General features: G+C 38.2%; 2 protein-coding genes across 2 annotated transcripts; one reads left to right on the top strand and one right to left on the bottom strand.

Annotated features, from left to right (window-relative positions):
* Nucleotides 1-1,983: 1,983 nt before the first annotated feature.
* PLPPR5 (phospholipid phosphatase related 5) lies at nucleotides 1,984-114,629 on the bottom strand. Its single transcript, XM_033094074.1, has 6 exons — nucleotides 114,251-114,629; nucleotides 77,809-77,941; nucleotides 74,401-74,651; nucleotides 45,383-45,559; nucleotides 30,369-30,488; nucleotides 1,984-2,723 (listed from the first exon to the last, which is right to left on the bottom strand). Exons 1-6 carry the CDS (start codon nucleotides 114,485-114,487, stop codon nucleotides 2,691-2,693), a joined length of 951 nt encoding a protein of 316 aa, XP_032949965.1. The 5' UTR covers nucleotides 114,488-114,629; the 3' UTR covers nucleotides 1,984-2,690.
* LOC117015058 (cuticle collagen 1-like) lies at nucleotides 114,553-115,834 on the top strand. The gene is made up of 2 exons (XM_033093442.1): nucleotides 114,553-114,847; nucleotides 115,344-115,834. The coding sequence occupies exons 1-2, from the start codon at nucleotides 114,553-114,555 to the stop codon at nucleotides 115,475-115,477; spliced, it is 429 nt and encodes a 142-aa protein (XP_032949333.1). The 3' UTR covers nucleotides 115,478-115,834.
* Nucleotides 115,835-144,179: the final 28,345 nt, after the last annotated feature.

Below are 144,179 nucleotides of genomic sequence, written 5' to 3' on the forward strand. Positions count from 1 at the left end.
TCGAAGAAGGTTCACCTCTCTTTTAACATAAAAGAGCCTTTTAAATAATCTTAGGAATCAGATTAAACATGTACAGAATTTCTGCCATGCAAACAGAGACGACTGAAATTCTCAGGCTGCCTAATTTATACTGACCTGGGCCCCAAGTAAGGAGAATAAAAAGATGTCTTCATCAGAAATATGCGTTTACCTGCTTTTACTAGACTATCAATGTACATATTTATAAATTAGTATTTTCTTCAATGTGTTTTTCCATTATTCTCAGGAACAACATCATTATTAAGGGTTCTCTGCTGGCTTTTTACCTTCTGTGCATGTATCTTTTTATTCTTCGGAATGTCCTTTCTTGCAGGATAATTCATTGCATAATCTTGGGCCCATGGCATTTAAATATTAAAAACACCTTACTCTGATCTATCTGGGGTTAAATCTGGGTTTCTGAGGAATTTATAACTTCCACATTCAGACCAGGTTTGCAAGGTGCAAAGATACAACATTTACATACGAATATATAGCTAAGACTTCCAACAGGGAAAACGTTACTGATTGGTTCCTTGGAAAACTGATGCTAGAATTGACAGAACTGAGCTAATTCTAGAAGTCTTACCGGTAATCCTGCCTCCTAAAACATTTTGATCATCCTTTCATGTCCATTCCCAGTAACGGAATTCTCCATTACTGTTATTGCCTAAATCATCTTTAAAGAGGGTCAAGTCATTCCAAGCTTTTCATGTTATAAATTTCTACCAGAATTGAATTTGTTATAGAAGTCTGATATTGGTAGAAACATGAGTTTTCTAGTTTTGGCCCTACTAAAAGTGCTTTAACCCCTACAGTGATGGAAAAGAGTAAGTAACATCTATTTGGGGAGTAATGGAAAAGTGTTTGGTTATATTTATTTACTGATATTTGTTGAAATTACAGAGAAAATTAGAAGTTTATTTTCCTTAGTTCTGTCAAGGTTAGGAAGTATCATTTCCACCATTAACTATTGCTCACATGAGACAAACTCAAATAAACTTGCTCAGAGTAAGTTTAAAGATTGCCAAGTTATTGTTGAGAAATACACTGAATGGTTTTCTCATAGTCCAGTTCATTTACCTTATATTCTCATGATTTTCATCCTTAATTCCACATGCTTAGTGTAAGGTACTCATATGGCTCTGAGGGCCACTCTCCTGAGTGATGGGGGCTAGATTACGGCAGTGAGGGTGGCAGGAGAGACATCTGATTTCGGTTTTGACTTGACAAAAGACCTCACATCTAGATTCTTGACATTATTTTTAAATAGAATTTTAAATAGGTTACTATATATGTGGTTGGATATTTGAAAAGTATTCATTCTTAAAACAAATATTTAAAGTACAGCAAAGTTTTTCTAACTTTATTTAGGCATTCCTTCATTTTTTAAAAATATAGGTATTTACCCAGGATTCCACTGACCTCTGAAAGGCCTCTATGTGTCCAAAACAATATGGCAGCTGTGGCTTATTTAAAAGGAGCGTTAGTTTGGGATCAGAAAACCTGAATTTAAGTTTGAACTGCCTTTTACTAGTTGTGTAATATTGGGCACATTGTTTACTCTGGCTTGGTTTTATTTTTCTCATCTATAAAACAAAAGCCATACTCTTAGTGTTTACCTGGGGCTACTATGAGGATTAAATAATAAATGAAAATGTACTTTGTAAACTATAAAGTACTACACATATGCAAAGTAAAATATGTTAACTACATTTCTTGCATTTATGTAATTTAAATTATGTTGTCAAGGTGTGGTTCTTTCCTATTTAAATTATGTGGAAACTTGGCCATTAAAAAGCCTAAGAATGGAAACTGTGACCACTCTTCAGACACTGTTATCAATGGAAAATTATTCAATAAACAGGTAACATTGCTGAATTTAGTCATTTAAACTACCCTAAACACTACCGGCATTCGGAAACTACAAGTCAACAATTAAACCACAATTGTCAGAAACAGATGTCCAAATAAATAATTTTTAATTATGATACATTACTTATTACAGTAAAAATTGGCATTGTCCCCTTCAAAAGCAGAAGCACCAGTCTTAGAAGGTATAGAATGGATGATATTTTAAGGGAAATATAGCATAATATTATGTGCAAACATTATTTTAGTATAGAACACACTTTCTAAACATAATTTCACACACTGAAATCTGTTAAGATGGAAATAATGTCATGCTGAATAATAAAATAAAAACCCCCATGACTTTCAAAGTCCACTTCAAATGAAATATGGTGTAGTGCTGAATAGATATATGAAAAATTAAAAAGTTTAACTAGCCCAAAATGGAGGGATTTCTTATACAAATATGACTCGTGTAGAGGTTTCTTTTCACATAGTTTCAGTGATTCTGTGAGAATCTAAACTGGTTGTTTCATGTAAGAATTAATTTGTTCATTTGGTCATCACATTTTAATTGAATACCTACTTTGTGCAAGGCTTTGTTGTAGGTAATGGGGAAACAGAGAAGAAACACACAGTCCTGCCTTTGAGGAGCTCACAGTCTAGTGGGGGCAACAGAGAAGTTGACATGGATTTTAAAATTATAAAAATTATTAGACAACTTTATAAACTTCTTTTGTAATCAAACAAACTTTGGGTGTTAAGAATGGATGGTGAAAAGGGATGATGTCCAATGCAGTGAAAAACCATCTGCTTCAATATCATGTGACTTCTGCAAAGGCGGTGATGTGGTTCTGCAAAAAGAAAAAGGAATTACAAAGTCAGGGTCTGGGAAAATTGGCTTTGTAAAATATTTAGTGCTTTTACAAACAATCGTTAGCCTAATATAAAACTGTAGCCCATATATGTTAAAGTTGCAAAAACATACGACATTATTAAACTAAGTTCTATGTATTATTACATAAATCCAGTTGCTAATTATATATTTTATTCAATATTTTTATTTAACAAATAGGTTAAAATGTTGTACCTGCTTTATTCAAACTTAACACTGAAATTTGGAGAGATAAAAATGGTAATGCCAGACACGTTAATATTCTGCTCAGTTTTAATGGAATTTTAATGCTAGCATGTTGGAGCTTCAGATTAATTGCTCCCTGTGAGACAGATGGCACAGAATGAGGTGGTGAAATGCTCAGACTGAAATGGCATTTGCTGGTTGACAAAGATCTACTTAAACATTTCATTTTTGATGCAGGAATCCAGACTACAGACTGAAATCTCTGTTGTTTACCTCAACCACAGAATTCTTCACAGAGCCTTTTTACCATTTTTTTTTTTTTAAGCAATAGAATTGGGTACAAGGAAACCTTGTGGAATGACTAATATTTAAACGGATTCAGACATGCAACAGGCTATATTATGGTTGCTGAAATATTGCAATGGAAAATTGACATGACATAATTAATCATGCCACATACAGGGTTATGTCAAGCTCTAACACGTGACAGCCCCAACCAAGAACAGCAGCATTACAAAAGGGTTCTACCGTATTACTGTTTTGAATGTTTGTCATAGTAGTTTTTGTATTGACTCTTTGTAAGTCAAAAACATCATAAATAGAATTCCTTTTAATGAATGCATGCCATGAGATTTCTCCCATGTACATGAGCTCTTTTCAAGTTAAAGTATAAAATGTTTAACTGGTTGGTTAAAACATTCTAAAAATATGTGTAAAGAAATTAAAATTGATTTTCATTGAATTTAAGCATATTAAGCTACAACTAAGAGGATATCATTAACTATTGCTTAAGGCATTATGTTTTATGTTTGACCCACTTAAACCTAGAGAAAAATAGTATCATTAAAAGTCAATAGTGAGCAAACATGCTGACTTTTTCACTAACTCCTGGTAGGACTTTAGAAACTTTAATTCCTCATTTTAAAAATGCATAACGAAAATGTTGGGAAATTCAGCACCTCATCTCTGTTAATTGAGTTCTCCTTACAAAGTGCAAGCATGACTTTAGGATAAAAAAGACTTGTCAGAGTTACATAATGTACTATGGTTGAATAAAAGCCATAAGAACTATGGAAGCAGTACATCATAGTTTTATTTCCAGTGTCCCCATGAGGACTTGAAATCTGTGAAGTGAGAAAATAAATTTGATACATGGTAACAGTACAAAACTGACAGGAGTGTCACACCTCTGGACAGGACCTAGCAGACAGTAATTGCTGGAAAGTAATTGTTAAGATATAAATTGAAGATTAATCAGTCAGTGGCAACTGGTGGGTAGATAAAGGCTGAAGAAGTGACAGTAGAAAGAAAGAAAAGGGGATTAAAAGAAAAGAAGAAGATAAAAATGAAAATGGATAGTGTTCCAAAGGCCATTGGCCTAGGTATCAGTGTTCCCTTGACCTAGATAATTAAATTTGCTGAAGATGATCCTAAGTAAAGAGGACAGCCATCACCTTAGAAGATAGAACAGAAGTATTAAAAGATCATAATAAACCATAGAAAGTATCAGAAACAAACCACTGATAATCAATTCAAGGCAGGACAGAAGCAGAGGAAAAAAGCAAGTGACAGTGAATGTTCAATAACTCTAGGGTGACCATATAAATTACCATCTAAACCTGGACATACGGGGTTGGGTGGGGAGGATGGTAATAATACACAGAGACAACAGGCTTAAAATGAGACTGTCCCAAATAGGAATGTGAGGCCACCTCAGAAATAAGGTCTTGAACGTGTAACTTTAAGTATGCCATTAAGATTTAAGGATCACTGGATTCAGTCTTGGCATTTAAAATCATGTTTTGGTGACCACTAGGTCTTCCTTACCCTGCTCATAAATTCGAAACGATATTACCCTTTTCCTTATGCTAAGTCATTACCAAGTTAAACCACAGGGTAACAGTTTATTCCCAGACTGAGGACATTTTTAGGTCCCAGGGCTCTCGGGAAATGCCTTCTTTTTTCCGATTAGCACCCTTTCTATTTCACATCACATTAAATTTTAACCTCAGAGATGACTTTTCCTATTTGAATAGAATAAGAAGGATCCTGCTCGGGGCTTATCATTTAAAGGTGGTCATTAGCAGAGAAATAAACAGATGAAAAGAAAATATTGAAGTGACTGTGCATAGGGAAGAGAAAATTAAGGGGGAAATTTAATAATAGGGTCTAAGTACATGGAAGGAATATACAGATAGCACAGAGGCCATCTGTTCATTAATTTCACTGGCAAGAGCAATTCAACCCACACCACAGAACGAAAGAGATAGATTATTTATCACAGAAGGCTTTAAAAAATAAGATTCTCTTCTAGCATAGGGGCAGCTTTCCCTGAAGGAATCTGGAGGAAGGACAAGCTAATTACTGAGGTCCTTGCCATCTATAAGACTCTATGATTCTATGTTATATCAATTACATTAACAAGTAATTACAATTACATTACATTAATATGTAAATGCATAATTTGAAATACCCAGATGGTATAATTCCTATACAGGAAGTTATGATGTTGTTCACTTTCCCATCAGCATTTTTCTCAGTAATATAATAAAACAGAACTGCATTTAATATTTTCAGATCATCTATCTTAAGGAATGGACTCCCTATGAAGCAAACTGGGTAACTCCTTTTAATCCAGCTGAATTCTTAGCATGCAATACTAAATCTTATTAGTAGATGATGGTGTAAACACACAGTAGGCAAACCAAAAACTCGTGCATAAATGCTTAATTCAGAGTCACAAGAAAAATTGTCAAATATTTTATCAGTATAATTACTGGTGCCTTCCTCAATTACACATACAGAGGCTTAGAGTGGAGATGGCAGAGCTTGAGCCCAAAGATTTGAAGATTAGAAAATGCTACACCCATTAGAAAGTGACCATTCAAGTCCACAGCAAATCAGTGAGCAAAATACTGAATCCAGTCCTTGAGTGCAGAGTTCCCATGCAAAATAAGCACTTTTTTCTGAAAAGTAATTTTAGATTCTTAAATTGGATAAATTCTAAAGTCTATAGTATGCCAATTTTTGAAGCTCTAAGTTCTACGTGAAAATCTCTATTCCTTACTTTATACCTCCATTGTAGAAAATATACTCTGTAATTTAAAAAAAAAAAAAGTCATTTAAAACAAAATTGTCATTTACTTATGACATGAGAATTTGGCGATGACTTGCCACCCGACAGGATGTGCCACTCACCATTTCCCTCTGAAAAATAAGAGAAAATGCAAAAAGAGCACTTCACATAGGAAAACAGGAAAAGCCATTACCATTAAGGGCTACATATTTGGTTGAGGAATGCTATATTCCTATTGAGTGAAAAGTCAGTGAAAAAATGAAATGTATTTGAATAAATAAATAATAATAGCAACAACAATAATTGAGTACCTAGATCCCTTTTGGGTGTAATGGAAACCTGCACAGAAGGATACATTGTTCTGTATTTGCCTTAGCTTTGCAGCCCGACCCAACACCAGTGCGCTCTCGCGCACATACGTTTATTGCCTTAATCGAAGGGGTTCGCAGTGGCTTATTCCCATTATCCAGCTGAAGAGTCTTGCCAGACAGTCTTTAAAGGACCTTTCCTGTGAATTTTCTTCTTGACCATTCTCAATAAGTTGGATTCGGGACACCTATGAAATGTATTTTATATGTTATTTCAGTGTTTATTTAAATATTGACTTATTTACTTGGAAAAAGTACTAGCCTACTTAAAGATCTATGTTGTTACATTGTTAGACCAAATGCTAAAGTTAAATATTGCTCCAGTTTCTTTCTTCCAAGATGATTATAAACAGCTTCTGTGTTTTAATAGGAGGTTGTGAGCAACCAGCTTGGGTTTTTAACCTAAAAATAATAAAATGAGATATGTTCATACAATGTCTTTAATTCAATTATTTAGCCTTCGGTTTGTTGGTAAGGAAGCTGTGTGGTACAGTGGACTTTGAAGTCAAGTATTTAAATGTGGGCCCATTTTCACAAGCAATACAACCTTTCAAAGACCCAACTTTCTCATCTGTGAAATGGAAATAATTCGACCTATTTAAATAGATTTTTATTAAGATTAAATGAGATTATATGCACAAGGTGTACTCAAACATGTCATTATAACTGTCTATAAAAGCCACAGAAACAAAGTAAAAAGTAAAAGAAACAAAGAGAGAAAAAGTAAAAGAAATTAAAAAAAAATAATTGGTTGAAATTTCACAGTTCTACACACCTAAATTTCTAATATACAAACAAACATTAAAACCCAAATACTTCTTATACTATTGCTACAGACTCATTTGGTGGCAAAAACCAAATCTGAATTGATAATAAGGCAACTCATACTCTACTTGTGCTGCAGAAAGACCCATCTTTGATTACTAAGTGCTGCTCAAGATCCTGCTTGTGTAACAGAATATACAGTTATCTTTTCCCCTAAATATAAAATATTTCGAATCCTGAACAACATCTAGCACTAGGATTTAGGTTAAGGAATCATAGTCCTATAATTAAATCATTCAACAATTCTGATGCTGTAAGACACCATCTATTAGGTTGGTGCAAAAGTAATTGCGGTTTTTGCAATTATTTTTAACCCTTTAAGCCACAATTACTTTTGCACCAACCTAATACATTTTGTCAGGGGAAGTAGATGGATATCACATCTACTAATATTCCCAAATATTAGTCCTCTTTATTTTGCTAGTTGCTTCCTTCCTTCCTTCACTGTGTCCTCTGAGGAGGGCAAAGTGGCAGACGAGAGAAGGAGGAAAAGCAGCAGCACATGGAATATGTGCTCTAAAACCGTCACATTAAGTTACAGCCTCTTGGTAGGTTGTAAAGTTGGTGAGTATTTTAATAAAGATAAACAATATTAGGTCCCTTTAAGAAGAAAGTATTAGAGAACTTTAAACTGGTTGTAAAATTCATGTTAAGCAATTTCTTGTTTTAGAAAGTTGGGGATATGAAGGCATAAAAGCTAAAATGTGAAAGACCAGCATTCTCTTGGGAAAGATTTTTGAACCATTTCTTTCTCTACAGTGGTTCTGTTTCAGTTCGAAGTTTTGTATTAGCTCAGAGTTTTGCTTCTATTAAGGATTTTTTTTTATTTTTTGGTACTATTTGGGGAAAGGGGCTAAAGGTACTTTCTGAGAGAATTGTTTCTCCCTAGAGAAAAGAGAAATCTCTAGGCAGCTTTCCCTGATAAGCTAATTAAACCAGAGGCAGGCCCAGGTTTTACTGGGGTATTAGCTATAGATCTTATGAAGTATTTCCAAGTCCTGTGGAGCCAAAGAGGCTTACGGCTTTCTACAATGAATCTTTACAAGCACTGGTTCTCTATCTTGGCTGCACTCTGGAATCACCTGGGAGCTTTAAGAAAATACTGATACAACCCCACAGACTTGGATTTAATTGGTCTGAAACGAGGCCTGGTCAATAAGATTTTTAAAGTCTCTCCAAACAATTCTAATGTGCAACCAATATAAAAATCCACTGTTTCAGAAGCTCTGCAGGCCCAGTTGGATCCAGGCCAACAGCTGGCTCTGTATCCAAATCACCTGAGATGACTGATAACAATACACATCCCCAGGCCCAAGCCCAGTCCTACTGGATCAGAACCTTTGGGCTTGCGTCCCAGAAAACTGCCCTTTTTGCAAGTGCTGCAAGTGATGGAGTCCCTTTTACAGCAGTAAGAGAACCACTGCTTAAAGATGTAGAATAGTGATTGGTTAGCAATGTAAACATTGTCAGGTATATACAATCAATTTTTTTCTTTAAAATTCCATCATTTTTCTGACAAAAAGAGCCTTGCCTAAAAAAATCAGTGAGCCTGAATGACTCTCAAAAATATAAAATTTTTATGCTAAAAGAATTCTGGGAACAACTAACTGCATATTAAACTCCTGCTTTAGAGCCTCACAGAGCATAAAGGTTTTGAGAAGACCTGTAACAAAGATTTGTGTTTCACTTCTACTCAATGTCTTCCAATGCACCGACATGAAAACTCCATGTCAGTCTATTAATGCTAATGTGTTTATGGTACTTGGAGGATGGTGGATATCTGCTGGAGGAGGTCATTGAGAGGATATGACTGGTGCTTGAGCCTTGAACTGGACCAGTGCAACTGGAGGCTCCTCACCCCTTCCCCGGTCCTTGGAATGTATGTTCTGCCCACTGTTCCCACGCTAGGAGTTGTTTCAAGGATACAACTTTGAGAGAGTGAGGTGTTTTTGAGACCACCTTGATGGTGCATGTGGCTGAACCCAGTTAAGGTCTCTATATAAACTTTTAAGATTCTGGTGGGTGAGTGTGGAGATTTACTCACATTGCAGCAGCCCAAGACCAGCCTCACATATAAGATCTCTTGCTTATCAACCCTGCCACCTACCAATCTGGAGTTGTCTGTCTCTTTGGTTATTCTTGCCCTCTGTGTAAAGGGTGAGTTTTTGAACCAACAGTATCCAGGTGCTCTATCAAAGTTCTTTAACCTCCCTAACTTTAATGACTTTCCTGTCCATGACACTTATAGTTGATATTCACGGCTATAGTCTCAACGGTCTGAAATGTAAAATCCCAATTTACCTCCTCTCCTACCTCCCGCACCCTAAAAAAGTTTATTTGGCCATTTTGAAAATTTCCTGACTGCTAATTTATCCACCTTGCTCCTTCTGAATTCCATTTCTTTTATACTCATTTCTAGACCCCACCTGAACACTCTTAAATGGCATCCTCAAATCTTGCACCCATGCTCTTATCTCACCTGCCAAACAAAATCTTTGTATAAACTGGTTCCTCTATCTGGTGCTTTCTTCTCCCGCCTCTTCACTTGGCTAACAGTTCTTCAGATCTCCCTATAGAGGATGTTACAAGCACTGCTAAGTTTGGATTGGTCTGTTCCTCTAGCATACCCATTATCACCCTGTTCTGTATTTGTTTATAAAACTATCTCCCCACTAGATTGTAAGCTTGTGAGTCCTGGGAAATCCTTCATAGTGCTTCTTATTTTATATTTGTTGCATGTTTCATTTATTACAAATCTCATTACAAATAAAATTTTACTGTACATGACAAATGATAAGAAAGATAGTTTATCAATTAATTGTACCCATAACTTGTTTTATACTAGTATTTTAATCTAACTTATTGGCTTCTTATTTATTTCATTTCACTTTACTTTCTAAAATGCTTTATATTTGCTAAATAAGCAACCAATGCTACTTGACAGAAAAGATTTAGAGGATATGAGTAATGGATGAAGTACATGATAAATTCTCAAATAACCAGTAGCTGATTAAAACACCTCATTTAAAAACTTGCCTATTTTTAGAAAGAGGTACCAATTAGTACAAATTTAGATGAGCCACATTAAGATTCATTTCAGAACCATTCAAAACCATAAGAGCCATTAGCGATGACACAGATACTTTGCGAAATTTTTGTAAAGGTAAATATACATTTACCATAAAACTTAGCAATTCCATTCCTAAGTATTTATCCAAAAGACAGAAAAGTATATATTCACACAAAAACCTGTACATGAATTTTATATCAGTTTTATTCATAATTGTGAAAAACTGGAAACAACCCAAATGTCCTTTAATTTGTGAATGAATAAAAACAAAACCTATGGTACATCCATATATCAGAATACTATTCAGCAAGAAAAATGGGCGGAAACCAACTACTGAACGTAATAACATGAATGAATTTCAAATGCATTATGTTAAGTGAAAGAAGTCAGACTCAAAGGGCTACATTCTATATCAGTCTATTTATACAACATCATACTTATGAGTCCTTTTGTATGAAAAGCAAAACTGTAGAAACAGAAACAGATTAGTGGTTGCTAGAGGCTGGGGGCTGAAGGAGGGCTGAATGACCACAAAGGGAAGAAAGGAACTTTTGAGGATGGTAGAAATGTTCTATAACTTAATTATGATGATGATTACATGATGTTATACACCTGTCAAAACTAATAAAACTGTATGCTAAAAAAGGGAAATTTACAGGATGTAAATTACACTTTGATAAACCCCAATTAAAAAAGAAATTAGGGGGCCGGCCCGGTTGGCTCAGGCAGTTGGAGCTCCATGCTCCTAACTCCGAAGGCTGCCGGTTCGATTCCCACACGGGCCAGTGGGCTCTCAACCACAAGGTTGCCAGTTCAATTCCTCGAGTCCTGCAAGGGATGGTGGGCAGTGCCCCCTGCAACTAAGATTGAACACGGCACCTTGAGCTGAGCTGCCGCTGAGCTCCCAGATGGCTCAGTTGGTTGGAGTATATCCTCTCAACCACAAGGTTGCCGGTTCAACTCCCGCAAGGGATGGTGGGCTGCGCCCCCTGCAACTAGCAACAGCAACTGGACCTGGAGCTGAGCTGTGCCCTCCACAACTAAGACTGAAAGGACAACAACTTGAAGCTGAAAGGCACCCTCCACAACTAAGATTGAAAGGACAACTTGACTTGGAAAAAAGTCCTGGAAGTACACACTGTTCCCCAATAAAGTCCTGTTCCCCTTTCCCAATATAAAAATCTTAAAAAAAAAAAAAAGAAAGAAAAGTTATAATAAAAAAAAAAAGTAAAGTGTGTTTAAAAAAAAAAAAATTAGGAACATTAACCATGACATGAACTAAGCCTAAAAGCCAAGTGATATCTAGAATTTGGTTTGTCAGTTATTGAATTATTGTTTCAACCCTTAAGTGCTTCAATCACAAAATAAAAATACAAAATAAATGTATGGAATATTCAAAAAACAAATTAAAATGAAGTACTTCGTTTATTTGTGCCTTATAAAATTGGTGAAGATGATTAAGAATAATATACTCCCCACTGTTGGAGCGGACATAAGGATATGAAACAAACGAAAAGCCATAAGTATTCATCTTTTTGTCGGTATTTCCACTTCCATGAATATACTTCAAAGAAATTATTAATCGAACTTACAAAGACGTTAACCCTAGTATTGTTTTTAATGTGGAAAACTGGAAGTGAAAGTAATATTTTATGACTAACAAAAATAATGTTTAATTTATATGTATTACAACTTTTTCAATGTAATTACATAATATTGTATAGCATAATGATTATGAGTTTGAGCTCTGAAGTGATAAATATGAAACATATTTGGAAATGGAAAATATGGTTCTGTGTTCTTGTATTAGAACACAGACCAGTTGCATGACCTTGGGCAAATTACTTAACCTCTCTCTGTCTCTTTCTCTGTAAAAGAAATTAAAAAACACACCAAGTAATTTCTGTAAAAACTAAAATGATATTTATGTGAGAAATTCTTCACATAACTCTGGACACATATTAAGCTCTCACTAAAGATTAGCTTTTTCTGTTATGCTCGATATGATTATTATAGTTATTATCTGTGACCACATCCATAATATCCTGTCATGTGGGCAAGAGCAGGCAACAGGAATGAGCACCCAGGGTTCTGTACCTTAGACAAACCCATACATACACTCATGCAAAGGAAGGCTATTTGAAGAAAAGTTTCCATATGTGGTGGCATATGGATACTTCCTATTTATTTTTGTTTTGTTTACCCACATTTTCAAATTTTAAACAATAGACATGAATTACTTGTTGCTTCTTTAATGGAAACAACAACAGAAAAAAGTGTGATTGTTTCAAAAGACTGTAAACGAGGTCATAGTTTAGTTTCCTAGTTTTAGTCAAGTAAAACTTTGCATTTTCTTTACAAAAAAATGTTCATAGTGTCCTGGTGTTCTGAACCAGTTTTGACAGCGTCAGTAGTGTTTCTCAGACTGTCCACTGTACAGAAATAAATCTGAAAGAGGAGGGAGATGAACAAGTAGGTGTAAATGTTTTCCTATGTGTAACTAACTGTGTGTGCATTGGGAATTATTTTTTAATCCATTCTTGTTTTATTCTCTCCTAGTAAATGACTGCAGGAATCATAGAATTTAAAGATGCAGTCATCAACTCTACATTTCTCCACATAAATGAGATGAGAAAGCTTATGTATATTTAAAAGCAATTTACTGAGAAGACCTATTTATAAAAATCCTGTTAGATAACTAAAAAAAATCTGGCTTTTATTTTTTTAGTGGTATATTGTGACTTACAAATAGTATGGGAAAATAAATACTGAATATATGGGGCACAAATAGTAGAAATAACATGGCAAATAATAACAGTATGTGCTCATTTTCCTAACCTAAAATATTGATGCCTGTTGGAAAGCTTTCATTTTCAATTGACTTTTTTTAGGCAAAACTAAATTAGACAAATGAGAACACAATACAGCATGTAAACACTGAGGTACTTCAAATATTTTTCATAAATTCTCAAAGCCTAGATTAAAAAATTGCCTAAAATATGAAAATATTTAGTTCCATTAGCTATCTCACTGTCTGATCACTAATAAAGTTGTTTTGACAAGGTCCCATATAACATTTATATGACAGTTCAGCAGCTCTGTAAAACAAAGATTTGCATTATAGAAAAGCAAATGAATTTTAAATAGATTGGCATAGTTATTCATGACATTTTGAAACCTCAAAGGAACTTAATAAAGAGCACCATAATGTATAATCATATTTGCCTTGGCAAGAAACCAAGGGATTGTTTTGCTGTTGCTATGACACTAATGTATGCAATATTTTATACTATAGTATTTTCTGACACACGTGCTATGTATGACAGATCCAATCTGTATAAACCTTTAATTCACAAAATACATCTATAGGAATATCCTAGTCTGAAATAAAACAAAAATCCTATTAAGGGATCATTATTCTTGCAGGAGGGAACTACACTGTGTTAAGTATCTACTGTGTGCCAAGAAGTTTGTAGTTTGTTAATTCCAACAATTACTCTATAAGGGAACCATTATTGTATCTATTATTCAGGTAAGGAGAAGAGGAGGAATTTGTCTAATTCCACCTAGTTATTATGTAGCCAAACCAGGCTTCAAACCTGGGACTGTGAGCCAAGCTGAGCCGCTGCAAAAGGCTGCCTCTCCATGCCCCACCCTTCCCCTACTCCACCTAAATTTAGCCCAGGATTCTCCTTGATCCCAGTGATTTTCTAATATGCAAAACATTCAATGTCAAGGTCAGTGCATTTGTTTCCATGGGTCATTGTGAGCTCCCTTACAATTTTCCTATCCATATAATTTTCCTTTACAGTTCCCATGGGAATTAAACATGGTTATGTCCATCTGTAATAGTAAACATTCACTATGGCCTTTCCAGATTTGAGGAACTGTCGCCACTATTACCACTTTCATTCATGTGATATTTCTATCAGTCACGGAGTGCTTTTACATGTCTGAACTTCTTTGGGAAGAACAGGTAGGTGAAAAAGCTCCTTCTCTGAAATATAAAGCTGCAACGTTGTAAATGATTCCTAGCATTACCTTCCCTTTCTTGTCATTGGTAAGAGAGAATTCCCTTTGGTTCAACTGATTAGATCACATAAACCTAAATAAAAATAATGCCTAGGTTTAAATGGAAAAAAATTATTTTCTCAAAAAGCATTTTCTACACCTGGCTCTAACCACTAAGTTAGCTCTCAAAGTCATCCCAATTAGCCATAGTGGCTATAGAGGCCTGTTCTAATTACCTTAATAAAACTGTGTAGATATTCCTCTAAGATCAATTGGGAATATTCCATTTTCTATCAAAACCCATTGATTCTTATATTTATTTTTAAATAGTTTTGTTCCCTTGCCAGATAAAATGTCCCTTTCCATAGATTTTCTGTATGACATCAGTTAAAAATGATAATGCAAACACATACATTATTTGCAGGAGCTTACCTATACAAATTTGAATGCCAGCATTCTACCTTAGAGTGAGTACAAGAAGGGGGCAAGAGAGAAAGGACAACAGTGCTCAGTGCTTTGTTGTTGCAAAGCATGCAGCCTGACCCAGGAGAATCCCTAGAAGGAATGTCAATGTATTCCTTATCCACTAGTTACAGACAAGAGAAATCTCTGAAGAGAGGACAGGAAAATGCCATAGATTAAAGGTCGGAATGCTTCTTGGGGTGGGGGTATAGTTTTCTTAGTGACACCTTGGCTAGCAGTTAAGCCTTTTTCCATGGTAAATCATTGAGAGTTTAGATAACCCCTGCTGTAGACTGAGTGCTTACGCCTCCCTCCCGTTCACATGTTGAAATCTAACCCCCAATGTGATGATATTAGAAGGTGGGGCCTTTGGGAGGTGATTAGATCATGAGAGTGGAGCCCATATGAATGGGATTGGTGCTCTTATAAAAGTGACTAGGGAGAGCTCCCTCACTGCTTCTGCCCTAGGAAGATGGCCATCTCTGAACTGAGAAGAGGGCCCTCACCAGACTGCTGGCACTTTGATCTTGGGTTTCCCAGCCTTCAGAACTGTGAGAAATAAATTCCTACTGTTTGTAACCCATCCAGTCTATGGTACTTTGTTACAGCAGCCCAAATGGACTAAGACAGTGCCTCTGATCAGAATTAACACCTGACTAAAAACAGAGTTGATGCTTGCTCCGTCAAAATGGTGTGACGAGGCTGCATTGACATCTAGTCCTCCGCTTGCTCATCATTGATCTGGATTTTCACAACAGCCTCCCAACTTGGTTTCTATTTTGTTTTGTTTTGCTTCAGTGTTGCTCTCCTTCAAGTTATTCTCCATTCTGAAGATGCCATTTCCTTCCTTACACTCTTTCGTGGGCTCCCCATTGCTTACAGGGTAAGCACCAAGTTCATTGTGCTGCATCAGACCCTCCATGAATTGTCATTAAAAGTGACAGAGAATACTTCTCCATATACTTATTTCTCATTTGCATTTGATCTCTAATGATTTGCCTATTCATGAACTTTGCCCTTTTCACAACTAGGATGCTTTATATATTACAGGCATCAACCCTTTGATCAGTGTGATTATATTTTACACTTTGTCAATGGCCTTTTATAAATTGTTTTAAACTACTCTCAATAAGTTTTCTTTAAAAAATGCTTGAGACTATGTTTTCCTAGTTAGTAATGCCAAAAATGAAACATGATATTGAGTCCCTCCAGTAAAAGATCTGGGAATTATCACACTTTTTACACTTTTGTTGGTATTATCTACAATGTCTCATTTTATCATTGCTCTATTATTTTCTTTTGTTACATATCTTCTTAATTTTATAATTTTACACTCTTTCTGTTACTGTATTTACCACAGTCAATTCTAATTAATTCTATATTTAAATGGTTATCATTCTTTCTGCCAATTCAGTCATATCATGACTTTTCCCAATTTGAGAGCTCTAGATACTGGTATTGCTCAGTAAGCTGGTAAACATCTGCTGGTCCATTTCATAAATAGTATAATTCTTGAATACTTACATAGGTGGTATTTTATGGCTATCTTAATGCTTAAATGACCTAATGGGTGGGAATAATTCTTATGTCACACACTGTTTCCTTAAAAATTCGGAAGACATTACTCCAATCTGGCATTTAGTGTTGTGTAGGGAGAAGTCTGAGGCCAGCGTGCTGTCAGCCTTAGGTAATGTATTCGTTGTGTATGTGTGAGTGTTCACTAGGTATACTATGGTACAACCTCAAAAGCTCAGTGACTTCCAACAACGAACACCCGTTTCTTTCTCATCCTACATGTTGGTAGTCAGGTATGAGGGATCTTCTCCAGGCTACAGGCTGGGTGCCGGTCTGCTTCCAGAGGGAGCAACCCCTATCTGGAGCATGATCTTGTCTTGGAAGAAGGTCCAGGAGCATAAGGTTGGCAGAAAGTCATGATCTACGTTTCTGATTCATGGGATATAAATCAGGTTAATTCACACGTTATTGACCAAATCCAAAATGATTGGAGCAGGAAGGATACTCTGCCTAAGGAAGGAGGTAGTTAATAATTGGGAACAATAAAACCATCTACCACAATATTTATAGGATCCTCTCTTCAATATGGAAATTCGAAAACTTCACCAAGAAATATCTGAGTTCTAGAATGTATTTTAATTTTATCTTATATCAAGTTAACCCTTCTAAAGATTCAGATGTTTCTTTAGAAGAAAAGTTTCCTTAAAGTATAACTCTGAATATTTCTATAGCTCATTTGTCCTCTTCTTTACGATCTACAGTGTTTCTTATGTTAGATTTCTGTGATATGTTTCATATGTTAGATTTCTCAGGTCGATTTTATTTTCTTGTTCTTTTACTGAAAAAACATATGCTGAAACCTGTCCTTCATATAACTGATTTGACTTTATCCCATGTGGATTTTGTACTTTATGGTTTCTAGTATTAGTTTTATTCCTGCCATGACATTCGTTTTCTTACAACAGTTTCCTAATCGTGCCATTGTGCCACCTATCTATCTTATCTCTCATTTCACATATTTTCTTTAATTTCCTGGACAGTGGAAAAAAGATGCTATCCTTCATAAATTTAGTTAAATTTCTGGTAATTAATCTTTTTTCCAAAAACATTTTCTAAATCTTGAAATATGTCTCTCTCTTCTGTGTCATGAAATCAGTTTAAAGAATTTATGTAATTGTTCTGATTATTTATACTTGAATCAAGATAGATTTAGCTCAGTTTATTTTCCTAAAATGAGTGGGAGAAGATTCATCAAAGATCGCTTAACTGTTTTCATGAATAGTCAGGGAATCTTCCACTTAGATCTCAAGCTGAAGAGTCGAAGGATGTAGTTTTATAACAGCATTTAAAAAAAATTTTTTTATTAGTTTCAGGTGCACAAGACAAAGTAATACTTAGACATTTATCATTCATATCCCTCACACTGTGTGAAACCCCCTCCCCCCATCCACTATCCCTCTGACATCGCACACAGCCATTACATTTCCACTGTCTCTATTCCTAATGCTGTACTCCGCTTCTTGTAAGTATATACATACATATATATACATATATATATATATAAAATTATAGTTGGCATTCATTATTGTTCAGTTTCAGGTGTACCGTGCAGTGATCAGACATTTACATCATCCTGAGGTGGTCTCCCAAATGGGACACATGTCCATCGGATACCCTACAAAATCTTTACAACATTATTGATTATGTTCCCGAAATTAATTTTCAAAACCCTGTGGCCATTTTGTGGTTACCGACTGTTTTCTAATCCCCTCACCTTCCCCTTTATCCCCACCCCCCCGCCCATCTATCAACCCTCAGTTTTTTCTCTATGTCTCCAAAACTGTTTCTGATTAGTTCATTCAGTTATTCTTTTCTTTAGATTCCGCATATAAGTGAGATCATATGGTATTTGTCTTTCTCTGTCTGACTTGTTTCACTTAACATAATGTTCTCTAGGTCCATCCATGTTGTTGCAAATGGTAAGATTTCTTTCTTCTTTATGGCTGCGTAATACTCCATTGTATAAATGTACCACTGTTTCTTAATCCAGTCATCTACCGATGGGCATTTCGGTTGTTTCCATGTCTTAGCTATTGTGTATAGTGCTGCAATAAACATAGGAGTGCATAAAGATTTTTGAATTGGAGTTTTGGATTTCTCTGGATAGATACCTAGGAGTGGAATTGCTGGATCATAAGGTAGTTCCATTTTCAGAGTTTTGAGATACCTCCATACTGTTTTCCATAGTGGCTGCACCAATCTGCAATCCCACCAACAGTGCACAAGCGTTCCCTTTTCTCCACATCCACACCAGCACTTGCTGTTTGTTGGTTTATTGATGATAGCCATTTTGACTGGGGTGAGGTGGTATCTCATTGTGGTTTTTATTTGCATTTGTCTGATGGTTAGTGAGGTTGAGCATTTCTTCATATGTCTGTTTGCCATCTGTATGTCCTTTTTAGAAAAATGTCTCTTCATGTCCTCTGCCTATTTTTTAATTGGGTTGTTTGTTTTCTTGGAGTTGAGTGAGTTTTTTTTATAAATTTGTGATATTAACCCCTTATCATGTATATCATTGGCAAATATCTTTTCCCATTCAGTAGGATCCCTTTTTGTTTTATTGATGGTTTCCTTTGCTGTGAAAAAACTTTTTAGTTTGATGTAATCCCATATGTTTATTTTTTGTCTTACTTCCATCACGTGAGGGGATATATCAGTAAAAATCTTATTCCGGGTAATGTCTATGAAGTTTCTTCCTATATTTTCTTCTAGGAATTTTATAGTTTCAGATTTTACATTTAAGTCTTTAAGCCATTTTGAACTTATTTTTGTATATGGTGTAAGGAGGTGGTCCAGCTTCATTTTTTTGCATGTATCTGTCCAGGTTTCCCAGCACCATTTATTGAATAGACTGTCTTTACCCCACCGTACATTCTTGCTTCCATTGTCGTAGATTAAATGGCCATATAGGCATGGATTTATTTCTGGACTCTCTATTCTGTTCCATTGATCTATGTGTCTGTTTTTATGCCAGTACCATGCTGTTTTGATTACTGTAGTCTTGTAGTATAATTTGATGTCAGGTATTGTTATACCTCCCACTTTGTTCTTATTTCTCAAGATTGCTGAGGCTATCCGGGGTCTTTTACGGTACCATATAAATTTTAGGATTATATGTTCTATTTTGGTGAAAAACGTCGTTGGTAGTTTGATAGGAATTGCATTGAATATGTATATTGCCTTAGGCAGTATGGACATTTTAACTATATTAATTCTTCCTATCCATGAACATGGTATGTGTTTCCATCTATTTGTATCTTCTTTCATTTCTTTCTTCAGTGTCTTATAATTTTCTGAGTACAGATCTTTTACTTCTTTGGTTAAATTTATTCCCAGGTATTTTATAGTCTTTGGAGCAATTGTGAATGGGATTGCTTTTTTAATTTCTCCTTCTGATGTTTTATTATTGGTATATACGAGTACAACTGATTTCTGAATATTAATTTTGTATCCTGCTACTTTACTAAATTCATCTATCAGCTCTAATAGTTTCTTGGTGGAATCTTTAGGGTTCTCTATATATAGTATCATATTATCTGCATATAATGACAATTTTACTTTGGATGACTTTTATTTCTTTTTATTGTCTGATTGCTGTGGCTAGAACTTCCAGCACTATGTTGAATAGAAGTGGAGAAAGTGGGCAACCTTGTCTTGTTCCTGATCTTAAGGGGAATGGTTTTAGCTTTTCCCCATTGAGTATGATGTTAGCTATGGGTTTGTCACATATGGCCTTTATTAGGATGAAATATGATCCCTCTATTCCCACTTTCTTGAGGGTTTTTATCATAACTGGCTGCTGGATTTTATCAAATGCTTTTTCTGCATCTATCGATATGATCATGTGATTTTTATTTTTCATTTTGTTAATTTGGTGTATCACATTAATTGATTTGCGGATGTTGAACCACCCTTGCATACCAGGGATGAATCCCACTTGATCATGGTGTATGATCTTTTTAATGTATTGCTGAATTCTGTTCACTAATATTTTGTTGATTATTTTTGCATCTATGTTCATTAGTGATATCGGCCTGTAGTTTTCTTTTTTTGTGGTGTCCTTGTCTGATTTTGGGATCAGGGTGATAGTGGCTTCGTAAAAAGTGTTTGGGAGTCTTCCCTCCTTCTGGATTTTTTGGAAGAGCTTGAGGAGAATAGGTGATAATTCTTTTTTGAACGTTTTGTAAAATTCACCTGTAAAGCCATTTGGTCCAGGGATTTTGTTTGTTGGGAGATTGCTGATTACTGATTCAATTTCCCTGGTGGTAATCAGTCTATTCAGGTTTTCTGTTTCTTCTTGAGTTAGCCTGGGAAGGTTGTACGCCTTTAAAAAATTGTCCACTTCTCCCAGACTGTCAAATTTGTTGGCATATAGTTGCTCATAGTAATTTCTTAAAATTTTTTGTATTTCTATGGTGTCTGTTGTCACTTCTCCTCTTTCATTTCTGATTTTATAAATGTGGGTCCTCTCTCTCTTTTTTTTAATGAGTCTGGCTAAAGGTTTGTCAATTTTGTTTATCTTCTCTAAGAACCATCTCTTGGATTCATTGATCTTTTGTATTGTTTTTCTGGTTTCTATTTCATTTATTTCTGCTCTGATCTTTATTATCGCCTTCCTTGTACTCCCTTTGGGCTTATTTTGCTGTTCTTTTTCCAGATCCCTTAAGTGTGAAGATAAACTGTTGAATAGTGATGTTTCTTGTTTCTTTAGGTAGGCCTGCAATGCTATGAATTTCCCTCTTAGGACTGCTTTCGCGGCATCCCATAGATTTTGGGTCGTCGTGTTTTCATTTTCGTTTGTCTTGAGATATCTTTTGATTTCTTCTTTGATCTCCTGCTTGACCCATTCATTATTTAGTAACATGTTATTCAGCCTCCATGAATTGGTGTGTCTTCCAGTTTTTTTCCTGTAGTGCATTTCTAATTTCATAGCACTGTGGTCAGAGAAGACAATTGGTATGATTTCAATTTTCTTAAATTTATCGAGACTTGTTTTGTGGACTAACATATGGTCTATCTTGGAAAATGTTCCATGTGCTCTTGAGAAGAACGTGTATTCTGAAGCATTGGGGTGAAATGCTCTGAAAATATCGATTAAATCCAAGTGGTCCAATGTATCATTTAAGGCTGTTGTTTCCATATTGATTTTCTATCTGGAAGACCTGTCCCTTGTTGTCAGAGGTGTGCTAAAGTCCCCTACTATGATAGTGTTACTGTTGATCTTTGTCTTTATGTCAGTCAATATCTGTTTTATATATTTAGGTGCTCCTATGTTGGGTGCATAGATGTTTACTAGGGTTATGTCCTCTTGACAGATCGATCCCTTTATTATTACATAGTGCCCATCTTTGTCTTTTAATATGTTCTTCATTTTAAAGTCTATTTTATCAGATATAAGTATTGCAACTCCAGCTTTTTTCTCATTTTCATTTGCATGAAATATCTTACTCCAACCCTTCACTTTCAGCCTGTGTGTGTCTTTTGATCTGAGGTGAGTCTCTTGTATACAGCATATACAAGGGTCTTGCTTTCTTATCTAGTCAGCCACCCTGTGTCTCTTGATTGGAGCATTTAATCCATTTACATTTAAAGTGATTATTGATAGGTACATAGTTATTGACATTTTTAAAATTTGTAGTTGGATTGTTTTCATCTTTCTTCTATTTACAGAAGTCCTTTTAGTATTTCTTGCAATGCTGGCTTGGTGGTAATAAATTCCTTTAGCTTATTCTTTTCTGGGAAGCTCTTTATCTCTCCATCAACTTTAAATGATAGCCTTGCTGGATAAAGCAATCTAGGTTGTAGGCCTTTGTTTTCCATCACTTTGAGTATCTCCTGCCACTCCCTCCTGGCCTTCAATGTTTCTGTAGAAAAGTCATGTGATAGTCTTATGGGAGTTCCCTTGTATGTAACCCTCTGTCTTTCCCTTGCTGCTTTTAGGATTCTCTCTTTGTCTTTAACCTTTGCCATTTTAACTATAATGTGTCTTGGTGTGGACCTGTTTGGGTTTATCCTGGTTGGAACTCTCTGCACTTTCTGGGCTTGTATGTTGGTTTCCTTCATCAGGTTGGGGAAGTTTTTGGACATTATTACTTCAAATATGTTCTCAATCCCTTGCTTCCTCTCTTCACCTTCTGGTATTCCTATGATGCGCATGTTGTGGCACTTGATGTTATCCCATAGGTCTCTTAAACCATCTTCATTGTTTTTTATTCTTTTTTCTTTCTGTTGTTCTGTTTGGGTGATCTCTGATAACTTGTCTTCTAAGTCACTGATTCGATCCTCTGCTTCATCTAACCTGCTGGTAATTTCTTCAAGTGAGTTCTTAATTTCGGTAATTGTGTTCTTTAGTTCTAACTGGTTGTTCGTTATGATTTCTACATCCTTCATTATGTCGTCTCTAAGCTCCTTAAACATTCTTATCATCAGTGTTCTGAACTCTGTCTCTGATAGGTTGGTTACCTCTGTTTCATTTGGTTCCATTTCTGGAGATTTCTTCTGTTCTTTTATTTGGGACATGTTTCTTTGTTTCCCCATTCTGGCTGAGTCTCTGTGTTTGCTTCGATGTATTAGGTAGATCCCCTAGAGTTCTTATTTCTTGCTGGGTTATCTTATGTAATATGTGTCCTTTATATTGACTTGCACTACTTCGTTCTTCTCCTCTGCGTGTGCTCCAAAAAGGTGCCTCTTGTGTTGTGTATATTGTCCTGTTAAAGAAGATCTTTAATTGTTTTTCGCTTGTGAGTAGGTGGGGTTAACTCCTAGGCTGACTAGTTGTGAGACTTGGCTCAGCCCACCGCAGGGTGTTCTGCTGCGTGAGGGTTGACCGCTTAAATGTGGTTTGGCCTCTATGGGCTCTTGTACCTGTAGAGAATTCCCTCTGGGTGTGTCACTTGTAGGTCAAACCTGGTAGTACTCTGGTTTGGTCTGGAGTTGGCCTCTGGGTATGTTGAATCTTGTGCCTCTTAAGCTGGGCCCTGGTAGGGCAATTTCAGAACAAAGCAAATCACCAAGCACAACAACAACAACAAAGAAAAAAATCAAATACATTCACATGTAAAAATAACCGACAACTCCCACTCAACACAGACAAAGATATCAAAGATATAAAGACAAAACAAAACAAAACAAAAAGCAGCACCAGTCTTGGCTTAAGTCCACCAAGTAATCTCCAGGTTGTCCTCTGCTGTACCAAAGAGTCCCCTGCGTATTGTGCAGACAGAGTTGGTCACCTGGTGCCCCGCCCAGAGTAACATTGGGACTGTGTGGGGCTGAGGGGTCTGGATGGTAGATTTTACAAAGTCAGTGCAGTTTCTGCCCTTGCCTGCACATATGCACACTGAGAGTAGCACCACCAGCCCTGTGTCCAGTTTTCCTGAGTCTTAGGGCACTTCTTCCGTGTGTGTGTGTGTGTGTGTGTGTGTGTGTGTGTGTGGCGGGCGGGAGATTTCTGAGCTGCTGAAAGCCGGGAGCTGTGTCTGCCGCTTACTGCTGATCCCTGGGAGTGCCTCTCCAGTTGTAATTGCCCTGCCCTAGGCAGGTCAAAATGCGTGGGGGCGGGGGATGGAGGGGTCTTCTCTCTCCCAGCCCAGCCATGTCACGCTCTTCCCACAGGCCAGAAAAGGTGGTGGCTGGGGGTGGAGGAGTCTCTTCTCTCCTAGCCCAGCAGAAATCACACTCTTCCCAGCCTTTTCCCTGGGTCAGAGCTGCACGCCAGTCTTCCCAGAGCCTGAGCACTAAGGCTCCTCTGTAATTTGACAATACTCCTGGTTCAGGGGCCAGTTTAAGTCTCTGGAAGGAAGGGGGCAGGATTGGAAGGAGGGGAAGGGCCCAGGTATGGAGTTTGTCTCCTTTGTCTGGCCTACGGCCCAACTGGAGGTATCAGCTGAGGTTATTGCCTCAAATGCTGGATATGCTGCCCCCTCAGCGGGAGAGATCAGCTGTGGGACTCAGGGAAAGAGCCCACCTCCTGGCTTTTGTGTTCTCTGTTCCATCCTTGGATCCCCTGTGTCTGTGCAGCTGCAGATGCCGGCCGTGTTACCACCGCCGCAGATGCCGGCAGCTTTTCCACTCCGCTCCCTTCCCGCTTCCCCTGCTCGCCCAATTTGCCCACCTTCAAGTAATCCTTGCACGAGTCTCTTAGCTGTTCTGCCTGATGAGGAGAGAGTCCTTTGATGGGTTATAGATGTCCCGTTTGTGATAAGATCCGTAGGAGAACTCAAAAAGTGCGTCCCGCTGTTGCCATTCCTATGATGTCACCTATAACATCATTTTGATGATTTACCAGCCTGTGTAGAGTGGGAGAAAAAGCTGGGGCCATGGGTATTTCCACGAAAATCACTTTGTTTTTAATAGTTTCATTTCTATGGTTGTTGAAATATCAGCAGGACTGCTGTTCTGTTCAGCCCAACCTCTACTTCCGGAAAAATGGTGTAGTCCTTTGAGGCAGTTTTTTTTCTTTTCTTTCTTTCTTTTCTTTTCTTTCTTTCTTTTTTTTTTTTTAATGATGGTAACTCCCATCCCATTGTATGGTACCCATTCAGTTGAGAAAAGGGTTCCTTCATCTGGCATGAACCTGTATTAATGAGAAGCCTAATCAGAGGAAAGCTTCTTGTCTGAAGGCTTCCTTTGGTGAGTATTTGGGTATTTGCTAACCCTGTCTCAAAATGGTGCTGGTCCAAAGAGCTGAATTGTGCTCTAAATAGAATAGACTCCCCATTCTCTCAGAGGGTGTTCCTATCTCTCATCCTCACTCTTTGAAATGTTGGAGTATTACTGGGATCCTATAGGATTTTAGCCACTTCTGCCACATTAAACTTCTTTATTGGCAGAGACAGATTTTAATTGTCCTAGGTGACATCCTTCAAAATGGATCTATTTATAGTATACCTAGTAGAAATGCCTAAAATTTTACTCTCATCTACGTTTTGCTATTAGTGACACAGCTATTAAGATATTAATTCCTACTTTACTCTTGCTATCACAGGAGACTAAAGATAATGAACACGTAAATGTTTCCATCTCCATTCCCTAGAAGGAGAGTCAGATTTTTGTTTCTTAGCCTCCCAAGAGCAATTAATACTGTCTGGATATTTAGAGACAGCCTGAAGCTTTTGTTTGGGATGCATGGACCCTTGAAGGCAGGAGCCAGAAAACGATGAATTTGAAAAGAAGTGCTGGTATGACCTATGAAGAAAGTTGGCTCCCTAAGGCCTCAGGTAGGTGGGAACTTTGTGGATCCTATAATTGAGAGGTATATATGTACAGCTCATGTGTAAGTTCCCAGGACAGATATGACCTGAAATAGGGACGGCTGCAGGTGTGCCATGGGAAACTGGACCCTGGGCATGACAGCATGAAGGCTTGGGAGATACAATCAAGGTTTCTATGTCCAATTTGGCAGAGAAAAATAAACCAAACACTTTCAAAAGCATTGTATGAATTATAAAGAAGGGGCACAGGGATTTAAATTACTTGAGGATTTTTTTCAAGGGATTTTGATCAATCTAAACATATCAGAAGTCAATATGAGGAAGTATAACCAGGACCTCCTTACAGAGCAGCTAAAGAAAGTTGAATAATGTTACATTATAATTATTTTAGTTACACAATTATTCACAAACACAGCCTCATTATAGAAAGAAAAAGAAAGAGAAAAGGAAAGAAGGAAGGGAGCGGTGGAGGGAGGGAGAGATAGAGGGAGGGAGGGAGGGAGGAAGGAAGGAAAGAAAGAAAAGAAGGAGGAAAGGGAGAAAGAGAGAAAGGAATAAAGTCAGATCCACTATCTTGGCTGCCTCCTTAGGTTTAAGTATTGTTCTCAGATAGGTGTCTGTAGGTCCCCCTCCCACCACCAGCCACCACTTGCATGCTCTTTTCTTACTAGAGAGAAATAGCTTGTGTGATATTTTGCATAACTGGCTTCATTACATACACACACCATTATATATATAAAATGGTGTGTGTATATAATGAAGCCAGATATATATATATACACACACATATATGTGTATATATATATATATATATATGTATGTATATATATATATGTGTGTGTGTGTATATATATATATATTAACTAAAAAAAAAAAAAACTAAAAAACTTTACAATATGCATTGGAAAACTTTCCACATCTTGATTTACCTCATTTATTTTAACTGTTAAATAGAAATGGTAATTGCCAATGATTAAAGGCTTGTTGGTGTCACTGTTCTAAGTGCTTTACTATTATCTCATTGAACTCTCATAACTATAATTCTATGAATAAGGAAACTGAGTCACAGGGCACTTAAGTCAAAATTGTCCAAAATCCCGTCAGTCTACCTCCCAAACCTGTGAGCTGAAACACCACACTATAAAATATGCTGGATCCCATTGTATAATAGGAATGTATCATGATTGATTGACAAATCCACTGCTGAGACACATTCATTTTTCATGATGTGATATTACAAACAGCTATAATGAAGTAACTTATGAAGTGAACACTGAGATATGATGGGCTAGTTTCCATGGATGATTCTTTTCCTAAAACCAAATGTAATGAATGTTCATACTTACTCAGCTTTCAGAAAAGTGATGACTCTTCCTCATACACTATGGTAATTAACTATGTGATGTAGTCCCTATAATTAAGGTATAAATTGTTGATATAGAAATAATACCTGCATGCTGTAATTACTCTGTATCTTACAGTTTATCAAACATGTACTTTGAACAAAAGAAGTTATATAAGTACTTAACTTCTAAAAGAAACCCTTTGCCTTCTCCACACAAACTGACAACCAGAAAATGATAGCTTGGTATAGTAATGCTAAAACAATTGGCCATGCCCAAAGAACAAACTGTAACACTGAGCTCCCTTTCACTCCTCAGAGGGCCAGCTCTAAAGATCCAAGGTCACCCTCTAACTATAAGTTATAAAGACCAAAGTACTGGGAAGAATTTTGCATTCACTCATTTCCCATTGTGAACTATGATGAAAAGCAATATATTTACTCCAAATATTCCTTATTGCAAAAAGTAAAAGCTATTGTGGGCTTCCTTTATGTGATGGCCTTCCTCCCCTTCTGGCCCATGAGCACTAATGCACGTCCTGTCAGCAGCAGAGCTCCAAAGGGAAGCCTGAGATGGGTTGACAGTTCCTCCACTCCTGATCCTGCTGTTGTCTGTGTGAGTGCGGGGAGCAGACCACGCACTGTGCAGACAGTGTTCTACCTGGAGATAGGGGTGAAAAGAGTGGAGAGCAAAGTTGGAGCTCAGTAGGACGTGTGTCAAGGCGGACAGAGGGGAGAATCGAATAGGATTCAAATTACCTTTAATTCCCAACTACCAGAGTGGAAACAAAGCACATGAATTTGTCATAAACAAACCAAAAAATTAATGAAAGAAGTTAATAAACTGATCTCTTGTAATCTATAGATTCTAATAGAATATTTTTGCTTTCATCTTCTAATATTTTAAAACTCACTGTAAATAAAAATGAAATAACAGAAAATCAACAGGAATTTTTAAATAATTTAATATATTGAATGATAGAATAGTATATAAATACTTGGCAATGCTAGGAGGCTACTAAAGAACCCCTATGCAAATAAGTATGTTAAAAAACAGAAGACTGGTTATTGTTAAAATTAATTTCAGTTATATAAAATGAAGATCCTAATTGCTACCCTGACCATTTTCTTCAAAATAATGTTTAAGATGTCTTTCTAAATTCTACTGCTTTCTATCTTTATTTTTTAAGTTCAGCAAGATTTAATGTTGTACATATTATTCATTTTAAAATATATTTTATCACATCATTATGTATCTTGAAATACTACATTGTATAAATTTTATTTGATGCTTATCAACAATGTGGCCTTTTATAAAATGCTTAACCCCTTGGAAATTCAGTTTTCTTAACTGTACAGTGGGGAAATTTATTGTAATAGGCCATCAGCGAAGCTACTGCAGAAAAGAGAAGAAAGCTGTCCCATGGCTCAGAGAGGAAGGGAGTTTATTTCTTTCTCAGAGCCATCTAGGGTGCTTATGTGAACTGCTCCATAAGCCCATCCAAGAACCCAGGCTCTTAGGTGGATTAGTCATCTGTAAAACTTACGGATTACTCCAGTCATTATCTTTGCATTTGAGAAGGGGAAGAAGAGGTAGAGAATATTCAGGACAAGAATCTTCAAAGAGATGAACTAGAAGTTGCACTTCCCCTCCTGCTTCCATTACATTGGTTGAAACTTAGTGGTATGGTCACTTCTAGCTGCAATGGAAGCTGGGAAATACAGACTACAGCTGTAGTCATGGGTGTAGCTAACATTGGACTGGGGATTCAGTTGATAAATGGAAGAAGTGGATAAGGGATACTGGTGGACTATTAGCAGTTTTTGCCACTATAATGATACGCAGCTTTGAAAACTTTTCTAAGAAATGAAATTTCACTTGTGAAGCATAGAAGTATTTTTGTGGAATTTATATAAGCAATCAGTGTGCTACTTGACACACACTGAATGATCATTAAACAGTAGTTATCATCATCATCATCATCACATCATCATCATCATCTAGTATCTCTATCCTCACCTGAATGCTTGAATTCTCTCCACTGTATCATTAATAAGTAATTCTTTTGCTATAAACTCCATAGTAAAAGGAAATTTCATTCCTCCTAAGGCAGCTATTCCATGTTCAGAAAGTTTTTACTTCTTTCCAGACATTATTTATCTTCTTACACTTTCTTTTCTTTCACCCTAATTGTGATCTGAGGCCCTGCAGAACAAATTGCACCGCTCTGCCACACAACAATCCTTCACGTATTTGTGGAAAATCATCGCTTCTTCCATGAGTTTTCTTCTCCTCTAGACTAACCATTTGTTGTTCGTTCCATAGTCTCTCATAATCCATGACTTTGAGTTCAGTCATCATCCTGGACACAGTTATTTGCTCTTTTAACAAATATTTATTGAGTGCCGACTATTCTATTTTATCAACATCCACCTTAAAACTCTGTTGGCAGGGGCAGTACACAGTTTTCCAAGTTGGTCTGGGCAGAGCAAATGACCATTCCTCTCATTCAGGATACGATTCCCATCGCTTCTCGGCCTTTCGGCTAAGATCAAGTGCAGGATACCACTCTCCCTAAGCAGGACTTAAGATCATATTAACTCTCGGCAGCCGGATCCTGTTGTTCACACATACTGAATGGTTGCCTACTATACTCTCTGAACCATTTTTGTTTTTACAGTTCACCAAGATGTATCCTACCCTACATGAATTTTTTTAATACAAATACAAAGCACTTTTTAAATTATTTCCAGTTAATTGTTCATTGTAATCTCTCAATAATTTTTATTCTTTCATCGAAATGTAAATTATCCCTCACAGATTCACACCATCTAAACCTGATTAGCATGTAATTGAACTCTTCATCTAAGATGTTGATCAAATGTGGACACGGACAGGGCTGAACATAATTATTGATAACATAAACAGTTAAGTAACACATATTTTGTGTTATATATATTATACGCTATATTCTTAAAGGAAGCTAGAGAAAAGAAAATGTTATTAAGAAAATCATTAGGAAGAGAAAACACACTTATAGTATTTATTTTTTAAAAATCCGCATATAAGTGGACGTGTCTTATTCACGGGTCAACTGTAAGTGGAGCATGGAAGAAATGGAACACATTTTATGAAAAAAAAGCACATATGCTCAAGCAAAGCTATCTTATTGTTTTTCCTACGCACAGCATTCCTCTTCTAGAAGCTACGGCAAAGTACAGAGTATGCTCCAAATACAGGTACTCAGCTTTTAGCACGAGGCATTCAAAGAAATCTTTTATGAGAAGCTTGATCTACCTTTTTCTAAGACAATGTCTTCAGTGGCTAAATTCTTGTGAAATACCACTTTAGACTCTGAGCTTGTTTCAGTAAATCTAAAATGGCTGTGCAAATACTCTCAGGAATAATTATTCCTTTGCTCTAGGTAACAATTACATTTTAGAATTTAAGTTATGCGTCACCTGTACAGATGTTACCTTTTCCAAAGGACTTTCTACTCGAGGAATGCTGATCATTGGCATCTGTGCCAGATTATCCATGGGTATGTGCTCATTTTCTGGTTGTCTTCCTTTGAAATTATTTACCACACACACGACCTAAGGTTTCAGAAAAAAAAATTACAGTTTGAAAGCATCTTTATGACGATGACCCTTTTGAGTAGCTTAATAAATCTAATCATAACAAGGTATTAAAATTACTAAAATATTAAATGTGTATAACTTTACATCCAGATTTATCTTGTATAAATTTAAAATAGTTACTCCAATGCAAATGTGTTCAAGAAAATTCATCAATTAATATGTAGCTTAGTTAATAATGACAATTTTATTATTCCAAAATTTTCATTAAATTAGGTTATAGTCAACACTCAAATCAATCCAAAAATAACATCATAACCTTAGAAAACTTCATAGCAAGCTAACCTTTCCCTAATGTGGCTAATCCACAACTTAATTTCAATGCTAATTATTTCCCATCGTTTTAAGATCATAACATTCATAATAAACCTTCTACAACTGGCACTCTCTAATTCAGCAGCATCCTTTTAATTAACCTAGTTTATCGTCTCATATTGTATCCCATATATACTTGGCCTTTCAACAATAGCTTACTGGGGCTACCACTGAAATAGAAGACCTTTTACAAAAAGGGATTGACCCGTTTCAGTTGATTACATCCCATAAGTAATAGAATTTGAACTAAACCAGAGGTTCTCATACACTCGAGTGCATACAAATAAAGTTCTGATACTGTTAAAGATGCACATTCCTAAACCATCCCCTAAAGATTATAATTTCATAGATGAAGGATGAGGCCTAGGAGTTGGCACTTCAAAAATGCATTCTAGAAGCTTCTGATGCAGGAGGATCATACTTTAAGAAATAGTGAATTAAACAACACAGGAAAATTACTATTATTTGCTTATATTAACTAGCAGGTAAGATATTCTTGGCCTTCTTTTTCTGCATTTTATATTCTATTATCAAATCAAAATACAGAACCCACTTGCAGTTAAAAACTAACATTCATTTTTTTAAATGCTTACTATATAATTACACAGTTACATTGTATATTTTCACAAATGCTCCACTGGAAAGTCTTTTCTTTAGTAAGGCTCATTACTGAACATTTTCAAAGGTCAATTAGATCTTGGTTATTCTCTAGTTTTTAAGTGAAATTTAAATAACCCTTATTGTTATTATTATATTACCTACTATAACATGACAAGTTATTATTGTTGTGGCTTAGCAAACTTAAACTACTCTGCCTGACTCTGTAATATGCACTCTTTTTGGAAGTGCTTTAAGAAATGCATTTGTATAAAATAATATTAATCAACCTACAACTATTGTTCAAATAGTCTTTGTTTTGTATTTTCCTAAGTATAGGGATTCTGTTCTTTAACTTTAATGAAAATGCACATTGAGTGATAGTGATAAACAAGAATATAATTCCTTGTTAGATTTAATAGGACAAATTTTGAGTGCAGTGGAAATTCAGAAAAAAAATGAGAGAACCATGTAATCAGGGACACTTCCTGGAAAAGTTGGAACTTATCTGAGAAAAACGTCAAGTGCATAAAGGATGTGATACAGTTGTCAAAGGTGAGGACAATGAAACCCAAAGCCCTCTCTGCACTACATACTCGACTGCACTTATTACGTATGTGATTTCACTTAACTCTCAAAAGAGCTCTGGGAAGTAAACAAAACAGTTTCTCATCCATCGATACATCCATACATCCATGCATCCATCCAATATTTCCTGAGAACCTCCTCTGTACCAGACCCAATACTGGGTACTGAAAATACAAAGAAACATCTTGTCCATGAATAGCTTATCACATTCTAGTGGATTTGATAGCAAAAACATTTAGAAAAAACAAAAATTTTATATGTGGTATATTAAAAGTGGAAACGTGCTTTGGAGAAAAGTGAATAGGAAATGAGGAAAGGTGTCCTCAGGGAGAGATAGCCATTTTAAATACAGTTCAGGGGAGGTATCATTATTTTTGGAATAATGAGGGGCTAAGTGACTTGTTCAAGGTCACACATCCAACATGTGGCAAAAGAAAGATTCAAATCTAGGTTTGTCTAACTCCTGGAACCCCCGTCTTGCTCCCTGACATATCATACACAGCGGAATGGGCTTTCCCATTGAAGTAGATGTGTACATTGGACAATCTGTTTGTGAGAGAAAGAACATTGACTGGATTTTAACTACCTGATTTTCGTTGTAAAGAGAGAAAAAGAAACTTGGCTAGGAAGAGTACAGTCAGATTACTGAGGATACCGGAAGTCAAATGGAAGTGTCTGGATTTCATACATCTGGAAAGTGGTTTTGGGGTTTTTGTTTCATTGTGTTATTAGCAATGAATTATGTTATAACGTGTATAGAAGAAAAATGGGAGGTATTTGGAGGACAGTCTAAAGGAGGCAGCTAAGAATCTATGGACATGATAGACTGAAGAAGCATTGATCTAAAATGGAAAGGTTATAGTCAGAATGGCAAAGAAATAAGATATGGAGGAAATATTTTTATAGTGGAAATGAACGGGGACTAGATGAGTTACCAGGTGTGGGAAATCAACCAGGAGAATGAGTCAAAGGCAAACGCCAGACCCTGGTTCTGGGCGACCTCGGGCTGTGGATGCTTTTCACGGAGACACAGAGGCTTGCAGTAGGCTAGTCTTTGTTTTAGTTCAGAACAATTTGAGAGTTCTGAACACACTGCAAGATAATTGGAAACATCCCAGGATATTGCAAGCCAGGGCTGTAGTCACTGCTCAAAATAAATGTGCTACTTCGTTGCCTAAATGAGAAACCCGGGAATCATCAGAGATTGCTCCCTCTCCCCTCCATCATCTCTAGTGCTCCATCAGGCTCCAAACCATTTCACTTCCTGAACACCTCCCGACATCCTTCCTTCTCTCTGTGCCCACTGAGGCCCAATTTTTGCCTTATTTCCCGGGTTTTGCGTAACTTGTCTCCTCCATCGTCACATGGAGTTTTATTTTCCAGCAAACATATTTTCCAAACACAAATATTACCATAGAGTGAAAGGGACGGAAAGGAAACAAATTATCATTTGTGGGATTTATGTCAATCATCCATGTGGCCATTCACTGAACATACACTATGTATTTCCTTTAACCTTTATAAGTCCTTATAATAATCCTTTAAGGGGGCTATTATTCGCCTCATTTAAAGAGGCTCAGAACGGTTAGGCAAATTGCTTAATGGCAAAAATTGAGTACATCAAGAAGCTGGGATCGAACCAGGCTGTTTTTCTGTTTCAACCCAGGTGAACCCTGACAGTGACTCCGAAATCATCTACATTTTAAAGCAAAGGCCCAGATAATTCTCGTAACATACAAGGCATTCACGATATTCCCCCTGTGTGCTTCTCCATTCCCTTCCTTGTCACTCGTGCTGGATGACTGGTACCACTCCAGGACACTAGGCTCCGTCATACACATGCTGTGCCCTGGGCTTAGAATACAGTAGGGGTTCCATATAGCAGGGGCTCCAAATATGAAGCATTTCGTGTTGCTTCTGTGCACTGTGCTCTTTGCTCCTCAGTCCTTATGCCCAGGCCTGGACCTACCTGCTGTAAAATTTTTCAAATTTATATGTCACCTGCACTCTCTGATTTGCCCCTAATCCCAGAAGAGTTGATCTCTTGAGTTTATATAACACTTATCATTACACTTAATCCTCTATAAAACCTTTTGTGTCTATCTTGTTGCAATACTGTGATTTACAAGAAAGGTATATTTGGTGATTTAGATGATCAAAATATATTCCTCATATATATTTGGTCTTCATCCCCCTTTCTGGCACATCGCTCCCAAAACCCTTGGAATTTCCTCTAAAGAGTGCAATAAAGGCGTTTCTTGTTATGTTAATAAGGTGAATTTGGACCTAAGGACAAGGGCTGGTTGCCAGGAGAAGCAACCATGTGAGTAGAGGGTTGGAACTTTCGGTCCCACCTGCAGACCAGCTGGAGGAGAGAAGGGCTGGCAATGATAGGCCGCCAATGGCCAATGATTTGAGTAGTCATGCCTGTGGCATGAAAGCTCTATAAATACCCAAAAGGAGCGGGCTCGAAGAAGGGTTGGTGAACATGTGGAGAGGCAGGGACAGTGGTGCTTCTGGAGAGGACATGGAAGCTCCCCACCCCTTCCCCCATAATTTGCCCTATTACATCTCTTCCTTCTGGCAGTTCCTGAGTTCCTTTTACAATAAACTGGTAATCTAGTGAGTAAACAGGTTTTCCTGAGTTCTATGAGTCATTCTAGCAAATTAATTAAACCTAAGGAGAGTGTGGTGGAGACCTTTGATTTATAGTCAGTCAATCATAAGTACAGGTAACAACACAGACTTTCAACTGGAGTCTGAAGTCCAAGGAGGGAGTCATCGGAACCTCCAATATATGGCTGGTTGGTCAGAAGCAAGGCGATAATTGGGCTTGCGACTGGTGTCTGAAGTGTAGGGGGGCAGTTTTGTTGGACTGATGTGAGATAGTGTCAGAATTCAGCTGAAGTCTTGGACATATTGCTGGTGCCTGAAAATTGCTTGTTGGTGTGAAGAAGCTCTCCCACTACACACACACTCGAACTGGGTCCAGGAATACCCTTTACTTGTTTCACCTGACTGTGATCTATTTAAGTACATGGAATGTATCTTTTCCATGTGTTTATTCCCAGCACCAAGCATCATGCCTGGATTATGGCAGGGTCTCAGTAAATGTTTATTTTATGAAGTAATAAAGGGAGGCAATGTCTGGGGAAATAACCTGACTACTGTATTACTGGCTGACCCTGAGCCACACTGTACCTCCTGCCAGAGACACGCCATGTTTATCTGAGCCTTCTTGCATCCCCAGCCTTGGCACAGCGCCTGGCACCTGTAGGCATTCACACTCGTAAATGGCTGTGAATGAATGCATAGATGCTCGTTTAGTTATTAAAGAGTTAAAGCATTACTTTCCCATGACTTTTTCATAAGGTCATTTTCCCGGGTTCAAGAGCATGTTTGAAGGGCTGTTACAAAATGTTCTGAGTATGTGCTACCAGTAGAAGGGTCCTGAGCCCAACGGGGATCCAAGTCATCCTTCACCACCAGGTTCTCAGATGGGGAAGTAACTGGGAAGACACGAGGGCTCTAGATTTGGCCGTGCACAGTGCCAGGATGTTCACTGGAAGCAAAGGAAAGATGGCAGCAGCCAGAGGAAGATGAGCAGGAGCCCGATGGGACACCAGAGAAGATGCTCTGGACCTATGGAGCTGAAAGGAGTTACATCTGCCACTACTGCTTTGAAATTTTGACTTTTGGCATTCTCTTTGCCTCGCCCATCATTATTTCTTAGGATTAATGTAAGGTGGGTTTTGTTTCGTTTTGTTAAATGTTAACCTGTTTCAACTGTGGTGAGTGAAAACAAGGACAAGGCCTGGGTCCCAGTTTTCATGAGGCTGTGGGATATTTCTGAGAGAGAGGTGGGAGTGGGCCTAAGTCATCCAAGGATCTTGGGAATCAGAAGGAGTGACATCAGGAAGAAAAGCAGCACAGGGCATACAGCAGGGATGAGAGCATAGTCACCACGTTAGCACAGGAGGTCTTAGAAGAATAACCTATTTGAAATGCCTGGCACATAAACTATGCTCAAATCTTTAGCAGCTGAAAAGTTCATATAAGGTTTTATTTACTGGGTATTAACTAGTGAAAGGAGGCTGAGGAAGGAAACTTTCCTGTGAGAAGCAATTTTACTGTAATCAGAAGTGAATTAAAGTGTGTCTTACAAAGTGTCAGTGCAAAAATATGTTTTGATTTATAGTCTACACATTTTTTTCACCTGCGTAAAATGTTATATACCCATACTTATAATGGACCAGCTAATTCTAAAACCCAGTTAAAATATATTTTCCAACAACCAAAACCTATAGAAATCTTCCAAAAAGATTTTATTTTTTATTATTATTTTCATTTTTATTATTAATTTTATTTAAAAATGTTTTCATTTTGTAAATATATTTACAACAGGAATAACTGGGCATTGAATTTTGAGTTGTGAAATATTCCTCCTGAAACTGATAACTGAGTATATTCTGACATTGGTGTTTTATAGGAGGAATTCTGAAGCCAGTTAGAACGACTATTTCATTTTTTCCTCCTTCTCCTTTTCTTCTTTTCTTATTTTTTAAAAAAATTTCATTTACAATTGACATTCACTATTATTTTATATTAGTTTCAGGTGTACAGCATAGGGGTTGGACATTTATATCATTTACGCAGTGATGGCCCATCAGTCTAGTACCTACCTGCACTGTACATAGTTGTTGCAACAGTATTGACTAGATTCCCTACACTGTACTTTTTTACATCACCGTGACTATTTTGTAACTACCAATTTGTATTTCTTAATCCCTTCGCCTTTTTCACCCAGTTACCCAACCTGCCTCCTAATCATCAGTTTGTTCTCTGTATCTATGAGTCAGTTTCTATTTTGTTGTTCTTTTACTTTGTTCTTTAAGTTCCACATATAACTGAGATCATACGGTATTGGTTTTTCTCAGTCTGACTTATTTCACTTAGAATAATACAATCTAGGTTCATCCATGTTGTTACAAATGGCAAGATTTCATTCTTTTTTATGGACAAATAATATTCCATTGTATATATGTACCACATTTTCTTTATCCAATCATCTGTTGATGGGCACTTGGGTTGCTTTCATGTCATGGCAATTGTAAATAGTGCTGCAGTGAACACAGGGGTGCATATACCTTCTCGAATTCATGTTTTGGATTTCTTTAGATAAGTTCCCAGAACTGGAACTGTTGGGTCATAAGGCAGTTCTATTTTTAATTTTTTGACGATCATCCAAACCATTTTTCATAGTGGCTGCACCAATTTGCAAACCCACCAACAGTACATGATGGTTCTCTTTTCTCCACATCCTTGCCAACACTTGTTGGTTGATTTATGGATGATGGCGATTCTGACAGATGTGAACTGATATCTCATTGTGGTTTTTAAAAAGATTTTTATTAAAATATACCTAACATACAATGTTATATTAGTTTCAGGTGTACATCAGTTATTCAACATTTATATACCTAAAGAAGTGATCACCATGATAAGTCCAGCAACCATCTAACACCGTACCATGTTATCACAATATTATTGACTATATTCCCTATGCTGTACATCACATTCTCGTGGCTTATTTATTTTATAGCTGGAAATTTGAACCTCTTATTCCCCTTCACTTTTTCCGTCTCTTTTTCATTTTTTCAATTACAGTTGACATTCAATATTATTTCATATACATTTCTAAGCATAATGGTTAGATATTTATATAATTTAAGAAGTGATCCCCCTGATTAGTCTAGTACCCACCTGGCACTACACAGTTGTTATCTCATAGTGGTTTTAACTTGAATTTCTCTTATGATTAGTGATGTTGAGCATTTTTCATATGTCTATTGGCCATCTGTATTTGTCCTCTTTGGAAAAATGTCTATCAGGTCCTCTGTCCAATTCTAAGTTGGATTATTTTTTGGTTTTAAGTTGTATGAGTTCTTTATAAATTTTGGACATTAACCTCTTATCTGATGTACCATTGGCAAATATCTTCTCCCATTCAGTAGGCTATCCTGTGGTTTTGTTGGTGGTTTCCTTTGCTGTGCAAATACTTTTTAGTTTGATGTAGTCCCATTTGTTTATTTCTTCTCTTGATTACCTTGCCTGAGGTGAAGTGTCCAAAAAAAAAGTTACTAAGAGCAATTTCAGAGAGTTTACTACCTGTGTTTTCTTCTAGGAGTTTTATGGTTTGGGGTCTTATGAGGTGTGATCAAACAATACAATGAATGTTTAAATTTAAAAAGACATATTTCCATTAATCCCCCTCAACATACCCCCCTCACTTCGTACACACTTATCCCATCATTCTTGCCTCTTTCTGAAGCAATTCTGGTAGTCCTCTTTTGTCAGTGTCTTTAGTTGCGCGTCGTAGCTTCATCAACGTCCTGAATCATTCTGACTTTGGGGAAGAGCCAGAAGTCACATTGTGCCAGATCCAGTGAATAAGATGGATGAGGACACACTGTAAAGTTTTTATTTGACAAAAATTGCCATATACCAGAAGCGATGTGTGACACAGAGCATTGTCATGATGGAGGATGATTTATGGCACACTTTAAAACACACCTTCTCTCAACCGTAGCTCACACCTGAATGATTTCATGAAACAAGTTGAAACTTGTAACACAATGTTACTAAGGTTCGACACACTGCTTCCCATATTGAAGATCCCTGCCTTTCCATTGGATGGCACTCGGCAGCAGTATTCACTGTATTTTGTGATCACAACAGAAAGGTTCCATGTCACACATCACTCCTGGCACAGCTATTTCTGTCAAGTAAAAACATAACGGTATGTCCTTATCCATCTTATTCACTGGATCTGGTACCGTGCAACTTTTGACTCTTCCCCAAAGTCAAAATGACCATGAAAAGTAAATGTTTTGAATCGATCAAGGATATCGCAACTAAAGACCATCACGAAAGATGACTTCCAGAACTGCTTCAGAAAGTGGCAAGAATGATGTGTGTTTGAAATAAGGGGGTGTATTTTAAGGGGGATTAATGGCAATGTATCTTTTATTGTAATAATTTTTTTTAATTTAAACATTCACCGTAGTTTTTTATCACACCTCCTATAGCTAAGTCTTTACACGTTTTAAGTTTATTCTTGTACATGGTGCAAGAAGATGGTCCAGTTTCATTTTTTCACAAGTACCTGTTCAGTTTTCTCAGCAACGTTTATTGAATGGACTGTCTTTCGCCCTCTGTACATTCTTGCCTTCTTTGTCACAGATTAAATGACCATATAGATGTGGGTTTATTTCTGGGCTCTCTGTTCTGTTCCATTGACCTGTGTGTCAATTTTTATTCCTGTATCATGCTGTTTTGATTATTATGGCCTTGTACTATAGTTTGATATTAGGTAGTGTGATACCTCCAACTTTGTTCTTCTTCCTGAAGATTGCTGTAGTTATGTGGGATCTTTTGTGATTCTATATAAATTGTAAGATTCTTTGTTCTAGTTCAGTGAAAAATGCCACTGGTGTTTTGATAGGGATGGCATTGAATCTATACATTGCTTAGGGTAGTATGGATATTTTAACAATGTTAATTTTTCTTTTGCATGAGCATGGTATAGCTTCCATTTATTTGTATCTTTTTCATTTCTTTCTTCAGTGTCTTATAGAAAACTTTTATTAATATGTGTACAGGTCTTTTACCTCCTTGGTTAAATTTATTCCTAGGTATACAGAGGGTGCCAAAAAAATGTATACACATTTTAAAAAAAGGAAAAAAAACAATTAAAATTGTAATACTCAATATATACCAATAACAAAAGATGAATATAAGTCACGTTTGACTTCTGCAATTACAAGAGGTGCTCAAAGTGGGTACCATCAGTGTCCAGATACTTCTGATTATAGTGAACTACTGCTTCAGCAATGTTGACCAATGTGTTGACTTGTATACATTTTTTTGGCACCCCCAGTAGTTTTTGATGCATTTGTAAATGTGATTGTTTTCTTAATCTCCTTTTCTGACAGTTCATTATTGGTGTATAAAAATGCAACCAATTTCTGAATATTAGTTTTGTATGCTGCTACTTTATTGAATTCATTTATCAGTTCTAATAGTTTCTTGGTAAAACCTTTAAGGTTCTCTTTCTATAGTATTATGTCACCTGCAAATAACGACAGTTTTACTTCTTCCTTCCCAATCTGAGTACTTTTATTTGTTTGTTTGTTTGTTTGTTTCTTTGATTACTTTGGCTAGAACTTCCAATACTATGTTGAATTGAAGTGGTGAAAGTGGGCATCCTTGTCTTGTTCCTGATCATAAGAATACTTTTAGCTTTTCCCTGTTGAGTATGATGTTAGCTATAAGGTTGTCATATATGGCCTTTATTTTGCTGAGGTATGTTCCATCTATTCCCATTTTGCTGAGAGTTTTTATCATAAATTGATGCTGACTTTTGTCAAACGCTTTTCTGCATCTCTTTATATGATCTTATGATTTTTATCTTTCATTTTGTTTATGTGGTTTATCATGATTTACAGATATTGAACCAACCTTGAGTCCCAGGAATAAATCCTACCTGATGATGTTGTATGCTCTTTTAAATTTATTGCTGAATTTGGTTTGCTAATATTTTGTTAAGGATTTTTGCATCTATGTTTATCAATGATATCAGCTTATAATCTTATTTTTTTTGTAATGTCTTTGTCTGGTTTTGGAATCAGGGTAGTGGTGGCCTCATGAAATGAGCTTGGGATCTTTTCCTCTTGAATTTTCTGAAATAATTTGAGAAGGATAAGTGTCAATTCTTTGAATGTTTGGTAACACTCACCTGTGAAGCTATCTTGTCCAGGACTTGTTTGTTGGGAGTCTTTTAATTCGATTTCATTAGTTGTAATTGGTTGGTTCAGATTTTCTGCTGCTTCTTGATTCAATCTGGTAAGACTGTATGTTTCTAGGAATTTATCCATTTCTTCCAGATTGTCCAATTTGTTGGCATATATTTGTTCATAATATTTTCTTATAGTCCTTTTTTCTATTTCTGTGGTGTCAGCTGTCACTTCTCTTTCATTTCTGATTTTATTCATTAGGGTCCTCTCTTTTATTTTTCTTGATGAGTCTGTTTAAATAATTATCAACTTTGTTTACCTTTTCAAAGAACCAGCTCATTAATTTTGGTATTGTTTTTTAAGACTATTTTGTTTACTTCCACTCTGATTTTTATTATTTCCTTCCTTCCACTCACTTTGGGCTTTGTTTGCTGTTGTTTTTCTAGTTAAGTGTAAGGTTAGATTGTTTATTTGACTTTTTTTTTATTTCTTGACGTAGGCCTGTATTGCTATGAATTTCCCTCTTAGAACTGCTTTTGCTGTGTCCCATAGATGCTATTGTATTTTCATTTTCATTTGTCTCAAGGTATCTTTTGATTTCTTCCTTGATCTCATTGTTGACTTATTCATTATTTAGTAACATGTCATTTGATCTACATGTGTTTGTGTGTTTTTCAGGTGTTTTTTTTTTCCCCTTGCAATTGACTTCTAGTTTCATACAATTGTGGACAGATAAGATGCTTGATATGATTTCAATCTTTTAAATTTATTGAGACTTTTTTTGTGGCCTAACATGTGGCCTACCTTGGAAAATATTCCATGTGAACTTGAAAAGAATGTATATTCTGCTGCTTTTTAATGCAATGCTCTAAAAATATCAATTAAGTCCATCTGGTCTAATGTCATTTAAGACTGCTATTTCCTGTCATTTAAGACTGTTGATTTTCTGTCTGGAAGATCTGTCCAATGGTGTCAGTGGGATGTTAAAGTCCCCTACTATCGTTGTATTACTGTTGATTTCTCCCTTTATGTCAGTCAATATTTGCTTTATATATTTAGGTGCTCCTATATTGGTGCTTAAATATTTACAAGAGTTATATCTTCTTGTTGTATTGACCACTTTATCATTATGTAATCCCCTGTTGTTCTCTTATTATAGCCTTTGTTTGAAAGTCTATTTTGTCTGATATAAGTATTGCTATGCCACATTTTTTTTTCATTTCCATTTTCATGGAAATATTTTTTTTTTCCATCCCTTTACTTTCAGTCTCTGTGTGTCTTTTGGTCTGAAGTGGGTCTCTTGTAAACAAGACATGTATGGATCTTGTTTTCTTATCCATTCAGCTTCCCTAGGTCTTTTCACTAGAGCATTTAATCCATTTACATTTAAAGCGATTATTTTAAATACATATTTATTGCCATTTTATTATTTAACTTTATGTTCTTTACCCACCCCGCCTTCTTCTTAAAGAAATTCCTTTAACATTTCTTGTAATACTGGTTTGGTGGTGACGAACTCCTTTAGTTTTTTCTTGTGTGGGAAGCTCTTTCTGTCCTTCATTTTTAAATGATAGCCTTGCTAGGTAGAGTAGTCTTGATTGCAGGCCCTTGCTGTTCATCACTTTGAATATTTACTGCCACTCCCTTCTGGCCTGCAAAGTTTCTGGTGAGAAATCAGCTGACAGCCTTATGGGAGCACCCTTGTAAGTAACTAGCTACCATTCTCTTGCTTTTAGGATTCTCTCTTTGTCTTTAACCTTTGCCATTTTAATTATAATGTGTCTTGGTGTGAGCCTGTTTGGGTTCATCTTGTTCAGGACTCTCTGTGCTTCCTGGGCTTGTATGTCTATTTCCTTCATCAGATTAGGAAAGTTTTCAGTCATTTTTTTCTTCAAATAGGTTCTTAATCACTTGCTCTCTCTCCTGGTTCCCCTATAATGTGAATGTTGTTACACTTGATGTTGACCCAGAGGTCTCTTAAACTATTCTTATTTTTTTATTCTTTTTTCATTTTGCTGTTGTGATTGGGTGTTTTCTGCTACCTTGTCTTCCCAATCACTGATTTAATCTTCTGCTTCATCTAGTCTGCTGGTTATTCCTTCTAGTGAATACTTCATTTCAGTTATTGTAGTCTTCATTTCTGACTGGTTGTTTTTTATGATTCCTATGTCCTTTTATGTGCTTGCTATCTTTTTGTTGAAGTTCTCGCTGAGTTCCTGAGCATCCTTATAACCATTGTTTGAACTCTGTATCTGGTAGGTTGCCTCCATTTCATTTATTTCTTTTTCTGGAGTTTTCTCTTGTTCTTTCATTTGGGACATATTTCTTTATTTCCTCATTTTGGCTGCCTCTCTGTGTTTGTTTCTATGTATTAGGTAGATCTGCTACATCTCCCACCTTGGTATGTTGGCCTTACGTAGTAGGTGCCCTGTGGAGCCCAGAGGCACAATCTCCCTGATCACCTGCACCAGGTGCTCCAAGAGTCCCTTGTGTGGGTTGTATGTCTTCCTGTTGTAGTTCAGCCTTGGTAGCTATTGGCACATTAGTGGGTGGGATTGATCCTCAGGATTAGTGGATGTGGGTTTGGTCAAGTGCCTTCTGAGCTGAGGTGTGGGGTGCTTACCCCAAGGAGCAGGCTTTGCCCCAGAGGGTTCAGGTGTCTGCTGAGACCATACTTTGGATATGCCGCTTGTGGGCCTAATTGGGTGGTGCTCTATTGTAGTCTGAAGCTGACTTGCAGGTATGTTGGTTCTGTGCCTCTTGGGAGGGGCCTCTGCGCAGGCCCAGATCAGCTACTACCTGTGACTAGCCGGGGATTACTTGGTAGGAGCTACAAAGTGATCCATAGTCAGTCATTGCCTGTGCTGGATCTAGAGGTATGTGGGAGAGACCATGCTGAAACTGAGGATGGCTGCAACCAGTATCATGCCTGTGGTAGCTCCTAAAAAGCCCAGGGCACCCCAAGGACTGCTGACACCTGCCAGCTCCCATAAGGCTCAGCCACTGACAAGCCTTGTGCAGTATGCAAGCTGGTTGAGGTAGTTCTCGGCAGTCACCAGGGTGGGATGAGTGGTGTTCACCAGGTTAATGTAGATTCTGGTTTGGTGATAGTGCTGAGCCTGGAGCTACTCAGCAAAAGTCTCAGAGCACAATGAGGCCAACCATTGCCCACCTGGAGCCCACGGACCCCCAGCTGTTGTCCAAGAATGAGTGCAATATGGCTGGGGTTGGCAACTGGCTGCAAAAGCAACTCTGGGGTTGCACAAATTGTGTGGGACAGGGTACCAGGAAGTCATCAGGGTAGAGCTAGCAAAGTTCAGCTGGCCAATGCAGATTCAGATTGGCTGCGTGGAAGAGGACTCAACACAGGATAGATGTCATCCTCCTGCAGGCTGCATGAGAGGAGGATCCTATACAGGGAAAATGGCAACTATTTCTCCAGTCCTCACCCTGCAGCCACACAACTCAATCACTCTCTGTATGTCTCTGATGCTTCCTGAGTCACTCCCTTTGCCAGAGCCCAGGGTGAGTGCCTGTGAGTGAGTGAGTCAGTGTGCTGTCCCTTTAAAAGAATGTCTGGGTTCCCACAGCCTACCATCTAATCTGGATGGTCAGAATCCCACTGATTTTCAAAGCCAGATGTTGTGGGTGCTCCTCTAACTGGCACTGGTACTCCAGACTGGGGAGCCTGGTGTGGGGCTGCAGTCCCTTGCTCTTCCCAGGAGTTGAGGGGGTTAACCTCCATGGCCAAGATATTCCTCCCGCTTCTCAACTGCCACATCCAGGTGTGGGGCCAGCTGGTTTGCATCTCCACCCCTCCTTCCAGTCTCAGTATGGCTTCTTTATAGCGTTAGTTATAGAACTTATGTTCAGCTAGACTTCAGATGGTTCTCTAGGTTAACTGTTCTACAATTTGGTTGTAATTTTCACAGGAGGAAGCAAGCACAATGTTTATGTACTCTGGCACTCTTGGATCCCCATCCCAAGGAGATTTAAAAAATCAGAGTAGAGATGGCATTCTTACTTCCTTAAAAGTGACTATGTATGCTCTTTACTACTTGGTAAAATCTGATTGGAGGCAGTATTGTCTTGGTAACACATGAATTTTTAGTTACTGAAGGGAACTGGTTCATCTCATGAGTGAGGTTTACCTATTAGTGAGCACTGTGGATGTGACATCGCTATTGGAGGGTACTGTGCTGAAACACTAGAGTACTCTGGGGTACTCTAGATACTCCAGGATGCAAAGTGCCATGAGGAAAATTTTAAAACATCCAAGCAACCCAGTCGTAAAAACTGGCCATGGAGAAATGAATGTTTTTAGCCCTGTTCCATTTCATATAAAAATATTTTGTTCAGCCTTATACATGTAGAATTTACATTTCTTTCATCTTCAAACCTGGCTTTAGGTGAAACAAATGAGGGAGGAGGAAGAAATGAGTGAACATTTCATATGTCACATTTAGGCAAACCCAGTGATTCACACATGTATTTTCCAATAGGTAGTTATACAAGTTAATTAAAAATGCAGTGATATCTAAGTAAATTTGTACTTACCAGAAATACTGCTATAGATATTCCAACCAGAAAGCCTGCTATCACATCTGACCAATGATTTCGATATTCTGCTACTCTGTTTAGTCCAGTAAGAAAGGCCAAACACATTAAGCCCAAGCACAGAACGGGCTTAGCAAGTCTTGTTCCTTTGGCTTTGATCGTGTTGGTAATGTACATCTGAAATATTAAATAAAAACATGACTTTTCATTAAGGCATTTCCTTGATATACACTATACACACACACACACACACACACACACACACACACACACAGACATACATATGCCTATATAGTTCAATAATTAACTCTATTTTATGAATTTTTTGAAGATTTGTAAAAAAATTTAAGAGTAGTGATTATTTAATTTTACTTACCTAATATTTACTAATGGCTAATTCTTATGTAATATATTAATCATTTTGGAACACAGAGCACAGACATTCCAAGTGACCTTTTTTTTGTTAACTTTTAATGTACCTATTCTTGTTTTATATAAATTTCCATTTTAGATCAATACTGTTAGAAGGGGAACACTGATAAAAGAAGTGTTCTTAGTGTTTACATTTTTATATGCCATATTGAAAGGATGCGTACTTGATAAAATCAGAACTTGTGAGTATAGCTATAAAAAATAAAACGGAGTAGACTTTTACTAAGTAGATATCACTTTAAAGAAAGAATTTAAGGTTCAATGCAGTGCCAATATTTGTTTTTATGTTGCTATCTGAAATTGTGAAATTAAAGTAAATTTGACCAACTAGAATTAGGACAACCAAAAAAACTAACTTGCAAAGGGGGAAATATCAGCCAAAAACAAAACAAAACAAAACAATTTTAGGTTCTTCACATATGCTAATGAAGAACATACAGTGCCAACTGATCACATTGAATGAGATGTCTTCAAATTGTGACCATTATGCTTAAAAATAACTCAGCCCTTCCCCAATCTGATTTATTCAATAGTTCAATTGCTTATTATTTAAATCCTGCTTTACCATATAAGCAAACCAGTTGACTGCAAGGGGAATGTGTCAGTTGTTATTTCAAGTAATTAGTAATTATAGAAGAAATGGCTTTGACAGTACAATATATTTTTACAGTATTAATGTCAGTTACGAATCTTATACTTAAAATACACTCAGAAAAATACTTGAGATGCATATAACCACTTGCCTATTGTCCTGAGTTGAAAATATATATATATTTGCCTAAGAGATTAAACCAAAATCAATGCTTATATTTCTAATTCATAGCAGCCAGTTTAGAATACTATGAAAATCAGTAATTATCTTCTCTATTGTTGTTATTGTTTTCCTGGGCAAAATTTTCAGTCCTGTTAGCTGCCAGAAGAGGCTGTATGAATATTTAAACAGCCCGTGTGATACAAAGCTTCGATCTAGCCAAGTTCTGGCCTTCTGCAATCTATTCCAGATCCCAATACTCTAGGAAAAAAAAAAAAAAAGCTGGATTGTTTCCATCGTGGACCTGTGACCTTCAGAGTTGGGTCTCTGTGTTCTAAGCCTGTGCTGGGAAGAGCTGAATAATTTCAGTTATGGAGGATTAGTATACATGAGAGGGAAACAGGAAGAGATAAAAAAGAGAAAATGATGCTTTTGCAGTTCTGAGAGGACGTGTTAAAGAGCTCTGCCCACACAAATAATAAGGCAAGGATATTGCACCACTTCAGGTTTCCAGTGCTGCATCTAATATAGTAATTCTCTACTTGACTAGTGCATATGAATAGGGAGTGAAACTTGTGCTGCTTGTGAGATTTTCTTTAACACAACTATAATGATTTCTTACCTTTGCATTTCTTCACATCTGTCGGAACTCTAAAGATATCCTATCCTTATTAAGACAAAATAAATGTGAACTGATAACTGAATGATATTAATACTGCTAATATTCTTTATAGATATGATTTAATGAGTGATCACTATTCAAGGCAATGTTCTAAACATTTTACATTAATTATCTTATGAAATCCTCAAAATCATTATGTATGTCAGATGCCTTCATTGTATAGATGAAAAATTGAATCAAGATAAAGCTTATTATGGAGAATATACAACATGACTATTGGGGTGGCACTGTTGAGAAAGGAGAGATGAAAAAGGGGGAAAGCACTTAGGTAACTCAGTCTTCCTTTCTTCTGGCTTCATTGATTTCTTGCCTGGAGAAATGGCCAATGGACATAAGCCAACTATCAGCGAATGCAAGAGAGGTGAAATTAAAGGTAAGAGGAAGAAGGCCATCGTACTATCACGGGGTGAGGCTACATCTATACTCTACTATTAGGGAGATAGAAAGCAGTGTAAGTGTAGTCTGTGTGAAACATCTTTATGGCTTTGGAAAACATTTGCCTTTCCCTTCATCACCAAAGGCTATCTCAGATAAAGCCCAGCCCTTCCTTGTCCAATGTGTGTGGGCCTATAGAAATCTGAGACCTTGGGCTACAATCCTTTGAAGTTTCTTTTGAATGTTTAGTTCATTCCTAAATTGTTCTAATGACTCAAGCATTGTTTATAAGGAGCCCAAAGACACAGTCTGGCCACTATGCAAATGCATGAAAAAGCTCCTATATTAGGAAGAGCCTGGGACTTGGCTCTTCCTCCACCAAATCCCCACTTAACATACAGACCCAGAACGGAGGAAGATTGAATTTTAAGGGTTATGGGAGAAGGGTGACACTTGTTCAAATACATTTGTCTTTAAAATGGATCATAGCAGCGCTTTATAATGCACAGATTTTTCTGGCACATAATCAGTTGACATGGATGTCACAAAAGAAAAATCAGAGAGTTTCCACTTACACTGGGCAACTCTTTGGTACATTATAAATGCCTTTTGACCAGTATAATTGTGTTGTCCTTCCAGAATGTCTATTATTCCTAATTTACAGAAGATGAAATTATGGCATAAGAATCTATTAAGCAAGTTGGATACAGGACAGGAATTGATTAGTTATACTCTCTTGGTTTTTAATTCACTTATGAAACCATTTAGGTTAACCAGATGTCAAAATTTAGCTAAAGTAAAACGCAAACAGAAGGGTGTATGATTTGAGCAGTCCTCCAGGGTTAGTTAATCCTCACTACCTTACACGCCCACTCATTTAACCATTATGAACAGTCCTCATTTATCCATTCCCCCAATATCTATTAGCACAAAGATGCAGAAAGCCAAAGATGGTCATTTGTTTTTTGCTAAAAGTGAGGATTATATTCTTCTATACTTCAATCCTTGTTTATCTAAATATATACAATAATTGGCACACATATATAAGGGTTTTCTTACTTGTTTGTTTTTACTAAAATGTAATCACAATGCCCATATTATTCAATAATGTGAAATGACTCATTTGTGAAAATAAACATCCATATTATGCTGAGTGAAATAAGTCAGATAGAAAAAGTCGAGAACCACATGACTTCACTGATATATGGTATATAAAACTGAAAACAACAAAAAACCAAGACAAACAAATGAAGAAACAAAAACTCATAGACACAGACCATAGTTTAGTGGTTACCAGAGGGTAAGGAGGGAGGGGAATGGTAGATGAGGGTAAAAGGGATCCGATATATGGTGATGGAAGGAGAACTGACTCTGGGTGGTGAACACACAATGTGAGATATAATGATGTATCACAGAATTGAACACCTAAAATCTATGTAACTTTACCAACAATTGTCACCCTGATAAATTTTAAATAAATAAATAGTCACACCAAAAAAAGAAAATAAACATCCATCTGCTAGGTAAATTGAGAAAACACTGTACAATTTTAAAACAATACTATCATATAAATACATAAAAATTTAAAAAAACACACAAATGTTTGTGTTTGTTAAGCACTTACTGTACACCTGAAACTGTTTCTTCAAAGAGGGTACCTTGAATGTTAGATCCAGAAGGATGAGTACCGGGGTTCCTGGTAAAGGGGAAGTGGTGGCGGGGAAAGGTATCCTAGTCCCAGGTAATCCTGCTGTGTGCTCTCCAAGCATCTGCTTTGTCCCCTCAGAATACTTACCGCTGTGTATTGTTTTTATTAATTTTAGTTGTTTCCTTCACTAGAGTGAAGATAGACAAGACAAATCTGGGTTCTGTACTGTAAATCCTATGCTTAGTTAGCACTCTGCCTGACACACAGTAAGCACTCGATAAAGACTAGATTTACTAAATAAAATAATGAATAAATAAAAAATACAAAGGTATAGGGGAGAGAGTATGGAGTATTTTCTTCAGAGCATTAGTCACGATCTAAAATCACATACTCCATTTCTACGTATATATGTTTATCTGATCTTTCAAAGAGAATACTCCATTAGAATGGAATCCTTTGTCCATTCACTGTTCTCCCTGAAATGCATATAACACTTTTACATATTAGGCATTCAGAGATTACTGGATGAATGAATGAATGCATGAATGATATGCCTGAGGAAAAGTGAATTTTTGATTCACTTTTTGATTTCTTATTATCTGAAAGTAGATATTGGCATCTTAAATTGTCTTGTCTATGTATTTACTTGTTCTCGTCTTTCTCCTCCTAGTCTATCTCATGCTGCCTGGACAGAACCTGGTACAGGTAAGGCACCTATCATAGGAAGACTACCAGCCCCCTAAAGATGCCCATGCTCTAATCCTAAAAACTTGTGACTATGCCACTTAATCACATGAGCCTTTAAAAGTGGAGAACCATCCCTGGAACCGTGACCAGAAAGAGAGTTGAAGATGCTATGCTACTATCTTGGAAGGTGGAAGGAGGGAGCCACAAGCCAAAGAATTCAGAGAGCCTCTAAAAACTGGAGAAGGTAGGGAATAAATTCTCCCTGAGAGCTTCCCAAAGGGATGCAGCTGGGCCAGAACCTTGATTTTAGCCCAGTGAGACCCATGTTGGACTTCAGACCGAAGGAACTCCAAAATAACGAATTTGGATTGTTTGTCACTAAGTTTGTGGTAATTTGTCAATGGTGTCAGAAGAAAACTGTATTCAATCAATGTCTGCTTAATGTGTGAATGAGTGAATGCACTGGGATTCGTAAAAATTACATTGGAGGAAGTAACTGGCATAGTGATTAGAGCATCTACTTTGGAACCAATAAGATCTGGATTTGAGTCCTAGTTCTGCCACTTAATTCAGCAAGTTTTTCGCCCTGTCTAAGCCTTGGTCTCCATATGTATAAAATGCAAATGATAGTAAAAACATTACCTCACAGTATTGAAAGGATTAAATGACATAATATAGGTGAAGTACTTAGCACGGAGTTTGGCCCACAGCGAGCACTCAGTAACCGCAGGGTTAAGTCGGGGCCAGGCTGGAGAACACAAGCACCATCACCTTGATGCTGAGGGCTGTGCTTGGGGAGTGGAGATCTTTGGTTTGTGGCGGCATTGTGGCCCAGCATATGGAGAACTCAGTTCCTTCTCTTGTTTGCATGCTTCTTTTAACTTTTTCCTTATGCTGTTTTGCCATTTTTTTTTTTTTACCCTCTTAAGTTCTTTGCCTAAAGACACCCACTAATTGTTTATTTGCAGGTGATTATCATGAACTCTCTTATCTTTTGCCCCTCCTTCTCTACAAATTCAGCTACCTCAGTTCCTCCCCTCACTATGGAAATATCCCGGTACCCAGATCCCTCAGCAATCTGGACACTCTAGTGCTTTTGACATACTCTAGGCTGCTCCCAAAATGTAGATCCCCTAATTAAGGCCACCAGTGCACATATCCTTGACCAGCCCAAAGTGCAGTTATAACTTTTCTGGATTGTACCCTGTAGTCTTACTCATGGATCTATATTTCCTAATCAAGTAAGGATTGGATTAGCTCAAAACTGATTTTCAAGTTTTGACTATTTTAATTAATACCCCCTAAAAAAGCAATAGGTTTGTTTGTGTTTTTGTTTTGTTTTTGTTTTTTTCAATAACCACATAGCACTGTTGGTCATATTTTGTGACCTACTAAGTCCTTCATCACTTCCTCACACAGACTGATGCCCTAACAAGTTCCCCGAATCCTGGACTCCTGGGATTGTTCAAAAAAATCAAATTTCTAATTGTTTTCAAAACAACATTCCATCCTGTCAAGACCACTTTGAACTTTTATGTTGGCATCTATCATATCAGTTCTCTTTCTCCCAGCTTCTAGCTAGCCCCACACAGATAACCAATAACAACAAGACAGCATCAAGGATAGAACCTCACAGCACTACACTAGAGAGCTGTTAGCAAATTAGTACAGAAACATTGAACAAAACTGGGGGAGAGGTTCATTTATTAAGCCAGCTGTGCCGAGTCCTGAACGTCTTCTTGTATCCGTAATTTATAAATTATCCACATTCGTAAATTTTCCAAAAATCAATGTGAAGGTAACAGAATTGTGATGAGAAGTAATGCAATGGTGGAAAGAGGATGGACTTTGTACCTGACAGATTTGTGTTCTCATAATTCAGACCTTTCAGGGCTGTGATGGGAAGCTTCAGTAAACGGTGGCATATTGAAGTCATAAATTTTCTATACTACAATCTAGGTTGTATAAAGCATGCAGCTACTTTATTGTCCATAACTGATCTAAACTTTTATCTTGAGCACTCATCAGGCACTGAATAGGAATGCAATGGGGGAGGAAGAAATATTGAATTAATGCTCAATTGTTCTGTTTCTCACTCTTCCCTTTCTGGCAAAAGGACACTGGGGTCCAGTTTGAGGCCTGTAAGACCCCATGGCTGAGGTGGCGAGACAACCTCAGAAAAGCCACAGGGCTGTCCTACAGAGTAGCCTCTCTGTCTTTGCTGGACTCCACTGCCATGTGCTTCTCCCTCTAGGTCACCGGGGCCCTATTGACAATCACTGCTAATGCCTTTGTGACCCCATGCTGACTTGGTCACTCTGGGCTCACACGCTATACAGACCCTCTGAATCTCCAGCACATCTGTCTTCCAGCCAGGTGGGCTGCCTGCCCTGTCTGGCCCTGTTGCAGGGTCTTCTGGCTCCCATCATACCTATCTTCTCTGCTGCCTGTCCTACCTGCCACAGGGGCATACTGACGTTGAATTCTCTCAGTTCAAGTTATCTCCAGTTGAAATAAGGTACAACCCCAGCTTCTTTGTTTTCTCTTCAACCTCTCTGGTGTCCAAATTCCTTCTCAGAGTTTCTAACCTAAGCATGGTCACCCAAATGCTCACACATTCTGCCCTGTGCTCTAACCCTCCTACTTCCTCAGCCCAGAAATGCTGCCTCCCCTCCCCAAAGCTGACAGTACCATCCCTTGCATTATATCCTGGTTCTCTATTACTGCCTTATAAGAAAATACTCAGATCTTTAAGTTTTGCTTTGGGTATGTAAAAGTAGCTCTAGAATTTAGAAATTCCTATTGTCTCTTGACAAAGAGAACTGACTAATGGAAGCTAAACACTGTCTTCCTTTTCTGATTAGTATTGGCTCATCTCTCTTTTTCCAGCTTTACTGAGGTATAAATGGCAAATAAAAACTGTATATACTTAAGGTATTCAATTGATGTTTTGACATCCATACAGATTGTGAAGTAAACACCACAATCAAGCTACTTAACGCCCATTACCTCCCACAGTTACCATTTTGTATGTGTGTAGTGGGTGAGAACAATTAAGATCTACCTACCGTCTTAGCAAATTTCAAGTATATGATACAGTATTGTTAACTATAGTCGCATTGCTCTACAGAAGATCTGTGTGTGTGTGTATGTGTGTGTACACACATACACACTGGAACATAATTCAGCCTTTAAAAAGAAGGAAATCCTGCCATTTGTGACATGGGTGAAACTGAAGGACATTATGCAAAGTGAAATAAGCCAGAGACAAACAAGATAAATACTGCATGATCTCACCTGTATGTACAACCTAAAATAGTTAAACTCATAAAAGCGGAGAGTAGAGTGGTGGTTGCCAGGAGCTGGGGGTCAGAGAAGTGGGGAGATGTTGACTTTTCTCTATGGCCCACCCTTCTCTAAGGCACTGAATAGAAATGAAACATCCTAGAGCTGTGTTGTCCAATATGGTACCTACTAGTTAGTGTTGCTGCTGAGCACTTAAGATGTGGCTAGTGGGACTAAGGGACTGAATTTTTAATTTTAGTTAATTTAAATTTCAAAACTAGTACTTATTAAAAAAATTTTAAATATGCTTGGAACAAATTGGGTATGTGCATCTACTTTTTACTGTAAATTTCATGAATTCTAAATACAAACCAAATATTTTAGATGACATTTTAGTATCTGAATTAAGATGCATTGACACACACAGAGGGTGCCAAAAAAACGTATACACATTTTTAAAAATCTACAACTGACTAGATTTTGTGACCTTACACAAATTACTTAACTTCTCTGAGTCTTAGTTATCTCATTTGTAAAATGAAGATGACAATAATAGTTTGTAGGGTTTAGCTCAGGAATCACACATGGAGTATAAGTTTTATTATCATTATATGGTACCATGAAGATTTTTGTTTGCTTTGTAACTGGAATAAACCTAAAGGGTTAAAATGATATATTTGGATTAAAACTATATATTTGCTGAAAGAAATAATAAATTGCCTAACTTATAAGCAAGGGATAAAGTCCTTAAATATAAGGACCTAAACATACTCCTGAAAAATCAAGAGTAACCGTCCATTTTCTTTTCAATATACTTAATGGGTACCTAACAAAAGATTACATAATTACAAACACAGAGTTTATCATGTAGTTGATGTCCTTGAATGGGCAACACTAGGGAGTCACAAATGTGACACAAATAACAACCACGTCAGTGTTGAGGACCAGCTGGTGCATGTAGTTAAGATCAGAATATGCTCAGTGACTCAGCTGTCCCCAGTACAATGGCTGATTGATGGTTTGGTCATGAACAACAGCCCTTTCATCACTGACACATTTACCTTATCCCTGAAGTGCAGCCGTGAAGGATTTTTCATGGAGACCATTTCTATCCAGTATAATTCCCCCATAATATATTGTATATGTGGCACTTCGTCCATCAGCTAGAATAACAAAAACACTCTTACTTGACCTTTTTTTGATATCTATAAAATCTGAGAACCACACATATTCACCATTTGATATTTGTTTTCCATACTCCAGAAAGATAATATTAATATTTAGATAAAGATAGGCTGCTGTCTTATTTCTGATTGTAATACAAGAAAAAAAGCTATATGACATACAAGGCATTGCGTGCAAGCAAAAGATATTTAATTCCTATCATTTAAAGAAGTCTATCGTCTCTAAGATTTAAAATTTGCTGACTAGCAAGTAAGGAATTAAAATTAATATGTAAAAAAAATCAATCTGGAGATCTTTAATTTAAAGGCAAATGAAGAAAGTAGAACCTGTAAAACTACTAAAACACACAAATAAAAAAAATAAGTATTATCAGGGACAAGAAGTTAGTCGTCAAAAGGTAAAAGCAAATCTCAATATGACTATGTTTAGAAATAGGGCCTTTAGAAAGATAACTAAGGTTTAATGAGGTCGTAAGGATGGGGCTCTAATCCAATACGATTGGTGTCCTCATAAGAAGAGGAAGAGACACCAAAACTCCCTCTCCATGTAAACACAAAGGAAAGGCCATGTGAGGACACAGTGAGAAGGTGGTTGTGTGTAATGCAAGGAGCAAGTTACCAGGCACCAGGTCTAGTGACACCTTGATCTTGGACATTTAGTCTCTAGAATTGTGAGAAAGTCAGTTTCTGTTGTTTAACCTACCCAATCTGTGGTATTTTGTTATGGCAGCCCTAGCAGATTACACACCTTCATCCCGAGCCACATTTAAGTATGAAGCATTTTGAGATTAAATCCTCAGAACATCATCGGTGCTCCGTAATTGCTTGTTAAACAAGTGATTAATAAATAATTGAATAAATTGTTATTTTTAATTGGTATTTTGGTATTAAGCCAACTTAATAATTGATTTTTTAAAATCCACACTTCTTCTTTAAAATGTGATCTGTTATAAATTGACATAAAAATATAGTGAATCAAGATTCTTATATTTTGAGCCCTTTCAGACACTTCTTATGAGACACTAAGACAATTAATTGATAAAACTCAAAATTACTGAAAAACTTAACCTAAATCTATGAATTTAAAGGAAAAGATAAAGGTCACTGCTAACGAAAAATCTTGGGAATTGTGTGACCACTAGGTCAATACAAGTCAGTAATAGTTCAATGTGTCTGATAAAACAACCAAGCAGAGAAACTAAAACAAACAAACAAAAACTAATGCCGTCTTAGGTTTATTAGCACTGAATTAGTTTTTGAGGTGTTTATGTAAATAGTTTATCTTTGACATCCTTTAATAAATACATTTGTGAAGCACTTTATGGTCATAGAATTATAGAATTTTAAAAGAAGTAACTTTACAGAAAATTCAGATGTTTCTAAACCATATTCCATGAGTTCTTAGGAAAACACAGAGAGGGTTCCAGAGCATTTATGAGGAGGGAGTGGGGGAAGGGTGGGTTACAAGATTATATGTTACGAGGACTGGTTATTTAATTTGCAGCGTCCAGTGCAAAATAAAAATGAGAGACCCCTTGTTCAAAAATTATTACGGATGTCAGGATACTGACAGCAGAGCATTAAACTAGCATGGGGCCCCCCTGAACACAAAGCTCCGGGGGACAATGCAAGTTACACACCCATGACGCGGCCCCACATGCCATGATTGCCTTCTTAAAAAGTTGCTTGGCAAATTACATGAAGAATGAATGGATTATAATGGGCAAGAGGAGAGGCTCCTTAGGAACATTTTATCAGTAATCCAGGTAAGCGATGGTGAGGGCCTGAACCACGTGTGTGAAAGTGGGAGTGAAGTTTTATCATCCTAAAGCAACACCTCCTACGACCTTCACTTCACTATTTAATTTTCCCTATTTTAATATTTGAAAATAACCTCAAAGCTGTAATCTTAACACCATAAAGCTTCATGCAATTGAAGTACCCCATAAGAAAACTTTATGGATTATTCCATAAATCAATCAATTACAGAATGAGTTAAAAGACCCTGTGATTCTGTGTTAAAAATGGCACAGCTGAATTACAGGGTGCCATTGTAAGTGAAATTTAATAGCAATGAATGTATGAGCACACCGGGGCCGTTGAGAACATTTCAGTACAAGAAACAAGCCTGATTTATGTGTGGCGGCCTCCTTTACTGTTCCTGATGTGGCGAGTGCACTGTGATTTCTGATTCACTCTAGGAAGCCAGCAGCGCTAGACCACAGCATCACGCCATGGCCACGTGAGCAGCAAAGGACATGCTGCGTCCAAACCCCATTCCCGGGAAACTACGGAGACATGCGTCACCCGAACAAAGGGCTGGAGTTCAGGAACCTGGAGTTCCACTGTCAGCACTCTGGGGTGTGGCTGCATGAAGGAGGCAGTAGATGGGAACGGTTCAGAAAGTACACTTGGGAGGCATTCTGAACTCAGATCCTGGCTCCAGCACACATCGGCTCTGTGACTCTGGGCAAGTTTCTCTGAGTCTCATTTCTCTGAGTCTCAATTTGTACATCTTTAATTTGGGATTTATGATAGTACCTATAGCATACAAGGGTGAGGAATAAATGAGATAATCTATGTAAAGCACTTAGCACAGTACTGACACACACAGTAGAAAGATGTTATTTATTATTCATCTACTCACACAAATACAGTATATCCTCTTATGGGAAAATAAGAGTCAAAAGGGTCTCAAGTTTTAGGGCTTTTTAGAGAGTGTAAGGAGTATTTTGAAGTTGGCTCCTGGAGGGTCCAAAGTGGCTCTGTACAGGATGCTGAGGACATGGCCACGAGCAACCACAGACTCAGCTAATGACAGGTACCCTACCAGCTAGCATGTCTGTGAATCCAACTCAGCTGCCTCTATGTCTACAGACAGTTGTGGGTAACTGGGATCGGTTATGGGTGGGCAGCATGACCTCCCCACCCTCAGAATGTGCATGGATCCACTACAGGCATCATCTCTAATTACGAGATTGATTAAAAGTTTTCCCAGTTGAGTTTATTTAGAGCGGTGAAGAGGCCCAGTAGGAGGGCGGGTGGGGCCTTATATAATGCCAAAGTGGATCCCATGACCTCTCTTGGCTCTAATGGAATTGCCATAGAAAATGCAGAAGCTTAATTTATTTAAGGAATTAGACCTATTTATACAGAACAATCAATCTAATGCTTTGTGTAGGCTCAGCCTCCAAGTCTGAGTAACCATTTTCTGCATCAGCATGCTTTGAGAGTAGAGATTTATTAGGAAGCAAGAGCAAGGCATCTGCTTAAACCACCTCGTTACAAATAATGAGCACTTAAGATATGGCTGTAGGTGTTGGTACCAGCCGACACACTTTTCTAAGTCTGTATGATATTCATGCCAGTGTTGCCACTGTGGTGGCTGTAAAGAAATGGTCTCTAACTCAGTGAATTTATAATCTACGGAGATAAGATATACAAATAATAAAACAACAAAGCTAATCTTTACCCTTTTAAAGTGTCACATTACCAAGGCCTTCCAGATCAGAACATGGGCACTGGTGGGGTGGCAGCAGCGATCTGCCGAGGTGCCAGCAACAGGACGACGTAATAAAACAACTACCAAGAGTCTACCTGCTCTTTATGACTGCCATGCTCTGGTGATTGCAAACAATATCAGTGATAACGTACTCTTGCCCTCCTCCACCCCAAATCTTTGGTTGATTATGGCAGATTGTATTCTTCAAAAATGGCTGCAACAGTACCCCAACCCCTTGCTCCCTTGCCACTCTCCCATTAAGAGGTAAAGTTAAATTCTCGTCCCTTTAAATCTGGGGTCTTGGTGACTTGCTTGTAACCAACCAAATGCAGTATATGTGATACTAGGAACTCATCAAAGCTGGTGAACTTCTGCCTAGTTCACTGGAACACTTGTGCTGAGAGTTTTGTAGGAAACCTGATCACCTGGGGCCGCCATACTGTGAGGAAGGAAAGACATATTGAAAGGTCATGTGCAGGCAACCCTAGTTTTCCAGTCCTTCCAGCCAAGATGCAGACATCTGAAGGAACAATCATGACCCAGATATCAAGACACCCTTCAGGTCAGTCTTTAGAGTCTTCCCAATTGAGGCCAGAAACATCATGGAGCAAAGACAAGACAGCCATGCTGTGTCGTTTTCCAATATCTGACCTACAGAATCTGTGAGCACAATAAATTGTTTTATGCCACCATGGTTGGGGTGGTTTGTAGTACATGGAACACTGGTCTAAGTTGAAATAATTAGTGCAGTTACTGTTGAGTGTTATTATATATATTTAAGCTTCAAATCAGAACATTTCTATTACATAATCTCTAATAAATATTGTATTGCACATAGAAATTAATTCGAAGAATGCCAGCTATACATTTGATTTCTGACATGTGGACTCAGCAACATATATTCATCTAGAAAGTAAATGTGTAAAGGTTGGGAGCCGCTCAAGCATGCTTTGGCTATAGAGTGTCTCCAGCTCCTATGGTGCTACATTTCAACAGTAGATTGGAAAGGAAAAACAAAAACAAAACACAAAAGCATAGTAAGTGTAACCACTTTACTTTTTATCCAATCTCAGAGACTTCCCTGCTTTGCTTTCTCCCACCCCCTTAATCTACAGCCAATGGATTTCATGTAACCCTCCTCCTTTGATTCTAACATATAAAATACATTGCAAAACGGCCATTTTCCGGAGCATTTTCTCAATCTGTTGAGACTTTGCTTCCCAGCAATCATCATCAGTTTGGTTCAAATAAACACTTACAAGCTAAAAACAAAATAAAACAAAACAAAAACAGAAAGAGAACTTGAGTTATTTCAATTCTGCCAATCTATGTGACTACTTGGAGTTTTTATGTTTAATTTAATGAAATAACACAATGAAACAATGAAATATTCATTAAGTAAAATAATGTAAATGTGTTATATTTTTGTTTACTTAATTCATACATGAAATATTGTACTGAACTTTTATCTTTAAAATTAAAACATATTCTTAATTGCTTATTTTAAAACTGAAAATGAATCAATAAAATGATTATTACTGTTATCACATAACTAATACTGAAAATAATTTTTCCATATAGAGGAAGGGGTGCTAAAAAATGATCGGTATCAAATATGCTAAGTGCACCACTGAAGGTGGGTAGATTAATTTCAATTTAAAAAGTTGAGACAAAACTTGAAAAACTTCAGTCCTTCATTTACCACGGATTTGCGGGTGACCGTGTCAGAGCTCTGGGGGGTGGGATACTTGGTTGTAAGTTGATGTGTAAGACTTTGCATATGTGTTGGAAAACTTGTCTAATAAATTGAAAAAAACAAAACGAAAAAAACTTCAGAATGGAGATCAGCCTTGATCTAGGTTACAAAGGTAAAGAGCATTTTTTTTTCCACTATAGAGCATCTGAACCTCATACTTGTGAGTGGGAAATTCCCCACAGTCTGTCTCCTATATGGGAAGTATATACTCTATCCCACCACGAAAGCCAAAAGAGCTGGATATCACCTTCCTCCAAGTCCTGGAGAGCAGGCTGCTGACACAATCCACTCTGTCAATCTGATACGCTTGCACGTGGTGCAAAGGAACAGATAGAGTGAAACATCGGTTCCACTGGTAGCCATGGTGGAGGCATCAAGAGATGGCAGCAGCAATGGGGTCCAGGGTCCTGTGACACCCTTCCTGCTGTCTGACTCTGGCTGCAGCTCTGGTTGCTCAGGTTCCATCCATTCCTGCTCACTCCCTGACCCTAGTTTTTCAGCCTATCCTTTTACCTCATTTTGTCTACATCACCCACACTCATTTTCTATTATTTGTAGTAGAGAACTCTGATCAATACATAAAAGGTGAATAGAATTTTGACCAGGTAAATATGGAGGTAGGAGGTACTGGAGATATTTTGGGTAGAGGGGATAGCAAACATCAAAGAGTTGAAGTAGAAAAAATGTGGTTAGTAACTGGTAGTAGTCTAGTGTGAACTGAGTTCCCACGAACTGAGAACTGAGCCCATGAAAGAGAGCATTATGAAGGAAGGGTGGTGTCTTAGTCAGCTCAAGCTGCCATAACAAAATATCATAGACTGAGTGGCATAAACAACAGACGTTTATTTTCTCACAGTTCTGGATAGTGGAAGTCTGAGTTCAGGGGCCAGTATGGTCAGGTTTTGGTGAGAGCCCTCTTCCTGGTTTACAGATGGCTGCCTTCTGGCTGTGTCCTCACATGGCTGATAGAGAGAGCAAGCTCCCTGGTTTCTCGTCTTATAAGAGCACTAATCCCGTCAGGAGGACCCTACCTTCACAATCTCATCTAAACCTAATTACACCCCAAATGCTACATCTTCAAATACCATCAACTGGAGGTTAGGACTTCAACATATGAATTTTGAGGGGACACAATTCAGTCCATAGCAGAAGGAAAAACAAGTGTTAGCCAAGACCAAGAGGGCCTCACAGGCTACCTGTATAAGTGTGACCCTTGAAGAGTTGGTGAGGACTTTTATGCAAAGAGAAACTTATCTAAAGCTCATGATTTAGGAGTGTTATTCCAGTGGCAGAGTGTAGAATGGATGGGAAGAGGAAACAATTTTCTTAAGAAGCTTATTTGGGAGGCCCCTGCAGTGTTATCAAGGCAAGTAATATAAAGGAGCCAAATTCAAGCAGAACTTGGGGTGAGGGGAAGAGTGGAGAAGAAGAGCCTGGATTTGAGAGAGATTTCAAATGTGGAACAAACAGAATTAATCAGACATCTGGATGCAGGGCATGGAAATGGGAGGAGTTGAGATGACTCAGAGCTTTCAGGCTTGGGTAACTGGGAGGATAGGAATGTCGACAGTCAAATCAGAAGATAACAACAGCAGGAGCTAGTTTGGAGTAGTGGCAAGATCATGATTTTCGCTTTCGAAATGCTGAATTTAAGCAACTAAAGGAACACCACATAGATATATTCAAGTTGGTAACAAAGTCCGGAGTTCAGGAGAGAGATTAAGGCCAGTGAAGGAGTTTTGTAGTTCACTTGGAAAAACATGGAAATGGTAATGAATGAGATCAGCCTTGGGAGGGGAAACAGAGGAAAGAAAAGAAGGTCAAGAACAGAAACCGCGTAATCACTAGTAGATGGTTTTCTGACACTGCAGTAAACTGCTTAATGAGGGAGGAAGCAAATACGGAGAATATAATGTTCGTAGTCTTAAAAAGAAAAAAGTTCAGACAGGAAGGAGTGATCAACTGTCAGTGTTGTTAAGATGGCCAGGCAGACAAGGATCTGGAGGCTTTTGATAACCTCCCTGGGGAATCAAGTCTCAAGAGTAGTTTCCATAGAGTGCGTGTTTGTGTGTGTGTGTGAGTTGGGGGTGGGAGTGATGAGGGGGCCAAACCCACATTGTAACTAATTTATAAGGTGAGGAAGTATAAACTAGTCTTTCTATAAGTTTCTTTCAGAGGTGGGTTGATAGCTCAAATTAATGGAAGGTTTTGGTGTGGCTGGTTTTTTTTTGTTGTTTGTTTTTTGGTAGTGGAAATTTTAGCATGTCTAAAGACATCATATTTCTTCTCTACATTGTACGTAAGCTAATGGCCACATGCCTATATACAGAAAGATGCCTGATTAATATGTTTGACAAAGGAAAGAAAGCAGTAAATATACTCTAGGTAAAGTGCTTAGAAATGTAAGTACTCGATAATAATAGTTATTATTTTTATACTCTAAATTTCCATATTATTATAGAGGGATTTCTACTTGTTATTTGAAATATTTTGTTCCCCTTCCAAGATTTTCTTTAAATGGCATAAAAAAAAAAAAGATGGCTCAAAGCAGACTGTGTTCATTGGAGAAAGTAACCTCTTTTGTAACAGAGTGAAAGAGGTGCCAAGTAATCTCTTTGATTTGAATTATCTCCTCAATTTAGGAGGCGTTTGATGGCTGAAATTATATTGCTGTAATGTGTTCCTATATATTAAAGCGCTTAAAATACAAATACATCTGACAGAGAGGATCACAGAAGATAATATACATCACACTACTAACCCTTTCCTGTGCATTAGCTTATTAGATCCTCTCTGAGTTAGAACTACATGAAAGCAGTATGGCAGCCACAGAGATAGGGTGCTCTGATCTCCCTTCAGGAAAGATGGAGCCATTCTGCTGTACGAGCAGTGAGCTGAGTCTCTACCTGTAGCCCTTTTGGATCCTCTGCAGTGTTTGAGCAGAGGTCACCATCTTCCTGGCCAGTCCCCAGCCAGTGATGGACATGGCAGGGATACTAAGGTTTAGCCAATTATACCCAAAGGGGGCTCTTCTAATGGACAATCTCTGCTCAAGAATGGCTGACACTTTGTCAGTTCTGCATCTCAATCTGAGATTCTCCCTATCTAATCTTTCTTCTTCCCTCTAACTTTTGCAAGTATTAACCCCTCTTCAATCCTCCAATAAATCTCTTACACTCCTAATTCTGTCTCAGCTTCTGCTTCTTGATGAATTGGAACAGAATAGGTACCAAGAGTGGTCTAAGAAAGCAGGTGCTGAGATAAAATTTGGGCACCTGTCCTGGCCAGAAATAAGGACACCATCCTATGTGGCATGTGAGGCACAGACAGTCCACCAGGTAGCAATCCAATTACTAAAGCCTACCAGTAGTGAGTTTAGAGAATATTCTGATGCGGGTAGGGTAACCATTTCATCCTGATTTACACAAAACTTTCCTAATTTTACACTGAATGTCTGAAGTCTGATTGTCAGTCATCCTAGGTGGAAGGAATACCCTAACCAGGTCAATGATACAGAGAGTTGAGAAGCCTAAGGAAACAAATGCCTAGAAAGATAATGAAATTGGCTGACTCTTATTAAGTTGTGTTGGTGCCCTACAGAGGGGAAATGAAAAGCTGAGGGTAGTTAACGAATGAAAACTGAGTGGGAAGGTCAGAGGGCCTCTTCAGTAACTTAAAAGGTGTGGACAGAAAAGGGGCCACATGTAAAACCTGACAAGCTCAGGAGACTGAAAATAACCACATAGGATGGTGTGAACATAAAAATTCCTAACTAAGGTGGGCCATGGTGGAAAGTCACATCCTTGGCCTGTAGCTTCCGTGACAAAGGTCAATCTTTACTTTCAGTGAGCCTATCTGTTGTCTTTTTACACCTAAGATAACATATCCTTGAAATGTAAGAGTAATCCCTTTTTCCAGCCTCCTCAGGGGGCACAACCCATCACACTAGAGCAGGAAATGACAAAATCCCTCATTGTTATCTTGTTCCCCAAATAGTATCTCTATGTCGTGCGGGGCGGCCTGTGGGGTCTCTCGTCCCGCTCCCCACATAAGAACGCAGGATATGGTGAAGCCAAAAAGGAACACCCACAGATCCATAGATAGGGGAGTCACACCACTATAATCTCGCTGGCGGCTGCGTTGGAGACACAGGAAGCAGGAGCCACACTATCTGCAACCTGACGTCCACTTCTCTGCAATCTGCAACCCGCACTCCGCCACACTAACTGCAGTCCATGCTTGCCAGCCACCATCTTCTTGCTAGCCCCCATTTTCTACTAGCATAGCCACAGCAGTTATATTAGTGGCCAATGGCTCACTGGTTACAGCTGATGGCCAACTAGCCACAGCTGATGGCCATGCAATCACAGTTGATGGCCATTTACTACCTGAGCCAGCACCTTTCCACGTGAGGCCAAGAGCCTGGAAACTGCACTCCTTTCTCTGTCCCCACACTCTATGTGCTGTAAAATGCTATTAACTATCCTGTACTCACCAATGTAAAAACCGTGTGTCTCTCCATTTTACTTTTTACCCAATCCCAGAGATTTCCTTGCTTTGCTTTCTCCCACCCCCTTATCTACAACCAATGGATTTCATGTAACCTTCCTCCTTTGATTCCAATGTATAAAATAAGTGTCATGCAAGGTGTCCGGCAGGGTCTCAGCTCCCGCTCCCCACACAAGCAAACAGGATATGGTGAGGCCGAAAAGGAACACCCACGGAGCCATAGGTTGGGGAGTCATACCACTATAGTCTCACTGGAGGCTGAATTCACACGACGTGCGACCTGCTGTCCGCTTTTCTGCCAACCGACCAACTCTCCATTTGCTAGCTGCAATCTGCCTCTCTGCAATCCGCAATCCACACTCCACCGCTTGCAGACTCAGCCACCATCTTCTTGTTAGCCCCCATTTACTGCTAGCGTAGCCACGGCAGTTATATTAGTGGCCAATGGCTCACTGGTTACAGCTGACGGCCAACTAGCCACAGCTGATGGCCATCCGATCACAGTTGATGGCCATTTACTACCTGAGCCAGCACCTTTCTACATGAGGCCGAGAGCCTGGAAACTGCTCTCTGGGACTCTGTCCCCACAATAAGTTGCACAACGGCCATTTTCCGGAGCATTTTCTCAATCTGTTGAGACTTTGCTTCCCAGCAATTGTCATCAGTTTGGCTCAAATAAACTCATAAGCTTTCTCTTAGGCTGGATGTTTTTTGTCCACAAAAGGGCCCTTTATTCTTAGTATGAGAAAACAGAAAAGCTGAAGACCAAACTGATGACATTCAGTTAAGAGTCAGGTGACCCTCAAAGATGACTGAATGCTCAGCGAAGGCAGACCTATTACCTTGTTTCCCCAAAAATAAGACATAGCCAGACCATCAACTCTAATGCGCCGTTTGGAGCAAAAATTATTTTAGTATAAGACCGGGTCTTATATAATACAATACAATATAAGACCGGTTTTATATAATACAATATAATACCAGGTCTTATATTAATTTTTGCTCCCAAAGGCACATTAGAGCTGATGGTCCGGCTAGGTCTTATTTTCAGGGAAACACGGTATCAAGGTCGGGACTCTGGTTAGGAAAATCTAAGGACTTGACAGAAGGGGTCGGGACATCTGGGTGGATGTACCTAAAAATTCTGGTTCACAAGATTCTAAACCCTCAGAGCTTTCAGACATGCCACCCCTAAGTACTAAGTACTAGCTCCCTCTCCACACTGCACTCACTCCAGGAGACATTCTTGTGGGAGACTGAGATGCCTCCTTCCCCAAATGCAACAGGGATCCCCTCATGATATGCCCCCACCTCTTCTCCTGGCTGCCAGGCCAATAAGGAGGGCTAAGTAGCCCTGGATGTGATGAACTTGATAAGAGAGGAAGAGCTTCAAGAATTAGCCAGCACGTCCCAGCTGGAGCTGGATTTTCAGAGTGCTTCATCAAGCAGGCTGAAAAGTAAACAGGATAAGGCAGTGTTTGTTGATTTGAGGACACTCTCCCTGGGTATGTGGGATTTAACACTCTAGCTGGGCTGCAGGGGACAGGAAAAACTCCCTGTTGTGCTGGCTCCTGGAGAAAGTGACTAGTTTTCTTAATGAAGCTGACAAAACTGAATCCCCTTGGCAGATGGTGGAGGAAGGAATTCAAGGCTCAGAGAAGCAGGCATTGCTGGAAGAGACATACAACATGAGTCTCAGAGACCCACCAGAACATTATGCACCATAGGAGGACCTAGTGGACATACTGTTCATCGAGGCATCGGGAACATGCTGGTGAGCAGGACACTAGCACGATGCAGGTCAGTGGTGCCTCTCCTCTGCAGGCGGGGGCTGACAGTAGGAGAAGCTGTCACAGAGCTGCATTCCTTAATATCCATGCAGATTACGGGCAGCCTGAAGAAAGAGACCAGTTCCCAGTGCTTAACCATCAGGAGCAGGGGTGTGTGTGTAGAGGGATGGGGGTCTCAGTCATCATAATAATGCAGAAGGCCTGAGTTAACAGCTAAGGGGACTCGACCAGCAGAAAGTTTTCTACAGGCAAAATAGATTGGGTGGGGGGACAGTAATGAGACTACTTAAAATGTAATCACAAGAGAACAGGAATGTAGATGTGGATACCCCAATAGAAAGTTTTCATCCTTTGCTCGGTTACAAAACCTGAATGAAAAGTCAGCAGGTCCCCAGTGGGAAGGACCCTGCAATAATACAGAAAGTGTATGTTGTAATGATTTTTCCAGTCTTCTCCCAGAAGGACCTATGACCAATTATTCAGGTGACCACACATTGAGGAAAAGAGAATATCCAGATATTTTGAGGACTACTGGACATAAGGTCTACATGGACAATGGTACCTGGAGACTTAAATTAACACCGTCATGGCTAGAGTAGGACCTATGGGGGGACTAGGCAATAAATGAATCCAAGACTCAGGAGCCTGGGACATCAGTGAGTTTTTAGGGACTAGGGACATGCTAGACAAATGACTACATCTTATACCCTTGCCACAAAGAAGGAAGCACAGCACCTTTACATCACTTTGTATTCTTGTTAACACATTCCACACCTATGGATACTGCTCTGGCCACTATAAAAGATGATATGGAGAGATGCCAGCTTTGAGTGGTGCCTGGAGCAGGGACGGGCTTTGCAACAGGTCCAGGTCCTATTGGGCCACAGGGTCCAGCAGACTCTGTGGTGCTTGAGGTGACAGTAGTGGGAAACACCATCTGGGGCTTGTGGCAAGCCCTGGTGTAGGAAATCAGGGTCGGCTCCTGGAATGCAGGACCAAGGTTGTACTGTCTGCAGCACGGAATGATCTGTCTTTGGAAAAACGGAGTTGAGCACATTATTGGGCCTGGTAGAGATGGAATGTTTGACCCCAAGATACCAAATGACCACCCATTCAGAGCTGCCCATTCCAGTCTGGGTTCTGTCGGACCCGTCACAGTGATGTTGCTTTCCATGGAGGGTTAAACAGCATTAGCACTGCCAATGCCAGTCGAGTTATCATGTAGCCAATTATTGTACATCTTAAAGGAGTTAAAGATAACTTAGACATTGTCATTTTGAAAGCAAGTAAATTTCTTTAACATCTCAAATGAGTGAAGAACGTAAGGTTAGAAATTAAGAGTCATAAGAATAAAATATGCATTCACTTAACTCAAAGTACAACTAAAATCCAAATATCACAACCATTTATATTACTTTTAGTAATTGAGCTACTTGGCTGCTTGGAAAATAGGACACAAGACAGGAAGTTCCAGAGTGCACACTTTTTCAACAACATCCTTAACTCATATTACACAATTAAAACCAACTAACTAGTCTTCATGTACTGTGTATAAGACACTGCAGTCTGAAGATAACTCAAAATGTGGTTGCTTTCTCTTCACTGGGGCACATATCAGGAGGTAATGTGACTTAAGAGACCACAAACTGGCTTTGGAGTGACACTAACCTGGGTCACATTCCTAACTCTAACCAATACTAGCTGAATAACTATGGGCAAGTTAACTAGCCTCTTATGTCCTCAGTTTTGTTGCCTATGAAATGAAGAAAGCCATACTTTCATTCCAGCCTCTGTGAAGGTGAAGGCATGTAAAGTACTTAGTATGATGCTAGGCAAACAGTTACTATTCAGTAAATGGAAGCTGGGGGCAGTGGTTGAAATGCAGAAACAAAATAGAATACTGAAATTGGGCTGGGGGACTTGGCTATATTTAGCTATAGCAACTCAGGAAGCTGGTGATATTGTTTGTATAAACTGTGACGCATACACCAGAGCTCTGGCGTGGGAGATAGGTCTGACTTTCCTAATCCTGTGCTCTAAGAGAAAATGCTCAGGGATCCCCCAGCTGCTCAAATCTTGCCATGGCTCAGGCTCTAGGCAACTCATAGAGTCCAAGCACATCCCATCCCTCAGAAACTATGAATTTCATTTCATGTAGCTGACTCTGGTCTCATCAGCACAAGGGATTCCAATTTTAAGGAAACCATCTGAATGCAAATCTCTATCATTTCATGTCTGAGATTTACAATCTCCTTAAAATGTTCCCTTTACCTTTAGTTTCTTTCCTTTTTTTTATTTCTTCTTTAGTTTGTATCAGACCATTTGAAACTTCAGGAGTTTATATCAGTATGTACAGTCTTGATGTAGTCTAAGTATTCAATATATAGGTCTGGACTTGAATTAAATAAAGCCCTTCTGAAGCAATGCTTCTGTAATGTCATGTTTCAACCCCATGATGCTTATTAACTGTAGCATGAAGGTTGTTCTACAAAGTCTTTCTCACTGATTCTTGCTCACCCTTAAATCCCACAATTCCGCACATATGCCATTTGAGTTTCCCCCCTCACTCATTCCTAATTGTATCTGCTGTTGCTGCTCACTGCCTTTATTCTTTCTGTCCCCTTACGTGGAATACCTCTTCTTTACTATTCAAATCATATTCATCTCCAAAACCCATCCCAAGTACCAATTCCTTCTAAAGCACATCCCATGATGCTTGTTCAGTGATCTCTCCTCTCTTGGCATTGAATGGCTCTTGTTGTCATTACCAGGTACCCTAACAATCTTATTCCATCTTGAACTTTATTAGGTACTATTCTCAGGGCAAACTTATCCAATAGGCAAGGTGCCTAGGACTCAAGCTACTTCTAGGGACCCAGAAACTATTTAAATTTCTTTTAAAATCAGAAGGAAAAAAGTGAACATTTAGGTTGAAAAAGTTTAATACATATTATTTATAAATTTTTTTATAGCAATGAGGTTGTAAAATGTGTGTGTGTATTTGTTTTTAATAGAAGAAGAGGTCCATGAAGGCACACATAAGTACCGAGGGCCTACACAAGTCAAATGCAGCCCTGTGTTAGATTGCCCTATGATAGTAAGTCCTGTTTTCCTAATTAGAATGTGCAAATGCTGTCAGCAATCCTCAAGCTGGAGTTTGCTAACACCTGAGAAACCCCAGAATATTAATGGAATTCTGTGACATATCTTTCAATATTTCAAAGGTCCTCACAGAATACTGTATTTACCCATGAGAAGCTTATGGGCACTACAAGAATGCCATTCATTATGCGTTGCTTTTGGCTGGAACTATTATATTTAGTCAGCTGGCAGCACTGGTGACCTCTGCTTAGCGGTTCTGATATGTGTGGAGACACAGGGATGTATGTGATGCGACTGGAGAGCCGACACTATTATAAAGCCACAGGTCAATCACAGGTGGACTCAAATATAGGGTCATTTACAGAAGCCACGTAAAGTTAAGGTAAAGATGCAGAGCATCCATGTGTTTTTAATCATTTACTGCTTATTAGGTAATAGCTGTATTGTGCAATTATAATAATTGTATGTGTGCAATTTCAAAACAGCCTAATATTTGTATTATTATGGACCATTGTTTAGTATGGGGGCCCAAGTTGGGATGGGAAGGTATTAATGTTATACAGACGATTTGAAAACATGGGGTTCATGGAGGAGTATGGGGGAAAGGGAAGAGGGTAAATTATAATAGGGGTCCATGGTAGTGAAAATACTGGAACCCAATGGGCACTTCACAGATGCCTTTTGTACATCAACCCCTACCAATAACACTTCACTGAACATTGACAGGAGAAATGTCCATTGACTGATAATAGTGGTGGTAGCACCAGCAGTCACAGTAATAGTATAGTAGTCCCATTATGAGTGCGTGCTCAATAAATCCTTCTTGATTTATCATCTAGGGGACACAAATTTGCTCATTCGAAATCTGCGCACAGGGGCCTTATACATTTCAGCATTAAACTACCCCTGAGTGAGGGAGATTAGAGGAGTGGCTTGCGGATGGCAGACCAATATCATCAGCCAGTGAAGACATATACGTAAAGCCAGGGCTCTTCTTTTTATCCCCACCCCGCACCCAAATCCTTCTCCTCCCAACACAGTCTCTGACCAGTCTCATGAAATCAATTGCTGCCAGTAAACTGGTACATGTTCCCCAAATTCCTGTACTTCAGAATGAGGTCCTGCTCATGCCTCTGTATAGAATCAGGTAAAAAGTCATTAAAGGAGGGGCAAACAGAAACCAGTGGTCTGTGTATATTTATCTCAGCTTGGCAGACTGAGAGCAGTAACTGCTGCACACTGGAACTTGTGAGCTTATTATAAAAGATGACTGTGTGGGAAGTGAGAGCAGGATGATGCAAATGACTGGCCACCAACGTGGAGGAAGAGACAGGGAAATGACATTTTAGAGCTTTCCACTAATATTCTGGGAAAAGACTGCAGTAAATTGTTTAATGTCTACAAATTCCTCTTCACCATAGGACTTTGCTGTGCCTCCCACCTATAGGTAGAGTCTACAGTATTTTTCCACCCCATCTGGGCAGGTCTTGATCTGCTTGGACCCAAAGATACAGCAGTGGGGATGAGGATGTTGGATGTTGGATGTTGGGTAAGTCTGGGAGGTGTCTTGAGGCTTGGGCCTCTGTCCTCTTGGAAGGCTGCTCTATGACCCTGTCATGGAAAACCACTTGTGAGAAGACCTCTTGAGAATGAGAGAGACCCAGCTACTTAACACTCTCCCACCTCAGTCCACCCCCAGCCAACTGGTCAACTATATGTATCCCATGAGAGAAGCAAGGATTGACTACCAGGAAAAACTACAGGTCAACCCACAGAATTCTTAGGATAACAAATTCTTGTTTTGAGGTTTAGGGTGGTATGTTATACAACAACAGATAATGGAAACAGGCCTTCCTTTTTTCTTTTCTAACATTTTCAGAAAATCTAAGGTCAGAATTGGAAGTAACCTAACGAGATCATTTTATGTCTTCTTGTTTCAGTGGTTCATGATATTAACTGTAAAAGCACCAAACATTATTCCTCATTCTCAACTCTGAAGTTCATTTGACTTTAATTGGAAAAAAACTTTACCTATTTTATATGAATAGAAATATCACAAATCTAAATTTAAATATTCTTCTAATGAAACTTAACACTGAATTATAAATTTTTCTTTCCTGGGAAACCAACAGCATTTGCAAAAATAGGCATAGGGTTTTCTTTTTTTTCCTTGAAACTTCTTAGTAAAGCAAAATAGAACAACTCTGTGATCAAATTATCCCCAAACTTTTAATTAAAGCCAGATGTTAAGGGAGAGTTCAAGTTCCTTAATTTTATTTACTAATCCACAAAGAGAAACATCAGAAAAATATTCATCAGTTCTTATTCACATACTTCATTATAGGGCTCATTTATTTTTATTTATGTGTTTACATATGTTTATAACACCTACACCACATTAAGCAAATATCTCTACCAAAATACAGCAATAAGCTTGTTTCCACAGAGAATACTGAATATATAGTATTTCCCCCAATTTACCTACTTATCAAAATTCTGGCAAGCAGTTCATGAGACTGTATTAGTTTGAAATACCTCAACATTTCTATTATAAAGTTTTCCCAAGGTGTCTCTAGTAAAGCTGGGAAAACATATATATGTATATAGGTTCAAATTTAACAGCAAACCCTGACTCTAATGCCTACATTTGCAGCAGGAGTTATATTGAGTTGCCATAGCAGCCACCCACACTCACACACATACGAAGAGGTGGTAGAGAAGAGAGAAAAGCAGTTAGCAGAGAATAGAATCTATTGTTAAAAAGACAGAGGTTCCCTTGAATGTAATTACAGGCAGGAATCCTGATTTTTCAACTGAACCACTGTTTAATGATAGAAGATTTCCGAGTGCTGGAGTGTTAATAAATGTTTCTTCTCTAAACGTATCTACCATCTGAATCTTTACAGATGCTGAGAAGATGCAGAAGCAGGGAGGAATTAAGCTGACCACGTACACGTTAGGGCAATATGATTTAACAATTCCCTCTCTGGAATATTTGGAATCAGTTAGCCAGGAAAATTTGTGGTTCTATGGATTTGGGCACGTTATTTCACTTTGTCTGTCCTCATCTGTAAAATGGGCATATGTGTAATAAAAGTACATACTTCAAAGAGCTATTATGAGAACTCAATAAATTAGTACAAATAATAAATTATTACATAAATAATAATAAATAAAGAATAAATTTTAATAACACGTAAATAAGAATTTGTAGTATATTAAATAAATTAGTAAAAGTGCAGCACTTAGTACCTAACACATAGCAAATGCTCAATAAATGTTTGCTATAATAATAATGAAATTCTTGTTGTGAACATCTCCAAGTCTTTTTTAAAGACTAGAACAGTATGGTTTATAATTAAGATGTTCCCTAAATAAATGCCTGCAAGTAAGATGCAAAACAAATAGGTAAAAAGGTGCTAAAACAAATGCCAGCAGACCAGGGGCAAGACAAGATAGTAAGCTTTTCCCGTTACACAAAAGGATAATGTCTTCTCCCACACCAATGCCTTTGAAAACACCATGTTGGCAGAATAAAAAGACCAAGTATTTTACTACACTAGCATATTCACCACTATTGTAAACCTTGGTTACACAGCAAAATCTGTATAATCATGTAACAGTTTTTGGGATCAGAGAATATTCTGGAATTTGTCTCAACTCATTGGCTTGATCACATATGTATATGTAGATATATTTGCAATTCATACTCAGGTACAAACATAAACATTAGATTTAAATGTGATGACAATGAATGAGAAGTATTTTATGACTTCCGATTCCCTCGAGTTTTAAATAGTCATTTTAAGGCTGAATGCTTTTTCATATTCTAGGAGAGGCAGAACATGTAGTCAAGAAATTTAGTGAATAGGAAACAAAATGCACGGGTTAGCAGACTTCATATCAAGTCTGAGAATGTGAAACAGAAAGCAAAACTAGTCGTTTAAGGAAATCAGGGGAAATTAGAGGAGAGTTGGGTGCAGATTGAGAGGCAAGAAGGGAGTTGTAACTGATAAATTGCACAGAAGTCAGAAGACAGTGGAAGAGAAAATGGATAGAATAGGATTTGATCCTTAACTTTCTGAGTTTTCTTGATGGGATTTTTAGAAAGTCCAGTCAGTGAGGGATAGAATTAGCTTGTCTTAAAAACTTTTAAAATGTTCCAATGCATATACTTCAGACCTCCAAAATTACCTGCCACTATTTATATATGCTATATTTCTCCTTCTAAATTGTCCTTTTTAAAAATAATCTTTATTTCCAATCTCAGGTAGAGGTTTCACAGGGTACCACTGTTTATTCTCTCTGCTTTTTAGAGATAATCTGACACACATGGATTAGGAACATGAAAAATGTTTCCATAATTGAATAGCTCTTTGAGGGTAAAAATAATTCCGAGTTTTTTTCAAGTCATTAGAAGTGATCAAATTTGGTTTCAGATCGGTCCTGAGCTCCCTTGTCAATAAGTTGAAATCAGAAGGATGTAGCTATTGGCACCATTGGAAAGGAGAACCCCAAAAGACTTTTAAGGTCTCTGAACTTCTTACTGTAGCTATGGGAAAGCCTACAGAGCACGCTTTTGGAGTCCAATCCCACAGCTGCAAGGCAGATCCTGGTGACAGAGGGAAAGGCTGAAGACGGGAATGTTGGGGTCTGGAGCTGCCTGCCAAGGCCACCCTTCTCTCTACTTCTGAAGATCAATAATGCACTCAACCGAGAGCACTCACTTCTGCCTACAGGTCCTAAGACAGCTATGCTTTGGACCTGACTCTTATGACTAAAATGATGGCAAATATTCAAGAATCAAGGAAAAAAATATAACCTAAAGACATTTTGGTTAGCTCTACAAGAAAATAGTAAAACACTAGTTGAGATACTATGATGATATAGTTACCAATAATAAAAGAACTTTCTAGAAAAAGAGTGCCCCTTCTCTCACCCCCACCAGAGAATATTAGAGCTTCAGTAAACACCTAAGAGGCCTGGATAGTTCTCTTAATTGTGCTATTACAAGTTTGTGGGGACTACCACAGGACAAATTTGTTTCCATTAAGCCCTATTTAATATGAAGACAAACATATTCTCAAATGGAAATGCTAATGGCTATATTTTTTAATACAAGTAACTACCCACACATAATCTCATGAGAGTCAACTGGCTTAATTTATTCACAGTACAAACAGTTATTATTAAAAATAAATTAAATGGCCTACAGAAAGCAGTTAATATGATTTCCATATGGCTGAAAGAAATGATTTCTACATTGGGAGAGTAACAGAAAGACAGACTAAAACTGGTTTATAATCCTTACTTACTGTCAGATACATAGCTGCATAGACACTGAGAGCCGCTTCTTTGGATGGAAACGTTTTCCTTGCTCTCATGATGAGATCCGGGTTGCCTGTGCAAGCCTCTTCCCCACTGATGAACTGTGTATACTGCTGACATCCAAGCGCTGTATAGTTGGGCTTACACAGGGCGAGGAAATGTGGAGCCAGATTCCCTGTAACTACTTGTCCAGCATTTACAAAGATATCTGTAGCAAACAGCCCAAATGTGTAAATTCCTGGGGAAGAAAACATACCATTTTAACTCTATGGATTTTTTGTATTTCAGTTTACAATAAGCCAGCATGGAAATATTTTAGAAACTTTAAAATAGTTCATACATACATATATACATATGGTTCCTTCCATTTCACTCCTTTCTAGTCATTTTGCTTTCTGGAGTGGTGGGAGTGTTAAATTATTTAACATATTGAGCTGTCTACCACTGGCTACATTTTTATGCATGGCAGGTTTATGAGACTCAAGATAAAAGAAGATACATTCTAAGACTATGTTTGAGTAATGTGATTTTTTAAATGGAGACATGTTTCCCTAGTGAAGGTTCAGTCTATCACCTTCTGCTAATGTTAGCAATCTTTATTTTTCCCTATTTTGAAAATATTTTTTTATATTTTATCTTACTAACATAAAGCTAAGCAGTTGTCTCCCTTTGATTATGCCTCGTAAACCCATTCCGACTGATACTAACTGCTGGAGGTGCCAATTAGCAACAAAATCCAATGCCATCAGTCTTCCTTTAAATATCATGAAAAATCTTAAGTAAAGCAGAATGTTCTCAGATCAATCTCTACATTGCTTTCAGAAACACATTTTTTAAAAGTCACATAACAGCTAGTAACTTAGTCCCACTTTATTTAATTTATCAAATTTTGGACAATTTAATAAACAATAAAGCAATCAAAATTATAATTTTTCAATTATCTTCACAGTATTTAAAACTTACTTGCTTTGGTTACCTAAAGGTATAAAATTAAGTACGTAGATCTTTTTCCTCCCTTTTGTAAGGAACTTGCCAGTTTACTCAAATACCAAAAACATTTTCTAAATTCAAAGTTATTGGTCATTGTTGCCAAAACTTATTTTTCTACCTAGGTAGGGTAGACAAAATACATTCTTTGGCATCCTTTTCAGTTAAACTTAGATATATAACCTTCAAGGTTGTGGTATTAATTGAAAGAAATCCATTCTTTTATAATTTGGGGAAATAAAATCTATCAGGACATTTTAAAACTATAACAAAATAATACTTCCCAAATAGTTGGTTGATTAAAATGTCATATAATGCTATTATAATAATTAGATGTTTTTCTTCTTAGTCATCATATATTTCTGGATTGTTTGTTTCCTAAGGCTTTACATAATTATTGGCTATTGTGCAATAAATCACCAGGAAATTTGTGCAGGATCAAATAATTTTCCAGCATTAGATAGATGCATGGCTATCCTTTAATTTTTAAAATATTATGTAAAATCATAAAAGGTTCATGCACACTGCACAAAGCAAAATTATGAGTATGAAATGGCAATGACACAAGGACCTTAGTTCTCTCTGTATCTAAAAAAATTTTAAAGGAAATAATCAAAAGCCCTTTCTTTACTTCTTAACCAGCATTCCTTGAGTCATACAAGTAAATGTTATCAAAAGCAGAAATTTGGGTGAGGCAAAGAAATGAAAGACAATGGAGCCCAATAAAATGTTCACATACACAGCCTCTCCTTCCAAACATTATGGCCTAGCCCGGGAACTGAAATGATGTATTCATCTCTACTCCTTGAAATCTAGGCTAAGATGTACTCATTTTATTTAAACAAACTATCCTTTTTATCTGGTGTAATAAGTTTTTCTGTTTAAAATAGAGAGAAATATTTGATGAGGATATGGAAATGTCTGATGCTTGTAAAGTTCCCAAATACGCTTTACAATGAAAATGTCAGTGCATCAGGCCCCAGGCCAATACTGTAGTTGACTACAAAGAGACTTATTAAAATGAGATTCCCATGACTGTATCCACTGATTGGCTAGATGTCCAGGGGAAAAGTCACTGTAAAGAGTGATGTCCTACTATGAAGTAATGCTTTGCTTACGAGCTTCCCATTTTATTATAACAAATCAGAAAATCCAAATAATAATAAACAAGGGAACAAGAAACAAATGAAGCACTCCTCAATATTTTATAGAATTATATAAGAAGTAAGAAACATGCAGAGACTTAAAATACACTTACTTTGTGCCATAAATTCTTTATAAATATGTGTGCAAATGCAGAAAAAAATATTTTACTTAAGTAGGCGTAATATAATTTACTTAACAGCATTTAGGAAAGTGTGAATTTCATCATTTTTAGTTCTGAGTACCTTACTGCTTATTTTGTTATTAAATGACTCCCATGCAAAGACAAATGTGTTGAGAACACAGTATGGATGCAAGTGGAAAAAAAATAAAATTTTTAAAGTTTCACATAAAAGTTATCCCTTCAATATGTATACATGATGGCTTTCGAAATGTATAACTTGATGACAATAGAAAGAACAGTCTTAGATATGAAGACCTTTTGTCTTCAGAGAGATTTAAAGGCACAATGACATTTGATGTGTCTTTATGTGAGTTTATATATAGATTAGATGATCTATACATAATACCTAAAAGTCTTCAACTTGATCCTATCAGTATGAGAAATATATTGAAAGATTACAATATCCTTAATTTTTATTTTAATACTGATCAGAATTTATATTAAATGTTAGTATATACATACTTTTTTATTTGATAAATCCAGGAGATAATAATTTATATTAAATTTATTTGTCAAGTTTCTATTGAATTAAGATGATTTTCACTAATCTATCAATGTTCATATGCACTAGTGCTAGAATTTGAGGTTGAAAGTTAAAGTATCATTAAATCTTGTCCTCTAAAAAATTAATACATTTTTGTTGACAAAAAAAAAAAAAAAAATACCAGCTTAGAAGTAGTGCATGGAGTGAGAAATAAATACAACATTTATTTACCAAGCTACTTTTCTTGTCCTTCATGATGCTCAACAATCTAACTAGATTATCATTTCTCCCCAAGCATTGTTTCTGAAATTTCATAAATACAGTAAATCGTTTATTTTAATTATGCAATTTTTAGTTACTTAAAGAATATTAAACATCCAAGTTTGATGTTCTTTTTCCCTTAATACAGAAATGACAACTGGAGTCTTATAATTTGAGAGAGAACGTAAAATGCAATGTCTATTTTTAAAACTAAGTTAAAATGTTTCAAAGTAAATATAATCTAATATTTGCATACAGTTAAAATGTTGGCTGTTTTAAAGGTTAGCTTATACACATTGTTTCAGCAACAATAAAAACAATTCAATGGACACATACCTAGAAATCGTACAGTTCGCCGCACCAGTGGATTTATATAGCAACAGTCTCCAGTTAAAATAGTTTTCTCCTGGTTTTCAAAATCCCTTGTGGCTAGTTGTAGGCAAAACACAGCAGTTTCTCCAACTATCATCTTGCAAGGAAATAAAAGGTTAAAGAACATTAGAATGTAACCAGTATAAATGAAGAATATTTTTATTTAAAAAAAAATACAAAAGCAGCTTCTTTGAGTAGTAAAGATCTCAGATAAAACGGAACCATATTTGCTTAACCAAACCCTTTTATTATAACTTATTCGTATGTATATAACCCAGATTTCTCTCAATTCAAGGGAGTATTAAGCTGATAAATTATGAATACAAATGTCTTCTAAACGACTTCATTAAAAATGAAACATACAAAGGATCTTTTCTTTAAGGAAGCACTCACTTATTTTTTGGTATGTAACTGAATTCCATGTTTTATTTTTCAGTAATTGCATCTTGTTTAAATTTGACTCTGCCATAGAAATCAGAACAATTCCCTAGAGTAGCCAGAATCTGAATTCGAGATCAGACCTGTTTTGACCACAGATTCAGCCTAGAATTTGTAAGCTTTGCCTCCAACTTTTCCAGGTCAGACCCTGCTCCCCACTCATACTCCTCAATGCCCAGGGTACACCCTGGAGCTCCACCACATTCGTAGCATTTTTATAGTTTTAAGGGGAAGGTGCTGGGACACAAAGCACCTCATAAGGACCTTCTCAACTCCTGGGGTCTCCAGGTATAAGAGAACAAAGTACAGAAAAAGACTTTCCTAATCCTTCTGACATACATGCCAGCTTCCCACAAAGACTAAAAGAGCTTCTCATCACCTATTCTAACTCTGCCATCATTTCGTTGAGATTCTGTTTTCATTGAAATTTCCTCATGCTTCCTCTGCATACCTTAGTTGTTATGTAGAACTGAAGACCTGATGGTTTGGTCATTTGTCCACCATTACAAAGAAAGGGTTTGTAATCTGGAGTCACTGGCTACCATTTTCATTAGATTTCCAAAGCCATCCTCAGGTAAAGAACATAATTGGTTTGCTTTCTCTTCTGGGAGTGGGAGAGGGGGAAACCTGACAGTGCAATGGCACAGAAGCCAAAGATGGGGATGCTAAAAGCTTTGTCACTTCGTAGTTTTCCTTGAATAAATGAAAGCTGTTTCCAGAGAGAGCTGAGGTGATGAAGTGTGAACTGAGATCTACTGAGAAGGAATGTGGCCCCTCCTCCTGCCTGCCACAGCTCCAATTTCTACAGAGAGTGAGGACATGGGGAAGGTGTACACCTGTCCTGGTGGGAAGACCCAACTGATATCTCACAGGGCAGCTGTTCATAGGAGGCACTCCTCCTCCACCTTAGCAAAAGCTTTCCATTCACTAGGTATTAGGACATAAAAGAAAAAGGCGAGGGGTGGGTACTCTATTGGTAGAGACAGTGTAGGCTGGCACAGTAAGTACACAGCTGTCAACTCTCACTTCATTCTTACATCTGCCTTCCAGCTTCCTTCTGGGCTCACAAACCTCATCCCACCCCGACTCTCCCTCTGCCAAAATTCAACCTGTGTGGACGGTGATAAGATGCCAGTCAAGGGCTCAGGAGCTGATACCAAAAGGCCCTCACCGCTTCACCTACCCAGCCAGGGTTGTGTCTGAGCAACTGTGCTGTCCCTTGAGTCACAGTCCCCTCCCAACTGTAACCTGATAGTCTTTGTCCGTGGAGGCAAGAGTTGTGATCCTGAACCTCACCCAGCCTACACTCCACAGACCTCCCCAAACTGGAGTCCCGTGTTCCCTATTATACCCCATGTTCTCACTGAGTTATTCCATTATGCTTTGTTGAACGTAGTGTTGTCACTATGAATCCCCTTGAGCCCTACCTATCTTGCTTATTAAGCTGGACCTATACAACCCCCCCTCTTCCAAAATGGCCCATCCATGTTTCCATCCTGTCTTTGAGGACAGATGTGGTATACGGTCCTATGTCTTATCCGTTACTCTGTTTGGCAGTGAATAAAAAGCCTCATCTTATTGATGAAATCACAACCTACAAAAATGCAGGTGTAAACCATAAATCCTTAAGTATAAGTGTATGAATGTCAGTTATGAGCAAATATTGCTGTCATACCTCAACTCCCAGAGGCTGAACACTATTATATTTCTTAATGATGAAATTATGAAGTAAAATTTTCCAGGAAGGTAAAATCATTGTAAACTTTCATCAAACATCAAACTCCAAATATTCATGTTTTCATTAATAAAAAGCCAGTTAAAAATTCCTCTCTCCTTCATCTGATGGTGACTCAAAAATGTCCATGCATCCTTGGTTTGATGTTGGTACAAGAAAACCATTTCAGATGTCAAGGAGCAGTAGAGGTCATGCAATCAGCGTGATGGTACTTAGCCTGTGTCTCATATGCTTCAGATGTGTGAAATAATATCCGAAAAGCAATTTTAGTCTGTAAAAGTATAGTCACGGAACACACTTAAAATTTTAAATGTTGGAGGGTATGGAATTTATATTTAAGTTCATATCAAGCACATTGTACTAGTTTGGTGATTATAAAGACACACATAGAGAGAGAGTTCATGTCCCATCATCAATTTCAAGCTAATCAAGGGAAGTTCTAAGCTATACAAAGAGGTAAAAACCTACACTGGGTATTATCTCATTAACTTTGTGTCATGGTACAGAGAAACTAACGTTTCTTTTGTGCATACTTGTTTATTAATTTCAGCACCCTTGCTAAGCAACACAATTGTTTATTAAGTTTCTGAATGGAATGGAGGTTAGAAGCGAGGAGAATTAATTGAACTGAAGAAGTAATACATTTAGTGATACAATTGTTGCACAATCCCTCCCAGCAGTTAAGAAACTAGGGTTATGTTTTTCTGTAGCTGTATATACTTCATAATCTAACCACAAAAACTTGCATTGTCATTTCCATACTACAAAGTTGCCATTGGAAGTGTTACCTAGCCGGGACCAACATTCCCTACACACCTGCTTGCAGGTGACCTTACACCAAAGGAATGCTAGGATGAACAAAGTGTGTCAGTTTCAGACCAGAGGGAAAAAACCAGGGGTGTCTTCTCCATGTTCTTGTCCCCCATCTGCTGGCCGGAAGCAGAGTGATCTGGGCCTGAAGGTGGAAGGAGCCAAAATCCCTCAGTCAGCAGCCCTGCACTATAGGAGTGAAAGTTAAACTCTAATGTATGAAACCAGGGGAACGTGGGGGTTTATTTGTTACAGCAGCTAGAACTGGCTGATTTCCCTGCTTTTAATAAAGAGAGAGCAAGTCTCAGGCTCAGAGTCTTCAGCAGAAAACAATAACCAGCTAGAATCATAAAACATTGGTTTTTCACTGTATTCATTTTATGGTTACTTTCTATTTACCAAGTCATGTTGGTATTCCATTTATGGTAATGATGTTTTCTTTTGTAATAATTTGTTAATAAAGTGGATTTATTCAAAGAAAAATAAATAAATGACAGTTGAGGTGGTATTCAGCCATGATAGAAAGCATGAAGATGAGACCCTGAGAGGCAAATTTAGGAAACATATAACATGTAATAAATACTAACTTAAAGCTTCTGCACAGCAAAAGAAACAAAACGAAAAGGCAGCTTATGGAATGGAAGAAAATCTATGCAAGTCATGTATCTGATAAGGAGTTCATATCCAAAATATATAAAGAAATCGTACAACTCAACAGCAAAAAAGCAAACAGCCCTATAAAAAAATGGGCAAAGGAACTGAATGGACAGTTTTCCAAAGAAGACATACAAACTGTTAACAGGCACATGAAACATGCTCAACATCACTAATCATCAGGGAAATGCAAATCAAAACCACAATGAGCTATCACCTGACACCTATTAGCACAGCTATTATCAAAAATACAGGAGATAAGTGATGGTGAGTGTGTGGAAGAAAGGGAACCCTTGTGCACTCTTGGTAAGAATGTGAATCGGTGCAGCCACTGTGGAAAATAGTATGGAGGTTCCTTAAAATTTAAAAATAAAACTACCATATGATCCAGAAATCCCACTTTGGAGTGTTTATCCAAAGAAACTGAAATTAGGATATTGAAGAGATATCTGCAGCATTATTCACAATAGCTAAGATGCAGAAACAACCTTAGTGTCCGCCTATGGATGAACGGATAAGGACGATGTGGTACATACACGAGTACAATGGAATACTATTCAGCCATAAGAAAGAAGAAATTCCTGCCATTTGCAACAACCTTGAGGGCATTATGCTTATTATGCTAAGTGAAATAAATCAAGCAGAGAAAGACAAATACTGCATGATACCACTTATATGTGGAATTTAAAAGAAAAAGGAAGTAGAACACAGTGGTGGTTACCAGGGGTTGGGGTGGGGAGGGGAAATGGAGAGAGATTCATGAAAGGGCACAAAGTCCCAGTTATAAGATTAATAAAAATTCTGGGGATCTAATGTACAGCATGGCAATTGTAGCTAATAATACTGTATTATAAAGTCAAATATTATTAAGAGTAGATCTTAAATGTTCTCACCACACACGTGACGTGATGGAGATGTGAGCTAAAGGTATGGTGATAATAATCATTTTGCAATTCATACATGTATCAAATCAACACATTGTACACCTTAAACTTACCTAATATTACATGTCAATTATATCTCAATAAAGCTGGGGAAAAAGATTTTTAAAAAGTAACATGGCATTTACTAATTTTTAGCAACTTCTAAGTGCTTTGCAAATAGTTACCAATTTAATCTTTAAAACAACACTGTGAAGTAGGTATTATTAAATTCCAGTTACAGATAAAGACAATAAAGCACAGATAAAGTAATCTGCCTAGGGTTGGGTATAGAGTGAGGAACCAGTCTCTGAAACCCAAGGCAGTCCACCTCACAAACCCATGCTCTTACCTTTACATGGTACTAGCAGTGGGAAAGATTGTGGGTGTGTGGCCCCCACCAGGAGGCCCAACACCCCCCAGGGAGAGGACAGTGTTAGTGAAGGCACCTTAGATAAAAGAACCTGAGGTCAAGAATTGGATTTGTTCCTTTGAGTTAAGGTTTGCAGCTTCTAAGAGACTACTTTTAAAATGCAGATCGTAGGGAGAAGAAACACATGAAGCTATCAACCCAACCACTGGGTGGGACAAGCTTATTAAATTATTTTTAATTGGGAAATGAGAGGAAAGGTATAGTTCTTTTCTGAGAGCACTCTATGGACAATGGTTCTCATGTGGGCCTCAGACCAGCACCACCTGGGATCTTGATGGAAATGCAAATCCTCAGGCCTAGTCCCAGACCAACTGACTCAGAAACTCTGGGTCTGGGGTCCAGACATCTGTGTTTTAATAAACCCCCAAGCTCTCTACAGGATATGTCAAGGGGTCTAAAACTTCTGATTACTACGTTTTAAATTTTTCAGGGATACTCTAAAAGATATTCATTTGAACAAATAATTATTAAGTAGTTGTACTTAATACTTAGATACAAATACTTAATACAAAGAGCTATTCTAGGCATTGTACTGAAGGGTGGGATTATAGAAGGAGAAATGAAATGAAATGTAAAATATAAAGAAATCCAACACTCTCACTTTCCAGATGTTTTAAGTGAGATTTAGAGAGATGAGGTGTCCTGACAAGGTACTCAATGATCAGCATGCCGGCAGGTCACATTCTTTCTAAGGTTTGGAGTGGACTGCACTTCTCACTATGGCTGCAATGCAAGAGACCATCAAAGGAAAGTACAACTTACCTGTCAATACAGACACATTTGCAAATAATACTAGTGAATGAATAAGGAAGGGGTGAGATAAGGCGTAAGTGCTGACTGAAGACTGAGTATTCGAGTGACCAAAGGTGGTATTCCTTTCTGCAACACTCTTGCAAAAAGGGATCCAGTCTTCTTCAAGCCCATCTAAGCAGCGTGGTCAGTGTTAACCCCACAGGACCTGAGGACCAGACAGCACAGGATGGAGCGGTAGTAATGGGAATGTGTGTTCTAGGCACTGGAAAGGCACACTTGTCTCTCCAAGGCAGTGCAGTGAGTGTGGACTCTAGAGCCTGACGGCGTGTGGTTGAGGCTGGCTTTACCTCTTATTAGCTGAATGACCTCAGGTAAGTCTCGTTGCCTCCGTGTCCTCATGTACAAAATAAAAATAATAGAAGCAATGCCATCACGGGGTGTTATGAGGATTAAATGAGTTAATGGTTATAAAATTCTTAGAAGAGGAGCAGTACAGAGTGAGCACTACACAAATTTTAGCGATTATTAGATGACCTTGAAGGTTCTGTCCAACTCAGAACTGCGATGGGTCAGAGCTTGTGGTAAAGGAATCTGGGATAGGATAATAGAGTAATCTGATAAGATTATACAGTGTGAAAGTCCTAACACTAACCTTGGAGTGCACATGTGTGTTGGGGTGGGGGTTGAGGAGAGCAGTATGAGGTACAGAGAAAGGAGGCATGGTCTGCCTAACAACAAAAGCACAGACTGCGTTTCCCCGAAAATAAGACTGAGCCGGATAACCAGTTCTAATGCGTCTTTTGGAGCAAAAATTAATATAAGACCCATTTTTATTTTACTATAAGATATATACTGTATTTTACTATAGTATATACTATAACATAAGATCAGGTGTAATATAATATTATATAGACCGGGTCTTATATTAATTTTTGCTCCAAAAGACACATTACAGCTGATTGTCCACCTAGGCCTTATTTTCGGGGAAACACGGGATTTACAAGCTGTGGACATTCTGTTTTTAATGATGAGAAGCTTGTGAAAACCATTTAAAAACTTCCCTAATTAAAAGGAATGCTCCTAATTAAACTTTACATGATCCTCACACTTTGCCCAATCATTCATATAAATGTAGTGAACATAAGCTGTAAGAAAAATGAATTATAAGAGCACTGTAATACAAACTCATTTTGCATACTTGTAGTTTTTCTTAATTTTAATATCTAAGGTCAAATTCTCCATGTTCATAAACCTATTATAGGCCAGAACTGTTATAATGTACCTGTCATTCCTCAAAAGACCTAACTCATAATTAATAAAAACTTAATAAGCAATAAAAGTATATAGGTTAGTAGCTTATTTTCCAGCTCTTCCAAAATACATGTTTGAATTAATTTCCTGTGTTCTTTATCAACAATAAAAAAGCAACATGATAGAATTTAAATATTCTTGGGACTTTGAGATAATGGATTTTTTAGAAACGAGCCTTTGAAGCACAAGTAATTAAATGCCCCTATGTCAGTGCTTCTAAAACTATGTTCAGCAGGATAAGTGTTGGGTTCTTTGGTGGTGGGGGTGGGAGTGGGGGGCAGGTTTCCTGATCAAAAAAAAAAGAAAAAAGAAACAGCTAAAAGTTACAAACTCTAACCTCTCCTAGAGATTCACAATGCATATTAGCACATCAAAATTCCTAATTACTTAGTTGCCCTGTGATGACATTATTTTACTGTCTTCATTTTCTAGAGGAGGACACTAAAGCACAGAGAGATTATGTAACTTAGATAAGGTCATTCAGCTAATAAATCATAAAGTCAGGACTCAACTCCATGCAATCCAGTTCTGGAGTTCAACTTGACATTATAATGTTTCATTATTTTGTTTTACTTTAGGAAGAAAGTCTGGCAGTTAAACTTCTTCTGCATTTAAGAGTGTAATTTCCTCCCAGTTAGCTTTCCTCCATGACCAAAAGCGTGACAATCTGTTAAAGAATTCTGTTAACTTTACAGCCCAGGGTTTCCTAAACTTATTTGATCTTAGAAATATATATTCTAGGGACAGTCCTAAATATCCGATAAAGCTTGTATACCAGAAAATCCAGGGAGAGAAAGTAAAAGCAAAAATCTTCTTCCCTTTCAGATCACAGAATTCACATTTAGGAAGAATTAGCTGATATTGCTATATATGATATTTGGATAAAAGAATTAGGGCTCTTCAGAAAGAAAAAATAAGCTGAGAAAGGTTTGATTAAGTGACAACGAACTCATTCACCAGTTCCCTGGTTATTAGGAAGAGGAGAGAAGAATGTTTAAAAGAAGAGAACAAGTACTAATTCACACAATGAGAGAGAAGAATATTGCTCTGAAGAGTGACACAGGTGGGAAATAAAAAGGCATTTAAGTAGTATTTTGAGATATATTTGTACAGCAGAAAGTGGCCAGGGAGAGACAGTAGGATTCACCTGACCTTTCTGATCTGTGGCTAAGAAAGAAGAACATTCCTTTCCTCTGGTACAGAAGAGCCAGACTTTTGCCACTGGACTGCCTTAGGGTATCTGCTGGCAATTGAATCACAAGAGAATAATCTAGGGACCTGGGCCAGCATAGTAGCTCTGCATTACTGTCTCATGGTAGACAGGAATTCTACCTTTTTTTCTTTTCTATATATTTTTTCTTGTTCAGAAAATCTATGTTGCTGTACGGTTGAGATTTCTTCTATACCAAATATGTTTCTGCTGTACAACAGGCCTGATTTATTAGTTGTCACCTTCAAGTGCCCTACCCGCATTAAGGGAATATGCATTCAATAGACTAAATCCGGGATACTCTGGGTAACACTGTCCTTTTCACGAAAATAGGCTTTTGATGTGACAGCTCTGCCTGGGAAAGCAGAAATAGTATTCCTTGCAATTTCAAATCCATCATACAGATCTTTCCCTTGAGGCCATCTTCTTCCGGTTTTCTTGGCTTTCATTTCTCTCATCTTTACAGACTGCCAGAACAAATGTCTTTTAAGGCCATTCATTTTTCCTGGAAAAAAAAAAATGACTAGACATTTGAAGGACTTTATTTTTAAAGCACTTTCACAAGAAGAGTAAATGTTGATTACATACGATATTCTTATACTTTACCAAGCCATTAAAAATGTTTGATGGGTCCCTACAAAGAAAAGCATGACTGAAACCCCAAAATAAATGAATGAGGTGAATCTTGGAACATAAACTCATTTTGCAGTCTGGTCTCATTTATATTTGGTGTAAGTGCAACTTTCCAGCTTATTGCTCGCAGTGCATTAGGAAAAGGTATAATTATAATTTAAATGTGAAACCCTAATAGCTCTGACTCGGTGAATTTATTAAGCAGGCCAACTTAAGGGTTTCCAATACATGTAATGGGAAATACACTTTTGAAAACCGATTACTTATCATCCCAAATGCCTTTAATTTAAACTTATGATATATGCACACATTTATTATGTAAATTCATAAATATATTCCCTTTGTTGTTATTTTAAAAAGTGACATATACCAATTACCATGGACCAGCTATTGTTCTAAACAGTTTACATATACTAATTGAATTTGGTCCTCAAAACCGTGCTATGAGGTAGGTATTACTATCCCTTTTTACAGGTAAGGAAACTGAGGCACAGAGAGGTTAAGTAATTTTCCCAAGGTCTCACAGCTAGTTAATGACAGAACTAAGATTCAAACCCTGGCAGTGTGATTCCAATTTTAATATTATATTCATCATTAAAGATTTTTGCAGGAATAGAGTCAAAGCACTTTATAAAATATGTATTAACTGACTTTATCATTCAATGTCAAACTTGACATTATGATATTTTATTATTTAGCTTTATTTTAGGAAGGAAAGTCTAGCAATTAAAACTTTTGTATCTGAACTTCTCCACTTATGAATATAATTTCCCCAACGAGCTTTTCTGCATAAAGCACAAATATGAGAATCTTTTTATTTAAGCTAGATAAGAAAGGCTTATCGATAAAATACTCTAATAAACAGTTACATTTATTCAAACAAAGAGTACAGGACAGAGCATATATGGATGGGCAGAGTGCAGGGGGCTGGAAATACTAATTTCCACAATGTCTCTCCAGCTTTCTGCATCTTATTTTTAGAATCAGCCTGTCATCCCAAAATGTAATTTAGAAGTATTAGTGATGGACCATTTTGGTTTGGAGTTTCAATTAGTGTTAACAGGAAGTTCATTTAAAAGAAAAGATAAAACTTTTTTAAAAAGTTATAGGTTCATATTTTTTCTCAAAAGAATAATGATTAAATATTTATTTGTAGACATTAAATAGCAGAAGTCTATAGAACTGATATGAAAGCCTTTCTATTGATTCAACTTATCAAGGGAAAAAAAGAAGTATGAGTTTGAAGTCTACTCTCTCTCCCATATATAACTTACTGAGTTTCCTCATCACTGTACCCTATATGTTTCAGGTTAGCTTTTACGTGTGTTTGAACATGCGTGTAAAAAAAAAATGTCCTCAGATAAGAATCCTTGACTTTTCCACTTGGAGGGAATTCATTACCTCTGCCTTCAGAAAACTTGTTCAAATGTCCAAACTATGCATAATCTTAGATTCTGCTTCTCTATTGAGTCTTATTGTGGGCTGTCAAAATATTTAGAGTCATTACATCTCAGCAGTTAGCAGAAATGTTTGTTGCTGAAGACATAAAATGCCAGCTCCAAACCCTGTGGCACCAAAGTCCATAACTAGCAATAATATCCAATGAAGGGCTTAAGAGCAGTATTGCTCTATTCTGTTCCATTTCATTCAGAAACAAATTGAATCTTTCTGCTCCTTTTCTTGCATAGACTAGTTCCTGTTAATAGTGCTAGATCCTTCTCATGTTGACCCAGGGGATGCTGGGGCCTCTAAGGTCTCCCCACTGGGCCCATCTGTGTTGCAGAGTGGTAATAACACTTCAGAAGGTAGAACAGCCCCCTATGTGCAGCATACAGTACTAACTACTACGCAAAGAATACAAGTATTGCTCCAAATTCTCTGGCTTCTGCATCTTTCTCACTTACCTGCAGAGGATCTTGGGAGGTATTAGGCCTGACCAGATGCTGGGTGGGAAGAGAATCCTCTTATGGGCATGAGAGAAAAGGACCCTCATTTAGCAGTCTCTCTCTCCACATTCCCCTTGGTGCTATAGCACATTTCAAAAAAACAACAATTTTTTGACCTATTGTTTATTATATTTCACAACTGGCAGACATTTTGAGAATTCTGCAATTTAGTTATCAAAAGGCAAATTCGTAACTGATAATTGAAATCCTATGAACATATGTGCCCTATGAATATATGAATAAATAAATACAGGAATCCAATAAATATAAGACTCAAATACTTGGAAAAACATTCCATCAAAAAGCAACAGGAAACAATCCTACCTAATGAGCAATTCTGAGCAGTTTCCTGGCCAGCAATTTCAGATGCCTATTAAAAATATCAATCACGTTTTCTTTCAAAATCTTAATTGTACTCTTCCTATGTAAATATAAGCAAAATAATATTGAAATGAACCTGTTATGTGCAGTACTGATCATTTTGAAGGTTTATTTAATATCAGCATTTATAAATCATGACATTAGAATATTCAAGTGAATTAAAATTCTTCACATAATGAAATAAAACTAAAACCGTATTTAATGAACACTGATTGAACCCAAACTTATACGTAGAAACACTATTGTTTGCCTCAACAATGTTAACTATTTCTCTCACTCACAGAGCGTTGATTTTGTTCAGTTATCAACCTTCTCTTATGGCCATGACATTTAGGGGAATCAGGGCCATCCTTGGCCTCAACAAATGGAAGATTTTCAAGTCCTGATGGCCTGGTCTATGACAAAGTTAGACCTGGGTATACGATGAAATTCCACCTGAGGAAAGATGAGGAGACTTCTGCTAGGTAGGGATGCTTTGAAATAGGGGTTCTTGCTTTTAAAAAGAGATTCACAAAGGAAATCTTCTGTTAAGCATCATGTTTGTATGTTATTTCTAGAACAACGGTGGCCATTGCACAATCATGAGAGGAGCCATCCAAGAGCAGAGCAGACACCTATTACAGCTAAGTGGAAAGAGAAGAGAAACCTGGATCTTTGATCTGTTGTTCAGATACTGAATTAGTCATTTTTTGAGCCACGCTAACTTGGCACTCCCTATTACATGACATAATATAGTTTCCTTACTGTTTAAATGGTTGTCAGATATTTGTTGTTGTTGTTGCTGTTATTTACAGATGAAAGCAATCTAATTCATACAAAGAATAAGGCTTTGAACCTGTGAAGCACTATGGAGGATAAAATAAAAAATATACAAATAACTACACATAAGTACAAATAACTACAATATCATGTTGGTCAATGTAGGAGTTGAAAGTAGGAAGGGAATACATTAAATTGGTGATGGTAGGGTGGGGAATGAGAAAGAAAATCTCATGAAAGTTGATGCTTCTTATGTGGCACATGGCTTGAAAGGATAGAGCTGTGTTTATCACGAGCAAAATTAAACAGAGTGCAGAGTGGGGAATAAGGCTGAGAGAGCAAACAGGAAAAAGAGCTTTACTGGTAGGGTGACTGTATATATAATTTAGCATCCAAACTACTACACTTCTGAGTGTGAAATGGGAACTTAGTAATATTGATATCAAAACAGCAGGAATAAACTGGGACTGACCCAGGCAAACTAGGACATATGTTTACCACAATGATAGGGCAAAAGGAGAACATAAATAAAGTCTCAGAGGAGGGAAAGTATAGGATGTCCTTGAGAAACAGTAAGTGGCCCAATTTGGCTGGAATGTAGACCAGATATGGAGACTCCATGGGACATAATCTTGAGACCATGATGTGATGTAAATGCCTTGAGATCCAAGTGAGAAGTTGGTACTTAATTTTGTTCACGGTGGAAGGCTGTGAAATTTTTTGGCAAGGGAGTGGTGTGAGCAGACCTATGCTTTAGGAAAATCAATCGGGAAGCCAGGGAGATTGGCAAGAGGGGTGAAAAGCCAGGTAAGTAACTATTGCACTAATGCTTTCCAGGTAATGAGCCAGGCTTACAGCAGTGGGAAAGCAGAGGGGCACATGCAAATAATGAGGAGAGCAGGGGAAAAGAAAGGCTTATGGATATATTTTGAGATCACCTACAACAGCAGAGTAGGGAATAAAAAGAGGAGCAAAGAAAGGACATAGAGCAGGAGTGTCAGCAAGATGGAAGAAAATGATCAAGGAAATCAGAAAAGGAGAGAATTTCAGGCGAGAAACAGATCCTCAATCAGCCGCTTTAAGTGTTGCACAGAAGTTGGAGAAGTTCATGTCCAAGCAAGGAGGTTGTTGGTGGTGGCCTCCAAGAGAGGCTTTGACAGTGATGAAAGCAGAAACTGTTTTCACATTGCCCTTGCATTTTAGAAAACCTTGTTAGTTGAATCAATGGAGCCATTCCCCAAACAGTCTAACTTTAAAATGACTCCAATGTATTCAACTGAAACAATGAAGTCAATTCAGGGAAGAATAGGAGGGACTATGAAATAGATTATAGGTGTTTCATCCTACGTCATTCTTAGCTCTGGATTGCCTATCCCTCTTCACAAAGCCACGGTCACTAGACTACCGTTCTTTCTCCCTTGTCTCCAAACTTTTAACGTCAGCTCTCCCTGACCTCTGAAAACCCTGACCTTAGGCAGAAGAGATTTACACAGCTATAGCCCAAGCTCTGTGATTCAGTGTCAAGCCTCTGCTGCTAATTCAGGTTGACCATTCTGGCCTATATTTAATAGTGAGATTTATACATTGCATTCCTGAAATGCAGTTTCTACTTTGTCCTGTTTTCTGCTAGCTGATCTCTGTTCCTGAGCCTCTGCTTTGGTCATCTATTTAGCACCCCAGTCCCTCTAACAATGAGACTATCTGTTCCTATCTGCCCTCCCGGCACTGGAGTTTTTCTATTGAATCCTATATGGTGGCTAAGGCCCTATCCTGTACTTAGTAACAGATTTTCCTAACACACATTAGTTCCTAGATTCTTGGGAGCTGTGCTTGCCCAATACCAGGTCATGCCACGACTCCCCACCTGCCTCCCTGATGCAGGCTTTCCTAGAATACCTGTCCTCTGTAACTTTTCCTTCCACAGCCCATCTTCTGCTGCAGGTTGAGATGTCCAGAGCACCTTTGGAGGAATCTACTCTTCTGTGTCCATTCCGCAATTGGTTCCATGGCCCAGCTCTTCCTGGTTTAATCAATTCCATTGGGTTATAGAGTAAGTCTCTGCCTTACCTGTCCTAATACATGGTCATACATATTTGTGTGCAATCTCATCTTTGCAAAGAGCATCCAGGCAAGTGGGAACACTTGGAAATTGAAACCAGAAGAAAACAGGTTCTGCTTTGGCCCCCTCTATTAATTTCTAAGTGTTTATTTGGCCTGCATAGCTGATTGATTTCCTAAGGTAGAAATGTAAAATTAAACACAAGGAGAGCTTTTAGAAAACTGTTCATCATGTTTCTTTATTGTAGTGTCTTGGTCTTTAAAAGATAAAATGTTCCATAGACGTCGTCAAAATGGCAGCGTGAGGTGAGCCTCTGTAAATCTCCCCTGGAATTTACAACTAATTGAAGAACTGTAACTCCACAAAGGACTCCCTGCACAGCAGACAGGAAAGACGAAAAAGCTCACTACTGAATTCACCTAAAGGTGGGCGAATCACGCGAGCGGGGGAGGAGGGAAGGGAGAAGTGCCCAGACGGAGCCGCGAGGGGCGCAGGACGCAGACATAGCTCAGTGCTCTGAGCTCGCTGCATCCCGGAGCTACTGCAGCTGCGGGAGAGGGAGGAACTCGGACTGCTAGGGCTCCGCTTATGGCCCACAGGGCTGAGGGGACAGCATATAACACAGCTGAACCCAACGCTCACAGCAGAGACCTCGGAGAAAAAACTGAGGGAAGAAGGCTGAAAACACTGGTTTAAGCCCTCACCACCGAGCAGAGAATGGAAGCCTTAGGCACTGAGACTAGCTGCCCACTCCCTACCCTCCCAGAGCTCGCCCCACCCCCACCTGCCGGGTGCTAGAAGCGGAACAGAAGCAGTGTCAGATCAAAAGAAAAGAATATTTGCTGTTCTGAGACAGTGGACCACAGACACAGATTCGCAGCCCAACTAGTTCCAGCAAAGGGGAGGGAACTGTGGAAGCAGGACCGGCTGTGGTGGTGGTCGCCTCCATTGCTCTGGGCCACGTCTCACAACTCACCCCGTTCCTGGCCCCACCTATCTGGGCGGATCCCTACAGGAGTAAACAGAACTGCTGAAACATAGGGGCTCTGAATTTGGTGCAGAAAGAGCTTTGGAACTTCAAAAGCTCTCCGCATCCCCACAGGGACACAGTGCCCTATGACTCAGGTGAACTGTTAACAGAGGAGAAGCCCGCCTTCCAGGGAATCCCCCCATTGTGTGAGAAGCTGAAATAGTGCAGAGAAAACATAACACTACAGTGTGAGAGAAAAAACAAGGCTGCAGTCGGAGAGAAAATAAAACATTCTACCAACAAGTACTGGAAAACAAAAGAAAGACCTCTTCCTATCAACCTGTTGCAGAAGCCACTCCTGTAGATGTCTAGGAAGAGAAACAATAAATCAGTAATTGCCATGAATAACCAAGGCAACAAGACAGCTCAGAAAGAAAGTGAAAAGTCTCCAGGAAAGGAACTTAAAGATATGGAGATATGTGACTTAAATAACAGAAAATTCAAGATTGCAGTTCTGAAAAAACTCAACGAGATGCAAGAAAACACAGAAAAGCAGTTTAATGAACTCAGAAACACAAACAAAGAACAACATGAGCATTTTACGAAAGAGATTGAAATTTTAAAAAAGAACCAAATAGAATTTCTGGAGATTAAGAACTCAATAGAAGATATTAAGAATGAAATAGCCATCTTAGGTAGTAGAGTTGACTGGATGGAGGAAAGAATCAGTGATATAAAGGATAGAAACCTGGAAATGACATGGATGGAAGAAGAAAGAGACTTGAGACTTAAAAGAAATGAAAGAACTTTCTGACTCCATCAGAAAGAGCAATATAAGAATAATGGGCATACCAGACGGAGAAGAAAGAGAGAAGGGAACAGAGAATATATTCAAACAAATTGTTGATGAGAACTTCCCAAACTTGTGGACAAAACTGGATCCTCGAATCCAAGAAGCAAATAGAACACATAATTACCTCAATCCCAACAGGCCTTCTCCAAGGCACATTGTATTGAAGCTGTCTAAAATCACCGACAAAGAAAGAATCCTCAAGGCAGCCAGGGTAAAGAAGACGGTAACCTACAAAGGAAAGCCCATTAGATTCTCATCAGATTTTTCAGCAGAAACTCTACAAGCCAGGAGGTAGTGGAACCAAATATTCAAACTATTGAAAGAGAGAAATTATGAGCCAAGAATAATGTATCCAGCAAAGATATCCTTTAGATATGAAGGAGGAATAAAGAACTTTCCAGACATACAGAAGCTGAGGGAATTTTCTAATACACAACCTGCACTACAAGAAATACTAAAGGAGGCTATTTGACCACCATCAACAGGGACAATTTGTGGCAACCAAAACATAAAAAGGGGGAGAGTAAAGGCCTGCACCAGAATATGGGAATGGAGAAAGTAAGCATTCTGAAGAAAATGGAATACTCTAAATATGAAACTTTCTTTTACATAAACTTAAGGGTAACTACTCAAAAAAAAAAAATCCAGAACTGAAATATATACTGTAATAAAAGAAGAAACAGAGGGAAACATCATAGAATACAACCACACAGAAATAATAGACAACAACAAAAAGGCAAAGAAACAATGGAGACACAGCCTTAACAGAAAACTAAAGATAGAATGACAGGAAATCCTCACATATCAATAATCACCCTAAATGTAAATGGATTGAACTCACCAATAAAAAGGCACAGAGTAGCAGATTGGATCAAAAAACTAAACCCAACCATATTCTGTCTCCAAGAGACGCATCTCAGCTACAAGGACAAGCATAGACTCATGTGAAAGGATGGAAATTGACACTCCAAGCAAATGGTACCCAGAGAAAATCAGGTATAGCCATTAATGATATCAGATGAAACAGACTTCAGGGTGAAAAAGGTAACAAGAGACAAAGATGGACATTTCATAATGGCAAAGGGGACTATACAACAAGAAGACATAACAGTCATCAATATTTATGCCCCCAATCAGGGAGCACCGAAATATACCAAGCAACTACTAGCAGAACTAAAGGGAGAAATTGACCAAAACACAATTATACTAGGGGACCTAAATACATCACTGACAGCTATGGATACATCATCCAAACAGAAAATAAATAACGAAATAGCAGCCCTAAATGACACATTGGATGAAATTGACATAATTGACATATATAGAGCACTTCATCCTAAAACATCAGACTATAAATTCTTTTCTAGTGTACATGGAACATTCTCAAGGATAGACCATATATTGGGACATAAAACCAGCCTCAGCAAATTTAAGAAGACTGAAATCATACCAAGCATATTCTCTGATCACAAGGCTTTGAAATTGGATATCAACTGCAAAAAGAAAGCAGGAAAAAACACAAATACATGGAGATTAAACAACATACTTTTAAAGAACGACTGGGTCAAAGAAGAAATTAGAGGAGAGATCAAAAGATACATACAAACAAATGACAATGAAAATACATCCTACCAAAATTTTTGGGATGCAGCGAAAGCAGTTTTAAGAGGGAAATTTATATCATTACAGGTCTATCTCAAGAAACAGGGAAAATCCCAAATAAATAACCTCATGTTACACCTTAAAGAACTAGAAAAAGAAGAACAAGGGAAACCCAAGGTCAGCAGAAGAAAGGAAATAACAAAAATCAGAGCAGAACTAAATGAAATAGAGAACAAAAAGACAACAGAAAAAAATTAATGTAACAAAGAGCTGGTTCTTTGAAAAGATTAACAAAATTGACAAACCCTTGGCTAGACTCACTAAGACAAAAAGAGAGAAGACACTAATTAACAAAATCAGAAATGAAAAAGGGGAAGTTATCACGGATGCCACAGAAACACAAAGGATCATCCAAGAATACTATGAAGGACTATATGTCACCAAATTCAATAACATAGGAGAAATGGACAACTTCTTAGAAACATATAGCCTTCTTAGGCTGAACCATGAAGAACGGGAAAGTCTACACAGACCGATCACCAGTAACGAAATTGAATCAGTCGTCCAAAACTTTCCCAAAAGCAAAAGTCTGGGAACAGATGGCTTCACTAGTGAATTCTACCAAACCTTCAAAGAGGATCTAATATCAATCCTGCTCAAACTCTTCCAAAAAATTGAAGAAGAGACAGTACTCCCTAACTCATTTTATGAGGCCAACATTACCCTGATACCAAAACCTGGTAAGGAAAACACAAAAAAAGAAAACTACAGACCAATATCTCTGATGAATACAGATGCAAAAATCCTGAACAAAATTCTAGCAAATCGAATGCAACAATGCCTAAAAAGATTATTCATCATGACCAAGTGGGGCTCATCCCTGGGGCACAAGGATGGTTCAACATCCACAAATCCATCAATGTGATACATCACATAAACAAAATAAAGGACAAAAATCATATGATTATATCAATTGATGCAGGAAAAGCAATTGACAAGCTACAACATCCATTTATGATTAAAACACTTAATAAAATTTGTATAGAAGGAAAATACCTTAACATAATAAAAGCCATATATGATAAACCCTCAGTTAATCTCATAATTAATGGTGAAAAACTGAAGCCCTTTGCTCTACATTCAGGAATGCGACAGGGCTGGCCCCTATCACCTCTGCTTTTCAACATAGTGTTGGAAGTCCTTGCCAGAGCAATCAGGCAGGAGAAAGAAATAAAAGGCATCCAAATTGGGAATGAAGAAGTTAAATTATCACTCTTTGCAGATGACATGATGCTATATATAGAAAACCCTAAAGACTCCACCAAAAAGCTATTAGAAACACTCGAATACAGTAAAGTTGCTGGCCACAAAATCAATGTATAAAAGTCAATTGCATTCCTATATGCTAACAATGAAATCTCAGAAAAAGAAATACAAAAAACAATTCCTTTTGCAATTGCAGCAAAAAGAATAAAATACCTAGGAATAAACTTAACCAAGGATGTGAAAGACCTATATGCTGAAAACTATAAGACATTTTTAAAAGAAATTGAAGAAGACACAAAGAAATGGAAAGACATTCCATGCTCATGGATTGGAAGAATCAACATAGTTAAAATGGCCATATTACCCAAAGCAATATACAGATTTAATGCAATCCCCATCAAAATCCCAAAGGCATTTTTTAAAGAAATAGAACAAAAAATCATCAGATTTGTTTGGAACCACAAAAGACCCAGAATAGCCAAAGCAATCTTAAGAAAAAAGAACAATACTGGAGGTATCACACTCCCTGACTTTAGCTTGTACTACAGGGCTACAATAATAAACACAGCATGGTATTGGCAGAAAAACAGACACATAGACCAAAGGAATAGAATTGAGAACCCAGAAATAAAACCACATAAATATGGACAGATAATTTTTGACAAAGAAGCTAAAAACATACAATGGAGGAAAGACAGCCTCTTCAATAAATGGTGCTGGGAGAATTGGATAGACACATGCAAAAGAATGAAACTGGACTGCTATCTGTCACCATGTACCAAAATTAATTCAAAATCGATCAAAGACTTAAGCATAAGACCTGACACAGTAAACTGCATAGAAGAAAACATAGGTACTAAACTTATGGACCTTGGGTTCAAAGAGCATTTTATGAATTTGATTCCAAAGGCAAGGGAAGTCAAAGCTAAAATAAATGAATGAGACTATATGAAACTTAAAAGCTTCTGCACAGCAAAAGAAACCATCAACAAAATAAAGAGGCAACCAACTGAAGGGGAGAAGATTTTTTGCAAACAGTCCTCCGATAAGGGGCTAATATCCAAAATATACAAGGAACTCATGAAACTCAACAACAAATAAACAACCCAACTGAAAAATGGGCAGACGACCTGAAGAGACATTTCTCCAAAGAGGACATACAAATGGCAAATAGACATATGAAAAAATGCTCAACATCACTAATCAGCAGAGAAATGCAAATAAAAAACACAATGAGACATCACCTCACCCCAGTCAGAATGGCTATCATCAACAAGACAAATAGTAACAAGTGTTGGAGAGGCTGTGGAGAGAAAGGAACCCGCATACACTGTTGGTGGGAATGCAGACTGGTGCAGCCGTTATGGAAGGCAGTGTGGAGGTTCCTCAAAAAATTACGAATAGAATTACCATATGACCCAGCAATCCCTCTCCTGGGTATCTACCAAAAAAATCTGAAAACATTTATACATAAAGACACATGTGCTCCAATGTTTATTGCAGCTTTGTTTTCGGTGGCCAAGACATGGAAACAACCAAAATATCCTTCGATAGATGAATGGTATATATACACAATGGAATACTATCCGGCGGTAAGAAAAGATGATATAGGAACATTTGTGACAACATGGATGGATCTTGAGAGTATAATGCTAAGAGAAATAAGTCAGACAGAAAAAACAGAGAACCATATGATTTCACTGATATGTGGTATATAAACCAAAAAGAACAAAAGAACAAGACAAACAAATGAGAAACAAGAACTCATAGACACAGACAATAGTTTAGTGGTTACCAGAGGGTAAGGGGGGAGGAGGGTGGGAGATGAGGGTAAGGGGGATCAAATATATGGTGATTGAAGGAGAACTGACTCTGGGTGGTGAACACACAATGGGATTTATAGATGATGCAATACAGAATTGTACACCTGAAATCTATGTAATTTTACTAACAATTGTCACCCCAATAAATAAATAAATAAAGAAGATAAAATGTTCCAGCAAACAACTGGGCATGCATTTGTGGATGGAATAAATAAATACACATGAAACTCTAGAGTGGTGGGTGGGTATTTTAGGGAGATACAGAAAAAAAGAAAACAGGCTTGGCTTGGTTGATTCATAAATTGAATAGCTGCCATCTGAGTAAATGGTGTTAGCTATGGCAAACATAGGATCTGGCTGGGACACTTGTGTACCTGACACCACAGCCATGCCTTGGTGGCAACGTTTCATCATCCCTCTACACCCTCATATACAGACAATCTGTGTGGCTCAGAATTCATGCTTTTGCCAATACTTTAATATATTAAAAAAATCTTTATTCATATCACATATTCAGTCACAGGACAGCATCTTGTTTTATGGTGCTATGAAATCCACAACTCCTCATATTTCCCTTTTCATCCTATCTACTTATCTGGGATCATACATCAATTGAGAATAATTTGGGGAAAGCAGAATTGACAAAAGAGATAAGAAGAGATAAATACAAATAAATCCCAGGTAATGCTATGGGAAGGAACTAACACCCAATTTTTCTTTCATCTCTATTCTATTTAATGTCCTTATTGGTTTAGTTATTTTCTCCTAATTCAAAACACCCATTACACATAAATTCTTCTGGTTGTTTATTTCAACTTGATACGGTCTTGATTCACTAGTTGAATATGTTTATATCATTTGACCTACTTCACCGGACTTTCTAAGTGCAAAATTTCCAATTGGCATGTCAGCGATTTGATGTTCATATGGAACATCATCCATCAAAGATGTTTCTACACCTCTTTCTCTGCATCAAAGATGTTTCATGGTTGCATTTGGACGTGTTTCAATTACAGTGGTACCTCGGTTTTTGAACATAATCCATTCTGGAAGACCGTTCAAGTTCTGAAATGTTTGAAAATCGAGGCACAGTTTCCCCATAGAAAGTAATGCAAAACGGATTAATCCATTCCAGACCTTTAAAATCAACCCCTAAAACTGCAAATTTAACATGAATCTTACTATCTACTGATACCATAGATCTATAAAATTTACGGTGTTCGTAAACTGAAATATTCATCAACGGAGACATTCAAAAAGCGAGGCACCACTGTACACATAAATTATTGTTCTCCCCACTTTTTCCTTTTTTTCTCCTTGTACAAACTCCCTAATACAATCAAATGGACTAAGTGGAAGAAATATATATGCTCCTTCTTTTCAAAACTTCCCCTGGGCCCTCTGAACACATGCCTTGCATATCACTCACTGGAGGATGGTGGAAAAAGACTGGGATTTGGACCCAGGAAGACCTTCTGGTTTCAAATTACTTAACTTTATGCAAGTTACTTAATATTTTTTGAGGTTGTTTCTTCTTTTGCAAAAGGGTGATGATAATACAAAAATGATAGAACAGTTGTGAAAATTAAATTAGCCCTCCCCGGCCCCCGAAAGTGCTGGCTTCTATACAATGAGCACCTTCTATAAGAAAATAGAATCAAGGAGGTCAAGTAACTGGACCCATGGTACACTAATTAGTAGTAGGTTCAGGATCCACACAAAAGTATGTCTGATTCTAAATCTATCTCAATAAATATTAGTTCTCTCTCCCTTCCTACCAAATTGAAACACACCTACCCCTTGTGGAAGCCTCCTGTCATTGAATAGATAAAATGCCATGTTGTCAGAGAAGCCTTCTCTATAGCCTGAGTTCACGCTGATTATTTTCTTCACTGGGCTACCATAGCATTTCATTCATTAATATAGCCACCAGTGACTGAGCACCTGCCCGGTCCCAGGCATCCCAGGTATTCTTCTAGTACTGGGATGAGTTTCAAAATGTGAAGGTTATTTCTGCATGACTGGATCCCTGACTGGACCGCAGACTTCCTGAGGTCAGCAGAGCTCTTCTCACTGCCCTTTTCTTCACTCACTGCAAAGAACTTCAACAGAGGTTTACAACACCAGGGACAGGTTCTAATCGAATGAACCTCTGCCACTGTTTTGGTTGCAAGACTGAGCAAATCTAATTTTTCTGAGTCTGGGTTTCATCATTTCTAAATTATTACAATACCCACGCCATCAGAGTGCTGTGACCCATTCTGTGAATGACAGAGCTTTACATGTAAGGGGTCGTGTTATTGTTTTGTTGGTGTCTGATGTCACATTATTTAACCCATGAATGCCAGAGTGAACGTTTGGCAGATCACCTCTGCACTAGCAGCTGTAAGGTCAGAAATTTCGTTCCATATCAAGGCCTTCTTAATTCTATTACCTCACATCTGTTGTTTAGACTCTGCTCATAATCAATTTCTGAGCCACTGATGGCTGCCTAACAGGAAGGCTTCCTGGTCTCGGCTGCTGGTGATCCAGTGTGGGCTGCCAAGCCCCAGCGCCCCTGACTGTGCATCTGGGGAGCCTCGTGTCACCGCCTGTGCTGTCCTCTGGCCTTGCTGATTCTGACCAGACTGCCCTGTTTTGCCCTACTTCTCAGCATCCTCGTCCCAGGCTGTCATCTCTTCAATGACCCTGGCTCAGCACCAGTCTCTGATCGCCAAAAGCCTGCCTGCTACAATCCAAGCTGCCATCCGTGCCTTGGCCTTCTTGGACCTAAATGTACCACCAGCTCCCCCAGTCTTTGCAATCACACCCTCGTCAGGTGCCAGCACTGCTCTAGATCATTTTGCTTTGGGGAAAACAAAAATCTAAATTCTGTGGTTTGACTCTCCCACGTCTTTTTTCCTATGCCCAGCTTTTCCAGACGTGGCCAACTTATACATCGCCAAAGTTCTGACTGCTTTAGATCCTTATGGTTTGTTCTTGCCATGCCATTAACCTGACTGATTTTACAAGCTTTCTTTGCAACCTGTAATGTGTTCCCTCTTTCAAATTCCTTTAAGTTCTCCCTTCCACATGAATGAAGCCAAGACACTAGCACATTCACAACACAACATTTATGCAAATCCAATTAATTCAATCAAAGCTGGTATGTGTAAAAGCCTGTCTTGTGTGCTCTTTAAAGTCATGTCCCATGAATGGAAATTATAATTAGATGACTAAATTTAGAAGTATACACCATCTTGCAAGAAAGCCAAGCATATTTAATCCTTAATACCATAAACTGGAAAATCTGAGTTTCACCTACCAAGAATAGTACTGTCCTATTTCACATACATTTCAATCCACACTTGCTGAAAGAACTATAATATCATGTCCCCAGATTTCTAGAGCAACATATAGATGCATATATTTCCCTTTAATTTCCAATTTATAATGAGGAGATTTAAGACATTTATTACACAGGTGAGCACACCTGGTTAAACAATTTAGAAAATGCAGCTTAAGATGACCTAATTATGGAAGCAAAACATAGCAACAGTAACAAAAATATCCTTGCCAATTTAAATTAGCTGTGCTTACCAACATGAACTTTCATAATTGTACAAATATTGATCTTTTAGCATTATTCACGTAGCAAATAATGATTTAAAATCATATAGTGTGTGTGTCATTGGCGTTAACTTCTTAGTAATTATCTTAATAAAAGTTGATTTCATAGTGATTTTCTTATTTTAAAAATATAAGTACTCTGGAACACATTTAGCAGCCGAGACCAATGTGATGAATATTGCCCCAGATTCCTTAAAACGTTGAACAACATTCTAATCTTTTTCCTTTAATTTACTAAAGTAAAGTCAGTCACAGAAGTAGAATTACTTTTGTAAGATAAGGAGACTTAGATGTTGAATGGGGCATCATTTTGCAGATAGAGTGAGGTTAACAGGTTAGAACATGTATCACAGGTTTATGTCTTCAAGATGGTGGGGGAATTTTGACTGCATCTCTGAGTATTATTGTAATGTATTTCCTACTCAACAGCCTTGTGTTCTGAACCTAATCCCTTCTGTGTTACACACCGTCCCATTCCAGGCATTCTTGGAGTTCCTTCAACCTATGATTTCTACAGCCTAAAGGACTGCACTTTCTTGGCTTGGAACACCTCACTTCCCTGACTAGCTAACATCATCTCCTCTTAGAAATCTTCTTTCATCATTCCTTCTTCTGTCTTCCTCACCCCACACCCATTGCCATTTATGTGTCTCTATCAGGATTAGTATATTTGAGTTCCTTGAGGACAGGAATCCTTTCTTCCATCTTTAAATATGCAGAACCCATTACACACACAAAGCCTCTTCCAGGGAAGATTCAGTAAACGTGTTTTAATGAATACAAGAAGGAATGAATTACTGAATACCAGATCGTTGTGCTTTAATGTAATTGCTAGTAGGCTATTTCATTTGCACCCATTTGATAAGTGAGGTGCTAATTTGCACTTGTTTGATATTTCACCCTAATTGGGAAATCCTGAATTTCAAGGCAAAGTATCCATAAACAATAAAATCCTGATTTCATTTTCTCAGTTCCTCCCGAAGTTAATTGAAGTTGTAAGTGATTTGCCTGCCCATGTAGCACTGAATCTTTCTTTACTCATTAATGTCGTTTTCTAAAGTACCACTAATTTTTATCACTCTCTGAGGAAAGAACTTTCAAAAATAGTTCCTTGTATTGAGTCAAATGTTTCAACTCTTAGTCTCTGATTACTAATGAAAATGTACAGAGTATGATTCAGAGAACCTGAGTGACAATAAAATCATGACTCATCTCATTTAGAAACATTGCCAACTCTCTGAATCCTACATCGAAGAAAGTTTCCTAATATACTATATATCCAAATTCAGATGTAAAATGTACTGGTGGTTTGATTTGCAAAATAGGAAAGAAGATGAAGTGCTCTTTAAATCAACCAATTTGTCGTTTTGGAAGAACTGGGGAAAAAAAGTATTGAAATATAGAAAATGTCACACTTGGTGAAGAAACAGCATATGCTACAAAAATGCTTAAGTAGTGACAATTTAACATTTTAAAAATATGTGCTAAGGACAATTAAAGACATGGGGAAATGAATTAGTGGTTACAGAGGGAAAATAGGATGATTTTTAAAATTTTTTAAACAAAATGATAGGTGTTTGAAATAGTCTCCATTTGAAGTAAATAAAATTTATTTTGAACTACATTTTACATAACTTTGATTAAATACAAAATTAAATGGGTGTACGTGAGGAAACTCTTTGAAATCAGGGATAACTAAAAAATAAAGCAAAACATTAAAGACTTGGGTCTTGAAAAAATTTGTACTTTATAACCTAAGTATCTAGGAATGAGTAATTCGTCTAAATATATTTTATCATGAAAACTAAATATATGAAAATATTTTTAGTTTTCATTATCACGACAATGCTAAATATATTTTAACATTTACTTAAATGCCTAGTCAATTGAAACAGTCTTAAAGAAAAGAGTACCCCAAATCATGTTAATTTCTGCTTCTTTAATTCTGTTACCTTAAAATACACAGATAGTTACTTATATCTACTACTGGAAAAGCATTATGTTAGCCACTATGTGGTGAGCAAGAGGCAAAGATATATGAGCCCTATTTGCTGGTCTATAGTATTTATAATCTTCTGAAGGCCAAAATATTTGTATGTAATCAACTATAATGAATAACCATTGTATGTGCTAATACAATCGGAAGCATTTTAATAATAGCTGATTCCAAAATGGCAAATCCAATTAGAAGAGGTTACTTAGAGCTTTGTCTTAAAGACTGAAAGCCCATATTAATCTCAGTTAAAAAGAACATACCACAATCTCTTAGTAATGTCTGTCATAGTCATAGGAGGGGGACAGTGTGTATCATTGTGCAGTGTTTTTGCCTATCTAAAAATAGTTTAACCTACTTCCTTTACAGATGAGACAACTAACCACAAGGTGGCTTTATACTAACCCCAAGGCCAGTGCATTAAAGTAGAAACAGTATACAAAATTTCTGCTCTGCTTGCCAGGAGTAAAAATACACCTGGAATACATCATTCAGTGCTGGTGCCACAACTTAAAAACATAGGGCATCTCAAATGAAGTCAGATGTGTGTGGCCAGCATGGTGACCTGGACTCACATCCCCACCATGAAAGATGAAGACTCTAAGTCTCAAGAAAGGAAGAGTCGGAGAACTGAAAAATAACTTCTTATGCTGGGAAACCATCCACGTTGTACCATATGGCTTCAAAAGGTGAGACAGGCCAGTGAGCTGAAGATTCAGAGACAGACTTTATTTCATTGTAAGGTAGAGGTCTCCTAATAGTGAGACTTGTCTTATATACAGAAAGGGCTGCCTGGGGAGCCATGAGTTACAGCAAGGAGGAAAGCTCAGGTCACCTGCTTATCAGGCCAATGAGTCACTGTTCCTTTTATTTATTTATTTATTTTAATTTCAGATCATCATGAAACCTGCATGTACAAAATTTATCACCGATCATCTGCATTCACTATTGCCATAAAATAGTATACATTATTGCAGCTTCTTTTATTTTGTCTTGCTTTCGCTCCAGCTCCCCATCCCACATCTGCAACTACCCTTCTTTTTTACGGAGAGTAGATGAGATAAGGGGGAAAGACTATTATTCAAAAAAGAAGTTTAAAGAAAATACAGATCACTGTTGACTGGAAGCTTCAAGGCAAGAGTTAGGAAAGAGGTGGCATTGGAGGGACCTAAATTAAAGAATGGGAAGTATTAGGTTGGTGCACAAGTAATTGCGAGTTTTGCAATTATTTTTAACCTTTTAAGCTGCAACTACTAATATTTCAATAGATGGAAAAGAAGAGCAGGGAGAATGACAGAAAGCAGAGCATAGAAGAGAACTGCTTTCTTAAGTCTCTACTGTTTCCCAGTAAATGGCACCAAAGGACTGGACCAAGGGTTTTTGCTGTCATTTTGAGAGTATTCTTAAGTCCCTTCAAAAAAAAAAAAAAAAAGACTTCAAAATATAAATATAGAAATGTTTATGCTTTTATTTTAAATATATTAATACCACTGAATAGTTCTTTCGTGCCTCTAGTTGCCAAATCTTAAAGATATTACTATGCCTTGCATGAAGCAGATATGTTATATGTGTTATATATAGTGTTATAATTATATTATGTTAAAATCATACTATGAGAATTTCCAATCTGTGCATCAAAAATGGGTAGGATTTTGTTATAATCACTTTTAGTGAGTGTCACATGTAGTTTTACTTTTTATCCGAAAAGATCTGATGCTAGGAATGTAAAAGAAGGCACAACAGAGCCAAATTATTTGGGAATTAAATGCTCTTTTTCTTTATCTGCTACGACCGTACCTGTTCACTATCACAAATTAAGTGTAAAATCTTTTCAGTCAACAGTATAAAGTCACAAGAAAAAAACTCATAATCACATACTCCACCTCTCTCTCCCAACTAATACTACTATGCAGTGAGAGGCATTGCAGGTGTCCTTAACACATTCAGGAGGTGGCATAAAATTCAGTACAGGGACAAGGACGATCCCCGTGTTAAAGGCACATTGGAGCCATTCTGCCTGGGTATGCCAGTTCCTTGTAGTGGGGTTCTGAGCTAGATGTTAACTCTTTCTATGCCTCAGTGTCCTCATCTGCAGATTGAGATAACAATAGTGCCAGTCTTCAATGTTGTTTTGAGAATTGAGTTAATAATACCTGTAAAGCACTTACAGCAGTAAGTGCCCCTATATACTGCTACCTCTTTGTGTAATTTCTCATTAGTAGCATAGCCTTGGGCAAGTCACATAATCTCTCCGGTCATTCATCTGAAAATTAAGAGGTAAACTAAATGATCTCTAAGGCTTCTTTCATGACTAAAAAGTTCCAGTTACAAAGCATGTTCTCTCTCATATTGGATTCACAAGTCTTTTCCGAAAATGGAGTGGCAGAAATAGCCTGATAGTGTGGCTTGAATAAAGTGTCTACTGGATTCCTGTATCTGTATTCTAGACTTCATCCAGGAAAAATGAAAAGGGGTCCCCCCCCAAGTAATCATGTGATGAGAAGCAAGGGAGAAGAGGAACAAAGCTTTCTTTGTGAAAGACCAAAAGGGTTGTCACATAGTTTTGACTGAGTCTCTTCATTCATTTTAGTAACTGAGCAAACCCAATGCGGCAAAGACACATATGAAGGAAGAGGTCATTGCCACCTACTCAAAGATATTGTTTTGTTTTTTAATTGGAAATGTCAGGAGTTCATTTTAAATTACAAGATGGGGCCCCAGGTGTGCTATCTCTATCCAAGAATGCTCAATTTTGGTGTCTGTGAGAACATAGCATTCTGCTTTGATGAGATCTCTGGAATTATAAGCTGCTTCTCAGTGAAAAGTGCTTCTGTGCACCCCAGTGTGAGAAAAAGCTAAATCTGAAATCTCAAAAAAAAAAAAAATCTCAATAGAAAAGTACAGTTTCTCCTGGCACTACTGAAAGCATCCTTTAAAAAATGGGGATCATTGAACTAAAAACACAATACACAATTTACTCAGCATAGAGGTTCTGGTTATATCAACCCAAATCCTGCCTCCCTTAGAAAGGAAATGGCACAAGTTATTTTGGAATACATAGATATGTCAGGACTACATTTGTATTTAACTGCCCTATGCTTTCATAAGCTTTTTATTTCCTGATACTGCTTTGAAAAATGTGAGGGAGGGGACGATTGACTTTAATCCTGGTTTTGGTATTTGGAGAAAGTCAAGTAACCTCTTTTATCCTTATATTCCAGGTCTGCTACACCTGGGAGGTGTTCAACAAATACTTGCTCAAGGAAAGAAGGAATGAGGAAGGGGGGGCGGAGGAAGTCCTGGGTAGTCCCTAGCATTTAATCAAAAATTGTCCCACTCCAAAGAGGCTGATCAAGTCTTTGCTATCTCTATGTTAATTAAGAACTGATTTAATTAGCATTGTGGATCTAAAAAAATGATTTTTTATTGATGAAAGTAGTGACTTTTAATTAGCATGATGAATGCTAAAAATGGACTGTTTTGGTGAAGTTAAAGATTTTCAAGCTCTGTGGATAGACTAAAATAGTTTGGAGATACTTCCCACCCTTGAATGAACAAGGGTAAGACTTCAGGGAGGCCTGTAACCTATATACCCCAATGGCTTATTCTTGAGGGCCCTAGAGCCCAGCCATTGGTTTAGGAGCGTTTCTGCTTGAAGCATGTCAGCCTGAGGACACAGAATCCCTCAGGGCTTTGCTGAACTTTTCATACAGGGTTTCAAACACTCAAACTACTGAATTTACAGAACAGGGTACCTGGACTATTTTGCCAGTTTTAATAAATGGCTATTAAGTAACTACATGCTCAGCAGATCTGAGTCATTATAACCTCATCATCACAAACTTCAAATGGTGTCTGGAAAATAATTGAAAAACTGGGTATGACAAAATTGGCTTGAGTTAGACTACAACACCCTGACTCTGAGATGCTCAAGTATAGTGAGCATCACAAAGTATGGAAACATGAATTAAAAAAACATACAACATAAAGTTATTTTAAAGCAATAATTTGTGAAAGAAGTGAAGGAATCATAGAAGCTAATTCAGTTACTTCATTGGAGGGTGGGGGCAAGAGATCTGCTCAGAAGAGTTGAAGCTAGGTCTGGAAGGATATAGCAGAATGTCCCAGAAAGTTGGGGTTTTTTTTGGAGGGAGGAATGGAAAGAGCATTACAGAACTTAGAAGCAAGAGAGATAAGAATGTATTCATACAGAAAATTATAAAAGTATTATAGACAAAAAATATATATATACACACCACACACACACGTGCACATGTTTTCACTCATGCATGTTCTCTCAGACAGAAATGTCCACAAAAAGAATGTCCAGAGTTTTAAATGCACCTGGTCTGGAGAAAAATCTCTATGATTCTGTTTTTACAAAAAAAAAAAAAAAAAAAAAAAAAAAAGGTAATTTTACTGACAGTGATTCTCAAACTGTCATAATATAACTTAAAAAATAACCAGCCTGCTGAGTGAAAACTGGCATTCTCAGAAATAGTTTAAATAGTACTGAATATAGAACTTCAGTTCACATATTTTAAAATATCTTGCATCAGAATGATATTCATTATGATTTTCCAAAATCTGTCAGAAGAATCTTCCAAACTCCAGGTTGAGATCATAAAGCTCACATCAGAACTTGCCTTCTCGACCTGTGTGGATGGGAATGTTCAGCTGTGAAAATCGAGTCCGAGTTTCACTGGCTACTCCACTGGTCTTAGGAAGCAATGAAGAACCAATGAAGCCACAGGGATAATGAATTTTTGAGCACAAATGTTAAATTTCCCTGTTTGTGTCTGGTTGTAATTGAGGCTATACATCAACATGCATGTAAATACCATAAAGAGCAAGCACATTGACATATAATCAATTTGCTTAGCTCTCCCCTGTCTTCTAACAGTGCCGCCACTGAGTGCCATGAATCAAATTAGTGGGCAACTGCCTGTGGCCACCAGAGCGTTAGACTTGAAGTGAATAGGTTCAGATCCTATATCTGTCATTTACCAACTGGAGCGAATTGCTTCAGCTCCCTAGATGTGTTCGCACATATACTATCTGAGAGGGTGAATGTGAACAGAAATGATTAGTATACCTGATGTCCTTTTGCTGTGCACAATCAATAAATATTATCACCATCTATGCTAGAAGAACTTATTGAGTACTTAACACGTGCTTATATTTAATTCTTACAAGGTATCATGCTGAGTATCATTCTCTCAATCTTACAGACAAAAAAACTGAGGCTTGGAGACATAATTTCATGAATATTGTCTTAACTCTCGAAGGGCAGTGAATAGGTCTACTCATTATACGCGTCCAAGCAACAGCAAATTACACAAATGAATGGGATGATTCTTGACAATACTCAGAGCTTACTGAAATATTTTGAAAAACAGAATTGGTTATGGAGTAATACTCTGTAATAATTAGTTATGAGACCATTTCATATTGTTGGCTTTTTAAGTTATTTATTTTTATTATTCTCTCTACAGGAAACTCAGAAAAGTATACAATCTTATTTGTTTTTCCAGACCACAGAATTAGACTGGCAAAGCCATGCTACAAGCAGACATAACCATCTCCAATGATGAGGTGTCTATATAACCCATTAGGTTTTCCTCATATGTATGAAGTTATTTACTGTCTCCAAAGTGCATGGTCATTCATTTGATTCTCAAAACAGCTCAGAAATATAGGAAGGAATAAGTCAACATTTTTTTTCAGATAAGGTAACTGGATCAGAGAAGCCACAGGGATAATGAGTAATAGGGGATCGAGGGGGAAGAGGAGACAGAGAAAGGAAAAAGGAGAAAAGGACGGGGAGGAGAAGAGGTGAGAGGTGGGGAGAAAGGGAAAAGGAGAGGGAGGAAAAGCTAGTTGGTTTTTATAGCCCAGGCCTTTGCTCTCCCCTTCAGCATCAGGATCTCCTTATCCGTTTGCAAAGGGGGTGGGATGAACTGAGAAAGAGAGACAAAAAGGAACCCTGGGACAGAGGGAGGGAGGAACAGAAAAAGAGAGGGAGGATATGAATGAATAAACATGAATGAGAATATCTAAGTAAAGAAAGATCCTAAGAGTCACGAGGAGGAGTTTAAATACATTCATAAACCCTCAGAAAGTAGTTCTTAACTTTTGGGGAACTTGGACATTTCTGACAGTCTGATAAAGCCCTGGAGGCTCTTATTAGAAAGATGTATGCATACATACGTATGTATATACAGCATTACAGTATGTTCACTGCTCCCCAAAATCAAGGGCTAAGTCCCATTTTAAGAAACACACCTGAGAACTAAAAGTCCCCTCTGCTCTCTGTGCAGGGTAGTTTGCAGATCTAGAGCCAGAGGGTGGCTCCCCTGGCTCCCCTGGTGCCTGCAGCACCATATTGTGTGTGCTACAGAGGTAAGAAACATGTCTTCAGAACAGAAATACCTCTGAATCCCTTCTGCTGCCACCCACTTTTCCACAACATTTCAAGCTTAACAGGAAAAACACAACTTCCTACACCACACACTAAAGCCATTATCACACTGGAACACAAAGCTTCCCATCAAACCAGAAACAATGAAATTGAGGATAAAAGTTTTGAGAAAATGTTGACTCTTCTAATATTGAATCACTATGACTAAAAATCTTTAAAGACTCATTAATGTGTTAGGATAATGGTATATAACAAAAGGACGAAATGCACAGGCTTTGACAACTCCGGAACTGTTACTGTGGGACTCCAAATTGGTTAGCTAATCTTTCTTACATCCAAGTCTCCTTCATAGGTTTATTGTGAAATTAATTATATTAATGGATTTATAAAAGTTAACGCAAGTCTGACATATAATCTCACTAAATATCATATGTCTCATTTACAAAGTGGGTTTAATGATATGATAGTACCTATGTTTAAAGAAAGCACTACCATGGTATGGTGAGCAGTAAATGAAGTAACACATTAAATGTACCTACCACAGTGTCAGGTGCATAGGAAATATTAGCTAGTGTTAGCCTACTTGAAGAAATGGAAGAGTCCTCAAAGGTAGGAATCATTGACTTGATTCCAAGAACAGAGTTCTGATTTTTACTATTCCTGCTATTCAGACTCCCCAATTTTTGTAAGTATATATGTGCATATAACACTTTTATTATGATGATTTATATTACGACCTTTGGTGTGCTTACTTAATTTCCCAAATTAGGCTGTAAACTCCTTAAGATCAGTGAACATGGTTTACTTCTGAAGTTTCCTTTATAATCTTATATAGTGCTTGTCACATAGGAATTCAGTAAACATTTACTGAATTAGTTTATTAATAATGCTAATGATACAGTGATATTTTATGGAGCATCAACTATTGACCAAGGATGACATTTATGTATTATAGCTAATTGAATATTCAAAATCCTGTAACAGGAAATTGAGGCTTAACAAGCTTAAATAAGTTGTTCAAGTTTACCCAGCAAGTAGAGTTCCCAACTGTTAATATAACAGCAGGATGTACTTTGGATCTGAATCCAAATTTGTTAAACTCCAAACCTGGGCCCCAAGTCAATACTGTATGAAAGTGGTAACATGGAAAAATATATTGCTTTTAATTTTCAGATAAATAAATTTAGCAAGTATAAAAAAAAACCAAAGTTTGTGATAGTGAGGAGAGTTACTTTTCAACATTAATCTAAATCATTAGAAATGAGTTTCAAAGGTTAAAAATATAAATATTATGAAGAACCTTTATCACTACTGTCCATAAAATATAAGAGATGGAGAAAGAGACAAGTATGTATTAGAAGAATGATTTATGAGCCAACCGAATTTGCATATTGTGACAAAAAAGACAAAGGCTTGGGAGTTTGACAGAGTAGGGTTAAAATTCTGGGTAGAACCTTGGGCAAGTTATTTCATCTTTCTAAGTCTCAGTTTTCCCAAATGGTAGGTAACAATAATAAAATTGCTTTCAGAAATAATGCAAATATTAGATGTGTATAAGGTACATAACTCAACAAATGATGGCTGTGCTAAGCCACTGTTCTCAAAAGGAATGGAAAAGCAGAGCCGCCATTAGTGTTCCCAACTTCTCATGTCGGGAGTGCACTATCCAAAGAGCAGAAGGGGAAACAAAGGCCAGAGTCTAGCTACCCTTCAAAACCTACCATTGGCTTCTCTGCAGACTGATGCTCTTGTACCTGAAGCACTGAAAGTCAAAATGTGTAAATCAAGTTGGACCCTCTCCTGATGCCTGCCCATCAGTCATCTCTGGCTCCCTTCAGAGAACAAGTTCTTTGGAAATACTGAGAGTAGCATGGCATCTGGCACCAGTCTCATGGCCATACAAACACCACATCCACCATTTTTGTTTTCAGTGTTTCTAGTTTACTATCTGATCTTCAGTGTCCTCCAATGTTAAGTGAAGAGAGTATGTCCTGGACGGGCTGCTCTGAGAAATAGATCTGGCTATGATGATTCGGCGCCCAGCACAGAGTAGGCACTCTGTAATGACTAACTAATTCCCTTTCCCCTCCTCTGTTCCCTCTAAGTGGAGAATAATCAAAATCTTCAGGCCAATATGTTAATGTCTCTAACTGGCACCTGCCACTGTAGATGGATGTTTAAGATCTGAAAAGTGCTGTCTTATTTAAATAAAACACAGGATAGTAATTACCAAGGGACAAGTTACAGACATTATTGATTATGGTTGTAATCAAACCAGTGTCCTGAAAATGACTAGCTTTTTTCTTAACAACAACAACAACAACAAAAAAGAACAGAAAGAAAGAAAGAAAGAAAGAAAAGAGAGAAAAAAAATCCCTGAGCTATTTAGTTTCCTGAGAACATGTACCTGGAAGCTCAACATCTGCAGAAAGCAAAACGGGCCTGAAGAAAAGTCCATTTTTTTTTCCCTTCCAGATTTTCAAATGGAGGTAAGAGAAACAAACAAACATGAAGCTGGATTTTGGGTTTCTGACACATTTTAGGGAATTACAATTAAAACAAAACAAACAGTTTCTGGTACAAGATTCAACATTCTCAAACTCATATGCTGGAGGTGACTTTGAAGCCACAGTACCCATGATAAACAAAGTTACGTTGAAGTTAGCAAGAAGTTCCTTGCTTTGTACCTAGATTTCCATTATGTGTGTTAGGCACTTTTCAATATTTTGTAAATTATTAAATCATTTCCCCTAAAATCAAGGAAAACACGAATATCCAAACCTGATACATATGACAAATGTTCTTAACTTTCAGCCTCTGAAACTAACACTTTCCTGTTCATTTTTTAATTTCCTCTTTGTTATCTGTCATCTGTTGAAGGAAGGAGGAAAGGAGGGAGGGAGTGAGGAAAGTAGAGAGGAAGGCAGTACCACAGAGGAAGGGAACCTCCAAAAATTTGACAATACTACAGGAACCATAATGTTTTCTGAAGAAATACCACCAATTCTCCTACCAATAACTTTGCACCATATTCACATATGTAAGTTATTATATGACTATTATCCTAATAATTACATATGTATATGCATGTGTGTGTGTGTGTGTGTGTGTGTCTCACACACAGTCCCTATATCCAAAAGGCATTCTCAGGGAGGCTCTAAGAGAAAAGGAGATACGCTGCCCTGGGAGAGGACCAACCTTTAAATAAACCTCAGAATTTAAGCACAGCTCCTGCTTTTCAGCAAGCACTACTGCTGGAGCCTCTTATTTTAGGAGTTCTCATATTCTTTTTTAGAGATTTGTTCCCTGGTCAGTTTAGTCCCATTGGCACTTTCATCTGAAGAGGAAGGAATAGGAATAGGCACCCCGTGGTAAAACAGGAATAGGCACCCCGAGCAGGAGTCCCTTCCACACCCTAGCAATTGATCCCCTCTCCCTCTCGCCGACACCGCTGTTGCTAGCTAATCTTTCCGTTGCAATCCAAGAGCAAGGCCACAGAGGAGACATAGTCAAAATTCATACCAATGGCTCAACTCCACCCCAGCACCCACCCCCCCCATTACCTCCTACAGCCCCCTTCCCACCCATTCTCCGCTCCATCACCCAACACGGCCGCCACCGCAGGAGGTGCGGGGGTGGCCTGGGAGGAGATGGGGGCTTCCTTCGCACCCACCCTGACGCGCCCTGGAAGAATGTCCTCTGGTGAAAGGATTGTCCGCAACTTGGAGGAACTTAGAAGGCAAAGGCTGCCGCGTTGGGGCCTCAACCCCGAAGGCGAAGGGCGAAAAAGGGGAGTCAGAGGCGCGGGCGAGCACCCCAGGGCTTACCACGAGCACGGGGACCCCGGCAGCCAGCGAGTAGAGGAGCACGGGGGGCACGGCGCTGCTGTCCTCCGGGCCCGGGTAGGGCTTGCGGTAGGCGCTGTCGTGGCAGAAGAAGCCCTGCACGTTCACGGTGAACGTGTCCGTGTATTCGAAGTAGTACGCCAGCATCACCGTCCCTGCCATGATCACCATCTGGAAATAGAGCATGCTGCTGGTGAGCGCCGCGGGCAGCGGGGGCATGCACGCCTCCCGGGTCCGCCGAGGCAGCCGCCGGGGGCGCGGCGGCGGGGGCGGCGGGAGGCGGAATGGAGCCGCTGGAGGAAGAGGCGGAGGCAGGTCCGGGTTTCCAGCACCGACAGGCGGCGGCGGAGACGGCTACCCCTGGACGAGCCCCCGTTCCCCTCCCCGCCCCCTGCCCTCCGCAAGCGCCGCCCGCCCGGGCGCGGGGTCGCGCGGGAGGGCGGGGAGTCCCAGGGGACCGGCAGTGGCCTCAACGCCCAGGCGAGAGAGCATTCGTGGTGCAGCAGCGCGGGGTCAAGCCCCCAGGTCCGCCCGGAGGAGGCGGCGTCGGCGGACGGGGCGGCAGCAGCCGGCACAGTGGTACATGTACCCCTCAGAGGGCGGGCGCAGTGGAGCTGGAGAAGCTCCTCGTGGGGTAAAAACCAAAAGGGAGGGTGGAGAGGGGAGGCAGCAGAGAAGGAGCTTCTAGAACTCCCTTCTGAGGCAACAGCTGGGAGGTTTAAGAAACCCGCACAACGCCTGGGAAAATGGTGCGTGGACGCGTCTTCGGCTCGCAAACGCCACCAAAGCGCGAAGTGGCAGCGGCCGCGCGGCGAGTTTCAGCCGGCGCTCCCTTGGATTCCTTAACCCCGCGCAGGACACACGCCAAGCGGTGGTTTCCAGGCGCAGTTAGAAAAATAATCTCAGAAGATTTTTAGGTTCGGGGTTCTTTGCCTCCCCTCCAGCTTCCTAGGGTTTTGTAAGTAAAAACCCAGAAATCATAGCTGGCTAGCTCCCGAAGCATCGTCTCTCGTACAACGTCCCCTTCTTCGCTCCTGTATTCTCCTCTGGCTCATCTTCTGTCTCCCATTATTAGCTGCTTGTGATATGAGACACTGCAGCTCCCGAGGAACCAGAGGTGGCAGCGACCGGGGAAAAAAGGGCTATTTGCCTCATTTCGCTATTCCACGAATCCCAGGGAACAGCCCGGATTCTTCAGGGGTCAAGTGAAAGGACAGGGAGACGACGCGGGCGCACACCGCATGCATACAAAACGCACCCCTGCGTACACGCATGTGCGTGGGCATGAACTAGCTATGGAACTGCAGATATGTACAGATCCCGCTTCGTGATGCCATGTGGGTCCCTGCCCTGCGTGACAAGTTTAAGCAGAAGACTTGGGGGGGGGGGCAGGGGCTTCCCAGAGCCTGACACTGCTCACAGCCTCCACCCAAGGGAGCAGGTAAAGACGTGTGCATGCCAGGCAAGAGGATGAAAATATCCCTCAGTCCCGCCCTTCTTAAAATGTAGAATTGCCTTACAGGTTTCTGGAATGTTCATTCATTTTAATGTTTTGTAGCTTGATGATTTTTAGAAGTGGGCCTTGATCATAAGGAAAAAGCAACATTATTAAGCAAAAAAAAAAAAAGGCCATTTACATTTGGCAAATGATTGGTAGTTTGGGAACGGGATACTAATGGCAGTGTGAATTTCTTCAATATAGAATACCTTACCCTCCACATGATCATAAACGTCATTTAATAACTAATTACTTGGTGATTACAGGATAGATGACACCGAACAACATACATAATAAGTGATTTGGGGCAATGGGAGTAAACTGTTCTTAAATGAACAAGAGTGATTTACCACATTATGGTAATATTATAGCTATAACTACTGCAAAGATACATGGTTTAATGCTCATTCAGAAAATCATTCTAAGTCTGTAAGAGTGTTTAAACTACAGTTCTAAATAGGATTTGCCCAAACCTTTCTACTTAATAGAATTTTTAGGAGAATGGTGTTCGTTTTTAAAGGTAGTTCTTAAGGATACCTTTGGATTAAGAAGAGTCTAATGTAGGTAATTTATTCAAGGCAATGAAAACATGCTTATTTTCGAAAACAAAATCATAGTAATGCACTGTTAATGGTACTGAGTGCCTAGTACTGTGCATGTAACAAAGCAGGGTCCTGGTCTGTCCTGTTCATTGCTCTGCCCCCAGTGGGAGCACTGTGTGGCACATTGTCAGTATTCAGTAAGGATCTATTGAATAAATTAATGAACTTACTCCTCTAAGAACAACAGGGAAGTGTTTTCACATATAAAATGTATGTCAACAGTTAGGGAATCACAATCTTCATGTCCCGAGATAAACATAGTCGCATTCTTACATGGCACACTGACATTGAAGGTGAAAGGTCAACACAAGAGCAGCAACTCTGGTATGGCCTCAGTTCACATCCCAGCTCTGCCACTTACCAGCTCTGCAAGATGCTTGACCTTTCTGTTTTAGTTTCATCACCAGTAAAATTGGGATACGACCAGTACCTACTGTACAAGGTTGCTATGAAGACTGGTCACACTCAATTATGTCTGACACATATTGAATATTTTCTCAAGTTAAAATTTAACTGGTAGACATAAACATATGTAGTCTACTTTAACTCAGGTCACTCTAGCATCCATCATCAGTCACTTCCTTCTCGTTTTATTGCTTACAAAATGATTCTGGATGGATCCATATTTCTGTAGGTGTATATTTTTTTCTATAGATTTATGCACATTCTGTCTACTCTTTCAGATGCTATCCATCACAGGAATAAGATATTATTTTCCTTCAGAATTCTCAATATCCCCATCATTTGTCCATGTTAGATGGTTAAATAGTGAGTCATGATTAACTAATGATCCATTGCTGAAATGGAAACACTGAATCTTAGCTTTATAAGATTCACATTATAAAGATACATTGAATTAATCTTCCATGAATTCCTGAGCAGATTGGTTATTCATAAAAATGGTGGGAGGTAGATGAAAGAGCAAGAGCTATGAGCCTTTGGGCTAGTTATTTTACCTTCCTGAACCTGAGCTTCTTTGGGGACAAAATGAACTAATTTTTCTTATCGCTGGGCTTATTTTGACAATTAAATGAGAATATGTAAAGTACCTGGCATAAAGAAGGTACTTATTAGTGTACCTTCTTCATTTTCTTATAAATCATTTAAGCTAATTCTTTTCCAAAATACAGATTTTCAACTTCAAAGACTCCTTTGGAATTCTGCCTCAATCTTTAACTTTCTGTTTCTAGATTATATAGTCACTACTCATATTTAATCCTTTCAAATCCTGCCTAAATTCTTAATTTAAGTTTTTCAGTATATCATTGTTCTTCCAAATGCATTATAACAGTCAGTCTTTCTTGACAAAACACTATCCTATTCTTCAAACTCTCTCCATCTCAGCTCCAACCAAGATAGTAGATAATCTAGGTCAAAAATATGGCATTTGTAACTTTTGTTTTCCCACTTCCAGTGATTCACATTATATTTATTTGTGCTTGACTTAACAAACACTCCATCCCACCCTGTTTCTCCACACATAAAACATGTACCATGATAAATAGACAAATCCTGGGGGGAATTATTTATTAATTGCAATGGGTACCATCTCCCCACCCCGATAGTCGTGTTCTAGTAAGAACTAGTAAGGTGCTAGACCAGGATGGGAAGATACAGTCCTTGTCTATATGGTTTATAACTCTGCTTCCACAGACAGAAAACAAGTGAACCAAAATGGTGGAGGGGGCCTTTCTGTGGGTAGATAGTACAAAGACTAACTGAATAGTTCTTGGAGAGCCAAGCATTGAATATTTGTGGATGGCTAGATAAGTGAATGCATTTTTCTTCTTTAACTTTGAAAACCTAAAGAGCCTGCTGGAAAGGAAGAGGAGATGTACCTGGTTCCTCAAGATTATTACCAATTGAATTCTATTCAACAAATCTATGAATATCAAAAGAGCCAGATTGAAATTTTCTGTTAAGGTCCAAGGATTTGGTTCTCATTAGTTTATAGATAGAACGCTTTTGGCAAATACTGTCTTTCCCCCAAACTAAGACCTAGCAGGACAATCAGCTCTAATGCATCTTTTGGAGCAAAAATTAATATAAGACCCAGTCTTATTTTACTGTAATATAAGACCCGGTGAATATAAGACCTGTGAATAGAATAGAATAGAATAGAATATATAGAATATAAAATACTGGGTCTTATATTAATTTTTGCTCCAAAAGATGCATTAGAGATGATTGTCCGGCTAGGTCTTATTTTCAGGGAAACACAGTATGCCTGAGAATTTCCGAGGACCAAAGAAGATACAGAATTGTAAACATTGGTTTCTATGTGTTTCAGGTAACTCAGAGGTAAATCCAGGCATTTTCCTGAAATTTTCTCATTCCATATGCAAAAATAGAAAAATAATATTATTTTCAATGCATAACTGAGGTGAGGATGAAAGATTCAGAAGGCTTTACATAAGACAAAGTAAGGAAGCCTCTCCAAAAGAACAGAATCCTGTTTTTTAAAACAATAATTTGTATTCATAATCCTAAACCTGAGCTAGAGATGTCTAAGGAGATTCACTAGTGTGAAAAGTTACATGACTTTGTACTAATGAGGAACTTTTAAGTATTAACATATAGATTGGTAGAAGATGTCATGGGAATAGATTTGGAAAGAGATTATTATTATTATTATTGGTTTGTTTTGTTTTGTATCCCATATATTAGTGAAATCATTTGGTTCTGGTTCCTTTCCATCTGATTTATTTCACTTAGCATGATACTCATATACCATCTTTTTAATTCAGTCATCAGTTATTTAGCATTTCCATGTGCTGACAATTGTGCTAAGAGAGAATATTATCTCCCTCTTCCTATATCCCCCCCTTCTCTCTCCCTTCCTTCCCCAAAACATTTATTGAACTTCAAAGTGAACTCAGGCACTTGCTACACTATGTTAGAGGCTGAGAAGTTACTGTTCCTCTAGGAGGACAGACATGCAGACAGAACTTACAATGCAGCAGAGCAGGTGCCGCAGGAAAGAAATGTACCACAGTCATTTGGTACATTTGGAGCCTGGGGGATGGTGCACATAGCAGAAAGACATTTTAACCAAAAAAAAAAGGCAGAAAGCAGAGCCCTCATCTCCGTAAGCTATTCTCAGGTACCCGAAGGCAACTCAGACAGAGCACTGTCTTTGCTTGTCTTGTCCGAAGTTTCTGTGCAGGCCTGACACCCCATCCCATGGTCCTCACTGGGCAGATATATTTGAGCAGGAGTGACCTGACACTAGGCTGAGAACCACGTTTTGTGGATCATCCAAAGGATGCATTCTCCCTGCACTGCACGGAGCTCAGGACTGGCCCAGCACCCTGGGCATCAGCCACACAAGTCAGGGAGAGGATGAGCTCAGTGAAGGTCCACTGAAGGAAGCTTTCGTCTTCTCCTAGTAAGCTCACTTCACCTCAGAGCTTGATGGTATACATTTTTTACCTCCTTACCTTCCATAGACTCAGGATCCATAAAAATTGTATATGCTTTTTTTTGGCCCCTTAATGCTAGTGTTACAGTGTCTGGTGCCCAGAGATCGTGGTCTCACATACCTGAAGTATGAGAACACAGACTCGGAAAGAGAGGTAGAGGAGCAAAGATTTTTATCAAAGCGAAAGTACAGCTCTCTTACGAGAGAGGGTACCAGAAACTGGGATGTCTGGGATTACTTTTTTTAAGGCCAGGTAACTGCTTATTACTTCAGAATAAGTGAGGGCATCTGGTAATTCGTTCTAATAATTATTGAACTACACAAGACAATATCTTAACAGATCTTTATTGAATTGGATCTAGAGAATGAAGAAATGTACTAGTTTACTAACTCCCTGACAATTTGATATAGAGAACACTCCTAAAATTTGAATAAGAAATAGACATAGGACTAATTAAATCAAGAAATGTTGTGCTTAATTAAACATATTCATGTAAATTCAAAGATACAGCATCCTCAAATGAAAACTAAAGAGAGCTAGGAACATTTGGGATTACACCTTTGACTTTTTATTATTCACATCATAGCGTATTGAAACCTCACAGAATGATCTTCAGTGCTTCCTTGTTTTCACATGGAAACAGGAAGAAAAACAGTTAGCATAGTAATTTGTATGTCTGTCTTTGAGGTTTGGCTCTAATGAGATGTTTATCTCAAAGGCCAGATGCTTCTGACCTGGACAAGTGGTCTTATCTTCAGCTGGAACCACTAAGATATCTTTAAAGTGCCATACACTGTGACTATATTATAGCTTATTCTATTCTATGTTTTCAATATTTTAAGCTTTCACTTTTAAAACAGTTATCCAAGCAAAGCACATACTTTATTAGAGAACCTAGTTATAGTTCACTGAAGGTATAAGCATGAAATTACTGGACTAAGTAAAGAGCCAAAATTTATAAAGTATTAAGGCTGGGAAAGAATAGAATAATTCAACTAAAGTGTCATCAATTGAACATTCCTACATTAAAATAAAATTTTAAATTATTGAGTTAGCAAAAGTTAATTGGAACACGCTAATCATATTATATTTACTGTGTGACCATGGCAATCAGTTAGCCTCTCTGACTCTCAGTTTACTCATCTGTGCAATTGTGTTAATAAATCTTTACAGAGACATTGAAAAGCTTATATCTATAAAATGCTTCATAAACATTAAAGCATTGGACAAATCTGCATTAGAAAACATATTATAATTGTAGGAGGGAATACCTAACCTAAGTGGGTCCTGGATTTTTCTCCCCAGCACTGAGTTCCAACTCAACAAAAACTCAGATTAATCGCTGCCTGGTCTGTTTCCATGTCTGTGAATATTGAATAATTTACCATATGTTTCAGTCATTAAAAAAAAAAAAAAACAGTGTTTTGTTAAGTATAAATCCATGGATCCATGACATCAAGGGACATTTCAAAATATACACATTTCCTGAGAGTAACTTTATGATGAACAGTTTTTAAGGAAAAGGACAGAGGAGTATGTCAGTGAAGTGTGATGGTTAAGCCCAATGACTGCGACTCAACACAACTCAGTTCGTATCATTGCTCTGTAGCTTCATTATTATTGGACCTCGGCCAAGTCATTGTAATTTCTCAGTTCCTACAGTATCCCAAAACGAGGATAATGTTGCCTACTTCACCAAGACATAGTACAGAGCCTAGGCCACTCACGACAATAAATATCATTAGAGTTATTGATAATCTTCACCACACTGGTATAATTAATCCTGCCACTGCTGGATCAGCAAAACTTTCATTGATCTGTTTGGAAATGTGCCTGCATAAAATCCTGCTGAACATCTTTGTAGCTTCACTTTACTTGAAGGCACCTGCAAGTTGCTTTTTGTGCTGTGATAAACAAATGCTGTTAACGCTTTGAGAAAGTTTCGTTAGCAACACGATGGAAGGTGGGGAGCAAACTATTCCAATGACAGCTGCAGGTCCTTTGTCAATGACACAGATTGTAAATACAACTCAGCATTTGTTTGGTTGTCTTTCAGTGTACTAGCTAGTGATTGAAACAAAGATATAGCAGAAACTAGACACTCAAAATGGCTCCCTCTATTCATAGATGGACTATTATCAATTAGGTTAGAATCACATGATTTTCAAAATGCTATCTTTTGGTAAGGGTACAAAAGCTCTGGCTTGATTTCCTACCCTAAATTTCGTCATACATAAATGGATTATTAAATTATTGGGCTTTTCCTCCTAAGAGTTTACAAGTATAATCAAGGAAAATAATTTTTGGTCAAGTCAAGAAAATAATGTCTTATTGCTGAATTGGAAGATACTAAGTAAGTAGTGGAAAACATCACTCTTAAATATAAGTATTTATATATTATGCCACTTCTCTTAAAGGAAGAGAAACATATCACTGCATATTGTTTTGTTGACACTTTGAATTATCACTCTTTGTTATCAAATAGGGTATGATTAATCATATTTTATTATGTCAACCATATCATTATTATAATTAATGCTTCAATGTGTAATGATGTCTTCAATTTAATATAATCAATAAGAATAAAATATTTTAGTTTGTTTTCCACTCACTAATGACTTGCTCTAATACTTCTTTTGGCTCCTGTAGATCTCCAATAAAAATAGAACATGAATAGCAAAATCTTAATTAACTTCATAAAAGTCTCATAAAATAGGGTATCCTGGGGAACTACTGCTTTTATTAATAGAAACCCTCCATGTTTTTTGTCAGAACTCTTAAATTAGTAATCAAAGTGTGCTGAATATACTCCATTTTTCTTTGGTGATCTGACATAGGGTCATTATTTTGAAGTTCAGTCCTTACTGTTCAGTACTGTAGTGATACAAGATGTAAGAGATTGATTTTTGTAATTCTTGATGATAGGATGTCTGGACATTTTGTGAAAAAAAATGCCTGAAATGTTTTCTTGAAACAGCACTATTGATTGAGTGACTACTTATACCACAAACAGGGGGAGATGTTTTACTCACATATCTCTGACCTTCACAACTACCCCCAGTTTATTGAAGACCTGTAACAGCCTCAGCCATGGCCTGCCTGTCTTCCAAAAGGCAGCGTGTAAAACACTACCACGAAAACTACTCCACTTCATTGAGGTTTCCAGGGTGTGTGGAGTTCAGTTTGAATAAATCAGTGTTTTCATCAGGATACCTGTTTGCAATTCTACAGCAGCGTAAAACGGAAATTGCTCTGGAGTGACACAGAGTTTTCATTTCCGAGTTTAGTGGACCTGGAAAGGAGTCTTGAGGGGTAGGTGCCCCTACATCCCTTTAACAATCCAACTAAGCTACCGAACCAGGAGTAGAAAATTCGGGGAGGATTGGCAGTTAGCGCGTCTATCAGTCTGCCTGCGTACCATAACAAAATATCATAGAATGCGTGGCTTAAACAACAGAAATTTCTATTTTTATAGATCTGGAGGCTGGACTCTAAGATCAAGGTGCCGTCAGGGTTGGTTTCTGGTGACACCTCTCTTTCTGGCTTGTAGACAGCCCCTTCTCACTGTGTCCTCACATGGCCTTTCTCCTGTGTTTGCAGAGAAAAAGAGAACTCTGGTGTCTGTTCCTCTTCGTCTAAGAGGAGGACTAAATCTATCAGATTAGGGCCCCACCCTTATAACCTCATTTCACTTTAGTTAGCTCCCTAAAGGCCCTATCTCCAAATATAGTCATTAGAGGTTAAAGCTTCAACATATGAATGTGGGGGGAATGGGGAGATATAATTCAGTCTATAACATCATCCATTGTTCATTATATTGGAATGTTTTATTAGGTTGAACCATGTGAAATTGCCATTTCTACAAGTGAAAAATAGTTGATTATGGGCAACTTCAAATATATCAACCTATACGAGGTCAATACAAATATGCTTGGTACTGAAAATCCAGGTTATTATCTCATAAATTATAACATTAGCAAATAATCAATTGTATTTATTCATTTTTAATAATGTCTGTGCCTCCCAATCTGATAGACTTGCAGTTGAACTCTTTAAAGTTAGGTTTGAGACCAAGTGAATTTTTATTACCTCATTGTAAAAGTCGGAAAGCATGAATTAAAACTAAATCAATGACACATAACTTTTAACAATTTACTTGGCAGTACAACTACACTAAAACCCTCCTCAACGAGATTTTTAGACTATAAATGTTGGTATTTGAAGGATACTCTGACTTGGTTTTGCAGCCAGAAGTATAAAATGAATAAAATATGGGGAGTTTGGGCTAAGCATACACATTTTTTATCTTTGGGTCAGAAATTTAATTGCTGCTTCTTGCTCATACTGATAAAGAAGCCAGACGCTATGCTCTAGGAATTGCAACTAATCAATTACTGACAACTAATGGAATCCAGTATCAAGTGAGATAAGGATGCTTAGAAATCAGCTCCATCAGAGGGCCTACAGATGCTGACTGAATCACCCAAGCCTCCTTTGTATAGCTTCCTTATCTCCAGCTCGCTATGACCGCATGACAAGGAGCAGCTAAAATATGTATCTATCACATATCATCATCAGATTACATGGACCCCCAGTTCTGCTGGTGCTGCTGAAAACAAATTAACCAACTTTCTGGCCTCTAGGAACTCATGCCATGAGATAATCTTGTACTAGAAAAGCATACGAACTAGTGTTTTGTACTTGTTTAGAAACATTTATTAAGAATTTACACTCTGCAAAGATCTGGTATAGTACAATAGATTACCTTCCATCTGCTAATAAAACAAATTATATGAAGTCTATATGAGTTTCCACACCTGAAAATCAGGTGGATGAAAATTTCTAAAAATATATACTATGGTACCATAACTTGGTGGCAGATGGAAGGGAAGACAGACATGTTTGACTATTTACTTGGTGCCAGGCACTTTACGTGTTTTACTCTTATTTAATTATTTGTAGAACCCTATGAAATAAGTACCATTACCTCCCATGTTGCCAAATCTGAATATCAGAGAAATTTTCTCAGTTGCCCACAATTGATAGGTAACAGAACTGATGTTTGAATCTAGAATTGGCTGCTTTCCCAATAAATTTCTATTCTTCATACTGACAATTTTTAACATGTACCAATTGTACAACATATTAAAATGTATAAAAATATATACTTGAATAGATAAACAAGCTGTGGTATATTCATATTAGAGAATACTACTCAATAATAAAAAGGAATAAATTCCGTAACTTGGAAAATCTGAAAAGCATTATGCTAAGTGAAAGAAGACAGTCTGAAATGGTTACATACTGTAGGATTCCATGTATATATTGTTCCTGAATTACACATCTCCAGTGATAGAAAACAGATCAGGGGTTGCCAGGGGCTAGGAGTAGGTGTGTACTGTGACAAGGGTGTTCTTTGGGGTGATGGAGCTTTCTGCATCTCAACTGTTGTGGCAATTATCTGAACTATACACATGTTATCATTCATAGAACTATACACCAAAACAATAAAGAAAAAAATTAAATATTTGAAGGGCGGAAATTGTAGAAAAAAATCACTATACTAATAAGACTTTAGATATTTTTATAATTTTTTTTCCTTGTACATGAAGGGAACAAACTTTGTGAGAGTTTGTCGTCAAACTCTCACATGGGAAAGTATAAATTCTGACATCTATATTTGAAAGATGATAAAATATTGTGCTTAGGAATAATGGAGACTGATAGGTACCTCTCTTGGAGTTGGTATTTATTTATTTATTTATCCTAAGGAATACTGTGAACATATTAGACAAGAATTCAGTGTATTAAGATGAACATCTCATTCAATAGCTCAGGACAGTGTATATAATAACGTCCTTTTGCTGGAGCTGCTCCCCATTCTAGCTGGTGGCAGAAACAGGCACTCTGTCCCAGTGATTAGGAGAAAGCATACAATTCCTGTGCAGAACTAGAGAACTAGGAAAGAGACATTGGAAAAACACATCTGTGCCAAATGAGCCTAGAAAATGGAGTTTGGAAGAAGGCTGGGACTGGTAGAAGGAGAGAGTGCCAAAATTTAATCTGGTCCTATCATGTAGTGGGTCACCCTCTGGCCACACCCACTGACCATTGTCCACTTGACCATACCTAAATCTAACAGCTTAGTCAGGACTGGCTTAGGAACGTGCATCATTGAAAGTTAGTGACAGAGGCTGGGGAGGGCAGAACTGCCCTTTTAAGTGGCTCTTCAAAAGCTTCAAAAGGTTATCGAATTTTCCAAAGACTTCAAGCATGTTATTAGATGAATTAATGTATGTGAAAAAAGTACTATAAATTGTAGGGTACCACAGAAGCGTTAGTTATTATAACCTTGAAGCTAGGAGACTGACTCAATAGAATATATTAAACTGGAGGATTAACATCTATAAGGTAGCCAAAATACCAAATGCTCAGTCTCTCAAATTTTTTTAACATGCATTTTAGGTAGGCATAATCCATACGTGCCTGCACATTTTGCAAATATTCATACTGCACATTGATAAACATATAAATGAGCTGAAAATTGTGAATTACTTAGTAAAACCACAGCAGCCCATTTGATGAGATTACCCTTTCAGATAAAAACCATTAAAATGCAAATATGTTAAATAAATAAAATTTGGAGGTCAGATTTTCTGGGGAAGTACAATCTGTTAGCAATATTGCACATCTACAGAATTTCCATCTGTATTGTACTAATGATGTGCATACTGAGTGCCATGCAAGAAGAATTTCTAAAACTCTGCCCTCCAGCTTTAGCAGATGTATGGTCTGATAAATAAATCAAAAGGAGATGGAAAAAAAACTTTGCACACACATTACATATATTTGCCAGGAGAGAGATACTATATAATGCCCAACTCAGAAGGGCAATAAAGAAATATACACTACTTTTAAATTACATAATTCACAAAACTCAAAATATTAAGTATATTTTCAATGTGACACTAATGTCTTCCACCAGGCACAGTGGGTAAAGGCTTGAGTTCTGTTTAACAGAGATTTTCCTCGGCAGAACTCCTCTCTCCTCGGTGGATTCACAGATAAGGGTGAGGATGTCACAGTTGATGCATCTGTGGTTCCCAGACCTCTCAAAGGAAAACCCAGATTCCGACTGAGATAGTAAATAGCTATTTGGTACATCATCAGTGCCAGGCTCTGCCCAGTGGTTAGTCTTATCCTTTTGAGGTCCTCCAAGCAGGATTATTCAAAGTCACTGTCTGAGGTAATCAGGTTCAGAGGAAGACACTGGGCTCTCAAAACATTGTGGCTTTGTGTGTATGCATGTTTGTGTGTCTTTTTTATGCATAGCAAGGCATCCCTGACTGTATTCTGTGACCGTGCTTTACTCTGACAGGGTTCCTACACTTTGCTGCACATCGGCATCACTAGGAAGCATTTAAAACCCTTGCTGCCCATGTAACACCCCATACCAATTGAATCATTTTATCTGAGGGGTGGGATCCAGGCAGTAGTCATTTTTTAAGAATCCCTCGGTGATTCCAATATGCAGCAAAATTTGGGAACCACTGTGCTATGGCTTATTTGACACAGAGCATGGTACCTGATACATGGCTGGCATTCCACTTGTGTTTGTAGAATAAATGGAAAGATCTAGCCTTAGGTCAAGTCTTCTCACTGTTGGGGTTCAACTGCAGCCTTTTTTGCAGTAATTTCCCCAAGACTCCCTCCCTCAGATAACATATAGACAAATGTTAAACCTCATTAGCTACAGATACTCAAATCAAAACAACACCATACTTTAAAAAAATGTATTGAATTACAAAAGATATATGCAATGATAACCCATGCTAGCAAGAATGTGCTGAGATGAACATCCTCTTATACTATTTGTAACACAGCTTCTTAGGAAGGCTATTAGGTTACATGTAACAATAATGGCTCCTTGACCCAGTAAGTACAAATTTTTAATTTATACTGAGAAAAATCATTGAAACTTAAGAAATTATGCTTTAACCACAAAATTTATCACATGCAATGGCAAGATTCAAATATCCAGCAACAGAACCTGGTCAAGTAAATGATAAAACAGCAACTCAATAGTTCATGCAGCAAATAAAAATATTACCAAATATTTTTTTAAGAACACTGAAAATATTTTATTATAATTATAATTAGATTCTTTCATTTTCTTTCTCTTTTTTTCTATCTCTAAAACTTCCTTTAGACAAATATCACATTCATAATAGAAAAACAAAACAAAAATGATATCGCTGAGAAGGCTATAATCTAGGTCTAAATTGACCCATTAAGCCCAGACGATGGTGCCTAAAATGAGAACTAAATTATGTCCCACAAAAGCAATCCGCCTATGCAAGGCCCATTCTTTTTTAGCTCTGTCACAACCATAAAATGCTATCCGAGTTTAGCATGAGTGAGCTCACACTGTGGTCTGCAGTAGTTAGTAAACATGTCACTGAAAAGGTTGGATTTGAGTGGAACCTTGAATATGTTTGGATTTTAGTTAGAGGAAAAATGTTGGCAGGATTTTCAAAATCGCCAAGTTTTGAACACAGAAATGGAGACAGGAGTGAAGCCGGGGTGTTTGAAAGGCACTAGAAGACAGGGTTAGCCAAAGAAGAGGGCAAGTATTGGAGAGAAATGGGAGATGATTTTGGAAAGGGAGACTGAATCCAAATAGTAACAAGCCTTAGCAAAACAGATCTAACAGTTTGAGTTTCATCCTAAAAATAATAAGGAGTAATCTAAATTACTTGATTAGGAAACAGATAAATTCAAACAGCACCTGTGAGGATTATTTGAACATTTGTTTGTATAATAATTCACAAGGTGGAAGGATGAGAGACACACAAATGATCAACAGGAAAGCAAAGGCAATGATCCAAAAATGCAATAGTGATCTTTTCAAAATTCAATGCTCATAACATGTTGCCCCATTATTCAAACACTCAGTGACTTTCTTTGACCTCAAAGAAAATACTTCTTAACATGGTATATAAGGCCCTACATGGCACAACCTACCTACTGCTCCAACTCCCCAACTCTTTACCATTTCCTCCCTAAATTTGCACTCGCTTCTTGGAACCTCTACTCACCATGCTACCTCTAATCATAAGGCATTTATTTGCTCATAGAGAATGCTGCCTGGAGGGCTCCCTTCTGCCATCTTTCCTAATTACTGCCTGCTCACTTTATATTTTGATGTGAATGTTACTTTCCAGAGACACCATGTCCCACCTTCCTACTCTTTCTGTTATAGGGTCAAATAGCACCAAGTGCCTTTCAGGCACTGCAATTGTCTATGTTGCAATTATACACTTGTTTGGACTCCTATTTAATAACCTTTTGTCCACTCTTCTCAGCCCTATGAAGGCTGATTCAATGTTTTACCTTTCTTTTATATCTTCGGTCTCTCAAAAATTTCCTGGCGCCTGGTATGAACTTAGTAAATAGTTGTTGGATGAATCCATGATAAATAAAGAATAAAATTGGGTGGTAAAGGTACAAATTAAAGAGAAAGAATAAGTAGAAGAGACATTTTGAAAGAAAAACCAATAGGAAAAAAGGAGAGTGATAAATAAAAGATGACACAAAAATTTTTTTTCTGGATGATTGGGAGTGGTAGTGCCAATGACCAGAGGGCAATACGAGGTAGAAAGGGACCAGTAGGTTTAATATTGTAAAATTGAGAAATACATCAGGCTCAGAGACACAGATTTGGGATTGATCTACATAAAAATGATGATTAAAATAAGAATGGAGAATATCCCACACTGTGTGTATATATAGCTTCATATTTCCTTATGGAGGGACCTGTATTAGAGTAACACTCATGATGTGTCTTACTCATTTCTACCCAAGCAGGAGCAGTGATTTATCTGACTGGGAGTGACAGTGACATTCACTGGGTCACATTTCTCTGCTGGGTAAATCTTAACTATTTAAATGCTGAAAGATCTGGTGATTCTCGTCTCTCTTTGTCTGGGAGACAGTAGTTCAGAGTGGATATATCTGCCATATAGATCCAATTTATTTCCTTGAATAGGTTCTTTCAAATTCTGAGCTTGGGATAAGTGGAGAGGCAGAGAATAGTAGCAGCCCTTTTTGACCATGGATTTATGGAAACAGTTAATATCCATTTGCTGATCTCCTATGTCTAGTTTTTCCATTGGTTCAATATTATGCAGTAGAATCAAGTGGCATTATATAGTATCCCCTTAGGGCCCCAATATTCTAGAAACGTTTAGAAAAAAATCTGTAAGGGTGAAGAATAGTAGAGCAGCCAGTGAAACAGAGAAGTCATCGTTGAAAATGTCTGAAGATAGTGAGGATTTCCCAGTATCAAGGAGACCAAGAAGGGAGAGTTCACAAAGGACGTGTGAGAGGTAAACAGATCCAATCTGCCAAGCAAATAAAGGGAACTAAGACAGAGTCTGAGCCACTGGATGTGGCGACCTGGTCTCCTGTGCAATTTTGTTCTACATGGAACCATCAAAGAAGAAGCCAGATTTCAGAAGGCAGTAAGAAAACGAGTCCATATTATTTTTTGTAGTAGCTCAAGAACTAGTAATGTGAGAGGAATAGAATAGTGGCTGGAAGAGATTGCAAGGTAAAGCCTATTTTGTTCTGTTTTGTTTTCCCAAGAAAGGGAAGATCAGTGCGCACATTTGATGATTAAGACTCACAGGAGTAGGAGTGAAGAGCCCAGTATGGGGAGAAGCTGTTCATGGGGGTAAATTTTGAAAGAGACAGAAGAGAGTGAGAAAGTGTGATTGGCAATAGGGTCAGCCTCTGTGGAGCCATCTTACGTAACATTCTTAAGAAGGCCGATGACTCTCATTTTATCTGAAAACAAGCACTGCTTCCTCTGTAATTTAGCCCCAGTATCAAAGTCTCTCTTTTAGATTATAGAGTATGTGAGAAGTGTACTAAAATAGAATACACTGACCCAATTGAAAAGTAGAGTTTTAAAAGGATAGATAGATGATATAGATACATATAGATACAGATAGATGGATAGATGGATAGATAGATGTCTATCTATCTATATCTATCTATCTATCTATCTATCTATCTATCTATCTATCTATCTATCTATGAATGCACCTAGGCATCCCAATTTGGAAACCAAAACTCCCATGAGAACAAAGCTTAATCTTGAAGTTGAAAGGCAGACCTTAAGATCCCTGCCTCCAGAAAACATGGATTTCACCTATTTGACTCTTCTATTCTCCCCTGCAATACTCCTCTTCCCTTACCCATTGGGGAAAATAACAAGGATACAAAACACTTTTATTTTCTCATTTAGCAGCTAAAATATCTTATGAACATGACTTCTTTTTAATGAACCCTATATCAGAGCGACTAAAGTTGTGCCAAACCCACTGATTGATCCAGTGCCGAGTTCTGAGGATGAACTAAGGCGCTGGACACATCTGACCAGTACAGCCTGAGTAAAAGGCAAAACAGAAAATTAGTCCTGTGAGGCTTTTCACATGGTCTAACCCTTGTCACTGAAAATCAGCAAAGTGTTATACACCCACATTTTTATGAGAAAGATGAAAACATTTTAAAATGTAGAGCAAAAGAGTTTTGAATTAAAAACAAAAGGAAAAACAATGTAGTTGATGGCAAGATCAGCTACATACAAAAATCATTACATTTTAATGATGATTTTCCTGAAGTAACTTGAAGCATAGAAGAATAAAGTTTGTTAATTATCAATTTTCATTTATTCCCAATTTAAAAATAGGAAAATGAAGGAACAAAGGGAATAAGATAATTCAATGATTTCCCACAAATCAGCAAGTTAGTATCAATTGAAAATGAATTTAACAAAAATTCATGAATAAAATGAGTTATAGAGGGGTGCTAGCAACTTTCAGGATGTGACAACAAAAATAAGAGCTCCAACTTTTGTCTTTTATATGCTAGGCATTGTACTAATCACCCTATTTTTTTACATTATTGTTATGAAACATTTCAAACATTCAGGAAAAAATATATATGTAATTAAAATGTATGGAGTTAAAGGTATTTGACGTATCTCAATCCATTAGGTTGCTATTCTTATTAAATTCCAATTATTCTATTTCTGGCCAGTAGAAGCATCTTTACATTGGTTTCCTGGATCCTTTTGATGTAACTCTCATTATCAGGGTTAGTTCCTGGCTTCTGATATGAAAACATGTTCCAGGACAATCTCATATATGTTTGTCCCAGACCTAGAACCAGCTATTTTTCCAAAGTACTGTGTTTCCTTTTAGAGACAAAATCTGATCAATAGGAGTTACTTTGTTGCCATCAGATTAGTCCTCAGAAAGTCATTCTAGGCTTTTTCAATGAATAGACCTTTTTTTCCCTTTTTTTTTCTTTTCTTTTTAGAGAAAATACATCACAAGTTCATACTGATATTCCAATTCAAAGTCAGGAATACAGGGTTTGTACTTAGCCTCTTCAGTCTTATATCTATACCTCCTTTCTCCCATGCTGAAAATCCTTCACTTCCATAACCTACAGTACCTCATGCTCAACAAATTCAGAATTAAAGCCATGATTGCCTACCACCTTCCCCATGCTTGTTTTTCTTTCTCATTTTCTCTATTCCAGTGAAGAGAAACACTTGTGTCCATCCAGGTACCGGACTGGAAGCTTGCAAGTTATTTCATTGTTTACTCTTTCTTTCATGCACACAGTAAATCAGGTCCAAGTGCAATGGATTATACCTGCTCACTCAGAATCCTTTCCTTCCTCCATTCTCTCAGCCACCATCTTAGTTCGTGCTTCATCTTTTCTTCTCATTTTATGCAATAAATAGGCCCTACCTTTTGATTGGTATCTCTCTAATCTCCTTTGCATATTGCTTTCTGAGTCAATCTCCCAGCATGTGAACAAATTGTGTCATTTTCTTGCTTAAATAAGAAACTTTAATGCCATCTTCTCTTGGTATACTCTCCATGCTTCTATCATCTTTAAGATTTTAGACTCCTGTATGCTCTACAAGCCCTTCCTGATCCTTTTTCTTTCATGTGCCTCTGCTCATTGCACACACTTCCACATATGCTTGGTGAATTATAATCCTTTGGGAGCCTTCCCTGATAACCCCATGGGGATTAGGACCTTTCCTGGGTGTTCACATAGTTTTCTATGTTTGCCTCTTATTCCACTCATCTATTTCTATAATACTTACTTTTATGGTCTTATTACCCTGTGCAGAGTCTGTATAACTAAGAACAAATCTTTGGTGTTAAACACACTTAGACTGACATTCTAGCTTTGTCTTTTCCTAGCTGTGCGATTTAGGGCAACTTAACCTCTCTGAACCACAGTTTCCTCACCTGTACACTGGACAACCTACCATATATGGGACTTGTGGGGATTAAATGAGGCAATACATGTAGAATGTTTGCTATAACTCCTAGCTCATAAGAGCTTTCAATAAATACGAGCTGTTACTACTGTCATCTATGTCAATAGAGGATTAATGAAGGTAAAACGAGGACAAGGTCAGCCTCCAAGGGAGGCAATCTTATCACCAGAGGCAGGTACAGATGCAGGAAAAGCAGAACTCAGGGTCTACTGGGGACAGAAACTGCAGGTCAGTGAGTGGCTCCCCTAATTAGACCAGGAGTGGCAGCTAAATCAGACCCACGAGGCAACTCTCAATTGAGGCTATCAGGAGATGACTGAGAAGCTAGGTAAAGAAAAGTAGGACACACAAGGGACAGTTCTCAGAACAGGGCTTTTTACACAACTCTCTGGATTGGGGGATTTGAAGTTACGTGGCTTCATTAAGAAGCATATTAACAGTAGGTGCTTAGTGTTATAGGTAGAATTAAGTTCCCCCCAAAAGATAAGTTGATGTCCTAATCCCTAGTACCTCAAAATGTGACCTATTTGGAAATAGTGTTTTTACAGAGATAATCTATTTAAGATAAAGTCATTAGAGTGGGTTCTAATCCAGTGTGACTGGTGTCCTTATAAAGAGAGGACATTTGGACACAGACAGATGCACAGAGGGAAGACGATGAGAAGACACACAGGGAGAAGACAGCCATTTGACTGGAATGACACATCTGTAAGCCAAAGAATGCCAAAGATTGCCAGCAAACACAAGAAGCTGGAAGAATCAATGAAAGATTCTCGCCTAGAGCCATCAGAAGGAGCATGCCCTTGTCAACACCTGGATTTTAGACTTGTCGCCTCCAAAACTGTGGGACAATAAATTTCTGTTGTTCTAAGCCACCCAGTTTTTGGTGCTTTGTTATAGCAGCCCTAGGAAAGTACTATACCTGGTGACAAAAAATATTAGCTAATTCTCTCAGACTCTGTAATATGCATTAGATGCTGTGTTAAGCACTTTTCATGTATTTTCACATTCAATCCTGTCCGTTTTATAAATGGTAACACTGAGACAGTGAGATTAAGCAACTGGGATCACACAGCTAGTAGGAAAGGGCAGAGCCTAAATTTCAACCCATTCTACCTGACCAAGAGTTCCTGCTCTCAATCACTACATACTGCCCCCTGGTGCATACAATAGCACACTGCAGCTTTAGAGTAAATGTGGAACAAAACCTGAGTTCAAGGATATTGTCATCTTAATAAATTACAGGTGCCACCATTGTGTCTATATGCCTGCCATCTTCCTGGAACAGTACCAAAGGCAATCAGAATGGTTCCATGGAAAAGAATAGAGCTAGAATTAGATGGTCTGGATTTAAGCCCAAACATTTTGATTAGATAATTGTTTGACTTTGAGGTAGACATTTGACCTCTCAATTTCTTATCAAAAATATCTCCAATACTCCAGTTCCTCCTTATATCTCTTTGTAGTCATTCATTTATTTGCTCATGCAACAAATGCATCCTAAGCAATCACTATAGGCCAAGGAACAAGAGGCACTAGGATTTCTAAATGGGAAAGATAGCCCCTACCTCTCAGAACTTCTACTCTTAATTTCTGTAATTGTAATACATTATTGTGGTTGCTGTATATGTTGGTTATCCTGGGTTAACCTTAAGGTTGAATCAGATTTTCTTTCTCACTGTTTCCTCATTAATATGTATAGCAAACAAGAGCACTGATTTTGAAAAAGACAGCTCTGGGTTTGAATCTTGGATCCCCACATATTGTTTATGTGACTTTGGTCAGCTTACCTAAGCTCTTTTCACTTACATTTTCTCATTTGTAAAATGGGAATAATAATATTTATATTATCATTTTGTGGATTAAATGTGATAAGGAGTGCAAAACAGACGGTCCAGTGCCTGGCAAATCAAAAGATTTAATGTATCTGATATTATTATTAATCATTGGGTACATTTTTTGGAACATAATAAATACTCAAGTGGTTAATAAGTTATGAAATATAATAATATAATGAAAGTATTTATTAATGGTTGGGTTAAAATAAGACATATGTTCTGCAAAATCTGCATATGCACTTAAACATTGTTTGTTTTCTAATGGATAAACTTTGAAAACTATTTGGAATGCTGCTAAATTTTAGTTTTCTGCAAATATTAGTGATAAAAAAGAGACTGTCAATATTTGTTCCACAAGTCAGAAAAGGAAATTAAATATGACTAGCCGGTGCATTCAGAGCTCATTTGTATGCAAAAGGAATTCTGGGTTATCTGACTGGCTGTTTTGCTTGAATCAGCTTCTCAGTTAAAAATTAGTCTGACTCATAATGTTGACAGATTAAAGTAAACAATAACAATAAAAAGTAAAGTTGAACAGATTGTTTGGAAGAGGTATTGCTGCTTACCTTATGTACTTCTATTTTGACTATCTCTGAAAGTGTAAAATAAATATACCTGTCAGGAGGCCAGCCTGAATGATACCTATTCCAGAAACCATTTACAAGTATAACCATTTATAACTCCACTGCCCTAGAATAAGCACCAATCTTTTTGTTTGTTTTTTGTATTCCTTTCACCACAGACCACATTGCAGCAATTAGGTGAGTATATTCTGCCTTCTTTTGTTTGACTCTTCAGTTCTTGCAGGAGAAAAATCTATATAAGTATCTTTGCTTCACATGTCACTTACTATAGTACTTTGCATGGAAGAACTATGTCACATGAATGGAGTAAGGAAAAAAATCAGTGGATGAAAAAATGAATAGCTCCATTTCTGAATCATTACTTTATTTAAGCATTATCAACTTCTTGAGTGTATATTTCCAAATGTTAGAGAAATTGGTTAATGTATTGTAGTGAGACAATCTCACCTCAGCCCTGCATGTCACCCTTCATTCATTCATTCAATGTTGTTCATTGAGTGCCAATTATATACCAGGTATTGTATGATGCAATGAAGATCTGTGCTTCACCCACCGATAGTGTTCTTTTCGAAGCAGAAAATCTCTGTCTCACCATTGTCTTTTGGATAATATGGAAAATTTTCAGCATGGTGCACATGTATCTGCTTCTCTCGCCTTAGATTTTGTTGTGTGCACCCTTTTCCCCCACAAGTCTATTCTTTTTTTTTTTTTTTTTTTATTTATTTTTTTAATTTATTTTTAATTTATTGGGGGTGACAATTGTTAGTAGAATTACATAGATTTCAGTTGTGCAATTCTGTATCACATCATCCATAAATCACACTGTGTGTTCACCACCCAGAGTCAGCTCCCCTTCCATCACCGTACATTTGATCCCCCTCACCCTCATCCCCCACCCCCCAACCCCCTTACCCTCTGGTAACCACCAAATTACGTTCCCCAGATTAATTTTCAAACCCCGTGGCCATCCTGTGGTCACCGACTGCCCTCCAATCCCCTCACCCTCCCCCCCACCCCCCACCTCCCCCGCCCATCTAGCAACCCTCAGTTTTTCCTCATTGTCTCCCAAACTGTTTCTGATTAGTTCATTCACTTATTCTTTTCTTTAGAATCAGCAAATAAGTGAGATCATATGGTACTTATCTTTCTCTGTCTGACTTATTTCACTTAACATAATGTTCTCTAGATCCATCCATGTTGTTGCAAATGGTAAGATTTCTTTCTTCCTTATGGCTGCATAATACTCCATTGTATAAATGTCCCACAGTTTCTTAATCCAGTCATCTACCGATGGGCATTTTGGTTGTTTCCATGTCTTAGCTATTGTGTATAGTGCTGCAATAAACATAGGAGTGCACAGAGATTTTTGAATTGAAGTTCTGGATTTCTCCGGATAGATACCTAGGAGTGGAATTACTGGATCATAGGGTAGTTCCATTTTCAGAATTTTGAGATACCTCCATACTGTTTTCCATAGCGGCTGCACCAGTCTGCAATCCCACCAACAGTTCACAAGCGTTCCCTTTTCTCCACATCCGCGCCAGCACTTGTTGTTTGTTGATTTATTGATGATAGCCATTCTGACTGGGGTGAGGTGGTATCTCATTGTGGTTTTTATTTGCATTTCTCTGATGGTTAGTGAGGTTGAGCATTTCTTCATATGTCTGTTTGCCATCTGTATGTCCTTTTCAGAAAAATGTCTCTTCAAGTCCTCTGCCCATTTTTTAATTGGATCGTTTGTTTTTTTGGAGTTGGGTTGAGTAAGTTTTCCATAGATTTGTGATATTAATCCCTTATCAGATATATCATTGGCAAATATCTTTTCCCATTCAGTAGGATCCCTTCTTGTTTTATTGATGGTTTCCTTTGCTGTGAAAAAACTTTTTAGTTTGATATAATCCCACATGTTTATTCTTTCTCTTAGTTCCCTCGCGCGAGGGTGTATATCAGTAAAAATCTTACTCCGGGTAATGTCTGAGAAGTTTCTTCCTATATTTTCTTCTAGGTATTTTATGGTTTCAGACCTTACATTTAAGTCTTTAAGCCATTTTGAATTTATTTTTGTATATGGTGTAAGGAGGTGGTCCAACTTCATTTTTTTGCATGTGTCTGTCCAGGTTTCCCAGCACCATTTATTGAATAGACTGTCATTACTCCATCGTACATTCTTGCTTCCATTGTCGTAGATTAAATGGCCATATAGGCGTGGATTTATTTCTGGACTCTCTATTCTGTTCCATTGATCTATGTGTCTGTTTTTATGCCAGTACCATGCTGTTTTGATTACTGTAGCCTTGTAGAATAATTTGAAGTCAGGTATTGTTATACCTCCCACTTTGTTCTTATTTCTCAAGATTGCCTTTGCTATTCGGGGTCTTTTATGGTCCCATATAAATTTTAGGATTATATGTTCTATTTCTGTGAAAAACGACGTTGGCAGTTTGATAGGAATTGCATTGAATATGTATATTGCCTTAGGCAGTATGGACATTTTAACTATATTAATTCTTCCTATCCATGAACATGATATGTGTTTCCATCTATTTATATCTTCCTTCATTCCTTTCATCAGTGTCTTATAATTTTCTGAATATAGATCTTTTACTTCTTTGGTTAAATTTATTCCCAGGTATTTTATAGTCTTTGGAGCGATTGTAAATGGGATTGTTTTTTTAATTTCTCCTTCTGATGTTTTATTATTGGTATATACAAATGCAACTGATTTCTGAATATTAATTTTGTATCCTGCCACTTTACTAAATTCATTTATCAGCTCTAATAGCTTCTTGGTGGAGTCTTTAGGGTTCTCTATATATAGTATCATATCATCTGCATACAATGATAACTTTACTTCCTCCTTACCAATCTGGATGCCTTTTATTTCTTTATCTTGTCTGATTGCTGTGGCAAGAACTTCCAGAACTATGTTGAATAGAAGCGGAGATAGTGGGCATCCTTGCCTTGTTCCTGATCTTAGGGGGAATGGTTTTAGCTTTTCCCCATTGAGTATGATGTTAGCTGTGGGTTTGTCATATATGGCCTTTATTATGTTGAGATAAGATCCCTCTATTCCCACTTTCTTAAGGGTTTTTATCATAAATGGCTGTTGGATTTTATCAAATGCTTTTTCTGCATCTATTGATATGATCATGTGATTTTTATTTTTCATTTTGTTAATGTGGTGTATCACATTAATAGATTTGCGGATGTTGAACCACCCCTGCATACCAGAGATGAATCCCACTTGATCGTGGTGAATGATCTTTTTAATGTATTGCTGAATTCTGTTTGCTAATATTTTGTTGAGGATTTTTGCATCTATGTTCATTAAAGATATCGGCCTGTAGTTTTCTTTTTTTGTGGTGTCTTTGTCTGATTTTGGGATCAGGGTGATAGTGGCTTCGTAAAAAGTGTTTGGGAGTCTTCCCTCCTTCTGGATTTTTTGGAAGAGCTTGAGGAGAATAGGTGATAATTCTTTTTTGAACGTTTTGTAAAATTCACCTGTAAAGCCATCTGGTCCAGGGCTTTTGTTTGTTGGGAGACTGTTGATTACTGATTCAATTTCCGTGGTGGTAATCAGTCTATTCAGGTTTTCTGTTTCTTCTTGAGTTAGCCTTGGAAGGTTGTACGCCTCTAGAAAATTGTCCATTTCTTCCAAATTGTCAAATTTGTTGGCATATAGTTGGTCATAGTAACTTCTTAAAACTCTTTGTATTTCTGCAGTGTCCGTTGTCACTTCTCCTCTTTCGTTTCTGATTTTATTAATTTGGGTCCTCTCTCTCTTTTTTTTAATGAGTCTGGCTAAAGGTTTGTCGATTTTGTTTATCTTCTCTAAGAACCAACTCTTGGATTCATTGATCTTTTGTATTGTTTTTCTGGTTTCTATTTCATTTATTTCTGCTCTGACCTTTATTATCTCCTTCCTTGTGTTCCCTTTGGGCTTATTTTGCTGTTCTTTTTCCAAATCCCTTAAATGTGAAGATAAACTGTTGATTAGTGATGTTTCTTGTTTCTTTAGGTAGGCCTGCAAAGCTATGAATTTCCCTCTTAGGACTGCTTTCGCGGCATCCCATAGATTTTGGGTCGTCGTGTTTTCATTTTCATTTATCTCGAAATATCTTTTGATTTCTTCCTTGATCTCCTGCTTGACCCATTCATTATTTAGTAATAAGTTATTCAGCCTCCATGAATTGGTGTGTCTTCCCGTTTTTTTCCTGTAGTTCATTTCTAATTTCATAGCATTGTGATCAGAGAAGACAATTGGTATGATTTCAATTTTCTTAAATTTATCAAGACTTGTTTTGTGGCCTAACATATGATCTATCTTGGAAAATGTTCCATGTGCGCTTGAGAAGAAGGTGTATTTTGCAGCATTGGGGTGAAATGTTCTGAAAATATCGATTAAATCCAAGTGGTCCAATGTATCATTTAAGGCTGTTGTTTCCATATTGATTTTCTGTCTGGAAGACCTGTCCCTTGTGGTCAGAGGTGTGTTGAAGTCCCCGACTATAATAGTGTTACTGTTGATCTCTGCCTTTATGTCAGTCAGTACCTGTTTTATATATTTAGGTGCTCCTATGTTGGGTGCATAGATGTTTACTAGGGTTATGTCCTCTTGTCGGATCGATCCCTTTATTATTATATAGTGCCCATCTTTATCTTTTAGTATGTTCTTCATTTTAAAGTCTATTTTGTCAGAAATAAGTATTGCAACTCCAGCTTTTTTCTCGTTTCCATTTGCATGAAATATCTTACTCCAACCCTTCACTTTCAGCCTGTGTGTGTCTTTTGTTCTGAGGTGAGTCTCTTGTATACAGCATATACAAGGGTCTTGCTGTCTTATCCAGTCAGCCACCCTATGTCTTTTGATTGGAGCATTTAATCCATTTACATTTAAAGTGATTATTGATAGGTACATAGATATTGCCATTTTTAAATTTGTAGTTAGGTTGTTTTGATCTTTCTTCTATTTACAGAAGTCCTTTTAGTATTTCTTGCAATGCTGGCTTGGTGGTAATAAATTCCTTTAGCTTATTTTTTTCTGGAAAGCTCTTTATCTCTCCATCAACTTTAAATGATAGCCTTGCTGGATAAAGCAATCTAGGTTGTAGGCCTTTGTTTTCCATCACTTTAAGTATCTCCTGCCACTCCCTCCTGGCCTTCAATGTTTCTGTAGAAAAATCATTTGATAGTCTTATGGGAGTTCCCTTGTATGTAACCCTCCGTCTTTCTCTTGCTGCTTTTAGGATTCTCTCTTTGTCTTTAAGCTTTGCCATTTTAACTATAATGTGTCTTGGTGTGGACCTGTTTGGGTTAATCCTGGTTGGAACTCTCTGCACTTCCTGGACTTGTATGTTGGTTTCCTTCATCAGGTTGGGGAAGTTTTCAGACATTATTACTTCAAATATGTTCTCAATCCCTTGCTTGCTCTCTTCACCTTCTGGTATTCCTATGATGCGCATGTTGTTGCGCTTGATGTTATCCCAGAGGTCTCTTAGGCCATCTTCATTGTTTTTTATTCTTTTTTCTTTTTGTTGTTCCGTTTGGGTGATCTCTGCTACCTTGTCTTCTAAGTCGCTGATTCGATCCTCTGCTTCATCTAGCCTGCTGGTAATTCCTTCAAGTGAGTTCTTAATTTCGGTAATTGTGTTCTTTAGTTCCAACTGGTTTTTCGTTATGATTTCTACATCCTTCTTTATGTTTTCTCTAAGCTCGTTTGTTATGATTTCTACATCCTTCTTTATGTCTTCTCTAAGCTCCTTAAACATTCTTATCACCAGTGTTCTGAACTCTGTCTCTGAGAGGTTGGTTACGTCTGCTTCATTTGGTTCCAGTTGTGGAAGCTTCTTCTGTTCTTTTATTTGGGACATGTATCTTTGTTTCCCCATTGTGGCTGACTGTGTTTATTTTGATATATTAGGTAGATCCCCTAGAGTTCTTAGTTCTTGCTAGGTTATCTTATGTAGTATGTGTCCTTTATATTTGACTCGCACCACGTCGTCCTCCTCTGCGTGTGCTCCAAAGGTGAGTCTTGTGTTGTGTACACTGTCCCGTTCAAGAAGATCTTTAATTGCTTCCCGCTAGTGAGCAGGTGGGGTCAACTCCTGGGCTGACCTGCCGTGAGACTTGGCTCTGCCCCCCGCAGGGCACTCTGCTGCGTGAGGGTTTACCACCCCAATGTGATTTGGCCTCTATGGGCTCCAGAGCCTGCCGAGAACCCCCTCTAGGTGTGTGACCTGCAGGTCAAACCCGGCTGCACTCCGATTTGGTCTGGAGTTGGCCCCCGGATATGCCGAGTTCCGTGCCACCCAAGCTGGGCCCCGGCAGGGAAGTCCCAGAACAAGGCAAATCACCAAGCACAGCAGCAACGACAACAGCAAAGAGAAAAAAACAAACAAACAAACAAAAAAAACAAACAGCCGATAACCCCCGCTCGACACAGGCAAAGATATCAAAGATACAAGACAAAGCAAAACAAAACCAAGCAAAGCAAAACAAAGCAAAACAAAAAGCAGCGACCGTCTCAGCCTGAGCCCACCAAGCAATGACCAGGTTGTCCTCTGCTGTACCAAAGAGCCCCCTGCTTATTGCGCAGGCAGAGCCGGTCACCTGGTGCTCAGAGAGACTTTGGGACTGCAGACTTAAAAGCGTGGGCCTGAGGGGTCTGGATGATAGTCTCCACAAAGTCAGTGCAACTTCTGCCCTTGTCCGCACGTATGCACACCGAGAGGAGCACCACCAGTCCTTTGTCCAGAGCTCGTGAGTCCTAGGGCACTCCTTCAGTGTGTGTGTATGGGTGCGGGCGGGATATTTCTGATCTGCTGACCGTGCCTCACAAGCTGGGCCCCGGCAGGGCAGTTTCAGAACAAAGCAAATCACCAAGCACAACAGCAACAACAACAACAAAGAAAAATATCAAATACGTTCACATGCAAAACCACCTGATAACCCCACTCGACAGAGGCAAAGATATCAAAGATATAAAGACAAAGCAAAACAAGACAAAACAAAGCAATACAAAAAGCAGCGACAGTCTCGGCCTAAGCCCACCAAGCAATGTCTAGGTTGTTCTCTGCTGTACCAAGGAGCCCCCTGCTTATTGCGCAGGCAGAGCCGGTCACCTGGTGCCCATAGAGACTTTGGGACTGCAGACTTAAAAGCGTGGGCCTGAGGGGTCTGGATGATAGTTTTTACAATGTCAATGCAGTTTCTGCCCTTGCCTGCACAAATGCACACTGAGAGTGGCACCACCAGATACGTGACCAAAACTCTTGAGTCTTAAGGCACCTCTTCAGTGTGTGTGTGTGAGTGCGGGCGGGAGATTTCTGATCTGCTGAAAGCCCAGAGCTGCACCTGCCTCACTGCTGATCTCCGGGTGTGTCTCGGCAGCTGCACCCACCCCACCCTAGGCAAGCCAGGAAGGGTGGGGGCTGGAGATGGAGGGGTCTTCACTCTCCCAGCCCAGCCGTGGGTCGCCCTCTTCCCGCAGGCCAGAAAAGGTGGTGGCTGGGGGTGGAGGCGTCTCTTCTCTCCTAGCGCAGCCAAAATCACGCACACTGCCCAATCTGCCTGGGTCAGGGCTGCCCGTCAGGCTTCCCAAAGCGTGAGCCTTAGATACCACTCCTCGGTTCAGGGGCCGGTTTAAGTCTCTGGAAGGGCGGGGTAAGATTGGAAGAGCGAGGCGGGGGAGGGGCCTAGGTATGGAGACTGCGCCCCCCGTCCGCCGCAGGGCGCGCCGCCTTCCCGGCGGGAGAAATCAGCCGTGGGACGGCGGGAGAAATCAGCCGTGGGACGCAGGGAAAGAGCCCACCCCCGGTCTCGGCGCGCTCCTCCGCCTTGGGCTCCTGTGCGCGCCCGGCACAGCGGGGCTCCACCACGGTTTCCAGTCCCAGTCTCTGGAAGGGCGGGGTAGGATTGGGAGAGCAGGGCGGGGGGAGGGGCCCAGGTATGGAGACTGCGCCCCCCGACCGCCGCAGGGCGCGCCGCCTTCCCGGCGGGAGAAATCAGCCGTGGTACGCAGGGAAAGAGCCTACCCCCGGTCTCTGCGCTCTCCGCTCCGCCTGGGATCCCATGCGTGCCCGGCACAGTGGTTTTCGGTTTTCGCCCCCGCCAGCCGAGGCTCCGCTGGGGGCTGGGCTCTCCCGCCGCTGCCGGCCGGGCGCTCCCACGCCGCCCCTCCTCCTCCTCTCCTTGCTCCGTCCAGCCAGCGCACCCCCAAGAATTTCTTAGCTTCAAGCAATCCACGAATCTCCCCACTATATTGTGTGGTGAGCGAAAATTTCCTCGATGGGTTATAGTTCCCGTTTGCAACAAGATCCGGAGGAGAACTCAGAAAGTGCGCCCTGCTGCCACCATTCCTATGACGTCCCACAAGTCTATTCTTGAGCCACTTACAACTCCTTGTAATTTCTCGCCATCATGATTCTGTGCTTTGGTATATAGTATTCCCTTTTCCCTACTAATTTCTATTCAGTATTTAAAACTCATCTCAAAGTACCTACTCTTGGTAATCTATCTGGGTACACAGTCATTCCGACTCCACTTTGTGAAATTTCTCTCTTCAGTGTGCATTTTAAATCCTGTATTTATTTCTAT

The sequence above is a fragment of the Rhinolophus ferrumequinum genome, chromosome 22 (genome assembly GCF_004115265.2).
Source record: "Rhinolophus ferrumequinum isolate MPI-CBG mRhiFer1 chromosome 22, mRhiFer1_v1.p, whole genome shotgun sequence".
In the NCBI taxonomy this organism is placed as follows: domain Eukaryota; kingdom Metazoa; phylum Chordata; class Mammalia; order Chiroptera; family Rhinolophidae; genus Rhinolophus; species Rhinolophus ferrumequinum.

Bases quoted from the DNA above. Each gene is read 5' to 3' on its own strand.
- PLPPR5 (XM_033094074.1), bottom strand. From the start codon at position 114,487: ATGCCCCCGCTGCCCGCGGCGCTCACCAGCAGCATGCTCTATTTCCAG. The intron at 74,652-77,808 runs GTATGTGTCCAT...TTTCTTCCCCAG, and splicing joins GCGAACTGTACGATTTCTAG to GAATTTACACATTTGGGCTG. The intron at 30,489-45,382 runs GTAAGTACAAAT...CTGAAACCTTAG, and splicing joins TATCTATAGCAGTATTTCTG to GTCGTGTGTGTGGTAAATAA.
- LOC117015058 (XM_033093442.1), top strand. From the start codon at position 114,553: ATGGAGCCGCTGGAGGAAGAGGCGGAGGCAGGTCCGGGTTTCCAGCAC. The intron at 114,848-115,343 runs GTACATGTACCC...TCCCATTATTAG, and splicing joins CGGCAGCAGCCGGCACAGTG to CTGCTTGTGATATGAGACAC.